The following is a 126,995-nucleotide window of genomic DNA, read 5'->3' on the forward strand; positions in this document are numbered from 1 at the left end:
CCCAGATGCCGTTTAACGCGATACCTGAACGATTAGGCAAAGAATAATTTTCCCCCTAAAATGGAAAAAACGCTAAGCCTATAGCCCATGAAAATATCATTTTTCTGACGAAAAATAAAGTGCCTCGAAACCGCTCGTTCTCCGCATATATCAGTTCCCGGGCACGCCCAGATGCCGTTTAACGCGATACGTGAACGATTAGGCTAGGAATAATTTTTCCCCTAAAATGGAATAAACTCCAAGGGCCAGACAATGAAATCTTCCTCACCTCAGTAAGGAAGCCTTCATTGCAGTGAGGCTACCTTATGTCACTCTGGAAGGTTCCTTACTGAGGCGCCCTCGGTGAAGGCTTCCTTGGTGCTTCCTTGGTACTTCCTCAGCATAAGAAGCCAAACAATGAAATCTTCCTTACCTCACTAAGGAAGCCTTCATTGCGGTGAGGCTACCTTATGTCACTCTGAAAGCTTCCTTACTGAGGGGCCCTCGGTGAAGGCTTCCTTGGTGCTTCCTCAGCATAAGGTAGCTCCAAAGCTACCTTCATGCGTCCTTACGCCGCTCCTGGCCCTGAACGAGCGCTTCACCTCACTGCTTAACCACGTGGCATTCGCTTGCGCATGCGCACTGTCGTCCACCTACGGAGAAGCGCGAGCACGGTACGTCTTGCCAGGCATGTTCGTTTCAGTCACGCGTGCGGCATGCAAGCATTGCTAGGCGTTGCTAGGCGTTGCAAGACGCCGGCGTGCCAGCTTTGCTGGAGCACATCAAGTTTTGCACTGTAATGCGCAACTTTTTTTTAACTTTAGTAAGCGAAACTAGAAGAAAGCGTCCACGCTTCTCTATATTAGTTATTCAATTGAAAGATTGTGCGACGATACAACATTTTTAATAGAATAATGGTGTTCGCGGAAAGATTTGAAGAGATAATCTCGAACCCAGGTACGCGGCAACCGCTCCTTAGGTGAGGACGGGTGAAGGGAGCTTTAAGAGTACGCTTGCTTCCTCCATCGGTCCTTCGCTGTAAGGAGGCCTCACGTAAGGTGAGGAAGCGCTCGAAGGAAAGTAACTAGGGGTGTGCGAATATTCGGAATTTCGAATACGAATCGGATATTTTCCATATTCGAAGCGTACTCGATTCGAGAAATGCATGTTCGGAAATTCACGAATATCCGAGGACGGCCGAATAACGGTGGAAACGGCGAATATTCGGATAGACTGCGAATAATTGAGCAATTAACCAATTGTATACTTGCTCCGCATTCTCCTAAGAACATGTTTATTAACTGAGAACTTCGCATGATCCGCTCATTATCTGTATGCTCTGTTTCAGTCTATCTGCTTCAGGCATTTGAGACATGATCAGTTTCGGTTTCTTTTTCACCAAGCTTTATAATTCCAATTATTTTTGGAATGCCCTTGCCTTGAAGGTTGCAAAGGCAACTCAGGGTTTGCTAACATTGTTTCAAAATGTATCAAGGCTCTTTGTGCGGAGTGGAAATTTGATGAAGTGGCCGGCCTAGGCATGTTTCTTGATCCGCGCTTTATGGCCACAGTTCATCAGGCATCTGGTCAGATGATCTGGCTGAAAAACCTTGTGACAGGGGAGCTCCAGGAAGCCGTCGTGGAACACCGTGGGGACACCACCGTGCCAGCGTCGACTTCGTGTCCACTGGTGGCATCGAGTGTATGGAATGCTTTTGACGATCTAGTGATGAACAAAGAGAAGACACATTTGGCATGTGCCCCTGAGAGGGAAGTTACAGACTACGCGCAAAAGCCTCTTCTGGAAAGGGGCACGAATCCTTGTGAGTGGTGGCAGTCCATTGGCCTCTTCAGGTACCCGCTTTTAAGTGCACTGCCCGGAAGTACTTGGCGATCCCTGCCACTTCAGTTCCTAGTGAAAGAGTCTTTTCTACCGGTAGAAATGTGACAGTGCATAGAGAGCGTTTACTTTCTGGCCATATTGAGCAGTTAATTTTCCTTCACGACAATCTGTAACAAGCGTTTTACCTGACTGAGGGCATTACCTGAGTCCATTATCTATAATTGAGTACCTCTTTAATTTGAAGCAACCTTGTAGAATGCAATGTTATTTTTAAAAGGGTAGTAAAGCTATTGTTACCTCTCTTGCAATTTTTTAATACTACTCATGTATTGGATATTCGATTCGATATTCGAAGAGAGTTCTTCGCCTTATTCCTATTCGATTCGTAATCAAAAATTTCAATATTCGCACACCCCTAAAAGGAACGTTTTATTGTTTGGGCCAAGCTACCTTCATGCGTCCTTACGCCGCTCCTGGCCCTGAACGAGCGCTTCGCCTCACTGCTTAACCACGTGACGTTTGCTTGCACGTGCGTGCTGTCGCCCACCTTCGGAGAAGCGCGAGCACGGTACGTCTTGCCAGGCACGTTCGTTTCAGTCACGCGTGCGGCATGGAAGCGTTGCTAGGCGTTGCTAGGCGTTGCACGACGCCGGCGTGCCAGCGTTGCTGGAGCACATCGTTTCGCACTGTAATGCACTGCTTCTTTAGATTTAGTAAACAAAACTAAAAAATAGCGTCCACGCTTCTCTATATTAGCTCATCAACTTAGAGATTGTGCGACGATACAACCTTTTTTATTGAATAGTGGTGTTCTGGTGTTCGCCTAGAGCTTTTAAGAGATAATCTCGAACCCAGGCATGGCGGCAACCGCTCCTTACGTGAGGACGGGTGAAGGGAGCTTTCAGAGTATGCTTGCTTCCTCCATTGGTCCTTCGCTGTAAGGAGGCCTCACGTAAGGTTAGGAAGCGCTCGAAGGAAAGGAACGTTTCATTGTTTGGGCCTAAGCCTATAGCCCATGAAAATATCATTTTTCCGACGAACAATAAAGTGCCTCGAAAGCGCTCGTTCTCCGTATATATCAGTTCCCGTGCATACCCAGATGCCGTTTAACGCGATACCTGAACGATTGAGCAAAGAATAATTTTCCCCTAAAATAGAAAAAACGCTAAGCCTATAGCCCATGAAAATATCATTTTTCCGACGAAAAATAAAGTGCCTCGAAACCGCTCGTTCTCCGCATATATCAGTTCCCGGGCACGCCGAGATGCCGTTTAACGCGATACCTGAACCATTAGACAAAGAATAATTTTCCCCCTAAAATGGAAAAAACGCTAAGCCTATAGCCCATGAAAATATCATTTTTGTGACGAAAAATAAAGTGCCTCGAAACCGCTCGTTCTCCGCATATATCAGTTCCCGGGCGCGCCCAGATGCCGTTTAACGCGATACCTGAACGATTAGGCAAAAAATAATTTTCCCCCTAAAATGGAAAAAACGCTACGCCTATAGCCCATCAAAATATCATTTTTCTGACGAAAAATAAAGTGCCTCGAAACCGCTCGTTCTCCGCATATATCAGTTCCCGGGCACGCCCAGATGCCGTTTAACGCGATACCTGAACGATTGAGCAAAGAATAATTTTCCCCCTAAAATGGAAAAAAACGCTGAGCCTATAGCCCATGAAAATATCATTTTTCCGACGAAAAATAAAGTGCCTAGAAAGCGCTCGTTCTCCGCATATATCAGTTCCCGGGCGCGCCCAGATGCCGTTAAACGGGATACCTGAACGATTAGGCAAAGAATAATTTTTCCCCTAAAATGGAAAAAACGCTAAGCCTATAGCCCATAAAAATATTATTTTTCTGACGAAAAATAAAGTGCCTCGAAAGCGCTCGTTCTCCGCATATATCAGTTCCCCGGCACGCCCAGATGCCGTTTAACGCGATACGTGAACGATTAGGCAAGGAATAATTTTTCCCCTAAAATGGAAAAAACGCTAAGCCTATAGCCCATGAAAATATCATTTTTCCGACGAACAATAAAGTGCCTCGAAAGCGCTCGTTCTCCGCATATATCAGTTCCCGGGCACGCCCAGATGCCGTCTAACGCGATACCTGAACGATTAGGCAAAGAATAATTTTCCCCCTAAAATGGAAAAAACGCTACGCCTATAGCCCATGAAAATATCATTTCTCCGACGAAAAATAAAGTGCCTCGAAACCGCTCGTTCTCCGCATATATCAGTTCCCGGGCACACCCAGATGCCGTTTAACGCGATACCTGAACGATTATGCAAAGAATAATTTTCCCCCTAAAATGGAAAAAACGCTAAGCCTATAGCCCATGAAAATATCATTTTTGTGACGAAAAATAAAGTGCCTCGAAACCGCTCGTTCTCCGGATATATAAGTTGCCGGGCACGCCCAGATGCCGTTTAACGCGATACGTGAACGATTAGGCAAAGAATAATTTTCCCCCTAAAATGGAAAATACGCTAAGCCTATAGCCCATGAAAATATCATTTTTGTGACGAAAAATAAAGTGCCTCGAAACCGCTCGTTCTCCGCATATATCAGTTCGCGGGCACGCCCAGATGCCGTTTAACGCGATACCTGCACGATTAGGCAAAAAATAATTTTCCCCCTAAAATGGAAAAAACGCTAAACCTATAGCCCATGAAAATATCATTTTTCTGACGAAAAATGAAGTGCCTCGAAACCGCTCGTTCTCCGCATATATCAGTTCCCGGGCACGCCCAGATGCCGTTTAACGCGATACGTGAACGATTAGGCAAGGAATAATTTTTCCCCTAAGATGGAAAAAACGCTAAGCCTATAGCCCATGAAAATATCATTTTTCCGACGAACAATAAAGTGCCTCGAAAGCGCTCGTTCTCCGCATATATCAGTTCCCGGGCACGCCCAGATGCCGTTTAACGCGATACCTGAACGATTGAGCAAAGAATAATTTTCCCCCTAAAATGGAAAAAACGCTGCCTATAGCCCATGAAATTATCATTTTTCTGACGAAAAATGAAGTGCCTCGAAAGCGCTCGTTCTCCGCACATATCAGTTCCCGGGCGCGCCCAGATGCCGTTTAACGCGATACCTGAACGATTAGGCAAAAAATAATTTTTCCCCTAAAATGGAAAAAACGCTAAGCCTATAGCCCATGAAAATATCATTTTTCCGACGAAAAATAAAGCGCCTCAAAAGCGCTCGTTCTCCGCATATATCAATTCCCGGGCACGCCCAGATGCCGTTTAACGCGATACCTGAACGATTAGGCAAAGAATAATTTTCCCCCTAAAATGGAAAAAACGCTAAGCCTATAGCCCATGAAAATATCATTTTTGTGACGAAAAATAAAGTGCCTCGAAACCGCTCGTTCTCCGCATATATCAGTTCCCGGGCACGCCCAGATGCCGTTTAACGCGATACGTGAACGATTAGGCAAGGAATAATTTTTCCCCTAAAATGGAAGAAACTCTAAGCCTATAGCCCATGAAAATATCATTTTTCCGATGAACAATAAAGTGCCTCGAAAGCGCTCGTTCTCCGCATATATCAGTTCCCGGGCATACCCAGATGCCGGTTAACGCGATACCTGAACGATTGAGCAAAGAATAATTTTCCCCTAAAATAGAAAAAACGCTAAGCCTATAGCCCATGAAAATATCATTTTTCCGACGAAAAATAAAGTGCCTCGAAACCGCTCGTTCTCCGCATATATCAGTTCCCGGGCACGCCCACATGCCGTTTAACGCGATACCTGAACCATTAGACAAAGAATAATTTTCCCCCTAAAATGGAAAAAAACGCTAAGCCTATAGCCCATGAAAATATCATTTTTGTGACGAAAAATAAAGTGCCTCGAAACCGCTCGTTCTCCGCATATATCAGTTCCCGGGCACGCTCAGATGCCGTTTAACGCGATACCTGAACGATTAGGCAAAAAATAATTTTCCCTCTAAAATGGAAAAAACGCTACGCCTATAGCCCATGAAAATATCATTTTTCTGACGAAAAATGAAATGCCTCGAAAGCGCTCGTTCTCCGCATACATCAGTTCCCGGGCACGCTCAGATGCCGTTTAACGCGATACCTGAACGATTGAGCAAAGAATAATTTTCCCCCTAAAATGGAAAAAACGCTAAGCCTATAGCCCATGAAAATATCATTTTTCCGACGAAAAATAAAGTGCCTCGAAAGCGCTCGTTCTCCGCATATATCAGTTCCCGGGCACGCCCAGATGCCGTTTAACGCGATACCTGAACGATTAGGCAAAAAATAATTTTCCCCCTAAAATGGAAAAAACGCTAAGCCTATAGCCCATAAAAATATCATTTTTCTGACGAAAAATAAAGTGCCTCGAAAGCGCTCGTTCTCCGCATATGTCAGTTCCCGGGCCCGCCCAGATGCCGTTTAACGCGATACGTGAACGATTAGGCAAGGAATAATTTTTCCCCTAAAATGGAAAAAACGCTAAGCCTATAGCCCATGAAAATATCATTTTTCCGACGAACAATAAAGTGCCTCGAAAGCGCTCGTTCTCCGCATATATCAGTTCCCGGGCACGCCCAGATGCCGTTTAACGCGATACCTGAACGATTAGGAAAAAAATAATTTTTCCCCTAATATGGAAAAAACGCTAAGCCTATAGCCCATGAAAATATCATTTTTCCGACGAAAAATAAAGCGCCTCAAAAGCGCTCGTTCTCCGCATATATCAGTTCCCCGGCACTCCCAGATGCCGTTTAACGCGATACCTGAACGATTAGGCAAAGAATAATTTTCCCCCTAAAATGGAAAAAACGCTAAGCCTATAGCCCATGAAAATATCATTTCTCCGACGAAAAATAAAGTGCCTCGAAACCGCTCGTTCTCCGCATATATCAGTTCCCGGGCACACCCAGATGCCGTTTAACACGATACCTGAACGATTAGGCAAAGAATAATTTTCCCCCTAAAATGGAAAAAACGCTAAGCCTATAGCCTATGAAAATATCATTTTTGTGACGAAAAATAAAGTGCCTCGAAACCGCTCGTTCTCCGCATATATCAGTTCCCGGGCACGCCCAGATGCCGTTTAACGCGATACCTGAACGATTAGGCAAAAAATAATTTTCCCCCTAAAATGGAAAAACGCTATGCCTATAGCCCATCAAAATATCATTTTTCTGACGAAAAATGAAGTGTCTCGAAAGCGCTCGTTCTCCGCATATATCAGTTCCCGGGCACGCCCAGATGCCGTTTAACGCGATACCTGAACGATTGAGCAAAGAATAATTTTCCCCCTAAAATGGAAAAAACGCTGAGCCTATAGCCCATGAAAATATCATTTTTCCGACGAAAAATAAAGTGCCTAGAAAGCGCTCGTTCTCCGCATATATCAGTTCCCGGGCGCGCCCAGATGCCGTTAAACGGGATACCTGAACGATTAGGCAAAGAATAATTCTTCCCCTAAAATGGAAAAAACGCTAAGCCTATAGCCCATAAAAATATTATTTTTCTGACGAAAAATAAAGTGCCTCGAAAGCGCTCGTTCTCCGCATATATCAGTTCCCGGGCACGCCCAGATGCCGTTTAACGCGATACGTGAACGATTAGGCAAGGAATAATTTTTCCCCTAAAATGGAAAAAACGCTAAGCCTATAGCCCATGAAAATATCATTTTTCCGACGAACAATAAAGTGCCTCGAAAGCGCTCGTTCTCCGCATATATCAGTTCCCGGGCACGCCCAGATGCCGTCTAACGCCATACCTGAACGATTAGGCAAAGAATAATTTTCCCCCTAAAATGGAAAAAACGCTACGCCTATAGCCCATGAAAATATCATTTCTCCGACGAAAAATAAAGTGCCTCGAAACCGCTCGTTCTCCGCATATATCAGTTCCCGGGCACACCCAGATGCCGTTTAACGCGATACCTGAACGATTATGCAAAGAATAATTTTCCCCCTAAAATGGAAAAAACGCTAAGCCTATAGCCCATGAAAATATCATTTTTGTGACGAAAAATAAAGTGCCTCGAAACCGCTCGTTCTCCGCATATATAAGTTCCCGGGCACGCCCAGATGCCGTTTAACGCGATACGTGAACGATTAGGCAAAGAATAATTTTTCCCCTAAAATGGAAAAAACGCTAAGCCTATAGCCCATAAAAATATTATTTTTCTGACGAAAAATAAAGTGCCTCGAAACCGCTCGTTCTCCGCATATATCAGTTCGCGGGCACGCCCAGATGCCGTTTAACGCGATACCTGCACGATTAGGCAAAAAATAATTTTCCCCCTAAAATGGAAAAAAACGCTAAACCTATAGCCCATGAAAATATCATTTTTCTGACGAAAAATGAAGTGCCTCGAAACCGCTCGTTCTCCGCATATATCAGTTCCCGGGCACGCCCAGATGCCGTTTAACGCGATACGTGAACGATTAGGCAAGGAATAATTTTTCCCCTAAGATGGAAAAAACGCTAAGCCTATAGCCCATGAAAATATCATTTTTCCGACGAACAATAAAGTGCCTCGAAAGCGCTCGTTCTCCGCATATATCAGTTCCCGGGCACGCCCAGATGCCGTTTAACGCGATACCTGAACGATTGAGCAAAGAATAATTTCCCCCCTAAAATGGAAAAAACGCTAAGCCTATAGCCCATGAAATTATCATTTTTCTGACGAAAAATGAAGTGCCTCGAAAGCGCTCGTTCTCCGCACATATCAGTTCCCGGGCGCGCCCAGATGCCGTTTAACGCGATACCTGAACGATTAGGCAAAAAATAATTTTTCCCCTAAAATGGAAAAAAACGCTAAGCCTATAGCCCATGAAAATATCATTTTTCCGACAAAAAATAAAGCGCCTCAAAAGCGCTCGTTCTCCGCATATATCAGTTCCCGGGCACGCCCAGATGCCGTTTAACGCGATACCTGAACGATTAGGCAAAGAATAATTTTCCCCCTAAAATGGAAAAAACGCTAAGCCTATAGCCCATGAAAATATCATTTTTGTGACGAAAAATAAAGTGCCTCGAAACCGCTCGTTCTCCGCATATATCAGTTCCCGGGCACGCCCAGATGCCGTTTAACGCGATACGTGAACGATTAGGCAAGGAATAATTTTTCCCCTAAAATGGAAAAAACTCTAAGCCTATAGCCCATGAAAATATCATTTTTCCGACGAACAATAAAGTGCCTCGAAAGCGCTCGTTCTCCGCATATATCAGTTCCCGGGCATACCCAGATGCCGTTTAACGCGATAACTGAACGATTGAGCAAAGAATAATTTTCCCCTAAAATAGAAAAAACGCTAAGCCTATAGCCCATGAAAATATCATTTTTCCGACGAAAAATAAAGTGCCTCGAAACCGCTCGTTCTCCGCATATATCAGTTCCCGGGCACGCCCACATGCCGTTTAACGCGATACCTGAACCATTAGACAAAGAATAATTTTCCCCCTAAAATGGAAAAAACGCTACGCCTATAGCCCATGAAAATATCATTTTTCTGACGAAAAATGAAATGCCTCGAAAGCGCTCGTTCTCCGCATACATCAGTTCCCGGGCACGCCCAGATGCCGTTTAACGCGATACCTGAACGATTGAGCAAAGAATAATTTTCCCCCTAAAATGGAAAAAACGCTAAGCCTATAGCCCATGAAAATATCATTTTTCTGACGAAAAATAAAGTGCCTCGAAAGCGCTCGTTCTCCGCATATATCAGTTCCCGGGGACGCCCAGATGCCGTTTAACGCGATACGTGAACGATTAGGCAAGGAATAATTTTTCCCCTAAAATGGAAAAAACGCTAAGCCTATAGCCCATGAAAATATCATTTTTGTGACGAAAAATAAAGTGCCTCGAAACCGCTCGTTCTCCGCATATATCAGTTCCCGGGCACGCCCAGATGCCGTTTAACGCGATACCTGAACGATTAGGCAAGGAATAATTTTTCCCCTAAAATGGAAAAATCGCTAAGCCTATAGCCCATGAAAATATCATTTTTCCGACGAACAATAAAGTGCCTCGAAAGCGCTCGTTCTCCGCATATATCAGTTCCCGGGCACGCCCAGATGCCGTTTAACGCGATACCTGAACGATTAGGCAAAGAATAATTTACCCCCTAAAATGGAAAAAACGCTACGCCTATAGCCCATGAAAATATCATTTCTCCGACGAAAAATAAAGTGCCTCGAAACCGCTCGTTCTCCGCATATATCAGTTCCCGGGCACGCCCAGATGCCGTTTAACGCGATACCTGAACGATTAGGCAAGGAATAATTTTTCCCCTAAAATGGAAAAAACGCTAAGCCTATAGCCCATGAAAATATCATTTTTCCGACGAACAATAAAGTGCCTCGAAAGCGCTCGTTCTCCGCATATATCAGTTCCCGGGCACGCCCAGATGCCGTTTAACGCGATACCTGAACGATTAGGCAAAGCATAATTTTCCCCCTAAAATGGAAAAAACGCTAAGCCTATAGCCCATGAAAATATCATTTTTCCGACGAAAAATAAAGTGCCTCGAAAGCGCTCATTCTCCGCATATATCAGTTCCCGGGCACACCCAGATGCCGTTTAACGCGATACCTGAACGATTATGCAAAGAATAATTTTCCCCCTAAAATGGAAAAAACGCTAAGCCTATAGCCCATGAAAATATCATTTTTGTGACGAAAAATAAAGTGCCTCGAAACCGCTCGTTCTCCGCATATATCAGTTCCCGGGCACGCCCAGATGCCGTTTAAAGCGATACGTGAACGATTAGGCAAAGAATAATTTTCCCCCTAAAATGGAAAATACGCTAAGCCTATAGCCCATGAAAATATCATTTTTGTGACGAAAAATAAAGTGCCTCGAAACCGCTCGTTCTCCGCATATATCAGTTCGCGGGCACGCCCAGATGCCGTTTAACGCGATACCTGAACGATTGAGCAAAGAATAATTTTCCCCCTAAAATGCAAAAAACGCTAAGCCTATAGCCCATGAAAATATCATTTTTGTGACGAAAAATAAAGTGCCTCGAAACCGCTCGTTCTCCGCATATATCAGTTCCCGGGCACACCCAGATGCCGTTTAACGCGATACCTGAACGATTATGCAAAGAATAATTTTCCCCCTAAAATGGAAAAAACGCTAAGCCTATAGCCCATGAAAATATCATTTTTGTGACGAAAAATAAAGTGCCTCGAAACCGCTCGTTCTCCGCATATATCAGTTCGCGGGCACGCCCAGATGCCGTTTAACGCGATACCTGAACGATTGAGCAAAGAATAATTTTCCCCCTAAAATGCAAAAAACGCTAAGCCAATAGCCCATGAAATTATCATTTTTCTGACGAAAAATGAAGTGCCTCGAAAGCGCTCGTTCTCCGCATATATCAGTTCCCGGGCACACCCAGATGCCGTTTAACGCGATACCTGAACGATTATGCAAAGAATAATTTTCCCCCTAAAATGGAAAAAACGCTAAGCCTATAGCCCATGAAAATATCATTTTTGTGACGAAAAATAAAGTGCCTCGAAACCGCTCGTTCTCCGCATATATCAGTTCCCGGGCACGCCCAGATGCCGTTTAAAGCGATACGTGAACGATTAGGCAAAGAATAATTTTCCCCCTAAAATGGAAAATACGCTAAGCCTATAGCCCATGAAAATATCATTTTTGTGACGAATAATAAAGTGCCTCGAAACCGCTCGTTCTCCGCATATATCAGTTCGCGGGCACGCCCAGATGCCGTTTAACGCGATACCTGAACGATTGAGCAAAGAATAATTTTCCCCCTAAAATGCAAAAAACGCTAAGCCTATAGCCCATGAAAATATCATTTTTGTGACGAAAAATAAAGTGCCTCGAAACCGCTCGTTCTCCGCATATATCAGTTCCCGGGCACACCCAGATGCCGTTTAACGCGATACCTGAACGATTATGCAAAGAATAATTTTCCCCCTAAAATGGAAAAAACGCTAAGCCTATAGCCCATGAAAATATCATTTTTGTGACGAAAAATAAAGTGCCTCGAAACCGCTCGTTCTCCGCATATATCAGTTCCCGGGCGCGCCCAGATGCCGTTTAACGCGATACCTGAACGATTAGGCAAAAAATAATTTTTCCCCTAAAATGGAAAAAACGCTAAGCCTTATAGCCCATGAAAATATCATTTTTCCGACTAAAAATAAAGCGCCTCAAAAGCGCTAGTTCTCCGCATATATCAGTTCCCGGGCACGCCCAGATGCCGTTTAACGCGATACCTGAACGATTAGGCAAAGAATAATTTTCCCCCTAAAATGGAAAAAACGCTAAGCCTATACCCCATGAAAATATCATTTTTGTGACGAAAAATAAAGTGCCTCGAAACCGCTCGTTCTCCGCATATATCAGTTCCCGGGCACGCCCAGATGCCGTTTAACGCGATACGTGAACGATTAGGCAAGGAATAATTTTTCCCCTAAAATGGAAAAAACGCTACGCCTATAGCCCATGAAAATATCATTTTTCCGACGAAAAATAAAGTGCCTCGAAAGCGCTCGTTCTCCGCATATATCAGTTCCCGGGCACGCCCAGATGCCGTTTAACGCGATACCTGAACGATTAGGCAAAGAATCATTTTTCCCCTAAAATGGAAAAAACGCTAAGCCCATGAAAATATCATTTTTCTGACAAAAAATAACGTGCCTCGAAGGCGCTTCTTCTCCGCATATATCAGTTCCCGGGCACGCCCAGATGCCGTTTAACGCGATACCTGAACCATTAGGCAATGAATCATTTTTCCCCTAAAATGGAAAAAATGCTAAGCCTATAGCCCATGAAAATATCATTTTTCCGACGAAAAATAAAGTGCCTCGAAAGCGCTCATTCTCCGCATATATCAGTTCCCGGGCACGCCCAGATGCCGTTTAACGCGATACCTGAACGATTAGGCAAAGAATAATTTTTCCCCTAAATTGGAAAAAACGCTAAGCCTATAGCCCATGAAAATATCATTTTTCCGACGAAAAATAAAGTGCCTCGAAAGCGCTCGTTCTCCGCATATATCAGTTCCCGGGCATGCCCAGATGCCGTTTAACGCGATACCTGAACGATTAGGCAAAGAATAATTTTTCCCCTAAAATGGAAAAAACACTAAGCCTATAGCTCATGAAAATATCATTTTTCCGACGAAAAATAAACTGCCTCGAAAGCGCTCGTTCTCCGCATATCTCAGTTCTCGGGCACGCCCAGATGCCGTTTAATGCGATACCTGAACGATTAGGCAAAGAATAATTTTCCCCCTAAAATGGAAAAAACGCTAAGCCTATAGCCCTTGAAAATATCATTTTCCTGACGAAAAATGAAGTGCTTCGAAAGCGCTCGTTCTCCGCATATATCAGTTCCCGGCCGCATATATCAGTTCTGGGTTGCTCGAACCCCTAAAAGAATTTAGTACAGAATTTGAGGGTTTTTTCTGGCGCTTATTGCGATAGGTTGGCTATATACCTTAACAAAAAAGGGGGTGTGAGAATGGAATTGTGTTTCTTCAGTGGCACGGTCCAGATTCGACTAGCTCCCCTGCCAAATTGGTTCCCTTATCCGGCACTTGGCGGCGCTATATTTCTTGCAGCTGCTTCGTTTGCGATTTCGCTATGTATTTGCGTTGTGCATGTGTATACATGAGTGCGTATGATGCTGGTTAAAGCTTACTCGTGGTCAACGTGAGGCGGCGGCGGTGAGACGTTCAGTGGTATCTGCGCTTTGGCTAGATGAGCCTTCCAATTTTGAAATGTCAGGTGGCAGGGCGAACTCAACGCCACCTAGATTGCATGAGGCCTGTGCACTCCGATCCATCACCTCATAGTACCTGCCCCGAGTCCCTAGAACCTATTAGGGATGGTGCAAAGTAAGCAAACGGTGATTTCGACGTCGCCGATTTCCTCACGCCAAGCTTGACAAAGGGAATTTCGGGCATAGTAGCATGGCGTCATAAAGTAGAATGCATGGGCCTTGTGGTGTCTAGGTGGCGTTTGCGAACGGCGTGCGATCCTTGCCTATCACACGTATTCGGGGCATCCGGTGTTCTTGTTTCTGCGTCTGGGTCTTCTGTAGTTACTCGGAAGCACACTGCTTCCTACAGACGTCGATGCAAAGGAGCCTTCGCATCATGGAGGAAGATAAAGGTAGGAGGGAGCATACCGCAACGCGATTGAAGACGAACCTGGTGGCTCAACGCATGATCGCATCTCAAAGTGCGCGGTTCGTTGTAATGTTCCCATTGTGCAGACAGAGCCACGGCAGGGTAGCTGAAGAAGCGCGCACGGAAGAACTACTGGGATAGCTACTTGGAACCAGACGTCTCAACAAATCTCATTTGTTGCCCAGTCATCTTGACCTCTCGACGCAAGAGGCCACGTGTCGGGCCACCCCTGGGGTTTCAAGCGTTCCCTTGCCAAGGCTGGCTGTGTGACGTGATGCTCCCTCCCATAGTTCGCACTGTCTCACAGATGCCTACGGTCTCAAATATACTCGCACGCGCAGCATCATGGTCCAACTTTTCGTCCGGGAGCGCTTGCAATCGGCAGTAAGAGATGCGGAGTGGTCACATCGGCAGAGGCAAATAGACCCGTGAGGCTATTTGCTTGTGTTGCTCATGTTTCGAGACTGTTGCTCTTACCTCCAAATTACGGGGTTTTAGGTGCCAAAACAACGATCTGATTATGAGGCACGCGGTAGTGGGGGACCCCGGAATAATCTGGGCCACTTGAGGCTCTTTAACGTGCACCTAAATCCAAGTGCGCGGATGTTTTCGCATTTCGCCTACTCTTGCATCCAGTCGGGTGTCCAGAGAAAGGCCTATTTTATTATTTCTGAACTGAAAATAAAAGAATGACATGTAGCCGACTGGCTAAAGTGTTCATTCAGCTTGCACCATTAGAGGACGATGGTTCGAATCGACGGGCCTACATCGCTGAAAAAAAATCACAGCGATGCGGGTGTCGAGCCTCCAAATGTCGTTGATGAAGAGCCGAGATGGATGCGACGCAAAGACCTGGGTCAAAAAATCCGGCGTCTGCATCACCAGTCGTTGGATGAAAAGCTGTACAGGTGTTGGTACTGGGACCCAGGTCGCTTCGGGTGATTCTGAAACCCGTACGCTCCCACACCGGAAAGTGGTGTATCTTAACATATCCATTTATTTACCGAGTAAGTAGGCATCAGTACGTGCACAGGCATGGGCAATAATTTATTTGCCCAACCAGTGCGTTCCAAACAAGTTAGTAGAACTGGCTTCGCCGACATGTTAATGGGCGATAGGCTAACCTCTTGTTTTACCAGCAAATTGAATCTTCAAATATGCATTTTAATCACTCAAATAGGCGTCAGTATGTGTACTAGTATGGGCTGGTGACTTATTCGCCCAGCCTGTGCGTTCCAAAGAAGGTTGGGAAACTGGTTGCACCGCAATATTAAGGGGCGATAGGCTTACCTTTTTTCCCCAGGAAATGGAATCTGCAAAGATCCATTTATTCATCACGAATAGGCGTCATCAGTCCATTCCATGGGCAGCCATTTATACGTCCAACCAGTGCGCTCCAAAGAAGTTAGTGGAACTGCCTTCGCGGTCATATTAAGGGGCGATAGAATTACTTTTTCCCCCAGGAAACGTAATCTGCAAAGATCCATTTATTCATCGCGAATAGGCGTCATCAGCCCAATCCATGGGCAGCCATTTGTACGTCCAACCAGTGCGCTCCAAAGAAGTTAGTGGAACTGTCTTCGTGTTCATGTTAAGGGGCGATAGACTTACGTTTTTCCCCAGGAAACGTAATCTGCAAAGATCCATTTATTCATCGCGAATAGGCGTCATCAGTCCAATCCATGGGCAGCCATTTGTACGTCCAACCAGTGCGTTCCAAAGAAGTTAGTGGAACTGCCTTCATGGTCATATTAAGGGGCGATAGACTTACCTTTTTTCCCCAGGAAACGTAATCTGCAAAGATCCATTTATTCATCGCGAATAGGCGTCATCAGTCCAATCCATGGGCAGCCATTTGTACGTCCAACCAGTGCGTTCCAAAGAAGTTAGTGGAACTGCCTTCGTGGTCATATTAAGGGGCGATAGACTTACGTTTTTCCCCAGGAAACGTAATCTGCAAAGATCCATTTATTCATCGCGTAAACAGATGTTAGCAACTGCAGCAGCCGGGCAGTCATTTATTCACCCAACCAGTTTGGCGCTCCTAGCGCCAAACGTGTGTGTCGTCCGAGTTCGTCTTTTATTCGGTTTCTGATGCGCTACCCCTTTTGCCTCCATCATGGAATTAAACGATTCCTTGTAAGTCGTGCGAGGTGCTTTTGGTTCCTGAAGCGCGTCCTTTCTGTAGCTCCGCTCGGGTCTTCGTATATATAGCCACGGGCCATGCTTGATCAAGCAAATCCAGGCACGTCCGATGCCGGCGGTCCACTGCAGACTTCGCCATCCGTCGTGACCATCGACAACCGCCAGCGCAGCTGTTGCTCTGAAGGTGGTCTTTGACCTTCATCTGAGCTAATGTTTATTGGCTTCTCGTTGGACTGCCATCCTAAGTCCAACTTACGTGCTAACACGGTCTCGAACAAACTTTTTAGTTTAAAGTTCCAATACGCCCCCATGTACAGCAACGCACCAGAACTTTCATTTATTACGCATTAACACATTTCCACTTACAATATTGCCTTTCAGTTTGTGGAAACACACATATATCACGCATTTCACATATTTCAATATTATATGTCCAACATTTCCAAAATCAAGCAATGAGGATTATCAACTTCTGTGGATATGTGACCCCCCGCAGTATTAATTTTCAATTGTTTAAGCATGCTATACTCTTAGGCAAAAGTACACCCTTTTGTGGTGTATATCTGCCACACAACAATAATCGTCACCTGCCTTGCTTGCGTTTCCTTTATTGAAAACGCCGCGCCCGCTACTTTCCTGTCGGGAATGTTATATGTCATGCTGATAACGCGCATGCCGTTCGCTACAGGGAAGTACCGGGCTCGCCGCGTTAAACAAAGGAAATGCGGACAACACAAACGACGGTTATCATTGCGTGGCAAAAAGGTGTAACTTTGCTTAAGAGTGTACCACTATACGTTGTCTGCTTTAGCACAAATTGGCATCACTAATATGCCACCTGCTCAACCATGAAGTGTTCTTACATATATTTAGTTCATCTACTCTTACCAAACTATACAATATTTGCATTTGACAACAATTTCTTACTTCTTGGAATAAACTCATTATGGAAGATTTAACGCTCTTCTTCTGGGTATTAAGTACTGGAACAAACTGCCATCTCTCGAAGCTTCGCACAACACTAACATCCAAGCAAGAAGTTAAGAAAATTTTTCTAACCACATTACTACCTTGAGAGGCAAGACCTTTAATATGTATTGTAACGATAGCAGATACATTGTGGCTGGGAGCAGTCACACCAATCGGTACGCCATACCACCTCGAACACGGCGACATTTGTCAGCCCAGTCGTTTGCAGATGTGTTGCCTACAGCCATGCTTGCTCATATTAGGCCACCAAGGACGACGGTCTTCGCTGTGGGACAGTATTCTGCGCCGATGATCCGGGACAATGTGGTTGTTGGACCAGTGCCTTGGAAAAATAGCTGAAAAGTGAGGACTTCACGTTGACAACGACTCTTCCGGTATAGACAAGTTTGAGAACGAGCGGCACGTTCAAAAAACCAGGATAGTTACGTGTTTCCGTTTAGCAAATTATTCATCCGCAATCGGCTAAGTTTAACGAAATTCCGAGGCTCTTTGTGCATTTTGCTAGCCAAAATGCGTAGGATTAGTTACTTGCAGTGGAACGTGGATTCGTATCTTGAAAAAGTGCTTCTGTAACACCGATAACATAACCAAACGCAAGCGGCTTTTATGTCATACAAAGTGGGAGCCAAGCCTTCTGGCTTGGTATGGCAAACAGAAAGGTGTTCGTTAGGGAGCAACACAGTAACCGCCCTCTTGCCATACGCTCTAAGAGACCTTGTAGCGATTTCTCGTCAATTCCACACTGCAGTACTTCGCATTACTGCTCCCTCAGCAGCTAAAGTAATCCCTTCTAAAATATGAGTTCCCTCTTTCATGCTTTAACATTCTGTCGCTCTTACATATATAAGGAAGAAGCTTTGCTGTGTGATTAAAATGGTGTAATGTCATTTAACGAAGTGATACGAGGTCTCTATTTCAATACACTTTGCTAAGTTTGCAGAATACGAACCCTATTACTTAAAGCATGCTGCCACGCGTGAAATATGATCCTAAAATACCACACTCTCAGAATTCTTTGTTCTAATTGATACACGAAGTGCCGGTAATATCGCTAGCGCTGCTAAATAGAATCAGTTTACAAACAATCATGTCAGTTCGATTTCTTTACTTTTGTTGTGGCAGCCGGTATAGTACTATTGTCGGTGGTGACAATAACACGAACCTTATAGAATCTAGTAAAAAAAAAGAAGGCGGGAGGTATGGCGCCAAAGAGCATAGGACGAAAATGGATGGGACTCGCGCAGATGAACGACTGTCGTTTTGTGTGTATTTACGGGCTACTTTCACACTCGGAAAAACACATTTGTGTAGCGCGTACTCACCAATAGAGAGCTGTATCGGGTGTTTTTTACTGTCGCTCTACAATTTTCTCGTTGACACTTTTCACGTAATTATAATATTCGAGGAATTGATTGATTAATTAGGACTAAATATGTAAACATTAGGCGGAAGAAAAGAATCTGAGTATCTCCAAGCAACGTGAAACAACGTTACTTTGATTCTGTCCAGCTACTCGGCATTTGCATTTCCTAAATCTTGATGCGTCATATTTAGGACATCCCGTATACCAGTTGTTTTGTTAAGGTGAACGACTTAAGTGGCCCACACACTTGATGGCACTGAAAATTGACAGTCACGTTAACATAAGCCAAAGACGGTGAAGGCAAGCCTGCGCGCTCAAGAGACATTCATGAAATTACTCGACATTCTTATTCGAATGCGTTGCTACTTCTTACTACTTTTCTCGTACCAAAGCTCTTGTGCGTTCGTGTGCCTTGGCTGACGCTACATTATATAACTGTGCCGTATTAAGAGGAAGCTTTAGCTCGGGCCCAACTCCGACGCAGCCTATTCAAATACATGTAAAACGCAAGAGTGTTTTTCTGAGATAAGCCTCGGACCGATTTTGATGAAATTTGTCGCATTTGAGAAAGAAACCTAAATTATAGTCACTGTTGGAAGCGGAATTTCGACTTAGAGCTTGAAATTTCTTAATTTTTAAGAAATTCGAAGGTGTGAAAGAAATGGAAGCACGAAGTTTAAAAATTAATAGCTCTGCGTGAAAAACAGATATCGCGGTTCTGCAAATGGCTTCCATTACATCATTGAAAGCGGACAAATTTGATGTGCCATTTTATATCTTACGTGAATTTGTTACGTTGTGTACAAGGGTTCTGCAAAACCTGTATTTTCATATTACTCAATTTTTTATATTGATGTGTAACATATCGATTTTGTCCACTTTAGATGTACTATTGGATGCAAGTGACAGAATTGTATCATTTTTCATCGTTGCGTTAGAGTTGTAAACTTGATAGTTTCGTTTTCGTAAAATTTTCGATTTTTGCCATTTTTTATTAAAATATTCACGACCTAAATCGAAAATTCGAAACAAAGAGTTACTAGACGTTAAGTTTTTTTTATGCAACAAACCTCGCTAAATTCGGTGCAGTGGTTGCTGAGAAACACGAATTCTCCTTTTACATGTATTTAGATACGAGCACCCGAGCTACAGCTTCCTCTTAACTTCGCCCAAATTAACACCAAAGGCAGCGGGTTCCACTAACACCAATAGTCGAGGGTGCGGCTCCCACAGAAGGTCGTGGGTTCGAGTGCCTGAACTAACTATCTTAATTATCATGATGAGCGCCATCGGAGCGAGCTGCGGAAGACGACGAACGCGCCAGCAGCGGCACGAGCACGTGTGTGCACGAGGTGAGCCCATATCACTCACTATACCGCACGCCGCGTTCTCAAGGCAACGGTTCGATGAGGCATTTAAGGCTTTCGCCATTAAAACGCGTCGTAAGGCCCAATGGCACAAATAACTGTCGTCGTCAGCAATTGTCCGTACCCATTAAGCAAGCAGAAAATGCATTCGCTCATCCCTCTCGTACTGCATAGGCTAGAAGCGCTCGAGCAAGGTGAAGCGGGCAGTGCATACGTTCATTGAAATCACCCACACAACACACAGAACAGCATACAGTTAAATCCTGTTTGTAAGTCACCCGCCGGGAGCGGCAGTAAAAAACAAACCGAAAAGCCCGGCGCGGGCTATCTGGGCAGTGGGCTGGCGTCTCGACGAGCTCGTTGCGACAAACGACACCGTTGCGCGTCTGACATCCGCAGCGGTTCTCTGGCGGGTGACCTTGGAGAGTGCGTGGTTCGGGTCTGGACACGGACAGTGCACATCACGTGATGCCCACCATATGCGCGACCACCATTACTTTTTATGGGTGTGCAACCACGCGGTTCCTTAGAGCCGCATGAAAGCCAACGGTTTTTGTCTCGGATCCGAGGCGACAAAAGACTGTTTTCTTCGACTTACGGTTCAGACACGGGGCCGGCGTCGGAGGGTGGACAGTTATCCTGTGCACCTCAGTGACAGCATGACACACAAACAAGTGGTTGCGTAAGGCGCCACATGGCCTTCGGGTCCTGGGAATCTGGTCGCGTGGCGCACGTGTTCGAGGACTGGCAGCATGATCCCGACGTTTGCTAGCGTTTGGGTTTGCGCATGCGCTTTGCTTGTCAGCACCTTGTTACACCAGCTGTGCTGACGTGCCGTTTCTCGGAACTTGCGACATGTATGGCTAGCGTGACCCTCGCTCCATCGTTGTTGTATATCGTGTATCTTGGGCGAAGATTGAATGCCATGAACTATACTAAAAAAAATGTCCCGAGATGATTGGTTGCTCGACTGGCCACTCACGCATGGAAGTTCTCACAAACGCAAGGACTGGTGAACGGATTCTCCAGTCGGGAAACCAACCATCAGTAATTCGCCTGTTAACATTTTGGCCCGAGCGCTGGGTCTCGAAAATGCGGCCGCAGCGCTCCGATCGGGGGTTGTGCACCCTGACTTCACTGCTAAGCGCCACCGACTCGACCGAAATAGGGTCGCCCTACGTGGTCCAAGCCAAGGTGCTCTTTGTAACCGATGTACTGACGAAATCATGAAATCTTGTAACTGAACCTCGTAAATTATTTCCAAATACAAGTTTTGTTCGCTCGCACATCAGCGTCTGCGTCCTTCGAACCTAAGCCACCCGTTCAGTCACCTGTCCCCCAACGGCCATTCCGGACACCGAGGGTGGAGATGAATCACAACGAATCACATTTTACTCCTCCCCTGTTGAGAGGATGCAGCGTAAAGTCAAAGAGAAACGTCGTTGACGCGAGTCTGACCCTGTTACACGAGCGCGGGAAGCCGCAGCTAAGCGTCGAAAACGATAAGAAGAATCCGAACTGCGAAAGCAGCAACACGACAATGCGTGAAGGCGCATCATCAAGTATGCAGCCAGCTATCGCCTTCACGTGCTACAAGAGTGCAACATGCTGCCGTACTTTTTCAGCGTGTACAGAATTTTTCCAAATCAGCCGTGGCATTCAGCGCAAATCTACTTTTTTATATCTGGAATACTCGAAGTGGTATACGTTACACGGAAAATCAGTACGCATAACTGACCAACTAACAAAATTTCACCAATTAACCCGCCGACTAATTACTTCTGTGCACATTTTGCAATACACGAAATAAAGCCAGCGATTTCACAAGGCACATCAACGTGGAAAAAAGCGTGAAACTAGAACCACTTTTGAGATAAGCGCACTTAAAATGCACACTTGAACCACTTTTTAAAGAAAACGCGCCTTTGTGCACTGAAGCTTAAATGTTGCTTGAACACCAATGCAATCGTCGCAAACTTTGGGAACGCATATCTGGAAGCTTGTGTCGTCCTTAGAATTCGTTGCAAATCGATACAAGGCAACCGGCTGTAATAAATATATTGCAATGTCTTTTATAAAGTATTCCGTAATATAATAATCTAGCATTCACGTGCTCACTTGATTTTTCTGCAAAATATGTCTCGCAAAGTGGGGAAGGCCAGCAAACAACGGACAACATTTTTTTAATCTATGCCGAACGAGAAAATGGATTAAATTACACAAAGAACATGCATTGTTATATAGTTTTCGACTCCCAACAATGGCCAGCGTTCTCTCGTCTTCATATTCATCTACATTTTTTTGCATTTTCGTTGCAATGTGGCTGTCATCAGCGCACCTTTTCAAGGAAATGCAAATCGTGTTGGGCTTGGAGGTTTCAGTTCTTATTTCGGACCACAGAATGACGTTTGGCTTGGAAGCAGAGATGCAACCGTGTCACAAACAGGGCCTTTCATGAAGTGAACTACAGCACCGCGTGGAAACACGGTTGCTCACAACCACGACAGATTGCTGCGAAATTTTTCTGCAGAAAGCCGTAGCACTATTGTATATGGTGATCAGCAAGTTTGACACTTTGGCCATCGTGGAAATGGCTTGCAGTATATAGTTAGCCTTAAGCTCGTCCCTCTGGCTACAAACGGCTGCGCGACTTGAAAATTGCAAGTACTGTGCGGCGTTATAGAAGCAAGGAATCCCAATGACCATGCTAGTGCCCAGATGCTAATATCCATACGTTAGAAACGTTTGAAACCAGAGGCGCGAAGATTGAGAAGTCCGTGAAATAATCACGATTTCCACTGCAGTTGGACGATACCGAGCCCCGAGTTGTCATAGTAATCTTGCAGTGACCCGCATACCTAGATTAACGAGACGCTGTGTGCCACAAAAATGGTGCAAGACAGCCTTTGAGCAGCAACCTTGGCTTTCAAGATTAGGGGCAACACAGTTGCACACAGTTGGAATCACGCAATCGACCGTGACAACGAGTTGATGAGAGCGGATTGGGTTGACTACTTTGGAACCTAATAAGCTTTTATCAAGATAATACTCCAGTTATTATTACTTGGCTCCTATGTGCGCCTGGTACGCCAGCGTGATATCAAAAGCTCAAAATTGCTGCAGTACAAGGCTGTAGAGTCTGGGAGTAGTTGGGGTTGCATTTGATCACTGCGCTGAGCGAAAAAAAAAACAAATTGTCGCGAAAAGAGAGGCCAGGCGGCATCTCACAAGCTGCTCAAAAAAAATTTTAGCAGGTTTTCACCACCATCTTATGCCTGAAATTGAGGCAATGCATTTTTGAAAACAGTGAGATATGTGGCCGACATTCTCGTAATTTTAGGCAGGCATCTTGAAAACACACGAATTGTGAATAATAGGATTTCACAATATCTTAACAGATGTTCCCACTCGCTGTCGTCTACTACCACTAAACTTACAAAAAAGGGCTATCATCGATTCTTGAACCTAGCTTTGTTTGTTTGCTTCTTTCTTTCTTTCTTTTTTTGTTCCTTTGCTTGCTTCTTTGCTCCTTTGTCTGTTTTTGATCAGGACGACCACTTTAGCCGAAAATTTATATGCATGCCAATCTAAAACGCGCCTTGCCATAGGACTCTTCCCATGCAAACCTGGTGACACGAGGGACGGACTAATGCCCCAACTCAGCATTGCCAAAGTCCTGTATGCACAAGGCTGGCCATAGCTTTGAACATCACCTTATGCATCTTACCAGCTCGGATTTCCCCTCCAATGCTCTCGTAACTGTGAGCTGTTCCTTGCTTCAAGAGCTCAAAGAGGATCCCAACGGGTCAAGCATGCCAAAAAAAGAAAGCAACCGAGGAACTACGTAGTGATGTTGCATGTTCATGTCACATCATACAACTTAAATAAGGATAGGCCAGAAACATGGAGTTGACCTCGTGTTCAGCGCGCCTTGCAAGTTCTCCAAATTGTGGGCTCCCGTCAACGACAAAAAGGGAAAAGTACATACGCGGGAAAAGGCACGTGAAGCAGTCTCTTGTCCGCGCAAGCAGAGTTGTGTGCCAAATCCCGCTAAGGTGTGGGAGAGTGTAGGTCGGTCAAACGGGGCCGATGTCTCTACGATAGACCAAGGTATAAGATTTGTACACGTTACAGAAAAAAAAAGGTAACCGATTACCTTTCCAGTACCATTATTTTTTAATGTAAATGATTACGGCTACCCATTACAGTCCCACAAAAGTCACGTCGGTCATCAGCAAGAGCAAGGGTAGGCTGGAGAGAGAGAAATCTTGAACGCCGATCAGGTTAATAATTAACTTATTGACTCGTGCAAGTGAGCAGGTGGGCAGGCGGACAATTACATTCATGCGAGCATTACACAAGTAAATAAATGAAAACCTTCAAGAATCACCTTTTCATTGTAATTAGATTTTTCGGGAACTTCACTCGGTTTGCTGTATGTATGTATGTCCGTTTGTCCTTTGACTGTCCGTGCTCCTTTAGTAGTTAAATGAATGGACGTAACATACGCGCCATTTGATGTGTATCGGGTCTATGAACAATCGAGGCCTATAATCTAATGCAGGAATATTGCGGCAGAGAGATTTAAAGAAGCACACCGATCGCTAGAGTGCTTTACTCGGCCAGAAAAAAGTAAAAGCGGTGTCAATTATCAGTACGCTAAAGCGTCAGGCTCCAGTGGGGCATTATAGTCCATCGGGTGCCGGCGTGGCCTAAAAGGAGCACCGAGACTTCTCTGCCATCGGTGAGTCGGCCGCGCAGCTGAACACCGACGCAAAGTCTCCCGCGTACATCAGTGCCTCGTTGAGCTCGCGTACAGTTTGAGGAGTTGTATCCAACGGGCATCTGGACAAGAAGGCCAAAATGTAGAAAATCTCTCCGTGTGACATTTTCAGCCGACCCGCAGCTGGCCGCGCCTGGTCCCACTCGGGACGACTGAAGGACTTAAGCGCAGACGACAAGCCCAGAACGAGGGGCACCGATACGCTCTCGTTCATTCCGTTCTCCTCGGGGTTGAAGCATGACCACAGGCGTTTGATCTCGGCCTCGGTCTTCGGTAACCACAAATGACCGCTGAGAACCACTTCCCAAACAGCCTGTGCTACCAACCACCCGAGCGCCGCCATATTAGGTATCTCCGAGCCCGTCGCCGGGCCGGTGCGAATCATGTCAAGCATAACAGGAGGAATCCAAATGTAGCGTGCTTTCGGAAACTTTAGGAATTTAGTGCCCTGCTGGCTGTCTCTTCGGGCGTGGAAGTCATAGGCGCGACCGTTCAACAGGTTCTTGGCAAAGATGGGTGTGGGCATCAGCGCCACGTCGGTGCTTGGGCTCGCTTCCGCGGTGGCGCTGAGGGACAGCTTGGCGAAGAAGTCTCCGAGACGGTCATCGTCTTCGGCGTCGAAGATGCGGCTCGCGCGGCACTCGCGGTACACGGTGTCTCTGACGGCTGCGAATATATCACGCAGCCGGTCTTCCTTCTCGGGAGTCGTCAGGTATTCGGCCGCGAACATGTCGCACACTTCCCCGACGTCCTGCACGCTGGCCTTGCAGATTTCCCGCACGCGGTCCGGCTGGCCGGCGTACGATTTGTAGAACTCGTACGTCCCGCTCGCGACGCTGTGGAAGAGCAAGTAGGCCGCCTTGTCACCGTCGGCTTCGCGATTGTCGCAGTCCGCGTAAGCGTCGTGGACTGCCAACACTCCTGCGACGCCCTTCACGCTGATACGAGTGTTGACGTCCATGGTGTAGCCCACGGAAGCCAAGGCGAATCGCAAGCCATCCACGTGCCAACGCGTTCGTTTCAAGGCGTCGCCAGTGGCGCGCCATTTCGAGTTATTGTTCTCCGAAATGAAGCGACCGCATACGCTGCCGATCAGCGCCTTCACTCCGTCCGGCGTGACCGAAGCTATGCCTAGCTCCGCTACAGCTCTGACGGATGAGGTCAGGATCGCCGGATGCAAAGGTTCGAGTGAGCAGAGCGTGGCGACGGTCAGCTCCGCGAGCGGAACCCTCGGCTCGTAGTTGACCTCGACGGCTGTCGGAAGTTTGTACTTGAGCGAAACCATGGCGGCGTAGCCAAGGGCGTTCCAGGAGTCTGGCTTGGCGAGGAACCGGTGCGTTTCCCTCGCCAGGACTTGGGCTAGGTTCGAGACGAAGCCTTCCTTGTGACGCATGGCCTCGGTGCAAGTCTTGTAGTAGGCAGTGAGGAACGTCGTGCCCTTGGCCTCTCGCAGGCGCCACGGCACTCGGCCCGTGACGACCATTTGCTCGCGCTCGGACTCGCGGGCCAGTTGCTTCCAGAGCCTGAACCTCAGACCGTTGGTGCAGACCCGAGCGTAGAAGTCGTGGCAGGGGTCGCCACTCCTGTTGAGGAATCGCACCACCTCCCGAACGTCTTCCGGGCAACAGAAAGGAGGCGCCGAGCTTGATTTGACCAGGTAGCCCTTGCGGCTCACCCGGTACACTCCGAGTGAGACGACGGCAACGGCAATTGTCACGGCGGCTGTCACTGAAAGCACGCTGAAGAGCAAGCGGCAGGGAAATAGCCTCAGGTGACCGCTGAGAGCGGGGATGATGAAAACCCTCGTCTGAGAAGGCGAACCAGTCGGGTTGGCCATCCTGTGCACAGTCAGCGTCTTCGTCCTCTTTGCTGCCACCGGACCTTTCGTGCTGCACTTGCATACCGGTCGATTGGATTGGATTTGATGGGACTGTAGGTGTTTACTGACAAAATACGAGGGCAAATTACGCGACGCATGCGCCTTGGACTAGGGGGGGGGGGGGGGGGGGCGGGTGGATTGAGACTTCATGGCAGTCACAGGCTATACTTAGAACTGCCCCGTTCATGGCCGATCGTCCAGAGTGGGTTCCGCCATTTCATTAGGGAAAAGGAACAAGAATATGTTAGTTACATCCCTGCATGTATACGCAAAGATTGAGCACTGAAACCTTCATTGCTCCTCATCGCTCTATCTTGAGTGTGCTATATACTGTAAGCCACACAGTACTTCGCGTACCTCTATCTAGGCTTTGAAGAAAGTTTCCAGTAGCAGCTTAAGCACCATGGCATCATTTTTCAAGCAAAAGCTAAAGACAACGGGGTGTACTAAGCATGACGTGACATTCGTGACGTTTACGATGGTATTATGTCGAACAGAAAAAGGTTCGCTTGTTCGGATCTGGTTCAACGCACTTCAAATTCGTTTAAGTTCCGTTCGGGAAACAGGTCCCACGCACTGCGCTTTGTCCTCCGTTTCCTGTGTTACTGGCACAGGCTGGCAAAATAAACAGCACCCTCACAGCCGCTAACAAATAGGTTTTTTGCTTTGATCTCTCCACCCCCCTCCCCATTACTTCGACCCAACCTAATCGAAATTCTACTCCGCTAGCCAACTGACTCACGGGTTGGCATGAGTGAGTCGGCTATCATGAGTTAGCTTGCCGACAAAACAAATCGCCAAAAATAGCCAACGCATTTGTCCTGTGTTGCTAGAAAAGAATGGGAGGACGCTTAAGCTTCGCCTTTAAGAGTGGAACGCGATAGCATTGCAAAGTCCCTGACTGCTCCTCACGGCTCCCGGCAACTTGAGCATATGTAGCCGTGATGTTTACAAGAAGGCAAGTTCACTCCAACTTTTCATCCGAAATCACCTATACCCCCCCTACGTCATCTGCCTTCAGGAGGTCGGGAACCTGCCGATATGCATGCAGGGTTACTACGTAATTAAACACGCGGGATCACCGAAGGTCGTGGTTTTACTTCACAAAACGGTTACGGCCGTGGGACAGCATTATCAACATCATGACATTAATCATGTGCTAGTGGAAGTCCTCCCGCAGAAGAGGGGTAGACGTAGCACTTTCATCCTGAATTTGTACAGTCCACTGAGGGCTCAGAAAGACGACTTCCGCAACATCATTTACGAGAGTGTGAGCCGCTGGCGGCAACCAGCTGGTAATGGTGGGAGACATGAACGCTAGACACACGACTTGGGGCTACCATCAAGACACTCAAAAGGGGAGGTCGCTCCTCGATGCGGTTGACCAAATTGGCCTCGAATTGATAACCAACTTCCTCCAACTAACCCGAGTAGGCAATAGTGCAAGTCGAGACACGTTTCCGGACCTGTCATTTGTCAAAAACGTAAGGGAATACTCATGGGCGCACCTGGACGAAACGTTGGGCAGTGATCACTACATCCTCAGCATCTCGGTATCCACGCCGAAACTCAAGAGAACAATTGGCGAAATCAGGCTTACAGACTGCGAGGCATTCAGGCAGTACCCCGCGCCCGAAAACGGTATAACGGACATAGCGGAATGGATGCAGCACCTCCGGGACGCCCACATCCAAACCACTAAAACCATCGAGCGCACGGTCGAGACGCCGGAAGTCGACCGCCGGCTCTTACACCTGTGGGAAGCCCGTGAGGGCCTCCTCAAACGGTGGAAGCGACAGCGGTTAAACCGGAAGCTACGTCTACGAATCGAGAAAATAACAGACGAAGCCAGAAATTACGCAAACGAGCTGACGCAGCAAAATTGGGTAGTTTTGCACCTCGCATAAGGGTACCCTGAGTACGGCGCAGACGTGGGCCATCCTACGTTGCCTGATCGAGCCCGACAAGGCGAAATCGACAACCAGTCGGACGCTCCTAGAAATCGTTCACAAGTTCCCCGGAAACGACCAGGATCTGATTGTCACCCTAAAAACCAGATACCTTGGTAGCGACCCCATACAACCCTGCCTCCTAAAATATGACGGAGAACCAAGACCAGAACTGGACGCTCCCATCACGGAGGAAGAGGTGTATGCCGCGGCACGAGCCTCAGAGTGCAACACTGCTCCGGGAGTTCACAAAATCGCCAATGCCATGATTAGAAACCTGAGCACGATGCACATCCAGAACTTCATCGAATACCTAAACGAGGAACTCTGGAGCAAGGGCCACGTACCGAACGAGTGGAAACACGCGGAAATCGTGACCATTCCCAAACCCGGCAAGAAGCCCGCGATCGACGGCCTGCGTCCCATCTCGCTGACTTCGTGCCTCGGCAAGCTGTACGAGAGGGTAATCGAAACCCGCCTCCAACATTACATAGAAAACGGTGACCTCTTCCCGCACACCATGCTTGGCTTCAGGCCGGGACTTTCTGCGCAAGATGCGTTCCTAATCCTAAGGGAAGAAGTTCTTAAGGGCACCCCGAAGGGAGGAGAGCATCTCCTGCTCGCACTCGACCTAAAAGGGGCCTTCGATAACATCTTTCACGAGGCCATTCCCAAGGGACTGAACGACATCAGCTGCGGGGAGCACATCTTTACGTTAAATCGCTCTTGACGGGCCGGACGGCAACCATCGGAATAGGACAGACTCGATCGGATACGATCGACGTGCCGAACAAAGGAACACCGCAAGGGGCGATAATGTCCCCGATACTATTCAACGTCGTGATCCTGACCAAAGAGCTGCGGAAGATCCCCGACCTAGGTTACGCCCTGTACGCAGACGACATCACGCTTTGGGCCATCAAGGGCTCCCTAGCGCGAAAAGAGGCGACCCTTCCAGAGGCCGCGACGGCCGTGGATAGATTTGCGGCAGCGAGCGGGATGCGTTGTGCGCCAGAAAAGTCCGAGGTGATCCGGGTGCACGGAGGAGGAATCTACAAGTCCCCCGGCCCTATCGACCTCTATCTTGAGGGCCAGAAGATCACGGAAGGCAATAAGACTAGGATTCTGGGTTTTTGGATCCAGAGCAACCTGAAAGCCTCCCACACCATCCAAACCCTAAGGTCTGCCACCAACCAGATCTCGCGGATTATAAAGCGAATTACTAGAAGCCGCAAGGGCATGCGAGAAGAGGGCACGCTTCGCCACGTCCAGGCTCTGGTGATCATCAGAATGACGTATAGCATGCCGTATCACTATCACTCGCTAAACAAACGCGACCATGAACAAGTCGATGCCATCATCAGAGGCGCGTACAAAACGGCCCTGGGTATCCCTGTAACCACCTCAAACGAGAGGTTAGCGGCCCTCGGGATCCACAACACCTTCGCTGAGCTGTCGGGCGCGGTTATGGCTTCGCAAAAGACCAGACCACAGAAGACAGCGGCGGGCAGAGCCATCCTCCACCGGACCGGAACGGCAACGGAGCTCCGTGCCCTCGATGGCTAACGATCACTCCCGCCTGAGGTCAGAGGCAAGATCAAGGCGAACCCGATACCGAAGCACATGAGCCATGGACTCCATGAAGGACGACGCAAGGCTCGCGTCGACAGACAGCGCCGACAATTCAAGGGTGACCCGTACGTAACATATACGTGGACGTGGCGGCGTACCGTGTAGGGGGCCTCATCGCGGTAGCCGCCGTGAACGGAAGAAACAACTCCTTGACCCTCGCGGCCTCCGCAAGGGCAGAGACCTCAGCTGCGGCTGAGACCATAGCCACGGCGCTGGTAATAAACCAAGAAGATAGGGTAGGCAGGCAAGTCCATGTCGTTACCGACTCGCAACAGGCCTGCCGTAACTTTACCAACGGACGAACACCGCTGCTGGCGGCTAAGATTCTAGGCCCGAGGCTGCAAGAATACCATAAAATCACGTAGACTCCGGGCCACGCGGGTCTGGAGGGGAACGAGAGGGCGAACGCCCTAGCTCGAGCGCTAATCAACCGAGCGGGGCAAGACGAATCGTCTCATCAATCCCCACCATTTACCTTCATGCCCTTGCCGTCCAATTACTGCGAGCGACTCGAGATCCAGCGACTCAACCGCAGGATTTATTTTCCGCCTCACAGAAAGATCAGCACTGAAGATGCCGTAGCTCTCCGACTTATTCAGACAAACGTATTTTCTAACCTACACAAATACAGTAAAATGTTCCCACATACATATCGCGGCATCTGCCCCTGGTGCGGCAACACACGCCCTACACTCTTCCACATATCGTGGGGGTGCGGGGGCAAACTTCAACACTAAAAGACGCATAGCACGTCATTTGAGCGGTGGGAGGTACAGCTAACCGGCGATACCCTGACGGGACAAGAAGTTCTCGTCCAGCAAGTACGTCGAGCAGCCATGGCCAGTGGAGTCCTGGAATGAGGACACCACCCACTCGATCTCAAGAGCAACCACCTCGATGGTTCGAATAAATGTTTTCTCTCTCTCTCTCTCTCTCTCTCTCTCTCTCTACTGGGAAACGCTAGCCACGAACGCTATGCACGAAGGCGGGCTTTGTGGTACAAACGTCGCCTATCGTGTGGGCCGCGATGCGAATGAGGCGAGCGCCTGCAGCTTCAGTTATTGCAAGGAACTGAGCGCGCCACCCCGCGGCCCTCAAGACACTCGCGCAAACGGCGGATGCCGCGGCTGGTCTGTGAATGGTAGAAACGCTGAAACAAGGGTTTGCTGAACTTTTCGCGTAACAGAATTCTGTTTTGTCGTATAGTCAAATTACAATCCGAGAGCTATCACGAGTGTAGGTTGTGCGTACGTCATATAGTTTAAGATTTTTCCACGTATGTAAGCTTGAGAAATTCGATTAGTTCAGTCGTTTCTTGCCTCACATGGAGGGCCCGGGTACGGGCGGTTCGAAAATTATTATTACGGAAGGATAACAGAAGAGGAAGGAAAAAGAAGATCGCGAGACGCTGGCTGCTGCATGTTGTTGCTGGTTAGCGATTTTTAAGTACACTGACTCTGCGTGTGTATACCTTGTGAATACGGTCTTTCTATACTCCCAACATACCCATAACATACTGGTGGGAAGTGCTGGGCACCGCCGCTGCAAATGGAGCTCCGCAGCTTTGGCCGAAACGACGTCCTACACCGGACGCGGACGCTGGACGCCGACGCTGGACGCCGACGCGTGACGCCGGATTTTCGGCGACACGCGCTCCTTCTTAACGCTATCGCGCTAAACCTGCGGTGCGACGAGGGTTTCTTGAGACGTCAGCGTGACTTGAGACCCAGCTGACTGTTTATGACGTTGCCAACAGCAGCGACGCTGTATTGTGATGACGTGGCAGAAAAAAACACTCACACTCGACGGCTGCTCCACCTCGGTCAGATAAGCTTGCAGCGCCCCGTGGAAAATCCACGGATGTGAATTAGTCCTGTAGAAACGGACACAATAGAATAGTAGTTTCAGTACAATACAGAATAAGAGAGCTATAAATTATTGATGTTATTCCTCCCCCGCATTGTCCTAATCCTTCTTTCAACAACTTTTCCTAAACTTGGAAACCAATTCAACGCAACGCTGCTGAGGTGTCACCGTGATGTTGTGAGTCACGCGATTGGTACGATGCCACCACGTTTCTTTTTTTCCTTTGCTTCATCGATTACGCGATGTTTCAAGGAGGTTTAATAAAGTTGTCAAGATTTTCGTATCGAGAAATACCTCGCACACACTAAGAAATTAAGAGAGCCCAGGGCAGCCAATCACAGCGAACATCATTCATGTTGCGCGAAACGCGATATCAGTGCCAAAATCGGAGCTGGACCCAAATAGAAGGCAACAAGATCGTAGGAAAAATCATCACTTGAAGTGAGCGCACAGTCGCCAGAAGAGCTGCAGAGGCGGCTCAGGCTGTAGCCAACGTTCGAAGAGGAGGACTTGGACATCACACGGTTCCTTTTGTGGTTAGGCCGACTCAAAGACGAGGCCTACTTGACTCGGACTCGGCATCCAATACGCTGCACTTTGTGGGCATACTCTGCGTGTTCCCTTCGTTCTTTCGCTGTTGACATTGTTTTGCCCCACGAATTGCCACAGTGCATGTTATGATTAAGCTACTACTGCCCTTGTTCGCAAAGCTGCACAATTGAAATGCATAACTTCGTTCAACAGCTATGCTAATAAGTCCGCCCGACCTAACTACAATAAAGCAGTGACACTAATAATGTTAAACACGAAAAGAAGTCCCTATACCGAAAAAGCGATCTGGCATGCACACACACACACAAATTTGTGTCTGTCTGTCTGTGTGTGTCTGTCTGTGTCTCTCTGTCTGTCTGTGTCTCTCTGTCTGTCTGTCTGTCTGTCTGTGCGTGTGTGTCTTTCTGTGCATGTGTCTGTGCGTGCGCATGTCTTGTGTATACAATATTTTATTTTTGATTAAGATGATACGATGCACGCACTATAGTATTGCGGAAAGGATTAAACTCTCAACTGTGGCTATTCTATTGACGTTGCTTTCGTAGACTCTTTGTTTACTCCTGCCAGAAGGATGCCACAAAAAGGTCTGCAATAGCAGTGTACGATTAACGGAAATTCTCGATTACATAATAATATCTCCTTTTTTCTTATGGAATACAGAAATTCAAGTTTATTCTTCATTGCGTTTCCAGTGAAGTAGTGAGCGACCTTGTGGACGCAACGGAAAGCGCGCGCTTGTGCGTCCTCACCTAAGCTTCAACACAAAGGGTCTAATATGCATCTGACGCTGGCATAATAGGCGCACAAATATATTTTGAAATACTAAATCTGACAATAAGACGCGCGTATGACACGAAACCTGCTTGAAAACAAACCGTTTGCGCAATGCTTCACGCATGCAGCGAAACCGGTTGTCTTCATCGTGAAGGGGGTTCTTGACCAAGGTACCAAAGCAAAGAGGATACAACTCATGCTAAAAACGTCATAAACCAGGGCTGTGGTTTAGAAGCTAGTGGTGCCCTGCATAAATGTCTCTGCGGCTCTAGGCAAGCGTCGAGAACTCCACAACTAAAAGGTTTTAGTTCGCACGCTCTTCGGCGCACAGACAAGTCACAGCAAGCATCCTTTGCTGCACCGCTATTACGTGTCAATACGGATGAAGTTTGCCTCCCACTCGTGCTTGAGCGCTGAACATAGATACAGAGCTGAGGTAAAGAATACGTAAAAGGAAAAAAGAAACACACTACCGCGGTGACACGTACAACAGACGGGAATTCCTTACGTACGTTTAAAATTTCAACCATCAGATCGCGAAATTGAAACGACGGTGTGACACATCTTATACTCCGGGGATTTCAGTCGCAAGTCGCGAATAATTTCCCCTGGGGCAAACAGCCAGAGTCGGTCGATGGACGCGGCTCCGCGAAGCTCTTCGACGAGCTCGACATGCTGTAGCGCTTGAGCTGCGAGATGGCGTCGAACAACGCGTCGGGCACTCGGGCGTCTTTGGTCTCGGGCAGCTGCTCGACCAGCAGCAAGGCCACGATGGCCAGCGACAGGCCGAGCATCTTCCGCACCGCCGGGTCCTGGCTCTCGAAGAGGCTCATCAGCGCAACGCCGCCCAGAACGCCCGACGAGCAGACGGTGGCGAAGCCTGCGGCGCGATCGGCCGTCGCGTACAGCTCGAGGCTGTAGACGCAGGCGAAAGCGAGGTTGGCGAACGCGGAGGCCAACACCAGCTCGCCGACGACGACGTAGACGTACGAGTCGCCTCTCGGGAGGGCCAGCTCGACGAGGGCTAGTAGCGCGAAGGCGGCGCAGCTCAGCGGGAGACCCAGCATCAGCGCCCTCTTGCGCTCGCAGCGTCGCAGAAATCGAGCCGCCAGCAGGATGCTGACGGCGCGCGGGATCACCAGGACCACCGCCCGCCAGGAGGACGGAGCTGGCGAGGACAAATCCCGTTCCGGTTCGCCGCATTCCGACGTCTCGTTCATGATGACGATCTGGCTTAAGAAGAGCACCGACAGCGACGCGGTCCTCGCCACAAATCCGGGCAGGACGATCGTGCTTCCAGCGCTGCCAGGTTGCAGAGACGCCTCCGTGGTGCGATGTCCTTCGGCCGTCGCGGCGGCCCTGGCATCACGTAGCCGCCGTACAGCGCCACGGTCCATTTCGACGTCGGAGCGACGCCCTCCTCCATGAGGGGACGTGGCATTGTGCCTGTCGATGAAGTCGGCGACGCCGCCGGTGACGAGCAGCCACCGCGAGGACTCCCGGACGGCCTGGAAGCTGGTCAGTAGCAGGGAGACCGGAACGAGGAAGGCGAACGCCAGCGCTCGTCGGTTGAACACATGCTCGGCGGCGCTGAGAAGGCAAGGAGCCCAGCCGCAGATAATACTCGCTGCCATCGCCCCGCAGAGGTAGTCAGTCCTGCGTTACACCGCGGCAGCTTTATCGAGTTCTTCACTCGTTCGAGTCTAGACGTGAGGCCACATCGATAGGCGTTTTCGCTGCTTGTCGCGACATGTTCGAGCCATTAAGTGTCGAAATGGCAGTGCGACTTCTGGCAGGAGCGAATCAAGCGTAGCTTGAAGGGGAGCTCTCTTCTCAACAGACAACTGTTCAAGTGGGCTCAACATCTTTCCAGAAGAGCTATTTGTACAGGTCTGGGAGGCGGGTCATGGAGAGGTGAAGTGCTAATCTAAGAAGGCGGGGAGGGAGGCCAAGGCAATACCTCTCCAATTGGATCGGTCTGGGACTCTTAGTGGACGGCGGCTTGAAGATTGCGCTTTTACATAATCATCATCAACATCAGCAGGCTTTCTATGTCCACCGCGGGATGAAGGGCACTCCCAGCAATCTCCAATTACCGCTATCTTGCGCTAGCTAATTCTAAGTTATGCCTGCAGATTTCCTCGTTTCATCACACCAAATAATTCTCGGGTGTCCTCGACTGCGCTTACCTTCCCTTAGCACGCCCTTCTATAACTCTAATAGACAACCGGCAGACCGTCCTCCCTATTAAGTGACCTACCCAGCTCCATTTTCTTTTTCTTTTGATGTCAACTGAAATATCAGGTATACTCATCTGCTCTCTAATCTTCACCAGTTTCGGTATCACCTCTGTCGTGTGGTGACGTCACGACGTGGACAACGCTCAAGTGAGACATTGCGAGATTCTGACACCAGCTCCGGCTCGCTCGGCCGCCTGATATGTTCCTGCATCGGCCTCATGACAAGCAGCAGCGTGGGAGTTCACCAAGTGAGCCTGGGCGAGTGTCGAAGAATCGCAATGTCCTGCTCTCACGTGACCACGTACTCCCTCCTGACGTCACAACGCGGAAACCTCCTGGAAAATAAAACCGAGAATAGCTGTAGAAAAAGTATTATAATTAGATTATTCAGAGCGCTATATGGCATTTCCCAGTATTTTTTCTATGGTTCACATGCCTAGAACACTCATATTAAGAAAAAAAAGAATGAGTAGTTAGAAATATCCTGTAAGTGTACACCTCTCAAAAGCACGTTCAAGTGTGTACGACTCACCAACAGCGTTACGCAGGCTTCCATGTATGCCGATCCTAAGATACGATGACACAAAGCAAAAGCACCACTTGGAAACAGTCAGCAGGAACACTGTCATCATGTGATACGCGCTTTGTTCACGGCACTACGTTCCCACGTCGCGAACATGCCTACTAGTTAAACGAAGGATATGCTGGAAGCGGTGCTGGCTCTTGAGTCAGTAATACTCTGCTCTACTTCCACATACCCTCAGTAGCATAGCGACAATTTCTCGCCCACTTGGTCCATTCGGTCGTCCAAAAGTGCCCTTAATAATGCAATGGAACTGCGCCGGTATTCTACAGCGTCTTTCTGAACTCAGCCTTTTCCTTCGAGACATACCTATGCCAATTCTAGCCCTTTCGGAGGCCGTTCTCTCAAATGCAAACACGATCCCAGGGTACATCAGACATGCTAATGCGAGTATACCATCATTTGCAAATGGAAGTGCGGTGATATACATCAGGCGAGAAATACCTCACGTCACCTTACCAGTGCAAGACCTTTGTTCTACCTTCTTGGAAGTCACCGCTGTGCAAGTGTGCCTAGAAAAACGAAAACTCAGTGCGGTGTCGGTGTATATAAGACCGCGCAGGAAGGTCTCCATGGAGGCGTTTATAAAGGACCTTTGCATTCGTTGCCCTTCTCCTAGAATATTCTGTGGCACCTTTAACGCACATCATTCGCTTTGGGGAGATAAGACTGCAGATTCCCGAGGCAAGGAACGTGTCGCAGCCGCGTATGCTGCTGACTTATGTATCGCGAACGATCGCAAACCGACTTTCTTCAGACTACCAGATTCATGGAGAGCCATAGACCTCGTGATCCATTCTACAGACCTTGTCGTATCGTCAACAACGGCCCCAGATAGGATGGGCAGTGAGCACTTTCCGATCTTCACCAACATCACCGGATTTCACACTGCTGGGCGACAATTCTGTGCTGTGACACGCAGGGACACATACAGAGAAGCGTTGGATGACTCCCCTGGTGAGCTGTTCGCAGATGTGCTGTGGAGCAAAAGAGTGGCTACCTCAATGTTGAAACTGCCAGATCATTTCCCTACCCTTGATTTGAAACTAAACAACCTCTGCGCAGCGCGTAGGAGAGCGGAGCGAAAACTAATGAGAAAAACGGGAAATCCATCTGCGAAAACTGAATACAACAGGATAAACGCTGTCATCCGTCGTCACACAAAAAGGTTAAGACGAGTTCAATGGGCTGATTTCTGTGAGAGTTTGCCGGCGTTTACTCCCATGACAAGGATATGGGGAGTAATGAAGAGCCTATCCGGAAAGATTCGCCTACACAGGCCATTCGAAGCACTTGCTTTAAAGCAAGGAAAAGATTTACAAACCCTTTCTGAAGATTTTGCAGACGTATACACATCTGGCAGATCAGCACGAGTATCGAACCATCTGTTGTCTGAAGCATTTCATACCATGGATGCGCCGTTCACCTTTCGTGAGGTGGATTTGGCGCTTAGCAAATTAAGAAGACGCTGTGCTGTGGGTCTCGATTTGATCAGCAATCAGATGCTGACAAATCTGCCGTATGAACAAAAACGAGCCCGTCTGGACATATTTAATCACGTCTGGAGCACAGGAGAGATCCCAGAAGCGTGGAAGACAGCATGGGTGGTGCCAGTGCTCAAGTCCGGAAAGGATCCTCCTAACCTCACCTCATATCGGCCAATATCGCTAACATCATGCGTATCAAAGTTGATGGAAAGACTAATATGTACGAGGTCAACATGGTATCTTGAGCAAGGAAATAGACTGCCATCATGTATGACCGGATTTCGTCCACGGTTGAGTGCCCAGGACAGTGTCTTGGATCTACTAAGCCATATCGAGCACCATCGCGTAGACGACCTTTCCACACTCGCCATCTTTATGGACGTTGTGAAGGCATACGACTGTGTGCTTCATACAGGCATCATCAACGGACTCCGAGCCATGGGCGTCTCGGGAAATGCTCTTCGATTCGTCCATGAATTTCTCAGTGATCGATGTGTCCAAGTTAAGCTCGGAAGTATAATGAGTCACAAGCGACGGATTTCCCCTCGGCGTCCCACAAGAAAGTGTCCTATCTCCCTTGCTTTTCAACGTTGCCATGGCCAGCCTTCCAGATGCCCTGAAAGTAGGTCGGACGGCAGTTCAAATGTCCATCTACGCAGATGACATCTGCATTTGGATCTCGGGGTACCGACACAAACGTTTGGTCTGGATAGCCCAGGCTGCAATCTCCGCTATCGATCGCCACTTATCGACGCTTGGCCTATCTTTATCAGCAGAAAAACCTGCCTTCATGCTTTTCCCGGGAGTGAGACGCAAGTCAACACGTCTGACGCTGAATATCAGGGGGCATTCAATTCTTCGTGCCACTCATGTTCAATTCCTGGGCGTCACCATCGACAACAAGCTACTATGGCGTGGTGCGGTCGAAAGTGTTGTGGCTGCAGATGTGCAAAGAGTCAACGCCCTTCGTCGATCTGCTCCGTGCGCCTTACCGGCAGCGGAAACTCCGGCCACACCGAGTGAGATGACTTCAGTACGTCTCACGAAGCCGTTTCTAACGCAGAAGACGCCATGTTGTATCAAGCAGACAAGGCGAGTCCGAAAGCAGACACCGCGTCGAGTGCCGCCGAGCATATAACATGGGATGTAACATAAAGCACTCTCCCATCCCAGCTAAAACAGGCAGACCCCTATTAATAAAGGGAGCTTTACGCAATTAGATGGTGCAGCAGCGCCCATTAAAAAAAAGAAGTCTATAGATAAGTGGCGCTCATATTGCACCCCACTGGAAGGCTATCGTGCTTTCGCTGTACTGCCGGCAGTCACAAAAAGGACCGCTGACGTCATGGCCGCCACGTTTGGAACATCGCGCCTGTTCGTCTTGAAAAAAAGAAATGCACAATCACCGACCTGCTGGCTTCATAGGTGACCTCGAACAGAAGAACGATGGAAACGAGAGAGAAGCCGTTCAGCGAGCCCGCCACCACCATGCGCAGCAGGATGAGCTGCAGGAACGAGTGCGGCCGCACGGTCAACGCCGCGGCGGCCACCGCGAGCACGGCGCACGCGAGCAGGACCGGCCTCCGACCCGTTCTGTCCGCCATCTTGCCGAGGAAGGGCGCGCACACGACGCCTCCGAGGTAGGTGTAGAGGCGCGCCGCGAGCACCAGCCACGCGTTGGAGCACACCAGGTCCCACTCGTTCAGGGCCGTGAGCACGTCCGGGGGCAGGTCGTAGTCCCAGTCGCGGCACGGGAGCTCGGCCCGAGGCACATCAACGACCCCGGGCCACAACGCCGAGGAGGACGCGGAGCCCGATGTGGCCGCTGCTGCTGCGTCGTCCAGAGAGAGAGCGAACTTGCGTGAAGTTATATCGCAGTATCGGCCAACGGGCGAAGCAATAGACAGGTTTAGTTTAGGGGACGCAAGCGGCTTGCGTACACAAGAACTAGGGCCGACGGTACCTCGCATGCGCAGACCCTACGTCTGCGTCTGCGCATGCGCAGAACCGTCGCGCCCTGGTTCTTGCGTACGCATTGATGGATATTGTTTCTTGGCGCAAGGGCCAGAAATGGCCAAAGAGCGCCATGACATTTGGTGATGGATGGCAATGAGTATCGGTGAATATGTCGGTAATCGAGTAAAAGCTGTAAATGGTGTAAAATATGTACCTATTAAAATAATGTCAATGAAAAGTGAGTCCTATGATTGTAAAAGTACGTTGAGAACGATAAGATACTAAAACATGTTAATTTATAGCAGCACCAGTGCCTCTGCAGAGCTCTTCAGTGCAAGGGCTGCGAGGCTTGTGCTCTGTGAGTGATTTCATTGCAGCTAAAGCCTCTAGGCAGAGGCTGTGCTACAAATAGCCTGGCCAAATAATGTCTATGGTATTTGTTTCTTCTAAGAACTTGAGAACTAGTTCAAAATTAAATAGAGGTTCATTGCCTAAAAAGAAGACTGGGTGTAAAGGTACATTATGATGGTATAAGAAAGGGAAGAACTTTTTTCTCTCCATTTCTAATAATGGGCACTGAACGAGAACATGAAGGCCTGTAAGCCTACTGCCACACCTAGTGCATGTTGGAGGGTCAGTTCCAGTAAGAATATACGAATGGGTGCTATAGGTATGCCCAATTCTTAATCTACAGAGCAGTACTTCCTGGTGTCTTGTTTTTTTCTCAGAGATCCAGTTGCCTATCTTTGGTTTAATTAGGTGCAGTTTGTTGGATACCTGAGTGTCCCATTGCCTTTGCCAATATTTCCGTAGTTTATATTGTAAGAAAGGCTTAAGATCTGTGTAAGGTACAGGTATATTGAGGTCTTCATCACAAAAAGCTACAGATGTAGCCCTTTCGTCAGCAGCTACGTTGCCCTCTAGGCCTCTATGGCCAGGCACCCAACAAAGAACAATTGTTTGCTTCGACATGTAGGCTGAGCATAGAAGGTTGTAGACTTGATTAAGGATAGGGTTGTTGTGTTTTCGTAGATTTGATATCCCACTAACAACGCCTAATGAATCTGTGAATATGACAGCCTTTATTATACCTGTTTGTTTTATATGTTTCACAGCAGAGAGAATCGCGTATGCCTCCGCTGTGAAAATGCTGGTGTTTGGATTTAGTGCACCGGACGTTGAGAATGACGGTCCGAGAGCTGCATAGGCTACACCATAAGCAGACTTTGAAGCGTCTGTATAAAACTCCGCGCAAGAGTACTTCGCCTGGAGTTCGAGGAAATGTGAACGTATGTGTACCTCAGGCGCATGTTTTGTTAATGCGACGAAAGACATATCACATTGGATATTCTGCCATTCCCAAGGTGGTGCAATGTTAGTGGGAGTCATTAGGACTGTTTCTCGATGGTGAATAGCAGTTTCATGAGCCAGTTGTTCTAAGCGCACAGATAGAGGAGGTCGAACAGATGGGCGGTTATGGTAAATTCTTGCAGAAGATAAGTCATGTACAGTTGAATAACACGGATGTTCGTTATTCGATTTACATTTTAAAAAGTAGGAGAAGGTTAGATACGTTCTGCGCAGATGTAACGACCATTCGTTCGCCTCCACATACAGACTTTCCACAGGACTTGTCCTAAATGCGCCTGTTGCCAGCCGTATGCCTAGATTGTGGACTGGGTCGAGAGTTCTGAGAGCACTATCCGATGCGGATTGGTACACCACGGCTCCATAGTCGAGGCGTGATCGTACAAGGCTCCTATATAGGCTAAGCAAACACCTCCTGTCACTGCCCCAGTTTGTTCGAGAAAGTAGCTTCAGCAGGTTCATTGTCTTCAGACACTTCGCTTTGAGATATTTCAAGTGCGGAATAAAATCAAGTTTTGTGTCCAAGATGATACCTAAAAATTTGTGTTCAAGGCTGACCGACAGTCGTTGTCCATTAAGGTGAATGGGGGTCCTGGTGATATGCCTCTCTTGTTTGAGAAAAGAACACATGTGCTTTTCTGAGGGTTAAATTTAAAACCATTTTCTTCTGACCACTTTGAGAGTTTGTTTAGGCCAAGCTGTAGCTGTCTCTCGCAGATGCTAAGATTGCATGATCTAAAAGCTATCTGTACATCGTCTACATAAACCGAGTAAAAGAGTGTGCGAGGTATGATGGTATGTAAGGAGTTCATTTTCACAATAAAGAGCGTACAACTCAGTACTCCACCCTGCGGCACGCCTGTCTCTTGTACGAATGATCGTGACTGCACATTGCCAACTCTAACACGAAACGTTCTGTCAGACAGGTAGCTTTCAATAATGGTCAGCAGGTTGCCACGTATACCCATTCCAGAAAGATCCCGAAGAATCCCAAAGCGCCACGTAGTGTCATACGCCTTTTCCATATTAAGGAATACAGATACGACAAGCTGTTTGTGGATAAAGGCTTCACGGATGTACATTTCCATGCGGACAAGCTGGTCTGTCGTCGACCTACCTTCCCTGAAACCGCATTGGTGTGGGTCTAATATTTTGTTGGTTTCCAGATAGTGGAGCAAGCGTTTATTCACCATCTTTTCAAAGAGTTTGCACAGGCAGCTTGTCAACGCTATCGGCCTATAACTGTTTGCCAAGGAGGGGTCCTTACCCTGCTTCAGAATGGGAATTATAATGGCCTCTTTCCAGACAGAGGGAATCTGGCCGGAAGACCATATACCATTGTAATGGAAAAGAAGAGTTCTTTGTGTTTCAGATGGCAGGTGTTTTAACATTTCATATATTATACGGTCAGAGCCTGGGGCAGATTTGTTGCAGCCGTTTAGTGCTGCTTGAAGCTCTGCTATGCTAAATGGTCTATTGTATACCTCAGATTTTGCACTTTTTCGTACTAATTGCTGCCGTTCTATTCGTGTTTTTTGTGTTTGAAATGTGTCAGAGTAGTGCGACGAACTGGATATGCGTTCAAAATGTGCGCCTAGAAAGTTCGCCTGGTCTTCCATGCTATTTCCCTGTGTATTTACTAAAGGTAGCGAGTAGGGTTGTCGACCTTTTATTCTGTGCACTCTATTCCAGACCTTTGTCTCATCCGTGTAAGAGTTAATTCCTGATATATATTTCTGCCAACTTTCTCTTCTAGCTTGTCGGCGCGTTCTCCTTCCCTGAGATTTCACATGCTTGAAATTAACAAGGTTTTCTGCCGTCGGAGAATCGCGCAGCAACCCCCATGCTTTGTTCTGCCTTTTACGCGCGTTACGACACTCCTCGTTCCACCACGGAACACGACGCTTGTTAGATGACCCCTTTGTTTCTGGGATACATTTGGTTGCGGCATCTATCAGAAAAATAGTGAAGTATTCAACCGCAACTTCCAGGCTTAGAGCACTGATGTCAGCCCACGATATCAGAGTAATTTTTTGGAACTGTTCCCAGTCAGCTGAATCAGTTTTCCACCGAGGAAACTGTGGGAAACATTCATTCATCTTCGGTGTAGACAAAACTATCGGGAAATGGTCGCTCCCGTATGGATTTCTAATAACATTCCATTTAAGATCAGGTAAAAGGGTGGGAGATGCAATACTGAGGTCTATAGAGGAATAGGTTTTATGTGCAGTATTATAATGTTGTTACGTAGGAAGACGCAGACGACAAGCTATGTACAAATATATTTACAAGGAAAATACGCTGCGCTTGGCCAAGAGGCAACAGCCCGCGCTAGCTTCTAAATCGTCGTCGTCGTCTTCACACTGCTGGCCTTTCGTGATCGCACATATTGTGCCGTAGCACTACCCCCGGCTGCAAAAGCGCCGTCCCGGAGCGACTAAAGTTCGGACTCGGAAGCAGTGTAGTAGGCCTTGAGCCTACTGACGTGTACGACATCACTAGATGCCACAGGAGAGGTCGAGCTTGAGCCCACAGGAGCAATTTCGTAAGTCACAGGCGTCACCTGGCGCAGCACGCGGTAGGGCCCTGTGTATCGCGAAAAAAGCTTCTCTGAAAGTCCGACGTGACGAGAGGGCGACCACAGGAGCACGAGCGCACCAGGTGAAAACTGTACGTCACGATGGCGGGCGTTGTACTGACACTGCTGAGTGGTCTGTGAGGCCGTAAGTCGAGCACGGGCAAGCTGGCGTGCATGGTCGGCGAGGGCGATGGCGTCGCGCGCATACTCGCTTGTTGAGACCGCAGCAGGAGGAAGTGCCGTGTCTAGGGGCAAGGTAGGTTCGCGACCGTACAGTAGATAAAAGGGAGAAAATCCGGCGGTGTCGTGCCGGGAAGAATTGTACGCAAATGTTACGTAAGGAAGGGCAATGTCCCAATCGTGGTGGTCCTTGGAAACGTACTTGGCCAGCATATCGGTAAGAGTACGGTTTAACCGCTCTGTCAGGCCATTGGTTTGAGGATGGTATGAAGTAGTCAGTTTGTGTTGAATGGAGCAGGAACGCACAATGTCAGCGATAACTTTCGAGAGGAAGTTTCGACCACGGTCAGTAAGCAGCTGTCGCGGGGCGCCATGAAGCAAGATAATGTCACGCAAGAGAAAGTCCGCGACGTCAGTGGCGCAGCTGGTAGGGAGAGCCCGAGTGATAGCGTATCGGGTGGCGTGATCAGTCGCGACGGCTACCCATTTGTTCCCAGAGGATGACGTGGGAAAGGGACCGAGCAGGTCTAATCGAACACGAAAGAACGGTTCCACAGGGACGGTGATCGGCTGGAGATGACCGGCAGGTAGCACCCGAGGTGTCTTCCGACGCTGGCAGGGATCACAGGCAGCAACATAGCGTCGAACGGAGCGAGCGAGACCAGGCCAATAGAAGCGGCGGCGGACGCGGTCGTACGTGCGGGTTACCCCAAGATGTCCTGCAGTGGGTGCGTCATGCATCTCAAAGAGCACAGTCTGTCGTAGATGTTTGGGCACGACAAGAAGAAGATCAGGGCCATCAGGGAGGAAGCTCCCTTCGGTACAGAATGCCACCCTGGAGGACATATCGGCGAACGTATGCGTCGGTAGGTGTAGAGCGCAGACGCTCGATGAGTACTCGCAGCGATAGGTCTCGGTACTGCTCATCGGCGATGTTAGCGAAGGCAGACACAGAGAAAATGCCGTCGGGGGTACTACTGTCGGCGTCGTCAGGCTCGTCAACCGGGTAGCGAGACAGGCAGTCAGCGTCCTTGTGTAGTCGGCCAGATTTGTAGGTGACAGAGAACGAATATTCTTGGAGGCGTAAGGCCCAGCGACCAAGTCTTCCTGAAGGGTCTTTCAATGAGCATAACCAACAAAGCGCGTGATGGTCTGTGACAACGGAAAAGGATCGGCCATATAAGTATGGGCGGAATTTCGCAACCGCCCAAACTAGGGCCAGACACTCACGCTCAGTGATGGAATAGTTGCGCTCCGCGGGTGAGAGGAGCCTGCTGGCGTAAGCGATAACACGGTCGTGGCCACGCTGGCGTTGTGGCAGTACTGCTCCAATTCCGTGACCGCTGGCATCAGTACGGACTTCGGTAGGCGCAGAAGGATCGAAATGGGCCAGAACGGGAGGCGTTGTGAGAATGTCGATTAGATGAGAGAATGCAGAGGCCTGGTTATCGCCCCACTGGAAAGGAGCGTCTTTTTTCAAAAGGTCGGTTAGTGGTCGTGCTATGGCGGCGAAATTCCTCACGAAACGGCGGAAGTACGAACAAAGGCCGATGAAGCTGCGCACATCCTTGACACACTTCGGAACAGGGAAGTGCGTAACAGCATGGATCTTGCCTGGGTCCGGTTTCACTCCGTTCGCGTCAACGAGATGTCCAAGGACGGTAATCTGGCGACGGCCGAATTGGCACTTCGATGCGTTGAGTTGCAGACCGGCTCGCCGAAAAACGTCCAGGACTGCTGAGAGGCGCTCGAGGTGCGTAGCGAACGTTGGGGAGAATACGATAACGTCGTCCAAGTAGCACAAGCACGTGGATTATTTGAAACCGTGAAGAAGGGAGTCCATCATGCGTTCAAAAGTGGCAGGAGCGTTACATAGGCCGAACGGCATCACCTTGAATTGATAAAGACCGTCGGGTGTTACAAAGGCAGTCTTCTCGCGGTCGAGATCGTCCACGGCAATCTGCCAATAGCCGGAGCGAAGGTCAATAGAGGAGAAATAGCGAGCACCGTGGAGGCAGTCAAGGGCGTCATCAATCCGAGGTAGGGGATACACGTCCTTTTTGGTAACCCTGTTAAGGTGCCGATAATCCACGCAAAAGCGCCATGAGCCATCCTTCTTTTTTACCAGTACAACCGGTGACGCCCAAGGACTACATGACGGTTCAATAATGTTCTTGGCAAGCATTTTGCGAACTTCTGCGTGAATAACTTGACGCTCAGCTGGTGACACTCGATACGGGCGGCGATGAATAGGAGGGGCATCGCCGGTATTAATGCGATGTTTGACAACTGTAGTTTGGGCTAAAGGACGATCGTTAAAGTCAAAAATATCTTGGTAGGAAAACAGAACGCGGTAGAGTTCACGAGCGTGCTCGGAGGGCAAGTCGGGGGCAATCATTTTCCGGAAGTCAGCGATGGTACAATTTGTCGACTGCGATGGGAGAGGAGTATCGGATGAAGTGTCGTCTACTGCAATGGATGCTACTGAGTGATCCTCGAATGAACAAAGCTGGGCCAAAGACATTCCACGTGGCAGCACTTGTGTCGTCAAGCCAAAGTTGACCACTGGCAGGCAGACGCAATTCGCCGTAACAGATAAAACTGTATGGGGTACTGTGATCCCGTGTGTAAGGAGGACGTCTGGCATAGGAGCCGCGGTGTAGTGACCGTCGGGGACTGGTGGGGATGACACTAGGTCAACGTAGGTCAGTGCCGAAGGTGGCAAGCGAACGAAGTCGGCGGAACTGAGGCGACTGGGGTGTGGTTCAGCAGGATCCAGAACAGGCAGGTCAAGGCGGAGAGTACTGGCGGAACAATCGATGAGAGCAGAATGTGCGGAGAGGAAGTCTAAGCCGAGGATGATGTCGTGGGACAGTGGGCGATGACTGAATAGCACGATTGTTGAGCGATCGGCGAAGGAGACGCGGGCGGTACACAAACCAATGACGGGGGTTGTTCCGCCATCGGCGACACGGACAACAGGCGTCGTGGCGGCCGTGATCATTTTTCTGAGCCGGTTACGAAGGTCAGCGCTCATTACGGACAAATGCGCCCCAGTGTCTATGAGAGCAGACACAGAAACACCGTCGACTTGCACGTCAAGAAGGTTCAGGTGAGTGGGCAAAGTCAGTAGAGGATTTGGCGGCGTAGGGGGCAATGCAGCGTCACCTCGAGGCGCTGCATCGTCTAGTTTTCCGGCTGGGAGCGGCGTCCGAAGGGAGTCGGCGAATAGGAGCGACGGGGCTGGGGAGAGCGAGATTGTCGTCGTTGGGGCGAAGGCGAACGAGAATAGGGGCGGTTCGGTGCAGGAGAATCAGTGGCGGCATTATCGGAGCGTGCGGCATAGGGACGAGAAGGGCCACCTGAGGGGCGAGAGTAGGCAGTAGAAGTAGACCGCATCGGGGAACTCCAGCGACTACGACAGTGCCGACAGTGCCGACAGTGCGTCTTCTTACCCAGCACCTCCACCAAATATGTTACGTAGGAAGACGCAGACGACAAGCTATGTACAAATATATTTACAAGGAAAATACGCTGCGCTTGGCCAAGAGGCAACAGCCCGCGCTAGCTTCTAAATCGTCGTCGTCGTCTTCACACTGCTGGCCTTTCGTGATCGCACATATTGTGCCGTAGCACTATGTAGGTGCCTTACTATTCAAAAGACATGCACCAGAAGAAAAGAGAAACTGTTCAATCAGTCGACCTCGCACATCGCAATGAGAGTCACCCCATAAATTGCTGTGTGCATTTAAATCTCCTAGAACCAAATAGGGTTGAGGTAATTGATCTATTAATGTATGGAATTCATGTTTATGGAGCTGATAATGCGGGGGTATGTACAGAGAGCAGATGGTAATAAGTTTGTTTAGAAGTATGGCTCGAACGGCCACTGCCTCTAGGGGCGTTTGTAGTTGTAGATGTTGGCACGCTATACCTTTGTCGAGTATAATGGCTACACCACCAGATGATGCGATGTCATCATCACGATCTTTACGAAAAATAGCATAATGACGAAGAAAGTTAGTGTGTTTAGATTTAAGATGGGTTTCCTGTACACACATCACTTTTGGAGTGAGTTCGTAGAGAAGTTCTTGAACATCATCAAGGTTTCTGAGGAGACCTCTGAGGTTCCACTGGATAATTAGCGTGTCCATAATGAAGTTAATTTGGTGCTGTGTGTACGGAAATAGAAGTTATGCCTTAGACTATAGAGCCCTTTCGAGGCCCTGTAATCGGGGTCTTGCCCTTTCTGGAGCGTTCGAGTGAACCTCGCCGCTCCTTAGGCGCTTGGCGCCCCTGGAGGATAAGTGTAGTGTCCATTGCCTCTTGTGAGGCGCCGGACACGTGCTCTTGCGAGCGGGAAGTTACCAGTGAGGGTCCCGCCTTGGAGGGCAAGACCCCTGCGCCCACCAGCCCGGAGGCCGATGGGGCTCCCTGGGGGATTTGGCTGCGCCGGCCGTTGCCAGCGCTGGAAGGGACCTGGGAAGTGGAGGCAGCCTCGGCTGCGCCCACCTTCGGGGTCGATGGTCCCTTCCCCTCGGTTGACGGAGCAGCGCTAGCTGCTACCGCCGCGGGGGCAGAAGGCGTAACTGCCGACTCACTGCTTGTGAGTCGGACAGCCGCCGGAAGCCGTTGTGACGCTGCCCCCTGACGCGCCACATCGGCAAAGGTTTTCTTGGGCAGGTATGATATCCGCCTCCGTGCCTCCTTGAAAGTTATGTTTTCCTTTACCATGATTGTAACGATTTCCTTTTCTTTTTTCCAAGAAGGGCACGACCGCGAGTACGCGGCGTGCTCACCATCACAATTAACACAATGTGGAGTGTTCTGGCACGTTTCAGAGGAATGTTCTTTGTCACTGCACTTGGCACAAGTCAGCCGGCCTCGACAGTTCTGTGAACTGTGGCTGAAACGTTGGCACTTAAAGCATCTGAGAGGATTGGGAACGTATGGTCGAACACGAAGTTTGATATAACCGGCATCGATGGACTCGGGAAGGACACTTGAGCCGAACGTGAGTATCAGGTGTTTCGTCTTGATCTCTTTTCCATCTCGCCTCATCTTAATTCGTCTAACATTGATAACATTCTGGTCACGGAAGCCCTCCAAGAGTTCTGCCTCAGTGAGCTCATTCAAGTCATCGTCAGAGACAACACCACGGGTGGTGTTCATTGTGCGGTGCGGGGTTATAATTATTTGGGTTTCCCCAAATGACACGAGTTTTGACACTTTTTCGTATTGTTTTTGATCGCGGAGCTCCAAAAGGAGATCACCGCTTGCCATCCGCGACGCCTTATAACCAGGACCAAAGACTTCAGTCAATGACTTGGAAACAAGGAAGGGTAAGATTGTTCGTACTGGTTGATCTGGTTGTGCAGAATGAATGACATGGAAGCGCGGGAAGGATTCTTTTTGGCGGTCAAAAAACTGGAATACTTCATCGGTGCGCCCTCTTTTCTGAGGGCGATCAGGTAGTGGAGGGAAGAAAGCAGCCATGTGTGGATGTGTAGTTTTCGGCAGCAACGCTAGCCACCCACCATGGAGTCCAACAAGGGGACGCTACAGGGCCTGAAAAACAGGGCCTGAAAAACAGGGCCTGCAAACGCCAGCTGTACGTTGCCGCTATAACCCAATATGATATAACCAAGGTTGGCTACTCACACAAGGTTAACCCTTGCTGCCAGGAAGGTCGGAAGTAATAATGAAGTGAGAAGGAGACAGGAAAGGTGGAAAGTAAGGAAAAGACAAAGGTTGTAGGGTGAGAGAGACAGGAAAAGGCAACTACCGATTTCCCCCGGGTGGGTCAGCCCGGGGGTGCCGTCTACGTGAAGCCGAGGCCAAAGGGGTGTGTTGCCGCCGCCGAGGGGCCGTAAAGGTCCATACACCCGGCATTGGCTCAACCCCCAGGATCCCCTTTTCCCCGGACACGGCTAAGCCACGCACGGCTACACGCGGGAGGGTCCAACCCTCGTGTGCTCGGGTACGTGGTGTCGCAATACACCAAACGCCTGCTTACGCAGACGCCCCTGCGGGGTTCTTGCGTACGCAAGCCGCTTGCGTCCCGTAAACGAAAGCTATCTAACGACTGCGATTGTGATGCAGGATTTTATGTGATCAACCTCGCCTCCCCACCCGCCCAACGTCGGAATCGCGCACCACATGAGCCATACGTAAGCAGCGCGAGCAACCGAAATTTAGATAGATCGCTGGCGCATGTAGTACACACGTTTCGTTTGAGGGGTCCCTGATCACTGCATTCCTGATCTGTCACCGAATGCTGTCAATGCAGTACTAAAAAAAGACAGACAGAGCTTGCGAAACTCCTGGAACGTAAACTGTCAACCACTTTGCGATAACGAACTGTAAGCAAACTCTTCAACTCTGAACATGCCTGTGTGTATACTACACACCCGTGCCGTGCGAGTAGGGAAACCTGTAGACGGTGCATCTGCTGTAGCGTCCGTCGGGTGCCACGGGAACGGAGGCATGCTTCCACGCCTGCGCGCTCTGGTTGGCGAACTCGGGCGGCTGCCTGCACCAGTGGTCCACCGCGTGGACGGGCGCCAGCAGCCGCATCGACTGGTAGTGGAAGGCGAGCGCCCCGAGCGACAGCTGGGCGCAGGCCAAGATGCGCAGCTGGTGCGATCCCTGGCGCAGAATCTCGCTCGTCGACGGCTCGGCCGACGTGAGGCGGTACGACTGCGCGTCGCCGAACGTGACCGTACTCAGTCCGCGCGACTTGCGCTTGGGCGACGGCGACAGCGTGGGGTCCTGGCCATCCTGAGAGAGCTGCGCATGCACATGCCAGTTCAGAAAAGAAAATCAAAGGGACCACAGGAGGCGCGGGTTGAAATTGCGCCCCTTCCATGCTTGTCGTGATATCTAGAGAAATTGCGGAACACGTGGTGTAACAGAGTGATCAAATGGTTGCGGCATCGGCCAATCGTTCCACGAACACACGCGCTCGTCCCCATGCGCTCCGTGTCTACAACCCTGTGCGGTGCCGCGAAGGCAAGGGCTCGTTATCAGCCGTTCATTAAACGAGCCTATTGTGCGCTTTCGGAGAAGGGAAGAGGGCTCTCCCACTTCGCGCTCTTAATACCTTCTTTTAAATCGTCATCGCGCTGAGAGAGGTTACAGGCTGACGATGGAGGAGCCTTTCTTCGGATTCTATATTCTGGTTTGCAGTCACGGCCCGTAATTTTCGCTTCACTGCCAGGAGTCGGCGAGGCAGAGTACGGTTGCACAGTTGATGATAGCGACCGAGGATAGCACGCAATGACCATGCAGTATGCACCAACGACCGGAAGGGCCCACGGTCTACTGCTATAGATCTGCTCAGAAGCAAGGCGAGGGCCTCTTTAACGGTAGCCAAGCCCCCTTGTCGGAAACGTCCGCTTCATGCTTAAGTTTCCCCTTTTGGCCAAGCGTTGACTAACTGTAGTCCCATGCGTTGTGGGCAAGTCGTGCAGTCGGCCTATATTTACTTGGAGCTCAGCCGGTGTTGCGAACGCCAGGATATCAACGAAAAAGCATTTCATGGGGCGTTTATTTGTGGTCACCCTACAGCCAGTCTTCGTCAATGTGAAATGGCAGCGCTGCTAAATATACAGCATATAACCATATAACATGTTTATCGTGATGCAAATATATTATCGAACTATACAGCAATCTTTTCGTGGCTTACCGCCGGTGACGGCAGCTCCAATGACGGCGGCATCACCAGCCCGTCATCCTTCTCGATCGGGGCGTAGCCGGACACTGGTTGGCTTTGGGCCAATACATTCTCGGGCTCGTCCACATCTCGCATATCAATTGCCTGTGTACGTGCACAAAAAGTAGAAAAAGAAATAACTCGATGTAGTATCCAAGCATAGACAGACACATCTTCGGTGTACAACCGAAGCTTTAAGATTACTAACGAAGGAGCCGCCCCCGCTCCTGACTATGTAGGTCATCAAGCATCTTGTCACTGATGCATTGGTGACCGAAGTGCTGGTTTATAAGAACAGGAAGAGTGACAACAATATATCTACATCATGGGGAAACAATGCCAGAAGAAAACGTCAACAGGCGGGCTAGCACAATATGGCGCAATACAACCGCCAATCCCTAGTTTTGAGCTCCGCGCAACTGACGCCCCGAGCATCGATCACGAATAGACAAAAAGGGTAGAACGACTCCAAAACTTCCTCCAAAGTCGGGGAAGAGGTGCTCGACATCGTGCAGTCTCTCCCCGTAAGTATGTTAAAAAACAACGTCAGAATAGGACGCGGCCAAAACAAAGCTCGACGCCCACTTCCGACAGCTAGAGCCAACACTACTTTCTCTATTATTTTCTACAAGCAAGAAAAAAAAATCACCCCCCAAGCACCCCGTACAAATGTTTACCCTGCGTAGCTGAAAGCTGCGGCCCCAGTGTTTATCACTGGGTTAATCCTGAATGTTCATTATACGACGGCTTGGTAGTGGTGCTCAAAATGTGTGCTCAAAATGTGTGCTCAAAAAACTGGCGAATCTTTGCGCTAAGGAAACGCGTCAGTACCGCGTCAAGTGCCAGGGTTAGTTCGTGTTTACTTGCGTGCACAGTTTGCTTGTGTTTAATGGTTTGTGCAGTGAACCTTGTTGTGCTTTCTCGGTTCAATTTTTTCCTTGTAGTGTAGCGCCCGACTTCAGCAACATACGATTCAGGTGGCACACAAGGTTGGCACACAACAAGACAGCTTCCTAACCGGCGAGTCTTTTCCGCGTCTTAATCTATTGCAATCTAAGTCATCAAGTTTCATGCCAACGTTACTTAGGATAGATATGTTGTTTCATTGACCTATCGATATATATGTCACCGGTCAACAGTGGCCTCGCATACCTTAAGTTGAACAGGGCAGAGTCGATTAATCGACCGCCTTGACAGTCTTCTGCCAAACAGAAGCCCGTGTGCCTAATTACGACACGACTGCATGACTGCGTGACTGATTGCGTGACTGACTGAATGCGTGACCGACTGACTGCGTGACCGACGGACCCACCGAGCGACCGACGACTGACTGACTGAGTGACTGCTGAATGGCCCCGTGTCCTTAAACTGGGCCACGACGACACGTCCAGACATCGAGAAAACGTGCTCACTGCCGCCATGTCCGGATCCGTGGCAGCGTGCGTGGTGCCGGTGCTCTCCGAGGCCTCGGCAGCCAGCGCGATGGACCCGAGTTTCTCGTTCCCAATGACGCTGCTGCTTTTGCCGCACGGCCCGGCCGCACCGGGGGTTGTGGTCGTCGTAGCGTTCTCGGGAACCACGTTGGCCACCGGCGTCGAAGTGGCGCTGCGGGTGGCGGCCAGGTCGGCTCCCGGGTCGATCGAGATGGTCGTTGACGACACGGCCTCCTTCAGGGGCATGGATGCGTTGGATGGCAAGAGCATGCTCGCCTCGGAGACACGCGACGGTGACGGTGTTGGCGTCTCACCGGCATGCCTCTTCTTCGATTTTCTGCAACAGGGCGATCGGACGACGCCGTATCAGCATGCGTACTACCCTGAGCAAAAGTTTACGAACCGGGGATCTCGCGCTAAAGCCGATTTTCATTTGCGCATTTTATTGTAGCTTGAATTCGGGGGTCGCAGTCGAAATTTGGCGTTGAGATCCTGCCAGAAAAGCCCGTCAATTTCATCTTGTGGACCTGAATTACGAATTGGTTGTTTCTCCACAAGCCTGCGGTATGCGACTCAATAGAGAAGTGGCACACTGAGAACGACCCCTCCCCCGGAACTTTCTGTGTTAGTACGTAACCTTAGCATTCTTATCATTTTTCCCCCTCGTCTTCCCCGTTTAAGAGCGTAACCCTGTACCGTGTAGCCAGAAAACAATTTCTGGCTATGTCTGTGCTCACGGGTGCATGGCTTGGCATGGCGCGTGTTAAAAGTGAGGCTGCCGCCGTAAAGCTTTATGCAAAAATTATTATAGAGAACTCTGACATAGCGATTGTTTAACCACAACGAGAATAGTGGGCATCTTCTAATGCTCGTGTTTGTGTCAGTTGCATGTTCTTGTGACGTTTCTCGTCCCGCTTTACCTTCCAAAGTTCCAAGAAATGATATTTCGCTATACCGGTAGGGAACAATTTCTACGTACATGCATAATCTATGTGAGTTCTTCCGTACATGGCAAAATTTTTTTGTGATATAGTAAACTTTGCAAAGCCGTTTAAAGCAAGAAGATCGAAGCCAGGCGAATCCTTGTACTGCCCATCATTCCCATACTGACTTAACCACCATGCTTACTCGTGGTTCAGTCAGCCCGGGAACATGTCTCCGTAGACACTAGCGCCAGAGTTTTCCCCAGTAACTTTCTCAAGAAACTGTGAACTACGCATGGCCTCCGAAAAAGCGTGCTGGAAGTAGCTCCCGCAATCTCGAAGGCCACGAGCTATATCGGACCCAATAAACTTCCGCAGTCGTGTAATCGCAGTGGAGTTGGCTGAGAAAGAACCGGCTTGTTTTATTCTGCATCTGATGCGCGGAATATGTCTTTCTTACATCTTCAAATAAAATAATCGCGATTCATGCCCTAAAGACCTGCGCAAATAATTTCTCGTGCGTTCTACGGCAAACTTATAAATTTGTGATTAACTCCAAACAAAAAACTGGTGGAAATGTACGGGCCCTGTTTATTATAGTCTAAAGGGTCAGAAGGAGCGATGACGGTTGCGCGAAGTAATTTTGGCTTCTGTGATAGAGGCGGGCGTACACTTTAAAAATTAAACTTCACATAGAAACCCGTGCTGCGCTTGTACGATTGTGGCGATTTGCATCGCGATTGGTTCCTTTGTTGCATCTGCGAAAGAACAGTACCTTTTAAGGGCTAAGTGCCAAGCCCTATCTTCGGGAACGTTGAGGCGAGCCTGTTTTTCGACAGTGGTCGCGTGTATCATGGATAGGTTAGGCAACGGACCGCTTGGTGATTGCGCTGCATGTTATCATACGTTCTTTTCTATAGTTGGTCTGTGGAGATATTATTCGTCAAAAATGGCATTTTGTTGAAGGGTTGAAATCTGGGCCAGTTGGTACATACTTGAACGAAAAAACCAGTCAAAAACACAAAGGACAAGAGAAGAAGTTCACGACACAACGACTGGTCGTTGTGTCGTGAACTTCTTCTCTTGTCCTTTGTGTTTTTGACTGGTTTTTTCGTTCAGGCATTTTGTTGTATGTTCGAGACAAGATTACGCCGCTTTTCTTCTACGTTTGTCACTGGTCATCCCTGTGAATCTGCAACCGGGTTCCAGGGAGGGGCCGGAGGAAGGAGCAGGGGACTGTCGCTCGCTCGTTGGTTCGTCCATTCGTTCGGGCTACTTGCATACTTTGGCAATGGTCTACGATGGTTACTACACATATATTTTTTTCAATAAACGCAAGAATTAAGTATGACGACGAACGACGCAACCCATCTAGCTGAGGATGAGGAGGGGAGAAAAATTATTAGCGGAGGGTGAGGGTCAGTGTGGAGAGGGCAAACATTTACCAGGTGAGGATGAGGCTGACGTGAGAAGGAATCATATGTTGGGTTCGGCAGAAAAAAAAAGATCATTTGCCCAGCTCTGTTGGCGAGTGGTTTGGTATGAAAGAAGCGAGAGATTAATTTTCTTTAAATTTCAGTAAGCCCACGCTTAGATAAAATGGGCTTGATCCAGCGTCGTGCGTAAACTTCGAAGAACGCGACGTTGTTTTTACTGCAGCTGGCAAACAAAATTCTTCGCGAATTCGAGATATAGCAGACGACTACTTCTGATTGCCACAGCAGGGCGCCAGGCGGCGTCCAAATTTGTGGCACCTAAGTGATTATACACTATCGAAAAGGGCCCAGTAACGCAGCAGCTCACCTCCTCTTGGACGTTGCCGAGGTCGACGTGCCGGCTCGGGAGCTACTCCGATGGCGTTTCAGCGCCTTGGAGTCTTTTCCTTCTGCCTTAGAGAACGTGCCTCCTTCGCTCATGGTGCCAGCTAGACGCAAGGACACGTTCTTCTCGGTCGAGGAATTGGATCTCGGCGAAACGCGAAACGGCGTTCGATTCAGCTTCTTCTTCGTAACTTTTTAAGCACGTGCCCTCTGCTAAGGCACGCGGTAGCTTTGGCCCACATAGAGTTCCAAAAATGCACGACATTTTTAGTACGAAGCCCCTTGCTGCGGCACTAGCTTTTCTTTCCCTTATATGCAATATCACTGTCTCAGAATACTCGAGAATATACTTTCTGTGTCCCTCTGTTGTGCTTCGCACTGCACCAATTAACATATTGTCACTGCAGTATACCCTACCTAACCCTTCTGCATCCTGCACTAGGCTCGGATCTGCAGAAAGTATGAAATATATTTCGTTTCTTGAGCCCCCTTTAAGGCTTTTCCAGGTCCACTGCCTGTTACTTCGCTTCCTGAAGAAAGTATTCATTATTCGGAGCGTTTACGCGAATTCTACCAACATCTCTGCTCTAGTGTTCCTAGAATCGAATCCGTAGCTGCCAATTGCTCGTTTCCCAGCCTGACTTTTGTCCACTTTTGCACTGAAGTCGCCCATGACTACAGTTTACTACGTTTGCACCTTTCTCGTCCCTAATTCAGCATCTTCATAAAACTGTTCTATTCCTTCATCATCGTGAGCGTAGTCTTCTACTGCCTTTATTCTGTACCTCCCATATTCAGATTTATTACTATACGGCTGCTACCCTGACTTCAACGCTGTAAAATTCAATGTCGCCCACTATGTCTTTATGGATCAGAAGACGTGGCCGTTAGTCAGCACTGTGGGTTCTTCTAACCTCACTGACACCACTAATATCCCAGACAATGCCTGGTAATTACTCACTTAAGAGGGTTCGCGCATTCAAACGTTGCCAGTTTCAATTTCCAGTGGTGACCTGTTCAGATCCAGAGATTCTTAGCATCCTCTGCCACGTCGCAGGTCTGACCGCCGCCTTGGTCAGGTGCTGCGCAGCCGCTGAGGATTGAGGGCCGTACCTTAATTGCAGGAGTCGTGAGGCAGGTAGTGACCGCCTACTGCACCAGGGAGGCCAATTCTTGTTCTGATTAGGGAGAGCCTTTTGATGAAGCTCAGCGGACCTTCGCGCACCTGCACGAAGGCCCACTAAGCGAGTACAGTTTAACCCCACTAGCTCTCGGCATTTTTTTCCCGCCCGGTATCAGTAACACGATAAAGCATGATAATTAAATGACTGCAGGGTGCCGTTTGCGTGTGATTCACTCGTTGATACCTGGTTGTTTGTGTGGACGTGTGCTTTTTTTCGTACAAGAGTAACTAAAGCATGGCGACGCTGCGCCACACACGTTTCTTCAATGGCAAACTTCAAATATGTGAACGCGAAACACGTTGCTACTTCAACTACGAAGCGTTTGGTACTTTGTTACGTATCTCACTCTCTTTTTTGGTTAAAGCTGAAGACACTTTGCTTCTCGACCATCGTGATCGCTCGACGATGCTTAGAGGCTTCCACTTAATCAGCAGTAAGTACTCGCTTGGAGCTCACCAGAAGCGTTACACGAAGGGGGGGCGCACGTGAGCGCGCGTCTCTGTCTAGTCCGGCCTTGCGCCGCCCGCACCGAACCTTGGAGGTAGTGCAAAGGTTTGGCGAGCCGAGATGGCTGGCCGCTGACCGCACGCTGCCTCCACGAGCGCAGAGTGCTGAAGGCCGGGTAATAAGCGCGTCGAAGGGGAAGTCAGCAGAAGCGTTCGCTTTGGCCACTTGCACACTCCATCCCACCAGCGTCGCGAAATCACGTGTTCTCGGTCATCGAGCAAGATCTGTTCCGTGTTCGCCCGAGCACGCGTGAAACCGTGCTTGCCAATTAGTGAGAGAATGTTTACTGCAAATGTACGACCGATAAACCTACGAGCTTCAATTCGTGCAGTTGTGCAATACTTTGTGCGCAACTTTCATTTCTCTCCGAGGGGCGGCACAGTTGGAGTGAAGTTAAAGGTGAAGACAGTGGCAGCACAGAACGTTTATACTGGGAATTAAAGAAAATGCGCACAGTTCCTTCACCGCCCGATATATATGCCGCTGTAAAGAAAGAAGCTTGCCACACGACTCTTTTCCCATACAAACCTGGTGACAGGAGGGACCGACTAGTCATGCCAAAACTCAGCATTGCCAAGGAGGAGGAGGAGTAGATTCCAATGAAGAGAAAGGAGGAGAGGTCGGCCTGGAGATCGTGTCTTTAGCGTGCTACTTCTTACTGGGGAAAGGGAAGTCGGAATATAGGGAAAGGTAGGTGGCAGGTGATTGTGTTATGGTACAATGAGCCACTATATACACATTGCTCAATACGTGGATGCGTACTGTAGACACAATACACGCAAGAGTAGTCTTGTCCACACAAAAAGTTATCGTGCAAAAACATTTCGCACTGTCTGCACGTCTCACATGTTCTAGAGGCGATCGTCTAAACCAGTCTCGCGTAGAAAGTGCTGCAAGGGTGACCTTATGGCACGTTGGGCACAGTCAACTCTTCTCCATGCCCCTAATATCTTTTCTTCCGAAAAGGGGCGTGAGCCAAGAAGTCAACACTAGGCTTAAGTGATCGTCGTTTTGCCGCATATTGAGGGCACGCGCACAGTACGTGAGCTATTGTCTCAGAAGTGAGACAGACGCTACAGTCAGAATCCCATGCACGTCCCATCTTGTGATGGTATCGGTTAGTGTATGCCATACCCAGCCGTAATCAAGGGATGAGTGTTTCCTGGCCTCTCCGCAACCGAAGTGGATGCCGGAATCGTAAACCAGTGTCGAGTCTATGGAGGCGCTCTTGCTGATTTTCAGGGTTGTTCTATTGTCGTGCCACAGAAGTTGTGATGGAGTTGTGGAGCAAGGCGTTGATGTCATACCAGGAAAAATTATTTTTTCTAATGTTTCCGTCAGGGTGCCCCTTTTTTTTCTTCCGCGTCAGCCCGTTCATTTCCAGCTATTCCACAATGGCTAGGAATCCACTGCAGCACGATGGTATGCCCGGATTGAGACACTTCAGCAAGCAAAGACATGATATCATAAACCAGACGACTATATGCGATTCTGTGATTCATATAATTGCTGATGAGTTGCAGTGCTGGCTTTGAGTTACAGAACACTGTCCACTTGTCCAAGTTTTGTTGTACTATGTAGCGAATTGCTTCTCGAACTCCGATCAACTCAGCTGCTGTAGAAGACGCTCTGTGTCCTATCTTGAACCGTTGTGCGATCCCCATTCCAGGTGCAGTGTAAGGCGCCGCGGAAGAGGCCTGTGTCACAGAACTATATCCAAAACATGTTCGGTATATTCATACATGTAAGGAACGTAGGATAACGCGAAATGCATGAGCCCAGCAACAGGCGTCTTTGACTTCTTCGTTATTCCGGGGATCGAGAGTCTCACCGTTGGCTTTGCCATCGTCCAGAGTGGAACTCCTGGTATGTCGTGCGGTTCGAAATCCGGCGGCAATAAATCTTGCTGCGACAACACGACTTCTGAGTAGGCGGCGACAGTCCGTATGCTTGTAATGTTCGTCAGTGGATGATTACTGTGTCTAGGCATTAGCCTTAGATGCACTCGTAATTGCTCATGTTGCAGATAAGCTCGAGCTGGGCCCGCACGCGCCTCTGCAATGGTGCCCCAAGTAGACGCACATCGTGGTCATCCTAGGCAAGTTCTCAGTGCGCGAGCCTGAGCACTTTCAAGTGTGCGTCAGTTGTACCAATCCGAGAAAGTACAGGCGCACCGTAGCGGAGGTAGCCAACAACAAGTGCCTGGTAGAGCGGCAGAAGAGATGATTTGGATGACCCCCACGATTTTCTGGACATATGCCGAATGATTTGAATAAAGCTGTGCGGCTTTTTGTCTTACTGCAGAAATGTGCTTCCACCAAGATAAGTCGCGGTCGACGATGACTCCGAGAAATTTGTAGTGGGTTACGGAAGGTATAATCTTCCGATCAATCATAACGGGGTAGCAGGCCATTCACCTCCGTGTAAATGCCAAGGCTAGACTTTTTATCGGTGAGAGCTACAGTCCTCGACTGTTTAGGTATGTCGACGTTATTGACACTGCGCGCTGCAGCTTCGTTTGCACTTGCAAGCGCGTTAAGCTCGTGGTCCATATACACATGTCATCTGCGTACACAAAGACCGAGACTGTGCCTGCGAGTTCTTTTACAAGTCCAGCGAGAACAACATTAAATAAAGTTGGGCTCAGTACACCTCATTGATGCACCCCACGAGAGACGAGGTGCTTCCTTGTTTCACCGTCTAGAGTTGTCATGAATACGGTTTTCTCATGATAGCTGGCTATCCACTGATGCATACGGCCACCGATGCCATGTTCTTTTAGGGCATTTCAAATTGCATCATGTAGAACATTCTCAAAAGCACGATTGATATCGACAAAGACAGCAGCCGTCCATCGACGGCGACGTTTTTGATGTTCAATAGTTGTTACTGGGTCAATAATGCTGTCGATTGACGACCTACCCTTTCGGAAACCTGTCATCGCGTCTGGATATATATTACGCTTCTCCAAAGCCAACTCCACGAGCATCACGAGCATGCGTTGCATGGTTTTAGCTACGCAACTGGAAAGCGCCACAGGTCTGCAGGAAAGCATAGCACGAAGTGTCTTCCCTGGTTTCAATAACGACACGATCTTGCTTGCCTTCTAGTGTGCAGGCACAGTTCCCCAGGACCAAGTGAGATTGTATAAAACCAAAAGCTCTTCAGTCGCTCGCGAGCCTAGATGAGGCTAAGTTGAATAGGCAATGCCATTACCAGTCCTGTATGCACAAGGGTGGCCATGGCTTTGAACATAATGTTATGCGCCTGACCAGCTCGGATTTCACCTCCAATTTTCTCGTAGCTGTGAGCTTTTCCTTGCTCCATGAGCTCAAACCGGGTCCCAACGGTTCAAGCATGCCAGAAAAAACAACAACCAAGGAGCTACGTAATGATGCTGTATGTTCATGCCACCTCATACAACTTAAGAAAAAATAGGGCCGAAACATGGAGCTGACCTCATGTTCACAGCGCCTTGCAAGTTCTCCAAATTGTGGGTCCTCGTCAGCGATAAAAAGAAAAGTTAAAAGATCGTACGCGGGAAAAGGCGCTTGAAGCAGTATATTGTCTGTGCAACCAGAGCTATGCACCAAAGCCGGTCAACGTGCGGGGGAGTGTAGGTCGGTCAAACGAGGCCGATGTCCCAACGATATACCCCGGTACAGACTATTACAGGTTACAGAAAAAAAGAAATGTAAGCGATTACCTGTCCAACCACGTTTTTTTTTCAAAAATGTAATTGATTGATTAGTTAGTTAATTCGGGTTTATTGGCGCAAAGGCGACTAAGGCCATGCTGCGCCAGTCACAGGACAGTATAAGATCTAATGTTAAGGTAGTTATAGCTGTGTTACCTTAAAGTCGATGTAGATAATTGGTTTCACCTAAAAACTGGAACAGGTTGGTGAATGGCACTAGTGGGTCATCGCCTAATATTAAAGCAGGGTGCAGAGGTATATGTAAGTGATACAAATTTTTGAAATGTTTCCGTCTCTGTGTTTCAGTGTGTGGGCATGATATAATGATGTGGGTTACTGTGAGTGTTTCGTGACATTTCTCGCATGTTGGTGGACTTTCGTTTCGAAGTAAAAAATTGTGTGTTAGATGCGTGTGTCCAATTCGAAGTCGACATAACATTACCTCATAGAACCGTTCTTGGTGTGTGCATGATTTCCACTCGCGAAGCAGGGGTTTAGTTATATGTAACTTGTTATTTACGCATGAGTTCCAGTCTTGCTGCCATTTTGATGCAAGGGCCTTACGAACCGCTCTGATGCTGTCTTTGTATGGAAGTGTTATGTGTGTGATGCTTTTGTGCGCTGCCATGGATGCGCTTCTATCTGCAGCTTCATTCCCTGCTATCCCAACATGGCTTGGGACCCAGCAGAATCGTATGGTTCCTTCGTATTTCTTGTTAAACACTATGTTTAGGATATCGCCAAGCAGGGGTTCAGACGCGGAGTTTAAGTTAAGGGCTCTTAGGGCACTTAACGAGTCGGTATAAATGATAGCATTCTTCTGCTTGTCGGAAGTAATTTTCTTAACTGCCATCCATATAGCATAAACTTCGGCGGTAAAGACTGAAGAAAAATTATTTATGCGAATGCTATTTTCCCAATTTTTTGTTACGATCCCGACACCTACGTATTCTTGTGTTTTAGAGCCGTCAGTGTAAAATTCTGTGTAATTTTTGTATTTTTCTTGGATAGCTCGGAACTCTTGTATTATATGCTCTTGTGGAATGTCTTTTTTCTTTATATGTGTTAACGTCCAGTCACACAGCTGTGTAAAATTGCACCACGGGGGCAATCTTGCTGGCCTTTCGGCAACCTGCAGGGCTTCTGGAGGAACATCATAGGTCTGACAATATTGTTCGTGTCTTAAGATGAGTGGCCGAATCATGTTTGGTTTATTTGTGTAGTGTGTTCGTGATTGGCACTGTGTTACGATGTTGTAGCATATATGTTCTGGTGATGACCGAATTCTTAGTACATAGCAAAGTTTAAGTTGTGCTCTGCGGTGCTGTAATGAAGGCTCATTAGCGTCAACGTATAAACTTTGTACAGGCGATGTCCTGTAGGCACCGCTCGCCAGTCGTAGGCCAAGATTGTGAACCGGATCAAGTCGCTTAATGTAGGACTGCCTAGCTGCTCCATAAACTACACTACCGTAGTCGAGGATGCTACGTACAAGGGACCGGTATGTACGTAATAGACATGTTCGGTCAGATCCCCAGTGCTTATGTGATAAGACCTTAAGGATATTTAGCGCTTTATTTGCTTTAATTTTAGTTGCGTTAATGTGGGACAGGAAGTTCAGTTTAGTGTCAAACGTTACGCCTAGAAATTTATAGTGCTCTTTGACGGGCAGCGTTGTACCATGTAAAGTGAGACCTGGAGTGCAGTGTAACCCTCGCTTCTGCGAAAAGAGAACTGTAACAGTTTTGTGTGTTGAGAACCGGAAACCATTTTTATCAGCCCATTGTGTAAGATTATTTATTGTTATTTGTAGTTGTCGTTCGCAGCTGGGTAGGTTTGAGGCGCGGCAAGCTATTTGCAAATCGTCGACATATATTGAGTGCATAACTGATGGTGGGATGACTATTTACAGAGTTCATTTTGACTATGAAGAGCGTCGTGCTAAGAATGCAACCTTGTGGAACGCCATTTTCTTGTGTGAATGTACGCGAGAGTATTGTGCCAAGACGTACTTGAAATGTTCGATTTGACATGAAATCGCATAGAGAATTTAGCATCCTTCCGCGAATTCCCATGTCAGCTAGATCTCTCAGAATTCCATATCGCCATGTGGTATCATACGCCTTTTCAAAATCAAAGAAAACAGCAAGGCAGTATTGCTTGTGAAGAAACGCATCACGTATTTCATGCTCTAGTCGCACGAGATGGTCAGTGGTGGAGCAGCCCTTTTTGTATCCGCACTGGTGTTTGTCTATTAGGTTTCTTGTTTCTAGGATGAATGTGAGTCTTATGTTTATAATGCTCTCATAAGATTTGGCTAGACAACTTGTTAGTGCAATGGGTCTATAGCTGCTAGGGGATGTAGCGGGTTTACCAGGTTTTAGAAGAGGAACTACTACCGCTTTTTTCCAATCTGTGGGCATTACCCCAGACTCCCATATTTTATTGAAAAATTTAAGAAGTGCCCCTACCGATGCTTGGGATAGGTGTGCCAGCATCGTGTAGTGCACACGGTCAAGACCTGTTGCCGTTTTTTTACCAGCAGAGAGAACTTTGTTCAATTCATGTATTGTGAGGGGTTTATTGTACATTTCAGCTGAAGCCCCAGTGGTAGGCAGCCTCTCTTTCTCAGCCGATTATTTATATTTTAAAAATGTACTTGAATAGTTTGCTGAGCTGGATATGTTATGAAAGTGTTCACCTAATAAGTTGGCCTGGTCCTGTACTGTTGTTTGTGTGCTTGGACATGTAAGTAGTGGTATAGTGTATGATGAGTACTCTCCTCTAAATTTCCTCACCTGGTCCCACATTCGTTTTGATGTGACTGTACTATTGATTGACGATATGTATTTTTGCCATGATAATTTTTCTGCATTTCTTCGAATATATCGCGCTTTGGCTTTGGCCTGTTTGAAATTTAGAAGATTGTTATAAGTGGGGTACTTTCGTAGGATTCCCCAGGCCTTATTTTGTTCTTTTTTGGCTTTTGTACATTCGCTTGTCCACCAAGGATTTAGCTTTTTGCGCACAATACCGGAAGACTGCGGTATCGCCTTTTCGGCCTCTGTGATTATGACTTCAGTGATTTTTTTATTAAGTTCATCAATACTGAGCTCTGGCGAAAAGACATCTTCCAGTTTCACGTTCTGCATAAAAACCTGCCAGTCAGCGAGCTGTAATTTCCATCGGCGTGGTCTAGTTAGTAGGGTTTGTGGTGATGATAGGTGTTTGATGAGTGCGGGTAAATGGTCGCTACCATATGATGTGTCGAGAGCTTCCCATTTAAAATCAGTGAAAAGAGGGGGTGAACAAAAAGCTAAATCTAAATAACTAAAAGTGCGTGAAGTCGGTGAGAAATAAGTCGGCGCACCTGAGTTTAAAAGACAGATATCGTTTGACAGAATAAAATCTTGAACGAGTTGCCCTCTTTGGTCAGTTTTGACACTGCCCCAAAGAGTACAATGAGCGTTAAAATCTCCTACCAAGACAAATGGCTCCGGTAACTGATCTGTTAGATTTTCTAAGTCTTTGATAGTAAAATGTGTGTGGGGTGGAATATATAATGAGCAAATGGTGATTGTTTTGTAGGATAGAATGGTGACAGCTACGGCCTCTAAAGATGTATTTAATGAGACATTACGGGTAGGAGTGCCGCCCTGCACGACTATAGCCACTCCACCTGACAACCGGTGGGAACAATCGCGGTCTTTTCGGACAACGGTGAAGCCTTTGAGGAATCGAGTGTGTTTAGGGCCTAAGTTTGTTTCCTGTAGGCAAAATGCGACTGGCGAAAAGTTATTTGTTATGTCTTTTATGTCACCTAAATTGCGAATCAGTCCTCTACAATTCCAATGCACGATAAAAGCCATAGTGGCAGAATTGAGAATGGTAATTTAGATATATGTGCTAAGTAACTGTAGGTGACATTTGTTAGTGGGAATGTACTATTGGAAGAACGGTAACCATTCAGGTTACCGGTCCCTTTGTTCGCGTAGTTATTGTGAGCTTGTCTTTCTTAGTGCGCTCCAGAGAGCGCTGATGTTTTGGCGTCGATGACGCCGGAGTTTTGGTGTCGACATCGATGACCTTCTCCGAGGCGCTGGATGATCGAGAACCGGGCGCTGAGACGCGCGTCTCAGGCCTGGGAGTTCGATTTAGCCTGGGGCCCTGTGGGACCGGGGTCTGCAGGCCCGTCTGTGATGATGATGATGATGGAGCAGCACTGGCTGCTGCCACCAAGGGGACGGATGGAGTTACTACTGGGCCACTGACTGCGGTCCCTGTAGACTCCGTAGACCACTGCGGTGCTGTCCCCTGCCGCACCGCACTGGCGTAGGTTGTTAGAGGTAGGTGTGCTAGTTTTTTTCTTGCTTCATAAAAGGAAATCTTCTCTTTCACTGTGATTGCAATTATTTCTTTCTCTTTCTTCCAGCAAGGACAAGATCGTGAATATGCTGGATGCTCTCCTTTACAGTTTGTACAGTGTGGAGCAGCGTTGCAGTTCTCCGATTGATGGTCATTGGCACTACACTTTGCACATGTCGATTTACCTCTGCATGATTGCGATGCATGTCCGAATCTCTGGCACTTGAAACACCGCCTCGGGTTCGGGATATAGGGTTTACGTTGATCTTAAGATAGCCTGCATCAAGTGTAGTAGGTACAATGCTGGTGCCAAAGGTAAGTATAACGTGTTTGGTCGGGATTTGTTCGTCATTTCTTCGGAGAGTTATTCTTTGAACCTTGATTACATTTTGTTCTTGGAAACCTTCCAGGAGTTCTTCATCGCTCAGGTTTAGGAAATCTTCTTCTGATATTACGCCTCTGCTTGTGTTAAGCGAACGGTGTGCTGACATTGTGATTTTGATGTCTCCGACACAGGTGAGATCAGCGAGCTTTTCAACTTGATCTTTGGTTTTGAGTTCAAGGAGGAGGTCCCCACTTGACATCTTTGAAGCTTTGTATTGTTTTCCGATTTTTTCGATTAGGCATTTTGCTATTAGGAATGGGGATACTTTTCTCATTGGCAGGGATCCTTCACTGTGGATCACATGGTAGCGTGGGAACGTTTCTGCGTTGGTTTTCAAAGTGAAATCAAAGATTGCTTCGGTGCGCCCTCTTTTGTGAGGACGATCTGCAAGTGAGGGGAATGCATTTGCCATGTATTCTTAGAATATTCAGCGGCGATGGTAGCCACCCACCACCGAGCCCAACAAGGGGACGCTACGAGGTTAGGAACATACCTGTAGACGTCAGCTATACAACACCGCTATAACCTAATATATGTACCCAAGGCTGGGTAGATACACACGGTTAACCCTTGCTGCCTGGAAAATGAGAAGAAAATTGAAGTGAGTAGAAGACAGGAAAGATTCAAAGTGAGAGAGAAAGACGAAGAGTGGAGAGGGGGACAGGAAAAGGCAACTACCGATTTCCCCCGGGTGGGTCAGTCCGGGGGTGCCGTCTACGTGAAGCCGAGGCCAAAGGGGTGTGTTGCCTCCGCCGGGGGGCCTTAAAGGTCCGAACACCCAGCATCGGCTCAACCCCCAGGATCCCCTTTTCCCCGGACACGGCTAAGCCACGCACGGTTAAACGCGGGAGGGTCCAACCCTCGTGTGCTCGGGTACGTGGTGTCGCAACACACCAAACGCCTGCTGATGCAGACGCCCCTGCGGGGTAATTGATTGATTATGGCTACCCATTACAGTCCCACGAATGTCACTTATGTTATCAGCAAGAGCAACGGCTGGCTGCAGAGAGAAGCTTTGGACGCCGATCAGGTTAATAATGGACTTATTGACTCGTGCAAGTGAGCGGGTGGGCGGGCGGACAATTACATTTATAAACATCCCACTACACAAGTAGCTAAATAAAAACTTTCAGGGATCACCTTTTCATTGTAATTAGATTTCTCGAAACTTCACTCGCTTTGCTGTATGTATGTCTGTCCGTTTGTCCTTTGACTGTCCCTGCTCCTTTACCAGTTATATGAATGGAGGTAACATACGCGTCATTTGATGTGTATCGGGCCTATGAACAATCGAGGCCTATAATCTAATACAGGAATATTGCGGCAGAGAGATTTCAAGAAGCACCCCGATCTTTAGAGTGCTTTACTCGGCCAGAAAAAAAAGCAAAAGCGGTATCAATTATCAGTGTGCATAAGCGTCAGGCTCCAGTGAGGAATTATAGTCTATCGGGTGCCGGCGTGGTCTAAAATAAGCACCGAGACTTCTCTGCCATCGGTGAATCGGACGCGCAGCTGAACACCGACGCAAAGTCTCCCGCGTACATCAGTGCCTCGTTGAGCTCGCGCACACTTTGAGGAGTCGTGTCCAACGGGCATCTGGACAAGGAGGCCAAAACGTAGAAAATCTCTCCATGTGACATTTTCAGCCGACCCACAGCCGGCCGCGCCAGGTCCCAGTTGGGACGACTGAAGGACTTAAGCGCAGAGGACAAGCCCAGAACGAGGGACACCGATACGCTCTCGTTCATTGCGATCTCCTCGGGGTTGAAGCATGACCACAGGCGTTTGATCTCGGCCTCGGTCTTCGGCAACCACAAATGACCGCTGAGAACCACTTCCCAAACAGCCTGTGCTACCAACCACCCGAGTGCCGCCATAGTAGGTATCTCCGAGCCCGTCGCCGGGCCGGTGCGAATCATGTCAAGCATAACAGCAGGAATCCAAATGTAGCGTGCTCTCGGAAACTTTAGGAATTTAGAGCCCTGCTGGCTGTCTCTTCGGGCGTGGAAGTCATAGGCGCGACCGTTCAGCAGGTTTTCGGCAAAGACGGGTGCGGGCTTCAGCGCCACATCGGTGGTTGGGCTCGCTTCCGCGGTGGTGCTCAGGGACAGCTTGGCGAAGAAGTCTCCGAGACGGTCATCATCTTCGGCGTCGAAGATACGGCTCACGCGGCACTCGCGGTACACGGTGTCTCTGACGGCTGCGAATATGTCACGCAGCCGGTCTTCCTTCTCGGGAGTCCTCAAGTATTCGGCCGCGAACACATCCCACACTTCCCAAACGTCCTGCACGCTGACCTTGCAGATTTCCCCCACGCGGTCCGTCTGGCCGGCGTACGACTTGTAGAACTCGTACGTCCCGCTCGCGACGCTGTGGAAAAGCAAGTAGGCCGCCCTATCACCGTCGGCTTCGCGATGGTCAAAGTCCGCGTAAGCGTCGTGGACCGCCAACACTCCAGCGATGCCCTTCACGCTGATACGAGCGTTGACGTCCATGGTGTAGCCCGCGGAAGCCAGGGCGAATCGCAAGCCATCCACGTGCCAACGCGTTCGTTTCAAGGCGTCGCCAGTGGCGCGCCATTTCGAATTATTGTTCTCCGAAATGAAGCGAGCGCATACGCTGCCGATCAGCGCTTTCACTCCGTCCGGCGTGACCGAAGCTATGCCTAACTCCACTACAGCTTTGACGGATGAGGTCAGGATCGCCGGATGCAAAAGTTCGAGCGAACAGAGCGTGGCGACGGTCAGCTCCGCGAGCGGAACCCTCGGCTCGTAGTTGACCTCGACGGCTGTCGGAAGTTTGTACTTGAGCGAAACCGTGGCGGCGTAGGCAAGGGCATTCCAGGAGTCCGGCTTGGTGAGGAACCGGTGCGTTTCCCTCGCCAGGGCTTGGGCTAGGTTCGAGACGAAGCCTTCCTTGTGACGCATGGCCTCGCTGCAAGTCTTGTAGTAGGCGGCGAGGAAGGTCGTGCCCTTGGCCTCCCGCAGGCGCCACGGCACTCGGCCCGCGACAACCATTTGCTCGAGCTCGGACTCGCGGGCCAGTTGCTTCCAGAGCCTGAACCTCAGACCGTTGGTGCAGACCCGCACGTAGAAGTCGTGGCAGCGGTCGCAACTCCTGTTGAGGAATCGCACCGCCTCCCGAACGTCTTCCGGGCAACAGAAAGGAGGCGCCGAGCTTGATTTGACCAGGTAGCCCTTGCGGCTCACCCCGTACACTCCGAGTGAGATGACGGCAATGGCAATTGTCACGGCGGCTGCAACTGAGAGCACGCTGAAGAGCAAGCGGCAGGGAAATAGCTTCAGGTGACCACTGAGAGCGGGGATGATGAAAGCCCTTGTCTGAGAAGGCGAACCAGTCGGGTCGTTGTTGTTGTTGTTGTAGCCTGTGGCACGTGTGGCTCCTACCCACGATGGGGGATTGGCCAAGAAATGGATGGATTATTCCAAAATAATTTATAGCATAAATTTCCTATTATCTATGGGAATAGCATTGAATAGGGTTGAATAACCGGCTCGGTCATCCTGTGCGCGGTCAGCGTCTTCGTCCTCTTTGCTGCCACCGGACCATTCGTGCTGCACGTGCAAACCGCTACATTTTATTGGATGTGATGGGATTGTAGGTGTTTACTGACAAAATACGAGGGCCAAATACGCGACGCATGCGCCTTCGACTAAGGGGGGGAGGGGGAAATGAGACTTCATGGCATTCACAGCCTATACTTAGAACCGCCCCGTTCATGGCCGATCGTCCAGAGTGGGTTGCGCCATTTCATTAGGGAACAAGAACAAGAATGTGTTAGTTACATCCATGCATGTATACGCAAAGATTGAGCACTGAAACCTTCATTACTCCTCATCGATCCATCTTGACGATGCCGCACGTCTTGGCAGTGTGCACAGAACTCAAGACCCCCCTCCTCCCCTTCCCACCAACACCCCCAATTCCCAACCCCTTGAGCGATGGGAGACCTTGTTATCCAGCCCCGCCCTACCGATTCAGCTCGCACTGACGGACAGCGGCCAGGAGCTGCTGGAAACATATGGGTCCCGTAACTAGGGAACCACCCCGTCTGGTGCCTGCGTGCACCACCGATTTATTTCGGGCCCAGTGAATGTTGCTTCATCATCATCCTGTAAGCCGCACAGTACATCGTATACCTGTAGGAGCTTAAGCACCTTGGCATCAACTTTTAAGCAACAGCTAAAGGCAACGGGGTGTACTAAGCATGACGTGATGTTCGTGACGTTTACGATGGTATTATGTCGAACAGAAAAAGGTTCGGTTGTTCGGATCTGGTTCAACGCACTTCAACTTCGTTCAAGTTCCGTTCGGGAAACAGGTCCCACGCACTACGCTTTGTCCTCCGTCTCCCGTGTTACTGTCACAGGCTGGCAAAATAAACAAAACGCTGACACTCGCTAACAAATAGGTTTTTTGCTTAAATCTCCCCAGCCACCCACCCACCTACCCCCCTGCTTTTCTTCGACTCAAGCTGATCGAAATTCTACTCCGCTAGCCAACTCAGACTCACGGGTTAGCCTGAGTAAGTCGGCTATCATGAGTTAGCTTGCCTACAAAACGAATAGCCAAAAATAGCCAACACATTCGTCCGGCGTGGCTAGAAAAAAAATGGAGGACGCTTAACATTCGCTTTTAAGAGTGGAACGCGATAGCATTGCAGTCCCTGTCTGCACTTCACGCCTCCCGGCAACTGGAGCGTATGTAGCCGTAATGTTTACCGGGAAACGCTACCCGCGAACGCTATGCACGAAGGCGGGCTTTGTGGTACAAACGTCGCCTCTTGCGTGGGCCGCGATGCGATGGAGGCGAGCGCCAGCTGGAGTTATTGCAAGGAACTGAGCGCGCCGCCCCGTGGCCCTCAAGACACTCGTGCAAAAGGCGGATGCCGCGGCTGGTCTGTGAATGGTAGAAACGCTGAAACAAGGGTTTGTTCAAATTTTTGCCCAACAGACTTATGTGTTCTGGTATAGTCAAATTACAATCCGAGAGCTATCATGAGTGTAGGCTGTTTGTAAGTCATGCAGTTTAAGAATTTTCCACGTATGTTAGCTTGAGAAATTCGATTAGGTCAGTCGTTTCTTGCCTCAAATGGAGAGCCTGGGTACGGGTGGTTCGAAAATTATTGTTACGGAAGGATAAAATAAGAGGAAGGAAGAAGAAGAAGATCGCGAGACGCTGGCTGCTGCGTGTTGTTGTTGGTCAGCGATTTTTAAACACACTGACTCTGCGTGTGTATATATTTTGAATACGGTTTTTTCTATACTCGTAACATATACCCGTAACATATTGGCGGGAGGTGCTGGGCACCACGGCTGGAAATGGAGCTCCGCAGTTTTGGATGAAACGACGTCCTGCACCGGGCGCCGACGCTGGACGCCGACGCCTGACGCCGGATTTTCAGCAACACGCGCTCCTTATTAACGCTGTCGCGCTAAAACTGCGGTGGAACAAGCATTCTTGAGACGTCAGCGTGCAGTGACGCAGGTGACTGTTTATACCGTCACCAACAGCAGCGACCATGTGTTGCCATGACGTGGCGGAAAATAAAGCGTTCTCACACTCGACGGCTGTTTGCGACGACATGGCTCGGAGGGCACGAGAGAGCTTGATGCGGAAGTATAGAGCGATATCAAAAGAAGCATCCGGCTTTCCCGCCAGCCAAAGATAACGTTGCTCGCGAGAGCGGTCTAGAACCAGTAGCCGAAGATATCATTAGACTTCGATTTCTAGGATGAATTTGTTCTAATGCGAGAGGAGTATTTATACAGGACTCTGTAGCGCAAGATATAGAACGGCACTCCTGCTAGCTGTTGAAAGAAATGTGAATAGTTCCTAGGCGCTGCTCCACCTCGATCAGATAAGCTTGCAACGCTCCGTGGAGAATCCATGGATGTGAATTAGTCCTGTTGGTACAGACACTGTAAAAAAATTGGAGGACGCTTAAGCTTCGCCTTCAAGAGTGGGACGCGACAGCGTTCCCGTCGACCCGCCAAGGCGTATAAGACAATGCGCTACGGCACAGCGATCACTTACGATGCGCCCCGCATCGGACTTAGCGCCCACCTATCACGCGGTGAGCGTCGAGCAACGCAGCGTTCGGCGCGGCTACGAAACGTGCGCCTGAGCGAACGGAACGAACCAAAGAACTCGGTGTCTCGGAGGGGAAACGATCTACGCCAGCCAAACGTCGTGATCGGCACGGGCAGAGAGATAGTAATCTAACCCGGGAGCACGGCGAAGCGTCGTCAGGGGAGAGGGAGTCCCGCGACGCGCCTGGCAGTGGTCCCAATGCGGGCGCGGCGCGCCTCCTGTCGGGGCAGCGCCGTACATTGAGAGGAGGGAGTCTTCTGTGTTTGCCGCAAGATGGCTCTGCGTGTGCGGAAAGCGCAGAAGAAATGCTGCGGAAATTCACTTCGCAACTCGTGTAATTGCGACTTCTGTACGTTACATGTTCATAATTACCGATATACACCGCATTATAACTTTCCACGGCTCGTTTCGAAGGCAACACCGCATTCACTAGAGGCGCGTTTGCACCGCTTGGAAGCATTGTACTCGTGGCTGAGTGGTAGCGTCTCCGCCTCACACTCCGGAGACCCTGGTTCGATTCCCACCGGGCCAATCTTGGAATTTGCTTTTTATTTATGAAGCGCCTGCCGTGATTTATCGCTCACGGTCAACGCCGCCGACGCCGACACCCGACGCCGACGACACCGGCTTTTCTGCGACACGAGCTCCTTAACGCTATCGCGTTAATAGTAGTTTCAATACAATACAGAATGAGAGCTATAAATTATATAGCCTTGGTTGACCTAAGCAGAAAGCTGCACGAGATTGAAGGCATCAAACACACTATGTATGCTGACGATATAACTATATGGTGCACAGGAGGCAACGACGGTCAGGTTGAGGGAGACCTACAGGAGGCAATAGACACTATTGAAACTTATCTCGAACTCACCGGTCTCAGATGCTCCCCCTTGAAGTCGGAACTTTTGCTGTATAGTCCCAAGAAACGCGGTCCAAGGCCCAAGGGATGGACATCGTTAGAAGACAGAGACATTACCTTATATACAAGCAACGGTTGCCGTATACACAGAGACGATTCAATCAAAGTCTTGGGCATGATCGTTGAGTCAGGGGGTACGAATGGCATGACTATACGCAAGCTAATTGCGAAAACTGAAAGAACTGTTCGTTTAGTTCGGAGGGTATCAAATCGGCAACATGGACTCAGGGAGGATAACCTCATTCGCCTAAAGCATGCCTTCGTTCTGTGCCAGTTTAGATACGTGGCAGCCATGCATCGATGGAAGCGGGCAGAGCGGGATAAATTGAATGCACAGCTTAGGAAGATTACCAAGCGGGTTCTCGGGTTACCCGTATACACTTATACAGAGTGCTTAATGCAGCTTGGCATTCATAACACTCTTGAAGAGATTGCAGAGGCCCAGGAGCGCGCACAGCTAACTCGCCTCACAACAACGAAGGCAGGGAGATCCATCTTGCAGGAACCCTGATATCGCCCCGATAGAGTAGCGCAGGAGTTCTCTGACGTTCCTCCGTCCATTCGTGCGAACATTACGATCACGCCAATACCTAGGAACATGCACCCCGATCATAATCGCGGTAGAAGGAGGGCAAGGGCGGCCAACCTCCTTAGGCAAATACACATTGATCAGCGACAGGTCAGCTTTGATGCCGCTTCTTGTAAGGGATGTCGGGCGTTCACCATCGTCACTGTTGATGGTCGGCAAGAAATCACCAATGCTGCCTCGGTTCGGCCTACGGACTCCGAAATAGCTGACCAAATGGCTATTGCACTAGCCCTGCTGGATAGCTCACGGGATGTCATCTATAGGGATTCAAGATCTGCAGTCAGAGCATTTGAAAAAGGCACCGTTTCCAAACAGGCCCTCAGACTTATTGGGGGCACGGCAATCACACACCACTTCATTTATTGGTTTCCGGCACAACAGGGTCAGATAAAGGGTGCTCCTCCCAACCTCAACGAGTCGGCTCACGGGGCTGCGCGTGAACTCTCCCACCGCACTACCCTCGACCAATCGGAAGCCGACTCCCAGAAAACAGGGACACGCCCTCCACCTACAACGAGATTACTAAACACTACCATCTCAGCCATAGAACCTACTTTGTTCCTCATCCGCGCCTCAATAGAGCTCAAGCATTAACGCTCCGTCTACTGCAAACGAATACCCATCCGAATCCGTCGCACTTACATAAAATCTATCCGGGTACTTACACCAACGCTACCTGCCATGATTGTGGAGTTATAGACACGTAAGACCATATGCTCTGGCGGTGTGCCCGGTCACGCTCTATCATCGCTAACAGCTCGGCCAGATGGGAGGCGGTTCTCCGCAGCCCCCTTCTGGCTGACCAACTCTGGGCTGTCCAGCAGGCCCACGATGTGGCCGCGAGGCTTGGCCTTCCGGTTCCCACGTGGGAGCGGCCCGCTTCGTGAAGACTCACGATCTGCAGGACTTCATTAAAGTTTTACCATACCATACCACACCATAATTGATTGATGTTATTCTTCCCACGCATTGTCCTAACCGTTCGTTCAACAACTTTGTCTAAACTTGGAAAACCAATTCAACGACACGCTGCTCAGGTGTCACCATGATGTCGTGAGTCACATGGTTGGTATGATGGCAACGCGTTATTTTATTCCTTTGCTTCATCGATTACGCGATGTTTCAAGAAGGTTTAATAAACTTCTCAAGACTTTTCGTATCGAGAAATAACTCGAACACACTCAGAAATTAAGAGAGCCCAGGGCAGCCAATCACAGCGAACACCATTTCTTGTGCGGGAAATGCATTATCAGTGCAAAAATTGGAGCTTGACTGAAATAGAAGGCAACAAGTTCGTAAGAAAATTCAGCACTTGAAGTCACCGCACAGACGCCAGAACTGCAGAGGCGGCTCAGGCTGTAGCCAACGTTCGAATAGGAGGACTTGGACGTCACACGGTTCCCTTTGTGGTTGGGCCGACTCTATGACCAGGCCTACTTTGCTCGGACTCGGCGCCCCATACGCTGCACTTTGTGGGCATACTCTGCGTGTTCCCTTCGTTCTTTCACTGTTAAAATTGTTTTAACGCGATAGCGTTAAGGAGCTCGTGTCGCAGAAAAGCCGGTGTCGTCGGCGTCGGCGGCGTTGACCGTGAGCGATAAATCACGGCTGGCACTTCATAAATAAAAAGCAACTTCCAAGATGGGCTGGGTGGGAATCGTACCTGGGTCTGCAGAGTGTGAGACGGAGACGCTACCACTCAGCCACGAGTTCGATGCTTGAAAGCGGTACAAACGCGCTTCTAGTGAACGCGGTGTTGCCTTAAAAACGTGCCGTAGAAAGTTATACTGCGGTGTATATCGGTAATTATGAGCATGTACCTTACACAAGTCGCATTTACACGAGTAGCGAAGTACGTTTCCGCTAAATTTCTTCTGCGCCTACCGCACACGCAGAGCCATCTTGCGGCAAACACAGACGACCCCCTCCTCTCAATGTATGGCGCTGCCCCAACAGGTGGCGCACCATGCGCGCTTTGGGGCTGTGCGCGGACCGGCTCCCACTCCCTCTCCCCTGACGACGCTTCGCCGTGCTCCCACGCGGGTTGCAGAATCAAGCGCCGTTCCCTTCTTTAGATTACTATCTATCTATCTCTCTGCCCGTGCCGATCACGACGTTTGGCAGGCGTAGATCGCTTCCCCCTCCGAGACACCGAGTTCTTTGGTTCGTTCCGTTTGCTCAGGCGCACGTTTCGTTGCCGCGCCGAACGCTGCGTTGCTCGACGCTCTCCGTGTGATAGGTGGCCGCAAAGTCCGATGCGGGGCGCCTCGTAAGTGATCCCTGCGCCGTAGCGCATTGTCTTACACCTCTTGGCGGGTCGATGGGAACGCTGTCGCGTTCCACTCTTGAAGGCGAAGCTTAAGCGTCCTCCAATTTTTGTCCCACGAATTGCCACAGCGTATATTATGGTGTAGTATACTACTGCCCTTGTTCGCAAAGCTGTACAATTGAAATGCATTAACTCGTTCAAAAGCTATGCAAATAACTCTGCCCGATTCCTAACTACAGTAAAGAAGTGACACGAATAGCGTTGAACACAAAAAGAAGTCCCTATTCCGGAAAAGCGATCTGGCATGCACGCACACACACAATGTGCGCGTGTGTATGTGTGCGTGTGTGCGCGTGCGTGCGTGTCTTGTTTATAAAATAATTTTTTGTTAAGACGAGACAAAGCACGCGCTAGAGTACCGGGGAAAGGATTAAACACACAACTGTGGCTATTTTGTTGACGTTACTTCTGTAGAATCAAGGGTATGCGTTCTTTCTTTACTCCTGATAGAAGGTACCAAAGCAGAAAGGATACAACTAATTCTAAAAGCGTCATAAACCAGGGCTGCGCTTTAGAAGTTAGTGGTGCCCTGCATGAATGTCTCTGCGGTTCTAGGCAAGCGTCGAGAACTCCAAAACTAAAAGGTTTTAGTTCGCACGCTCTTCGGCGCACGGACAAGTCTCAGCAAGCAGCCTTTGCTGCAGCGCTATTACGTGTCAATATAAATGAAGTCTGCCTACCACTCGTGCTTGAACGCTGGACAGAGATACAGAGCTGAAGTAAACAATACGTAAAAGGAAAAAAGAAACATACTGTATACCGCGGCGACACGTACAACAGACGGGAATTCTTTACGTGCTTTTAAACTTTCAACAATCAGATCGTGAAATTGAAACGACGGTGCGACACATTTTACACTCCGGGGATTTCAGTAGAAGCCGCGAATAATTTCCCCTCGGGGGTGTAGCCAGAGTCGGTCGATGGACGCGGCTCCGCAAAGCTCTTCGACGAGCTCGACAACCTGTAGCGCTTGAGCTGCGAGATGGCGTCGAACAACGCGTCGGGCACTCGGGCGTCCTTGGTCTCGGGCAGCTGCTCGACCAGCAGCATAGCCACCACGGCCAGCGACAGGCCGAGCATCTTCCGCACCACCGGGTCCTGGCCCTCGAAGAGGCTCGTCAGCGCGACGCCGCCCAGAACGCCCGACGAGCAGACGGTGGAGAAGCCCGCGGCGCGATCGGCCGTCGCGTACAGCTCGAGGCTGTAGACGCAGGCGAAGGCGAGGTTGACGAACGCGGAGGCCAACAACAGCTCGCCGACGACGAGGAGGACGTACGAGTTGCGGCTCGGCAGGGCCAGCTCGACGAGGGCTAGTAGCGCGATGGCGGCGCAGCTCAGCGGGAGACCCAGCGTCAGCGCCCTCTTGCGCTCGCAGCGTCGCAGAAATCGAGCCGCCAGCAGGACGCTCACGGCACGCGGGATCACCAGGACCGCCGCCCGCCAGGAGGACGGAGCCGGCGGGGACAGGTCCCGTTCCGGTTCGCCGCATTCCCACGTCTCGTTCATGATGACGATGAGGCTTAAGAAGAGTGCCGACAGCGACGCGGTCCTCGCCACAAATCCGGGCAGGACGATCGTGCTGGCAGCGCTACCAGGTTGCGGAGACGGCTCCGTGGTGCGACGTCCTTCGGCCGTCGCGGTGGCCTTGGCATCACGCAGCCGCCGTACAGCGGCACGGTCCAGTTCGGCGTCGGAGCGACGCCCTCCTCCATGAGGGGACGTGGCGTAGTGCCTGTCGATGAAGTCGGCGACGCCGCCGGTGACGAGCAGCCACCGCGAGGACTCCCGGACGGCCTGGAAGCTGGTCATTAGCAGGGAAACCGGCACGAGGAAGGCGAATGCCAGCGTTCGCCGGTCGAACACATGCTCGGCCGCGCTGAGAAGGCAAGGAGCCCAGCCGCAGATAATGCTCGCCGCCATCGCACCGCAGAGGTAGTCAGTCCTGCGTTATACCGCGGCAGCTTTAGCGGTTTCTTCACTCGTTCGAGTGTACCCGTGAGGCCCCATCGATAGGCGTTCTCGCAGTTTGTCGCGACATGCTCGAGCCTTTAAGTTTCGAAACGGCAATGCGACTTCTGGCCGGAGCGAATCAAGCGTAGCTTGAAGGGGAGCTCTCTTCTGAACAGACAACTGTTCAAGTGGGCTCAACATCTTTCCAGAAGACCTATTTGTACAGGTCTGGGAGGCGGGTCATGGACAGGTGAAGTGCTAATCTAAGAAGGCGGGGAGGGAGGCCAAGGCGACACCTCTCCAATTGGATCGGTCTGGGACTCTTAGTGGACAGCGGCTTGTAGAATGCGCTTTCACGTAATGATCATCAACATCAGCAGGCTGTCTATGTCCACCGCAGGATGAGGGGCACTCCCAGCAATCTCCAATTACCGCTACCTTGCGCTAATTTCAAGTTATGCCTGCAGATTTCTTCTTTTCAGCACACCAGCTAATTATCGGGCGTCCTCGACTGCGCTTACCTTCCCTTAGCACCCCCTTCTATAACTCTAATCGACAACCGGCAGACCGTCCTACTTATTAGGCGTCCTACCCAGGTCCATTTTCTTTTTCTTTTAATGTCAACTGAAATATCAGTTATACTCATCTGCTCTCTAATCTTCACCAGTTTCGGTATCGCCTCTGTCGCGTGGTGACGTCAAGACGCGGAGAACGCTCAAGCGAGACATTGCGAGATTCTGACACTAGCTCCGGCTCGCTCGACCGCCTGTATGTTCCTGCATCGGCCTCATAGCAAGCAGCAACATGGGAGGCCACCAAGTGAGCCTGGGCGAGTGCCTAAGAATCGCAATGCCCTGCTCTCACGTGACCACGTCCCCCCTCCTGACTTCACAACGCAGAAACCTCCTGGAAAATAAAACCGAGATTAGCTGTGAATTATGTATTATATTACATTATTCAGGGCGCTGTATGGGATTTCCCAGTATTTTTTTCTATGGTTCAGATGCCTAGGAAATTCATATTAAGAAAAAAAGAATGAGTAATTGGAAATATCCTATCAGTGTACAGGATATTATCCAGCCATTGTACAGGATGTACAGGATAAGGACACATCCTTCACGGCTGCATTCTAGTGAAGATCGTAGTCTCGCGCAGGATACTACCGACAACTATCTCATCGTCACTATCACCATTATTGTTGTAACTGACTTTATAAACGTGGGCTCTATTACGTTAGCACACGACCGACTGTGCCTAGTAGGGGAGTTGACAATTGACAAACTGATGCAACGCAAGCTCGTTAATAAGTTCCTCAACTGTCAAGTATACGCGGGTCAGACAGCTAACGTAAGACGGTGGCGTAAGTTTTCTATAGTCAATATCCGATAGGTTCAAGTCGCCTCTCAACAGAACGTGCTCAGCACCTGAAGTATAGCCAATGCTTCAGACAAAGCTTAAAGCGGCAGCGCGTTGTCACTGTTCGGAGAACGATAAAAAAAACCACCCAAAGCAACGTGGTGCGCACCAGACAGCTCAGTTTTACGCCACACACCTTTGCACTCAAGGAATCGTCCACGATATCGACACGCTTTTTTAATCTATTGTCAACCAGAATAGAGACGCCTCCGCCTCCGCCACTTCGCGGTAGAAGTTTGCATGAGATGGAAAAGTAATCTGCGTTGTGAATGGTATCGTCTCAGCACGACTCGGTGCCTCAGATGATATCGCCGTTCGTATAGTAGACACGAAATCCAAAAACGCATCCTTTTTTTTATGCTCCAACAGTTCTCGATCGACGAAGGCAAGTGCTTGCTGATTGCGATTTTGCCGTCGCACGAGTGGTATTGATTGCTATTGTACCGTTTGTACGTCATCGTTAATGTTACTATATTATTCCTTCAATGACTCCACAGAACATCAACGGGCTATATGTACACTGGAATACGGCAGCTCGTAGGCACAACAATAGGATTATTAGTGCTTCCAACACATTGGGCACTGGGCCTTCGAATAAAAGAACGATAACACTGCACGCCTGCGCGTCTGCAGTCACAGTGTATTCGCCTTGGTGCGTAAGATTAAATACACAGGAGTTCATCAGTCTGCGTCACGTAGGAGCAGAAATAAGCTACCTTTCGTTCGATTATATTTATTCGAAACCGGTATGAACCCTCATGAACTGGTTCGAACAGGTTTAAACCGTTGCTTCGGAGACGAGCCTAAACGGAACCGGGTAATATCCAGAAGCAAAAGGGTGGCTGCTGGAGAGGTTGATGAAACATTCTTCAGGCAAGGCGAAATCCTTTTAATGGGCAAATCGTAGAAAGAAACGAAGAAGGCGACAGTTCTGTTCTTTTTACGATACGCGCACTACTAAGGATTTCTTCTTTGTCTAATGAATGTTTAACCGTTTGTACGCCCTGGCTAGAGGCGCGACACCCTATCGACGACACCGCGCTGATCTGCTCCGTCCGCCTTAACGGCAGCCGAAACTCCAGCCACACCACGTTAGAGGACTTCAGTACGTCTCACGAAGCCGTTTCTAACGTAGAAGACGCCACGTTGTATCAAGCAGACAAAGCGAGTCCGAAAACAGACACCGCGTCGAGTACCGCCAAGCATATAACATGGGATGCAACATAAAGCACTCTCCCATCGCGGCTAAAACAGGCAGACCCCTATTATAAAGGGAGCTTTACGCAATTAGATGGTGCAGCAGCGCCCATTAAAAAAAAGAAGTTTATAGATAAGTGGCGTTCATAATGCACCCCACTGGAAGGCTATCGTACTTTCGTCAGCAGTCACAGAAGGGACCGCTGACGTCATGGCCGCCACGTTTGGAACATCGTGACTATTCACGGTGAAAAAAAAAAATTCGCAATCACCGACCTGCTGGCTTCGTAGGTGACCTCGAACAGAAGAACTATGGAAACGAGCGAGAAGCCGTTCAGCGAGCCCGCCACCACCATGCGCAGCAGGACGAGTTGCAGGAACGAGTGCGCGTGCACGGTCAACGCCGCGGCGGCCACCGCGAGCACGGCGCACGCGAGCAGGACCGGCCTGCGACCCGTTCGGTCCGCCATCTTGCCGAGGAAGGGCGCGCAGACGACGCCCCCTAGGTAGGTGTAGAGGCGCGCCGCGAGCACCAGCCACGCGTTGGAGCACACCAGGTCCCACTCGTTCAGGGCCGTGAGGACGTCCGGAGGCAGGTCGTAGTCCCAGTCGCTGCACGGGAGCTCTCCCCGAGGCCCGGCGACGACCCCGGGCCACAACGCCGAGGAGGACGCGGAGCCCGATGTGGCTGCTGCTGCTACGTCGTCCAGAGAGGGAGAAAGAACTCGCGTAAAATTATGTCGCTGTATCGGCCAACGGGCAAATCAATAACACCGTTCGTAATGCGGCATCTTGCATGATCAACCCTTACCTCCGCACTCGCGCGACCTTGGAATGGCGCACCGCGTCAACCATACGTAAGCAGCGCGACCAACATGAATTTAGATAGATCGCTGGCGCATGTAGTACACACGTTTTGTTTGAGGAGTCACTGATCACTGCATTCCTTATCTGTCACCGAATGGTGTCATTTCAGTACTAAAAAAAAAGAAAGAACGCGTGTAATTTCGCTGAGCTTGCGAAACTCCTGGAACGTAAACTTTCAGCCATTTTGCGATAACGAACTGTCAGCAAACTCGGCAACTGTAAACGCGCCTGTGCGTATACTACACACCGGTGCCATGCGAGTAGGGAAACCTGTAGACTGAGCATCTGCTGTAGCGGCCGTCGGGACCCACGGGAATGGAAGCGTTCTTCCACGCCTGCGCGCTCTGGTTGGCGAACTCGGGCGGCTGCCTGCACCAGTGGTCCACCGCGTCGACGGGCGCCAGCAGCCGCATCGACTGGTAGTGGAAGGCGAGCGCCCCGAGCGACAGCTGGGCGCAGGCCAAGATGCGCAGCTGGTGCGATCCCTGGCCCAGAATCTCGCTCGTCGACGGCTCGGCCGACGTGAGGCGGTAGGACTGCGCGTCGCCGAACGTGACCGTACTCAGTGCGCGCGACTTGCGCTTGGGCGACGGCGACAGCGTGGGGTCCTGGCCATCGTGACAGACCTGCACATGCACATGCCAGTTCAGAAAAGAAAATCAAAGGGACCTCAGGAGACGCGGGTTGAAATTGCGCCGCTGCCATGCTTGTCGCGATATCTAGAGAAATTGCGGACCACGTGATGTAATAGAGTGATCAAATGGTTGCGGCATCGACCAATCGTTCCACGAACACACGCGCTCGTCCCTATGCGCTCAGTCTCTACAACCCCGTGCGGTGCCGCGAAGGCTAGGGCTCGTTATGAGGCATTCAGTAAACGAGCCTATTGTGCGCGTTCGGAGGAGGGAAGAGGGCTCTCCCACTGCGCGCTGCTAATACTTCCTTTAGGCTTCCTTTAAATCGTCATCGCGCTGAAAGAGGTTACCGGGTGACAATGGATGAGCCTTTCTCCGGATTCTCTATCCTGGTTTGCTGTCGCGACCCGTACTTTTCGCTTCAGTGCCCGGAGTCGGCGAGGCAGAGTACGGCTACCCAGTTGATGATAGTGACCGAGGATAGTACGCGATGACTATGCAGTATGCACCAACAAACGGAAGGGCCCAGGGTCTACTTCTAGATCTGCTCAGAGGGCAGGCGAGGGCCTCCTTGACGGTAGCCAAGCCACCTTGTCGAAAACCTCCGCTTCATGCTTCAGCTTCCCTTTTTGGTCAAGCGGTGACTACTAGTAGTCCCATGCGTTGTGGGCAAGTCGTGCAGTCAACCTACTTTTGCTTGGATGTAGTGTCCCGAGCTGAGCCGGTGTTGCGGACGCCAGGATATCAACGAAAAAGCATTTCATGGGCCGTTTTATTTGTGATCACGTTACAGCCAGTCTTTGTCGGCGTGAAATGGCAGCGCTACTAAATATACAGTATACAACTATATACCATCTCTATCGTGACACAAATGTATTATCGAACTATACAGCAATCGTTTCGTGGCTTACCGCCGGCGACGGAAGCTCCAAAGACGGTGGCATCACCAGCCTATCATCCTTCTCGATCGGGGCGTAGCCGGACACTGGTCGGCTTTGGGCCAATACATTCTCGGACTCGTCCACATCTCGCATATCGATGGCCTGTGTACGTGTACAAAAAGTAGAAAAAGAAATAGCTCGATGTAGCATCCAAGTATAGCCAGACACATTTTCGGTTGACAACCGAAGCTTGAAAATTCCTCGCGCGCGAGCCGCCCCCGCTTCTGACTATGTAGGTCATCAAGCACCATGTCACTGTTACATTGGTGACATAAGTGCTGGTTTATAACAGGAAGAGTGCCAATAATACGTCTACATCATGGAAGACAATGCCAGCAGGGAATTTCAACAGTCAGGCTAGCACAACATGGCGCAGTACAACCGCCAATCCCTAGTTCTGAGTTCCGAGCAACCGGCGCCACGAACATCGATCACAAATAGGCAAAACGGGTGGAACGGCTTCAAAACTTCCTCGTCACGTCCGACATTAGCGTGGACACTCGCAGAAAGCTAATTAAGTCGGGGAAGAGGTGCTCGACATCGTGCAGTCTCTCCCCGTTAGTACGTTAAAAAACAAGATCAGAGTAGGACGCGGCCAAAACAAATCTCGACGCCCACTTCCGACAGCTAGAGCCAACACTGCTTTGTCTATTATTTTCTACAAACAAGAAAAAAAAATCACCGCCCAAGCACACCGTGCAAATGTCAAACCAGCGAAGCTGAAACGTGCGGCCCCGGTGTTTAGCACTGGGTTAATCCTGAATGTTCATTAAATGACGGCTTGGTAGGCTGCCGGATCCTCGGTACCCAGTTGCTGCTTGCGCTCGGCTGCACAAACCTGTTCTTGTTCCCGGGCTGCAGCATCGGCACTGCGTAGACGAGCCCATCCCCGGTTCTCCTCGCGGCGTTGCTGATCGAAAGATGCCTGCTCCTCAGGAGTAAGTATGTCGGATGCCCTTGCCATTTAGGAGCGGGAAGGAAACTGCTGCGCGCGCGCTCGGCTGCGATTGAGACCAACGACGTCACTATACTGGCGAAGCCAATCACAGACCTTTTTTTTTCCACATGCGCATGGGTTTGCGCCGGAGAAGTTTTCCGCGTACAGGCGAACGGACGGACGAATCGGCTAGCCATATTGACCCCTGTTTGCGGTGATCCCGTGGGAGCTGCCATGGGAGCTGCCTTCAACTGCCTCCGTTGCCTCCCTGTTTACAATGGGTTTGTATGACGCCGGTGCGGCTTAGCAAACTTCTGTTTCGGGAGATATCGTAGACGGTGGCTGGGTGGACGAAACCAAGCTTTGGCCGCAGCTTCAGACAACAAGAAAAAGCGCTTTCGACGCTGATTAAGCTATGTCCAAACGGCGCTAGCAACGTACATGGCGCTTGTTCTAAAAGCGGGTCCAAATATGTATTCGAAGCTATCCAAACTTTCGTCCCATGAATTGGATCAGGACAAGTGTGTTTCGCTCTGAGTTCTTTATTTGGCAAATATATTGAAACAGCGGCTTGTCACATTTTTGACTTCCTCGGTGCGGTCGCTATCTGATTATTTTCTGCCTAATCGCTCGCGGGTCCTATTTCTTCTTGCTGCGCGCAAGCCTTCAAATGTAGCTGTTTTGTAACTTGTAACACCCTGTAGCGAAAATGTATTATCGCTAGTAACTCGCTTATTCTTGTGGACCGCCACGAAACGTTCAGCTTCGACCACTAGAGCGCTATCGGTGTAGTCGGTCATTTATTTTGTGTATATGGTGCACATACATTCAAGTGTGCGCCCATTCACTCACTGACACGTTGGCGATAGAGTAGGCGTAACAACGTGGCCAATGAGCAAATTTCTGTATCCTGGAGGAAAGCGGTCAATCTCGAAGTGCCGGTAATACGTACGGAATGTTGGAGCAGTGGTCAGCGAACTTGGCCACACAGATTCATTCCATTCCTTAATATGCCAGTCACTATTTATGCAGCCAACTACTGCACACGTCTTCAATCCACATGATTCAATCCAGCATGATTGGAGCACAGTGGGTTAGCGGAAAGTCGGTTGCATTTCCGACAGCTGATCGTACAGAAGCAAGGTGGAAGCGGTAGTGGTTTCGTATTCGGGCGCTGTCGCTGAGGCTAAGTGTGGCACACCGCCTAAAGCGCCATCTAGTTTCTTTATAACAAACTGCTCCGCGAAAAGAGTCAATACAGCTTAGCAGTAAAAAAAAACGCCGTTGAAAAGTTTGGATGCGTGTTACGCACGGGCCCCGACAGCTGTTCCGGCACGGTAACTTTGCCAACGACGATCCTCAAATCAAGGTTCACATCACCCTCGAAACAACGTCGAGCCGCCTGCGGAAATGTCACACGCTAAAGCCACTGGAGTTGTCAGAAGTCCTAGAGTAAGGACGACTGTTAGAAGACCTTGCACGCGACGTAGAACGAGACGTCTCCGAGATCGAGAAAAAAGCATCAGCCTGCATTTTAGATAAAACAACACGACACGTACAGCAAATCGTCTGGCAACGTCGGGGCATCGTCGCCGCCACAAGCGACATCGAGCAGTAAATCCACCTTCTCTACAATCCTATGAAACGAACGATGCGACAAGCCAAACTTTTTTCACAACTGCGCTTGTGTAATAGCCACATAAAGGTGGTAGGTTGTGCTGTCTGGGGACAAAACTTGCAAGGCATGCAACAAAATTGGGCATTTTGAGAAGCTGTCTCGTTCGTCGCTGCAGTTACAGCAGCAAGTCATGAAAAGCTCAAGCAGTAACGAGTATGTCATTGTAGCTATGACAATCCTAACAGACCCCCGGAGCAATGGTCCAAAGTCAACAACAAGCCCACTGTCTTTCTTATCGACACAGATGCAAACGACGATGCAGCGGTGTCAGTCATCAATTAAAATGGTCTCCCTCACTGTAACATCAACAACTACTTTGAAGAAACTTGGGAGTTTTCGATACAGAGCAACGTCTCTCTTACAGCTATGTGAGAAGCTCTGTTTGGCATACAAAAAAAAAGTGCGCCGAAGAAGACATCTTTCTTTACCCAGGAGTTCTGCAGAAACAACTTCTCTTGACATTGTATTTGTCACATATCAAATTGAAAAATTTTTAGAGGAAAAGCCAACCATCCAAATGATTCCCAGATAAATACAAGAAATTGAAAAGCTCAAAGATTGTAAAATCTGCTTGTAGACGAAAAAGTCCCTCCAATTTCCCAACCTCACCGATGCATCCATATGGCATTGCACACCCGTACGGAGCAGCAGTTGATCTCGCACCATCGGTGTCCGGGGTAGTTATTACCAAACTCCATCATACTGACGAGATTGGGATATGCATTGTTATGTGTATTCTCAACGCAGTGATTCCAAGTGAAAAACAGCTGCACCCAACTGTAGACGACATCATTGTGCCATTGAATTGAGCAACAGTTTGATCCAGCTTTGATTTGAAGAATGGCTACCGTCGATTGGGATCCTCTAGACAGCTGATGACGTTTTCCACAATTGTTGGCCTATTTCGCTACAAGTGTCTCATCTTCGACACTTGCAGTGCCGCAGAACTCTTATGACACCATCCGATAAACAATATCGCTAATGTGTTGAACGTGAGCGACGATATCTTGGTCTTTCGTACAACTGAACAAGAGCTCAACGCTGCATTGTACGGGGCTTCTCGCAAGTCAAAACGCCAGAGACGCCACAAAAAGTCAATTCTCTTCTCCGCACGGTGTATTATCCCGGTTGTTTTTTGCGGAACCTCGCAGATCTCACGTAATCTTTACGGCAGTTGACACTCAGAAAGCAACTAGTGAATGACCTGCCTGTCATCAGCAGGCTTTCAACAATTAGAAGCAAGCCATGTCAAACGTTTCTAGACTTGCACACTGTGACCCGTCCAAACACAGAAAACTTGTCGTTGATGCCATCGCTTACACCACATGCGTTTTGTGCAATTCTGACACAAACATCGTCATATGCAAGCAGAGCGCTAACAGCTGAAAGCCGCTGTTCTCAGATCAAACGGGAGATGCTTGCAGCTGTGTTTTGCACAGATGACGTTCTACTTTACTTGTGCAGAGCCAACTTCGGTCGTCTCACAGATCACAAGCCTTTGGTTACTATTCTGGAAAACCCCAGATCAGCTCGCGATCTGCCCGTATACCGCGTTTTGCTTTACAGATACAGCAGTATGCATACGGCGTGCAGCATACTGCCAACAGCAGAAACACACCCTGCTTTCTAAAACATCCAGTGCCCCTCGAGACGCAGGAAACTCGAATCGACAACAAAGTACTAGATTGATATGTTTACTTTATCCAGCGCCACTGCATCCCAAGAGCCTCAATACAGGAATCAGTCAAACAAACAGATCCACAACTGCCGCGGCTTGTGAAAGTCATCCCGCATATTTTGCTGTGGATGTCAAAACTAAAGCCATTTGTAGCAATAAGAGCACGATTGACAAGAACACCAGAAGGTATTAATCCCAGTGGAACACGTCCGGTTCCCCTGATGAAACTCCGGGAACGTGCTGTAGAACATGCACCCCGTCTACACCAAAAGATTATGCGGACTTGTTGCTGTCGCCAAACACGGAAGGAGCACATCAGAACATCTGCGACAGCCCGAGCCTCCCCATCAATGGTATCCTATCCGTGACAGGAGACAACCCGGCCACCTTGATGAGTGCATATGCTTTGTTAGCCTTGTAAGGCTTAGAAAATATCGAGTATTAAGTGACTATAAACTTTGCGTGCGAAACACATAAAATGAGAGTACAAAATGTGTGCTCAAAATACTGGGGAAACGTTGCGCTAAGTAAACGCGTCAATACCGCGTCAAGTGTCAGCATTAGTTCGTGTTTATTGGCGTGCACAGTTTGCTTGTGTTTAATGGTTTGCTCAGTTAAACTCCTTGTGCTTTCTCAGTTCAACTTTTTCCTTGTAGTGTAGCGCCTGACTTCAGCCACATACGATTCAGATGGCACACAAGGTTGACACACAACACGAGAGCTTCCTAACCAGCGAGTCTTTTCCGCGTCTGAATCTATTGCAATCTAAGTCATCAAGTTTCATGCCAACGTTACTTAGGATAGATATGTTGTTTCATTGACTTATCGATATATATGACACAGGTCAACAGTGGCCACGCGTACTTTAAGTTGAACAGGGCAGAGTCGATTAATCGATCGCCTTGACAGACTTCTGCCAAACAGAAGTCTGTGTGCCCAACTACGACACGACTGCATTGATTGATTGATTGATTGATTGATTGATTGATTGATTGATTGATTGATTGATTGATTGATTGATTGATTGATTGATTGATTGATTGATTGATTGATTGATTGATTGATTGATTGATTGATTGATTGATTGATTGATCCGACCAACTGCTGCACTGGGCCCGTGTCCTTAAACTGGGCCACGACGACACATCTAGACATCGAGAAAACGTGCTCACTGCCGCCATATCCGGATCCGTGGCACCGTGCGTGATGCCGGTGCTCTCTGAGGCCTCGGCAGCCAGCGCGATGGACCCGAGTTTCTCGTCCCTAATGACGCTGCTGCTTTTGCCGCACGGCCCGGCCGCACCGCGGGTTGTGGTCATCGTAGCGTTCTCGGGAACGAACTCGGGCACGGGCGTCGAAGTGGCGCTGCGGTTGGCAGCCAGGTCGGCCCCTGGGTCGATCGAGATGGTCGTCGACGACACGGCCTCCATAAGGGGCGTGGATGTGTTGGATGGCAAGAGCATGCTCGCCTCGGAGACACGCGATGTTGACGGTGTAGGCGTCTCACCAGCATGCCTCTTCTTCGATTTTCTGCAACGGGGCGATCGGACGACGCCGTATCAGCACGTGCACTCCTCTGAGCAAAGGTTTACGAACCGGGGATCTCGCGCTCAAACCGATTTCCATTTGCGCATTTCAATGTAGCTTGAATTCGGGGATCGCAGTCGAAATGTGGCGTTGAGATCTTTCCAGAAAAGCCCGTCAATTTCATTTTGTGGACCTGAAATAAAAATTGATTCAGTTTCTCCACAAGCCTGTGGTATGCGACTCAATAGAGAAGTGCCACACTGGGAACGACCCTATACCCCCGGAAATTTCTGCGTTTGTACGTGGCTTGTCCGTTCTTTCCTTTTCCCCCTCATCCTCCCCATTTGAGAGCGTGACTCTCTCCTCCAAAACAATTCCTGGTTACGTTTGTGCTCACGGGTGTACGACTTGGCACGGTGCGTGGCAAAAGTGAGGCTGCGGCCATAAAATTTTCTGCAACAATTATTGTGAGAACTCTGACATAGCGATTGTTTAATCCCAACGAGAATACCGGGCATATTATAGCGTTCGGGTTTGTGTGAGTTGCATGTTCTTGTGACGTTTCTCATCCCGCTTTAACTTTCCTAAGTTCCAAAAAATCATATTTCGCTATACCCGCAGGGAACATTGTTCTACGTACGTGCGTAATCTGTGAATACTTCCGTATATGGCAAAATTTATTTTCTTTTTCACTATAACAAACTTTGCAAAGCCGTTTAAAGCCAGAAGAACGAAGCCTACGCAAATCTTTGTACTGTCCATCAATCCCATACTGACTGAACCGCCATCCTTACTGGTGGTTCAGTCAGCACGGGAACATGTCGCCGTAGACACTAGCGCCAGAGTTTTTCCCAGTAACCTTCTCAAGAAACTGCGAACTACGCATCGCCTCCGAGATAGCATGCTGGAAGTAGCTCGCGCAATCTCTGAGGCCACGAGCTATAGCGGACTCAATAAACATCCGCACTCGTGTAATCGCAGTGGAGTTGGCTGAGAAAGAAGTGGCTTGTTTTATCCTGCATCTGATACGCGGAATGTCTTTCTTACACTTTCAAAAATAATAATCGCGATTCATGAACTAAAGACCTCTGCATATAATTTCTCGTGCGTTCTACGGCAAACTTATCAATTTGTGAATAACTCTAAACAACAAAGCGTTGTAAATTTATGGGCCGTGTTTATAGTAGTCTAAAGGGTCGGAAGAAACGATGACGGTTGCATGTAATAATTTTGGCTTCTGTGTATAAAGGCGGACGTACACTTTTAAAAAAATTCATTTAGAAAACAATGCTGCGCTTCTACGATTGTGGCGATTTGCATCGCGATTGGTACCCCTGTTGCATCTGCGAAAGAACCGTACCTTTTAAGTGCTAAGTGCCAAGCCCTATCTACGAGAACATTGAGGCGAGCCGGTTTTTCCACAGTAGTCACGTGTATCATGGATAGGTTAAGCAACGGTCCGCTTGATGATTGCGCTGCATGTTATCATACGTTCATTTCCATAGTTGATCTGCGCAGATATTATGCATCAAAAATGGCGTTTTGTTGTATGTTCGAGACAAGATTACGCCGCTTTTCTTCTACGTTTGTCACTGGTCATCCCTGTGAATCTGCAACCGGGTTCCGGGGAGGGGCCGGAGAAAGGAGCAGGGGACTGTCGCTCGCCCGTTGGTTCGTCCATTCATTCAGGCTACGCGCATACTTTGGCAATGGTCTTCGATTATTTCTACACATATTTTTTTCAATAATCGCAAGAATTAAGTATGACGGCGAACGACGCAACCCATCTAGCTGAGGGGGAGGAGCGGAGAAAATTATTAGTCGAGGGTGAGGGTCAGTGTGGAGAGGGGTAAACGTTTAGCAGGTGAGGATGAGGCTGACGTGAGAAGGAATCGTGTGTTGGGTTCGGCAGAAAAAAAAAGATCATTTGCTCAGCTCTGTTGGCGAGTGGTTTGGTCTGAAGGAAGCGAGAGATTAATTTTCCTTAAATTTCAGTTAGCCCGCACTTAGATAAAAATGGGCTTGACCCAGTCCCGTGCGCGAACTGCGAAGAACGCGACGCGGCGGATATCTCGAATTTGCGAACAAAATTCTTCGCAAATTCGAGATATAGCAGACGACTACTCCTGATTGCCACAGCAGGGCGCCAGGCGGCGTCCAAGTTTGTGGCACCATGGCGACTACACTATCGAAAAGGGCCCAGTAACGCAGCAGCTCACCTCCTCTTGGACGTTGCCGAGGTCCCCGTGCCGACCCGGGAGCGACTCCGATGACGTTTCGGCCCCTTTGAGTCTTTTCCTTCTGCTTTGGAGAACGTGCCTCCTTCACTCATGGTGCCAGCTAGACGCAAGGAAACGTTCTTCTCGGTCGAGGAACTCGATCGCGGCGAAACGTTTGGTTTGGTTTGGTTTGGAGCCCGTAGATGTAGCACAACCCACTACGGGGGATTGGCCATGAAACGTGATACGGCGTTCGATTCAACTTCTTCTTCGTAACCTTTTAGGCACGTGTGCCCTCTGCTAAGGCACGCGGAAGCTTTGGCCCACATGGAGTTCCAAAAATGCATGACATTTTTAGTACGAAGCCCCTTGCTGCGGCACCAGCTTTTGTTTTCCTTATATGCAATAATATTGTCTCAGAATACTCGAGAATATACTTTCTGTGTCCCTCTGTTCTGCTTCGCACTGCACCATATAACCTATGGTCACGACACTTTACCCTACCTAACCCTTCTGCATCCTGCACTATGCTCGGATCTGCAGGAAGTAGGAAATATATTTCGTTTCTTGTGCCTCCTTTGAGGCTTTTCCAAGTCCACTGCCTGTTACTTCGCTTCCTGAAGAAAGTATTCATTATTCGGGGCCTATTCCTTTACGCGAATTCTACCAACATCTCTGCTCTAGTGTTCCTAGAATCGATGCCGTAGTTGCCAATTGCTTGTTCCCCAGCCTGCTTTTTGTCCACTTTTGCAGTGAAGTCGCCCATGATTGCTCAGTATGCTGCGTTTGCACCTTTCTCCCGACTAATTTAGCATCTTCATAAAACTGTTCTATTCCTACATCATCGTGAGCGGAGATTGGAGCGTAGCCTTCTACTACCTTTATTCTATACCTCCCATATTCACATTTATTATATTACTATACGACTGCTACCCTGACATTAACGCTGTAGAATTCAATGTCGCTCGCTATGTCCTTGTGGGTCAGAAATCCTATCAGGAAGACGTTTGTAGCAGAGGACGTGGCCGTTAGTCACCACTGTATAAGAGTCATCGGTTGTTCTAACCTCACTAACACCAATAATATCCCAGGCAATGCCTGGTAATTCATCACTTGACAGGGTTCGCGCACTCAAATGTTGCCAGGTTCAATAATCACGCATGGATACTTGGATACGCATGGATACGAACTTGGATACTGTATGGATACGAAGTATCCACGTAGGCATGAATACTTCGCGAGCAGGAGGCAACCTTGCGCATCGCTGCGACAGAAATCACGCTGCCGCAAACCAGGGGCGTAGCCAAGGGGGGGGGGGCTTCAGCCCCCCCCCCCCCGAAATTTTTTCGTGCTCTCATGCGCCGCCGACGAAAACACCTCCCGGCGCCGGAAATCATGCTCGATTTTGTCTAGAATGTCCTTAATTCACGCTCGAAAAAACATTTTAGCGCAAACATTGAGAAATCGGGCTAGATTTCGCGGAAACGCCCATGCATCGGGACTCGCATATCGTAACGCAAGGAGCCCCACCGAGCACAAAATTTCAAGGGCGTTATGATGGCGAGCGGGCTCGTCTCGGCATCTCGCGGAGGCCGCAGTATCTACGGAGCGCTTGGATTTCAATTCTGAAACTTTGCGGGTATAAAGTTCTCATAACATTTTGATGCGAAAGGTGCATTGACATTTCCAAAGTCGTGCTTTAGATTTTCAATTCCGGAACTTTGTGGGTTTAATGCTGTTGTAAACATTTGACGCCAAAGACTCCAGGCGCATTCCTGCCGTTGCCCTCATGTTCCGTATAAATAAAGGCCAAGGGCGATAACATCGTGACCGCATGCTCTATGTGCGAGTGAAAGCGTGGGGGGAAAGGGGAGGGGTTGAGCAGACGATGGTGGCTCAGTCTTGTGTGCGCAAGGGAGAAAAGCGGGGAGGAAGCGCGCCGCCTTCCGTCGCACGCGATACATTTTGGGAGTGGAGGGAGGGGGGGGGGGGGTGCTGTGATCTGTGTACCTGTGGTTGCGCAACCTGTTTATTTGCCTTGTTTGATGCATTATATATAGTGGCTTTTTCTTAGGTACGTAGATTTATTGGAAACTTATACGTATATTTAAACATCTTGTTGCGAGGTTTTGTGTATATGCGGAGTGAACTTTGTTCACTTCGCATATATGTATCTGTATCTGCAAGCTGTATCTTCACATTTGTATATTCCATTGTATCTTCGCATTTCTAATGTACGAAGGCGAGTCAAATGAAAGTGAGACAACCCGTGCCGCGCAATGATGGTTCGGTTCATTATTTTTGAGGCATGCGCATAGGACATACGCATCTCATTTACAAGTGACATGCAGAGGTGAGGTTAAATGTTCTTTATAGCTCTCATACACTGGGTTGAACATGATTGCGTGACATAATGGACCCTCCAAAAGTTGAACAGCTCTGTGTCGTGAGGTTTTTGACAAATGAAGATGTTTCCCAAAAAGAAATTATTCGCCGTATTGCTGCCGTATGCGTGGAAGATTGCGTTTCATTGGCCACTTTGAAGCGTTGTAGCAAACTGTTCAAAGAAGGACATGAAAGTCACAAAGACGATCCATGCCCGGGCCAAAGCCACCGTGCAATCACCCTCAACACAATTGAAAAGGCCGTGGTCGCTCAGTGGCTATGGTGTTGGGCTGCTGAGCACGGGGTCGCGGGATCGAATCCCGCTCACAGCGGCTGCATTTTGAGGGAGGCGAAAACACCCGTGTACTTAGATTTAAGTGCACGTCAAAGAACCCCAGATGAGCTCGACGACTCTTTGTCTGCAATTGTGACCGGGAATGACTCATGGTGCCGCTACTACTAGCCTGAAACACTACGGCAAAGCTTACAGTGGAAACATTTAAATTCACCACTCCCAAGGAAAACAGTGGCCGTCATTTCTGCCGGAAAAGTGTTGACTTCTTTTTAGATCGTTAAGGGCCATTATTGATCAAATTTTCTAAACCTGGAGAAACTCTAAATAATTTCAGATATTGTGAAAGGTCGGATCGGCTGCGTGTCGCAATCAAGAACAAACGACGTGGAAAATTGAGCATTGGGAACATCTTCCTTCACGACGTTGCCCGTTCCCACGTCGCTGATGCGGTTAATACAAAACTGGCAAAGTTAAAGTGGGAAATGCTTCAACATCCCTCATGCAGCCCAGACCTGTTGCCTTGCGTCTTCCACATTTGGTAAAATTTGAAAAAAAAAACTGCTTAAGGGAACCAGATTCATGTCGGAAGATGAAGTGTAATTAGTTACAGATTTTTGAGGCAGCAACCCAAGAAGTCTTATGAGACGGGAATTACGCGACTCGTTAGTAGGACAAGTGTCTAAATACTCATGGTGACTACTTTTAAATAAAGTACCCCGTTTGTCATATATTCGCATTGGCTCACTTTCATTTGACTCCCCCTCGTATATTTTGCAGAACTCCTGCTTTTTATATGTGTTATATATAATGTCGGAGCAATTACTCGCAATACACAACCGGTGACAGCTGCTCCTGCGCAATGCATTCCAACAAAGGAAAGCGTCATTTAGATTTTCCTCTGGTCGTTCATATGTACGAAAATGTAAACATGGTTGTTGAATGACCGAGATATATATATATATATATATATATATATTATTGTTCCCTCCACTAATTCTATCAGGAGGAGGCCGAGCTGCAAAGTGAGCCCCCCACGAACGAAATTTCTGGCTACGCCACTGCCGCAAACGCATATGTGCAAGCTGCAAGCGAAAATCGTTCTGCGACGTGCGCGGCAAAAGGTTTGCTTTAGCCCCAATCGAACCATGTGAAAAAGACTGCGACTTTCGCTTCACTCCGAGAGACGGCGAAGTTGGAAAGCCAGGGAAACGATTAAGCATGTTTTATTAGAATGTGAAGACGTCTGCCCAGCGGTCGATTTAGGCACCACTGGCCTCCTTGAAACCCTTGGGTACGGCGAGAGCAGTTGAAAAGAGGCAGACATCTTGACTACACACTAATTGTAGCTAATAGGATTTCAGATTGTCTTAAAAGATGTTCCCACTCACTGTTTTCTATTGCCACTTCCAAAAAAAAAAGGCTGTCATTGATTTTTGAGCCTAACTTTATTTTTGCTTGTTTGTTTTTACCATGTCCGCAATAAGGATTAGTAAGAGGCGACTCACAACACGCGCAGCCGCTGAGAAAAAAGCACAACGTCGACACAGTTGGAAACACAGTCGCATACGAGGATGAGCTGCACAAGTCCACTACAGCAGACTCATCATCATCATCATCATCATCATCATCAGCCTGGTTACGCCCACTGCAGGGCAAAGGCCTCTCCCATACTTCTCCAACAACCCCGGTCATGTACTAATTGTGGCCATGCCGTGCCTGCAAACTTCTTAATCTCATACGCCCACCTAACTTTCTGCCGCCCCCTGCTACGCTTCCCTTCCCTTGGGATCCAGTCCGTAACCCTTAATGACCATCGGTTATATTCCCTCCTCATTACATGTCCTGCCCATGCCCATTTCTTTTTCTTGATTTCAACTAAGATGTCATTAACTCGCGTTTGTTCCCTCACCCAATCTGCTCTTTTCATATCCCTTAACGTTACACCTATCATTCTTCTTTCCATAGCTCGTTGGGTCGTCCTAAATTTGAGTAGAAACCTTTTCGTAAGCCTCCAGGTTTCTGCCCCATAGGTGAGTGCTGATAAGACACAGCTATTATATACTTTTCTCTTGAGTGATAATGGCAACCTGCTGTTCATGATCTGAGAATGCCTGCCAAAGGCTCCCCAGCCCATTCTTATTCTTCTGATTATTTCCTTCTCATGATCCGGATCCGCCGTCACTACCTGCCTTATGTAGATGTATTCCCTTACGACTTCCAGTGCCTCGCTGCCTATTGTAAATTGCTGTTCTCTACTGAGACTGTTAAGCATTACTTTATTTTCTGCATATTAATTTTTAGACCCACTCTTCTGCTTTGCCTCTCCAGGTCAGTGAGCATGCATTGAAATTGGTCCCCTCAGTTACTAAGCAAGGCAATATCATCATCGAATCGCAAGTTTCTAAGGTATTCTCCATTAACTTTTATCCCCAATTCTTCCCAATCCAGGTCTCTGAATCCCTCCTGTAAGCACGCTGTGAATAGCATTGGAGATATCGTATCTCCCTGCCTGACGCCTTTCTTTATTGGGATTTTGTTGCTTGCTTTATGGAGGACTACGGTGGCTGTGGAGCCGCTATAGATATCTTTCAGTATTTTTACATACGGCTCGTCTACACCCTGATTCCGTAATGCCTCCATAACTGCTGAGGTTTCGACAGAATCGAACGCTTTCTCGTAATCAATGAAAGCTATATATAGGGTCGGTTATATTCGGCACATTTCTCTATCACCTGATTGATAGTGTGAATATGATCTATTGTTGAGTAGCCTTTACGGAATCCTGCCTGGTCCTTTGCTTGACAGAGGTCTAAGGTGCTCCTGATTCTATTTGCGATTACCTTAGTAAATAGTTTGTAGGCAACGGACAGTAAGCTGATCGGTCTATAATTTTTCAAGTCTTTGGCGTCCCCTTTCTTATGGATTAGGATTATGTTAGCGTTCTTCCAAGATTCCGGTACGCTCGAGGACATGAGGCATTGCGTATACAGGGTGGCCAGTTTCTCTAGAACAATCTGTCCCCCATCCTTCAACTAATCTGCTGTTACCTGATCCTCCCCAGCTGCCTTCCCCCTTTGCATATCTCCCAAGGCTTTCTTTACTTCTTCCGGGGTTACCTTTGGGATATCGAAATCGTCTAGACTATTTTCTCTTCCATTATCGTCGTGGGTGCCACTGGTACTGTATAAATCTCTATAGAACTCCTCAGCCACTTGAACTATCTCATCCATATTAGTAATGATATTGCCGGCTTTGTCTCTTAACGCATACATCTGATTCTTGCCAATTCGTAGTTTCTTCTTCACTGTTTTTAGGCTTCCTCCGTTCCTGAGAGCATGTTCAATTCTATCCATATTATACTTCCTTATGTCAGTTGTCTTACGCTTGTTGATTAACTTCGAAAGTTCTGCCAGTTCTATTCTAGCTGTAGGGTTAGATGCTTTCATACATTGGCGTTTCTTGATCAGATCTTTCGTCTCCTGCGATAGTTTGCTGGTATCCTGCCTAACGGAGTTACCACCGACTTCCATTGCACACTCCTTAATGATGCCCACAACATTGTCGTTCATTGTTTCAACACTAAGGTCCTCTTCCTGAGTTAAAGCCGAATACCTGTTCTGTAGCTTGATCTGGAATTCTTCTATTTTCCCTATTACCGCTAACTCAATAATCGGCTTCTTATGTACCAGTTTCTTCCGTTCCCTCCTCAAGTCTAGACTAATTCGAGTTCTTACCCAACGTTACTAGACTAGCTTCAGTTATAAAACTCGGCGCCTTTGCGCGGAACCGCCACCCGCCCGCGCGTTCTTGGCGCTGCAGTCGCGCCCGGCTTCACTTCCTCACTAGCCGGCTACGCGGGCGGGCCAAACTAAGCACGCGGTGCAGCGTTGGTGTATTCTGTGGTTCGTTGTTGGCGCGAATTTCAGCAAGCATGTCATCCGTGAAACTGTAGCCTTCGCCGAGTTTCTTAAGAATATCAGCAGACGATGTCGACAGTTCGGCGCACCACTTTTTCTGTGCTCCCAGCAATGCGACACTTCGCTCGGCGTGAAACAGAGCGATTCCTCGTGCCGACCGGGAACTCGCTGCGAAATCAACGGCACGCGCTCGTGCCACTGCTCCCGCGTTCGTCGGCGTCTTCCACAGTTGGCTGTGTGGCCGTCCATCTTTCCAGCGTATAATTTCACTTCACTTCTGTCGTCGTAATGGGGAGGCCGCGTTTACTGGGGTATGAGCCATTGCTTAAGGGAGTATGAGCCACTCGTGGTCATACCTAACGGAAAGATTTAATTTTGAGGAATCACAAGCAGCAAATCGCAGGCGAAGGCTGCTAACCACGCCGCCGAGCAAACTCGAGACATCGAACGCAAGCGACAACTGCGGACATACCATCAGTGACGTCGTTCTCTCTCGCAGCCGATTGTGTAACCTGATAACTGAGAAATACTTTAATGAACCCTCAGGATTAACCCAGTGATAAACACAGGGGCCGCATGTTTCACCTTCGCTGATTAAGCATCTTCACGGAATAAAAAATCCGACTTCTTTTGTGTGTGTGTGTGGCTTGTGTGTACAAAGACCAACCTCATCTTTCTTTTTGTAGTGCTTCTTTGACGTGGTGAGAAGCTTCGGTGGGGATGAAGATCATCCTACAATCACGCACTTTGGCCAGATATTCAGGCTCGTGAGCCTAAACTGCGCGAAACGTTAAGACGACAGGAAGAAACAACATTTAGAAACGCAGCTTCTGCGCTTGGCTGTATGCGTTTCTTCCTTTCGTGCAGTTTACCCTCCTTTCAGTATTAACGAACTGGCGCGATAAATCTTATTGCTGTAGGTGGATACCGCTTTCTCGTGGTATCACTAATTCGGACAAGGGCGAACGCCAGCGAGCGTGAAACACGCGCAAACTACCCGTCCGCACGAGCTCAAGGCTGCGACGAGGCGTCTGCAGTGGAGCCCGATGGAACAGCGTTGCCCTCTGGCGGCTGTCACATAAGTGGCGACAGCGGCTGTAAGCGCGCGGGCGGGGAGTTTTACAACTGAAGCTAGTCTAGTAACGTTGTTCTTACCATCCTGTGGTCACTGCAGCGCACCTTGCCGAGCACGTCCACATCTTGTATGATGCCAGGGTTATAGCGCAGAGTATGAAGTCTATTTCATTTCTAGACTCGCCGTTCGGGCTCCTCCACGTCCACTTTCGGCTATCCCGCTTGCGGAAGAAGGTATTCATTATCCTCATATTATTCTGTTCCGCAAACTCACTAATAACTCTCGCCTGCTATTCCTAGTGCCTATGCCATATTCCCCCACTGCCTTGTCTCCAGCCTGCTTCTTGCCTACCTTGGCATTAAAGTCGCCCATTAGTATGGTGTATTTAGTTTTCACTCTGCCCATCGCCGATTCCACGTCTTCATAGAAGCTTTCGACTTCCTGGTCATCATGATTGGATGTAGGGGCGTAGACCTGTACAATCTTCATTTTGTACCTCTTAATAAGTTTCACAGCAAGACCTGCCACCCTCTCGTTAATGCTATAGAATTCCTGTATGTTACCAGCTATATTCTTATTAATGAGGAATCCGACTCCTAGTTCTCTCCGCTAAGCCACGGTAGCACAGGACGTGCCCGCTTTTTAGCACTGTATATGCTTCTTTTGGCCTCCTAACTTCACTGAGCCCTATTATATCCCATTTACTGCCCTCTAATTCCTCCAATAGCACTGCTAGACTCGCCTCACTAGATAACGTTCTAGCGTTAAACGTTGCCAGGTTCATATTCCAATGGCGGCCTGTCCGGAGCCAGTGATTCTTTGCACCCTCTGCTGCGCCACAGGTCTGACCGCCGCCGTGGTCAGTTGCTTCGCAGCTGCTGGGGACTGAGGGCCGGGGTTTGATTGTTGTGTTCATATAGGAGGTTGTGGCCAAGTACTGCACCAGGGTACTACAGGAGACTCGCACGATGATAAAAATACACGTCAAAGACCCGAAGAGGGGTCTCCACAACAGACCAGGCTCCTTCGAAAAGTAGAACAAAATTCACAGGCCGAAACACCACCGAATGCAAGGAGAGCGATGGCAGCTCATCTTCCAAACCTTCAAAGCCACTCGTTCTGGCTCTTCTTGCGACAGTAGGAACGATCGTTCTTGCAGCGCTATGGTTCCGTAAAGGAATCAAGGATAAAAGTGAAGCTCAAGTGGCACTAAAAAAGGGTCTTGCGCAATCGACCGCGACAACGAATTGGTGATAGCGGTAGAGTTGAATACTTTGCAACCTAATAAGCTTTCGTCAAGACAATCTGTCCAGTTAATATTACTCGGCTTGTAGTAGTTGTCAGTGTGTCTGGTACGTCAGCATGAGATTTGATTATCAAAATTACTGCAGTACAAAGCTGTAGACTTTGGGAGTAGTTGGTGTCACATGTTCATCACTGCGTTCAGCGGAAAAAAAAAAGTTGTTGCGAAAAGAGAGGCCAGGCGGCATCCCACAAGCTGCTCCAAAACTTTTCAGCTGCTTTTGACCGCCATCTTGCGCCCGAAATTGAGGCAATGCATTTTTGAAGACGCTGAGATACGTGGCCGACTTTCTCGTAATTTTAGGCAGACTTCTTGACAACACACTAATTGTAACAAATAGGATTTCAGAATGTCTTGACAGATGTTCCCACTCGCTGTCTGCTACTACCACTGAACTTACAATATAAAAAACGCCTGTCATCGATTCTTGAACCTAGCTTCGATTTTGTTTGTTCGTTTTTATCAGGACGATCGCATTAGCTGGCAATATTATATATATATGGTGCAGTAAAGCAAAGCAGCTGACCACACGACTTTTCCCATACAAAACTGGTGACACGAGGAACCGACTAGTCATGCCAAAACTCCCCATTGCCAATGTCCTGTATGCAGAAGGCTGGCCATAGCTTCGAACATCATCTTATGCACCTGACCAGCTCGGATTTCCCCTCCAATGTTCTCGTAGCTGTGAGCTGTTCCTTGCTTCAAGAGCTATAACACGGTCTCAACGGGTCAAGCATGCAAAAAAAAAGCAACCAAGGAACAACGTAGTGATGCTGTATGTTCATGCCACATGTCATACAACTTAAAAAAGGGTTACGGCAGAAACATGGAGGTGACCTAATGTTCACGGCGCCTTGCAAGTTCTCCAAATCGTGGGCCCTCGTCAGCGACAAAACGAAAAGGGAAAAGATCGTACGCGGAGAAAGGCACGTGAAGTAGTCTGTTGTCCGTGGAAACAGAGTTGCGTACCAAATCCCGCTAACGTGCGCGGGCATGTAGGTCGGTCCAACGGGGCCGATGTCTCAACGATAGACCCAGGTACAGACTTCTACACGTTACAGAAAAAAAAGTAACCGATTACCTTTCAAGTCACGTTATTTCTTTAATGTATATGATTACGGCTACCCGTTGCAGTCCCACGAAAGTCACATCGGTCATCAGCAAGAGCAAGGCTAGGCTGCAGAAAAACTTTGGTCACCGATCAGGTTAATAAGTAACATTGACTCGTGCAAGTAAGCGGGTGGGCGGGCGGACAATTACATTTATAAAGATCGCACTATACAAGTAGCTAAATGAAAACCTTCAGGAATCACCTTTCAATTGTAATTAGAATTTTTCGAAACTTCACTGGTTTGCAGTATATATGTCTGTCCGTTTGTCCTTTGACTGTCCGTGCTCCTTGAGCAGTTCAATGAATCGACGTAACATACGCGCCATTTGATGGGTATCGGGCCTATGTATAATTGAGGCCTAATCTAAGAATACGGGAATCTTGCGGAAGAGATTTACAGAAGCATACCGATCGTTAGAGCGTTTTACTCAGCCAGAAAAAAAGGAAAGCGGTGTCAATTATCTGTGCGCTTAAGCGACAGGTTCCAGTGGGGCATTACTGTCTATGGGGTGCCGGCGTGGTCTAAAAGGAGCACCGAGACTTCTCTGCCATCGGTGAATCGGCCGCGCAGCTGAGCACCGACGCAAAGTCTCCCGCATACATCAGTGCCTCGTTGAGCTCGCGCACAGTTTGTGGAGTCGTATCCAACCGGCATCTGGACAAGAAGACCAAAATGTAGAAAATCTCTCCATGTGACATTTTCAGCCGACCCACAGCCGGCCGCGCCAGGTCCCAGTCGGGACGACTGAAGGACTTAAGCGCAGACGACAAGCCCAGAACGAGGGGCACCGATACGCTCTCGTTAATTCCGTTCTCCTCGGGGTTGAGGCAAGACCACAGGCATTTGATCTTGGCCTCGGTCTTCGGCAACCACAAATTACCACTGAGAACCACTTCCCAAACAGCCTGTGCTACCAACCACCCGAGTGGCGCCATATTAGGTATCTCCGAGCCCGTCGCCGGGCCGGTGCGAATCATGTCAAGCATAACGGCAGGAATCCAAATGTAGCGTGCTTTCGGAAACTAGGAATTTAGTGCCCTGCTGGCTGTCTCTTCGGGCGTGGAAGTCATAGGCGCGACCGTTCAACAGGTTTTCGGCAAAGATGGGTGCGGGCTTCAGCGCCAAGTCGGTGGTTGGGCTCGCTTCCGCGGTGGCGCTGAGGGACAGCTTGCCGAAGAAGTCTCCGAGACTGTCATCGTCTTCGGCGTCGAAGATACGGCTCCCGCGGCACTCGCTGTACACGGTGTCTCTGACGGCTGCGAATATGTCACGAAGCCGGTCTTCCTTCTCGGGAGTCCTCAAGTATTCCGCCGCGAACATGTCCCACACTTCCCCGATGTCCTGTACGCCGGCCTTGCAGATTTCCCGCACGCGGTCCGGCTGGCCGGCGTACGACTTGTAGAACTCGTACGTCCCGCTCGCGACGCTGTGCAAAAGCAAGCAGGCCGCTTTATCACCGTCGGCTTCGCGATGGTCGCCGTCCGCGTAAGCGTCGTGGACCGCCAACACTCCTGCGACGCCCTTCACGCTGATACGTGTGTTGACGTCCATGGTGTAGCCCACGGAAGCCAGGGCGAATCGCAAGCCATCCACGTGCCAACGCGTCCGTTTCAAGGCGTCGCCGGTGGCGCGCCACTTCGAATTATTGTTCTCCGAAATGAAGCGACCGCATACGCTGCCGATCAGCGCCTTCACTCCGTCCGGCGTGACCGAAGCTACGCCTAGCTCCGCTACAGCTTCGACGGAAGAGGTCAGGATCGCCGGATGCAAAAGTTCGAGCGAACAGAGCGTGGCGACGGTCAGCTCCCCGAGCGGAACCCTCGGCTCGTAGTTGACCTCGACGGCGGTCGGAAGTTTGTACTTGAGGGACACCGTGGCGGCGTAGGCGAGGGCGTTCCAGGAGTCCGGCTTGGCGAGGAACCGGTGCGTTTTCCTCGCCAGGACTTGGGCTAGGTTCGAGACGAAGCCTTCCTTGTGACGCATGGCCTCGCTGCAAGTCTTGTAGTAGGCGGTGAGGAACGTCGTACCCTTGGCTTCCCGCAGGCGCAACGGCACTCGGCCCGTGATGACCATTTGCTCGAGCTCGGACTCGCGGGCCAGTTGCTTCCAGAGCCTGAACCTCAGACCGTTGGTGCAGACCCGCGCGTAGAAGTCGTGGCAGGGGTACGTCGCAACTCCTGTTGAGGAATCGCACCACCTCCCGAACGTATTCCGGGCAACAGAAAGAAGGCACCGAGCTTGATTTGACAAGGTAGCCCTCAGGTAGTTCCTGACGGCTGCTTGAGAATCGGAGAAGATGACAGCTGCGTCCATGCACGTGGTAGTTGCTAGGGTGATCGCCGTCCCTTCTGCAGTCTCGGGGTTTTGTGCACGGACTGTGGCAGACGCTAGCTCTTTGCCCTGAGAGTCTACGACGCTCAGGGCGTAACCGTTTCTTTGCGGGTATTTGGCTGCGCCGGTGTATCTCGCGTCCCGATCTTGCCTGTGTCTTCGCCGTAGAGCATCCACTCGCGCTTGTCTTCTTTCCTTGTGGTACGTGGGGTGCATGTTGCGTAGAATTGGGGATATATGCACACGTATTTGCGGAAATTTGAAGGAATTCTTTCTTTTCGGTCCGTGGTGGCTATAAAGGTTTCACCGAAGCTTACCCGTTGATTAGAACGACTGACGCTCACGCTCACACTCACTAACAAATAGGTTTTTTGCTTAGATCTCCCCCCCCTCCTTACTTCCCAGTTGAAAAACACAACAGGAAATTTTAACAATCTGTCGTATTTTGGGACGTTGTTTCTGTAGTTCTGTTGTCTGTAGTGTGACGTCCTGTAGTAGAAAGTTCTGTAGTTCTTGATAAATATTTAATTAAAAAATGACAGAGACGTCCGTAAGGTTATGTAAATTTGTTAGTACAAAAAGAAAAACATAAAAGTAAAAAAAATAAAAAAAACGTCTTCGCCTAGGATTCGAACATGCGACACGATTCCGAACCCGGCATCTCCGACGCATTCGTCCGGCGTTGCTAGAAAAAAAATGGCTGTGGCTTAGCTAAGGTTAAGCCCAGGATGCAAAGCATACTAGCCTTTATTTTAACGCTACAGCGTTAAGGAGCTCGTGTCGCAGAGAAGCCGGTGTCGTCGGCGTCGGCTCAGGCGTGCGGCGCTTGCTCAGGCGCACATTTCGTTGTCGCGCCGAACGCTGCGTTGCTCGACGCTCACCGCGTCCGATGCGGGGCGCGTATTCGCTGCGCCGTAACAAGGCCACCTAGAAAATCAGTCTCTGTAGCACGCCGCAACCTTCGCTGCTCATTCCAACGAGCAGCTCTGTCTCCAGGAGGCATCTCACCTCGTGAGTGTCTAGCAGAGGCAAGCGCAGCTGCTTATATACCGCCGCGACGCTGCGAGCGACGGCGCGAGTTGGAGCCCCGTTTCTCCGCTGTCGTGACGTCACGGTGTCACGTGGTCAGCCTTGAAGGCGACGCCGCGAGCGACGGCGCGAGTTGTAGCCCCGTTTCTCCTCTGTCGTGACGTCACGGTGTCACGTGGTATTGAAGGCGGCACCGCCGCGCCTGAGGAGCTGGGTTGCCCTCTAGTAATATGCTTCGCATAAAATTTGAGAACGCTTAAGCTTCGCTTTTAAGAGTGGAACGCGATAGCATTGCAAGGTCCCCGACTGCTTCTCACGCCTCCCGGCAACTAGAGCGTATGTAGCCGTAATGTTTACCGGGAAACGCTAGCCGCGAACGCTATGCACGAACGCGGGCTTTGTGGTACCAACGTCGCGTCTTGCGTGGGCCGCGATGTGATGGAGGCGAGCGACAGCTGGAGTTAATGCACGGAACCGAGCGCGCCGCCCCGTGGCCCTCAAGACACTCGCGCAAACGGCGGACGCCGCGGCTGGCCTGTGAATGGTAGAAACGCTGAAACAAGAGTTTGTTCTAGTTTTCGCCTAACAGAATTACGTTTTCTCGTATACTCAAATTACACTCCGAGTGCTATCACGAGTGTAGGTTTGTAAGTCATGTAGTTTAAGATTTTTCCACGTATGTTAGCTTGAGAAATTCGATTAGTTCAGTCGTTTCTTGCCTCACATCGTAGGCCTGGGTGCGGGTGGATCGAAAATTATTGTTACGGAAGGATAAAAGAAGAGTAAAAAAGAAGAAGATCGCGAGTCGCTGGCTGGTGCGTGTTGTTGCTGCTCAGCGATATTTAACTGCACTGACTCTGCGTGTGTATATATTGTGAATACGGTCTTTCTATACTCGCAACATACCCGTAACATATTGTTGGGAGGTGCTGGGCACCACGGCTGGAAATGGAGCTCCGCAGTTTTGGCCAAAACGAACTCCTACAACGGATACCGACGCTGGACACCGACGCGGGACGCCGGATTTTCGGCGACACGCGCTACTTACTAAAACTGCGGTGGGACGCGCTAAAACTGGGGTGGGACGAGCGTTCTTGAGACGTCAGCGTGACTTGAGACCCAGATGACAGTTTATACTGTCGCCAACAGCAGCGACGCTGTGTTGTGATGACGTGGTGAAAGAAAACGCTCTCACACTCGACGGCTGTTTGCGACGACACGGCTCGGAGGGCACGAGAGAGCTTGATGCGGGAGTACAGAGCGATATAAAAAATTGGAGGCGTATCAAGGTTAAGCCCAGTGGATGCTTCGCATCCACTGGGCTTAACCTTAGCGTATTCCTAGTGTTTGGAGGCATCTTGACCGCATACACGCCCGGCGCAAAGGCGCTGGCGCGGTTGCGGGCACAGAGACTGACGCGATGGCGGGCGCGCGCCGCTTCATCCCTGGCGTGACGTCACATATTACGTGATGCAGTGATGGTGGCGCCGCCGCCGCGTCGCGCGCGACGGCGCGAACCGAAGCGTGGTGACCACCGCCGGGAGGCGACCGACGGCGCGATATGAGGCCCCATCTGCAGCCGGTGTGACGTCATCACGTGACGTCATGTCACGTGACCTACTTGAAGGTCACTTGAAGGTCAATGGTGGCCACCGCCGGGAGGCGACCGACGGCGTGATATGACGCCCCATCTGCAGCCTGTGTGACGTCATCACGTGACGTCATCTCACGTGAACCCACTTCATGGTCAATGGTGGCCACCGCCGGGCGTCGCGCGAAGGCCCGAAACTTACGTTAATATGCTTCGCATAAAAAAAAGCATCCGCCTTTTCCGCCGGCCAAATACAACGCTGCTCGCGAGAGCGGTCTAGAACCGGCTGCCGAAGATATTATTAGGCTTCAATTTGTAGGATGAATTCGAGAGCAGTATATATAGAGGACTCTGTAGCGCAAGATACATAATGGCACTCCTGGTAGCTGTTGAGAGAAATGTGAATACTTCCTAGGCGCTGCTGCACCTCGATCAGATAACCTTGCAACGCCCCATGGAGAATCCACGGATGTGAATTATTCCTGTTGAAACGGACACTATAGAAGAGTAGTTTCAGTACAATACAGAATAAGAAAGCTATAAATTACTGATGTTATTCTTCCCACACATTGTCTTACCCACTCGTTCAACAACTTCTTGTGGACAGGGAAACCAAATTCAACGCAACGCTGCTGAGGTGTCAACAGATGTCGGGAGTAACGTGGTTAATATGATGGCACAGCCTTTTTTTTCCTTTACTTCATGGATTACGCGATGTTTCAACGAGGTCTAATCAACTTCTCTCGACTTTTCTTATCGAGAAATAACTCGCACACACTCAGAAATTAAGAGAGCCCAGGGAAGCCAATCACAGCGAACATCAGTTCTTGTGCGGGAAATGGGTTATTAGTGCCAAAATTGGAGCTGGACCCAAATAGAAGGCAACAAGTTCGTAGGAAAAATCAGCACTTGAAGTGACCGCACAGTCGCCAGAGCTGCAGAGGAGGCTCAGGCTGTAGGCAACGTTCAAATAGGAGGACTTGGGCATCACACGGTTCCCCTTGTGGTTAGGCTGACTCTAAGACGAGGCCGACTCTAAGACGAGGCCTACTTTAAGACGAGGCCTACTTTAAGACGAGGCCTACTTTAAGACGAGGCCTACTTTAAGACGAGGCCTACTTTAAGACGAGGCCTACTTTAAGACGAGGCCTACTTGGCTCGGACTCGGCACCCCATACGCTGCACTGTGTGGGCATACACTGCGCATTCCCTTCGTTCTTTCACTGTTGACATTCCTTTGCCCCAAGAATTGCCACAGCGCATGTTATGGTTAAGCTACTATTGACCTTGTTCGCAAAGCTGCACCAATTGAAATGCATAAATTTCCGCCGGATAAAAGTCCGCCGGACCAAACAACAGTAAAGCAGTGACCCGAATAACGTTAAACACAAAAAGAAATCCGTATTCCGAAAAAAGCAATCTCGCATGCACACACACACACACAAATTCTGTGTGTGCGTGCATGTGCGTGCGCATGTCTTGTTTATATAATATCTTATTTTTGATTAAGATGAGACAAAGCACGCACTAGACTATAGGGGAAAGGATTAAACTCTCAACTGTGGCTATTATATTGACGTTACTTTCGTAGGCTCAAGGGTATGCGTTCTTTCCTTACTCCTGCCAGAAGGATAGCACAAGTAGGTCTGCAATAGCAGTGTATGATTAACGGAAATTCTAGATAACATATTATTATCTTCCTTCTTCTTATGGAATACGGGAATTCAAGTTTATTATTCATTGCGTTTAAGATAATCAGTGAGTGACCTTGTGGACAACGCGAAAAACGCGCGCTTGTACGCCCTCACCTAAGCTTCAACACAAAGGGTTTAATATGCATCTGACGCTGGCATAATAGGCGCACACATATATTTAGAAATACTAACTCCGACAATAAGAAGCGCGCGTAACACGGAACCTGCCTGCAAACCAACCGTTTGCGCAAGGCTTGATGCATGCAGCGAAACCGATTGTGTTCATCATGAAGGGGGTTCTTGACCAAGGTACCAAACCGGAGAGGATACAACTAATGCTAAAAACGTCATAAACCAGCGCTGCGCTTTAGAAGTTCGTGGAGCCCTGCATAACTGCCTCTACGGTTCTAGGCAAGCGTCGAGAACTCCACAACAAAAATGTTTTAGTTCGCACGGTCTTCGGCGCACAGAGAAGTCAGAGAGAGCAGCCTTTGCTTTAGCGCTATTACGTGTCAATATGGATGAAGTCTGCCTCCAACTCGTGCTTAAATGCTCGACAGAGATACAAAGCTCAGGTAAACAATACGTAAAAGGAAAAAAAGACATATACTGAATACCGCGGTGACACGTACAAGGGACGGGAATTCCTTACGTATGCTTAAACTTTCAACAATCAGAACGTGAAATTGAAACGACGGTGTGAGACATTTTACACTCCGGGGATTTCAGTAGCAAGCCGCGAATAATTTCCTCTCGGGCAAGTAGCCAGAGTCCGTCGATGGACGCGGCTCCGCGAAGCTCTTCGACGAGCTCGACATGCTGTAGCGCTTGAGCTGCGAGATGGCGTCGAACAACGCGTCGGGCACTCGGGCGTCTTTGGTCTCGGGCAGCTGCTCGACCAGCAGCAAGGCCACGATGGCCAGCGACAGGCCGAGCATCTTGCGCACCGCCGGGTCCTGGCCCTCGATGAGGCTCATCAGCGCGACGCCGCCCAGAACGCCCGACGAGCAGACGGTGGCGAAGCCCGCGGCGCGATCGGCCGTCGCGTACAGTTCGAGGCAGTAGACGCAGGCGAAGGCGAGGTTGACGAACGCGGAGGCCAACACCAGCTCGCCGACGACGACGTAGACGTACGAGTCGCCTCTCGGGAGGGCCAGCTCGACGAGGGCTAGTAGCGCGATGGCGGCGCAGCTCAGCGGGAGACCCAGCATCAGCGCCCTCTTGCGCTCGCAGCATTGCAGAAATCGAGCCGCCAGCAGGACGCTGACGGCCCGCGGGATCACCAGGACAGCAGCCCAACAGGAGGACGGAGCCGGCGGGGACAGATCCCGTTCCGGTTCGCCGCATTCCGACGTCTCGTTCATGATGACGATCTGGCTTAAGAAGAGCACCGACAGCGACGCGGTCCTCGCCACAAATCCGGGCAGAACGATCGTGCTGGCAGCGCTGCCAGGTTGCGGAGACGCCTCCGTAGTGCGACGTTCTTCGGCTATCGCTGAAGCCCTGGCATCACGCAGCTGCCGTACAGCGGCACGGTCCAGTTCAACGTCGGAGCGAAGCCCTCCTCCATGAGGGGACGTGGCGTAGTGCCGGTCGATGAAGTCGGCGAGGCCGCCGGTGACGAGCAGCCACCGCGAGGACTCCCGGACGGCCTGGAAGCTGGTCATTAGCAGGGAGACCGGCACGAGGAAGGCGAACGCCAGCGTTCGTCGGTCGAACACATGCTTGCCGGCGTTGAGAAGGCAAGGAGCCCAGCCACAGATAATGCTCGCCGCCATAGCCCCGCAGAGGTAGTCAGTACTGCGTTACACCGCGGCAGCTTTATCGGTTTCTTCACTCGTTCCACTGTACCCGTGAGGCCCCATCGTTAGGCGTTCTTGCAGCTTGTCGCGACATGCTCGAGCAATTTAGTTTCGAAACGGCAATGCGACTTCTGGAAGGAGCGAATCAAGCGTAGCTTGAAGGGGAGCTCTCTTTTGAACACCCAACTGTTCAAGGGCACACCACATCGTTCCAGAAGAGCTATTTGTACAGGTCAGGGAGGAGGGTCATGGAGAGGTGAAGTGCTAATCTAAGAAGGCGGGGAGGGAGGCCAAGGCCATGCCTCTCCAATTGGGTCGGTCTGGGACTCTTAGTGGACAGTGGCTTGAAGACTGCGCTTTCACATAATCATCATCAACATCAGCAGGCTGTCTATGTCCACCGCGGTATGAGGGACACTCCCAGCAATCTCCAATTACCCCTATCTTGCGCTATCTAATTCCAAGTTATGCCTGCAGATTTCCTCTTTTCATCACACCAACTAATTCTTGGGTGTCCTCGACTGCGCTTACCTTCCCTTAGCACCCCCTTCTATAACTCTAATAGACAAGCGGCAGACCGTCCTACCTATTAAGTGACCTACCCACCTCCATTTTCTTATTCTTTTAATGTCAACTGAAATATCAGTTATACCCATCTGCTCTCTATTCTTCACCAGTTTCGGTATCACCTCTGTCGTGTGGTGACGTCACGACGCGGAGAATGCTCAAGCGAGACATTGCGAGATTCTGACACTAGCTCCAGCTCGCTCGGGGACCTGATATGCTCCTGCATCGGCCTCATAACAAGCAGCAGCATGGGAGGCCACCAAGTGAGCCTGGGCGAGTGTCGAAGAATCGCAATGTCCAGCTCTCACGTGACCACGTCCTCCCTCCTGACGTCACAACGCGGAAACCTCCTGGAAAATAAAACCGAGAATTGCTGTAGAAAATGTATTATATCACATTATTCAGGGCGCTATATGGGATTTCCCAGTATATTTATATGGTTCAGATGCCTAGGACATTCATATTAAGAAAAAAAAAGAATGGGTAGTTGGAAATATCCTGTCACTGTACAGGATATTATCCTGTCAGTGTACAGGATGTGCAAGATAAGGACACATCCTTCACGGCTGCATTCTTGTGAAGATCATAGTCTCGCAAAGGATACTACCGACAATTATCTCATCGTCACTAATCACCATTACTGTTGTAACTGACTTCATAAAATGCGGTGGTTACAAAAGAAAAAGTCTATTAGGTTAGCACATACCCCACTGTGCCTAGTGGGGGAGTTGACAATTGACAAACTGATGCAACGCAAGCTCGTTAATAAGTTCCTCAACTGTCAAGTATACATGGGTCAGACAGCTAACGTAAGACGGTGGCGTAAGTTTTCTATAGTCAATATCCGATAGGTTCAAGTCACCTCTCAACAGAACGTGCTCAGCACCTGAAGTATAGCCAATGCTTCAGACAAAGCTTAAAGCGGGAGCGCATTGTCACTATTCGGAGAACGATAAAAAAACCACCCAAAGCAACGTGGTGTGCACCAGACAGTTCAATTTTACGCCACACACTTTTGCACTCAAGGAATTGTCCACGATATCGACACGCTTTTTAATCTATTGTCAACCAGAATAGAAACGCCTCCGCCGCCGCCACTTCGCGGTAGAAGTTTGCATGAGACGGAACAAACATCTGCGTTGTGAATGATATCGTCTCAGCATGACTCGGTGCCTGAGATGATATCGCCGTTCGTATAGTAGACACGAAATCCAAAACGCATCCTTTTTTTATGCTCCAACAGTTCTCGATCGATGAAGGCAAGTGCTTGCTGATTGCGCTTCTGCCGTCGCACGAGCGGTATTGATTGCTATTGTACCGTTTCTACGTTATCGTTAATCTTACTATAATATTCCTTCCATGACTCCTCAGAACCTCAACGGGCGATATGCACAACGGAATAGGGCAGCTCCCAGGCACAACAATAGGATTAATAGTGCTTTGAACACATTGGGCACTGTGGCCTTCGAAAAAAAAGAAAGATAACACAGCACGCTTGCGCGTCTGCAGTCACAGTGTATTTGCTTTGGTGCGTAATATTAAATACACCGGAGTTCATCAGTATGCGTCATGTAGGAGAAAATGAGCTACCTTTTGTTCAATTATATTTATTCGAAACCGGTATGAACCCTCATGAACTGGTTTGAAAAGGTTGAAACCGTCGCTTCGGAGACGAGCCTAAACGGACCGGGTAATACCCAGAAGCAGAAGGGTGGCTACTGGGGAGGTTGATGAAACATTCTTCAGGCAAGGCGAAATCTTTTCTAGTGGGCAAATCGTACAAAGAAACGAAGAAGGCGACAGTTCTGTTCTTTTTACGATATGCGCACTACTAAGGATTCCTTCTTTGTCCAATGAATGTTTCACCGTTTGTACATCCTGGTTAGAGGTGCGACACCCTATCGACCACACCACGCTGATCTGCTCCGTCTGCCTTACCGGCAGCGGAAACTCCGGCCAAACTGAGTGAGATTACTTGAATGCGTCTCACGTAGCCGTTTCTAACGTAGAAGACGCCACGTTGTATCAAGCAAACCAGGTGAGTCCGAAAACAGCCACCGCGTCGAGTGCCACCGAGGGTACAACATGGGATGCAACATAAAGCACTCTGCCATCGCGGTTAAAACAGGCAGACGCCTATTAATAAAGGGAGCTTTACGCAATTAGACGGCGCTACAGCGCCCATTAAAGAAGAAGGCCTATAGATAAGTGGTGTTAACATCGCAACCCACTGGGAGGCCATCGTGCTTTCGCTGTACAGCCGGCAGTCACAGAAGGGACCGCTGATGGCATGGCCGCCACGTTTGGAACATCGCGCCTGTTCGTCGTGAAAAAAAGAAATGCACAATCACCGACCTGCTGGCTTCGTAGGTGACCTCGAACAGAAGAACGATGGAAACGACCGAGAAGCCGTTCAGCGAGCCCGCCACCACCATGCGCAGCAGGACGACCTGCAGGAACGAGTGCGCGTGCACGGTCAACGCCGCGGCGGCCACCGCGAGCACGGCGCACGCGAGCAGGACCGGCCTGCGACCCGTTCTGTCCGCCATCTTGCCGAGGAAGGGCGCGCAGACGACGCCCCCGAGGTAGGTGTAGAGGCGCGCCGCGAGCACCAGCCACGCGTTGGAGCACACCAGGTCCCACTCGTTCAGGGCCGTGAGCACGTCCGGAGGCAGGTCGTAGTCCCAGTCGCTGCACGGGAGCTCGCCCCGAGGCCCGGCGACGACCCCGGGCCACAACACCGAGAAGGATGCGGAGCCCGATGTGGCTGCTGCTGCTACGTCGTCCAGAGAGAGAGCGAACTTGCGTGAAGGTATATCGCAGTATCGGCCCACGGGCGAAGCAATAGAGAGCTTTAGTTTAGGGGACGCAAGCGGCTTGTGTACACAAGGACTAGGGCCGACGGTACTCCGAATGAGCAGACACTACGTCGGCGTCTGCGCATGCGCAGAACCGTCGCCCCTGGTTCTTGCGTACGCAAACCGCTTGCGTCCTCTAAACGAAAGCTATCTAACGACTGCGATTGTGATGCGGGATTTTATCTGATCAACCTCGCCTCCCCACCCGCCCAACGTCGGAATGGCGCACCACATAAGCCATAGGTAAGCAGCGCGAGCAACTGAAATTTATATAGATCGCTGGCGCATGTAGTACACACGTTTCGTTTGAGGGATCCCTGATCACTGCATTCCTGAACTGTCACCGAATGCTCTCAATGCAGTACTAAAAAAAGACAGACAGAGCTTGCGAAACTCCTGGAACGTAAACTGTCAATCACTTTGCGATAACGAACTGTAAGCAAACTCGTCAACTCTGAACACGCCTGTGTGTATACTACGCACCCGTGCCGTGCGAGTAGGGAAACCTGTAGACGGTGCATGTGCTGTAGCGGCCATCGGGACCCACGGGAACGGAGGCGTTCTTCCACGCCTGCGCGCTCAGGTTGGCGAACTCGGGCGGCTGCCTGCACCAGTGGTCCACCGCGTCGAGGGGCGCCAGCAGACGCATCGACTGGTAGTGGAAGGCGAGCGCCCCGAGCGACAGCTGGGCGCAGGCCAAGATGCGCAGCTGGTGCGATCCCTGGCCCAGAATCTCGCTCGTCGACAGCTCGGCCGACCTGAGGCGGTACGACTGCGCATCGCCGAACGTGACCGTACTCTGTCCGCGCGATTTCCGCTTGGGCTACGGCGACAGCGTCGGGTCCTGGCCATCGTAAGAGACCTGCGCATGCACATGCCAGTTCAGGAACGAAAACCAAAGGGACCTCAGGAGGCGCGGGTTGAAATCGTGCCACTGCCATGCTTCATCAAATGAGTCCTCAAGTGGTTGCACCATCGGCCAATCGTTCCACGAACACACACGCTCGTCCCTATGCGCTCCGTCTCTACAACCCTGTGCGGTGCCGCGAAGGCAAGGGCTCGTTATTAGCCGTTCACTAACCACCCTATAGTGCGCCTTCTAAGAAGGGAAGATGGCTCTCCCACTGCGTGCAGCTAATACTTCCGGCAAGCTTCCTTTAAATCGTCGTCGCGCTGAGAGGTTACCGGGTGACTATGAATGAGCCTTTCTCCGGATTCTCTATCCTGGTTTGCTGTCGCGACCCGTACTTTTCACTTCAGTGCCCGGAGTCGGCGAGGGAGAGTACGGCTACCCAGTTGACGATAGTGACCGAGGATAGCACGCAATGACCATGCAGTATGCACCCACAACCGGAAGGGCCCAGGGTCTACTTCTAGATCTGCTCAGAGGTCAGGCGAGGGCCTCCTTGACGGTAGCCAAGCCACCTTGTCGAAAACGTCCGCTTAATGTTTCAGCTTCCCTTTTTGGCCAAGCGTTGACTATTTGTAGTCCCATGCGTTGTGGGCAAGTCGTGCAGTCAACCTACTTTTACTTGGATGTAGTGTCCCGAGCTGAGCCGGTGTTGCGGACGCCAGGATATCAACGAAAAAGCATTTCATGGGCCGTTTTATTTGTGGTCACGTTACAGCCAGTCTTTGTCGGCGTGAAATGGCAGCGCTGCTAAATATACAGTATACAACTATATACCATCTCTATCGTGACACAAATTTATTATCGAACTATACAGCAATCTTTTCGTGGCTTACCGCCGGTGACGGGAGCTCCAAGGACGGCGGCATCACCAGCCGGCCATCCTTCTCGATTGGGGCGTAGCCGGACGCTGGTCGGCTTTGGGCCAATACATCCTCGGACTCGTCCACATCTCGCATATCAATGGCCTGTGTACGTGCACAAAAAGTAGAAAAAAAGAACTGGATGTAATATCCAAGTATAGTCAGACACATCTTAGGATGGCAACCGAAGCTCTAAAATTCCTAACGAGCAAGCCGCACCCGCTTCTAAGTCATCAAGCATCATGTCGCCCTTACATTGGTGTCAGAAGTGCTAAATTAAAGCAACAGGAAAATTGACAAAGATATATCGACATCATGGATGACAATGCCAGCAGGAAATTTCAACAGGCAGGCCAGCACAACATGGCGCAATAAAACCGCCAATCCCTAGTTTCGAGCCCCGAGCAACCGACGTCACGAACATCGATCACAAATAGGCAAAACGGGTGGAACGGCTTCAAAACTTCCTCGTCACGTCCGACATTAGCGTGGACACTCGCAGAAAGCTAATTAAGTCGGGGAAGAGGTGCTCAACATCGTGCAGTCTCTCCCCGTTAGTACGTTAAAAAATAACATCAGAGTAGGACGCGGCCAAAACAAAGCTCGACGCCAACTTCCGACAGCTAGAGCCAACACTACTTTCTGTATTATTTTCTACAAACAAGAAAAAAATCACCGCCCAAGCACACCGTACAAATGTCAAACCAGCGAAGCTGAAAGGTGCGGCCCCGGTGTTTAGCACTGGGTTAATCCTGAATGTTCGTTATACGACGGCTTGGTAGTGGTGCTCAAAATGTGTGCTCAAAATACTGGGGCTAAGGAAACGCGTCAGTACCGCGTCAAGTGTCAGCGTTAGTTCGTGTTTATTTGCGTGCACAGTTTGCTTGTGTTTAATGGTTTGTTCAGTTAACCTTGTTGCGCTTTCTCGGTTCAACTTTTTCCTTGCAGTGTAGTGCCTAATTTCAGCCACATACGATTCAGGTGGCACACAAGGTTGGCACACAACAAGACATCTTCCTAACCAGCGAGTCTTTTCCGCGTCTGAATCTATTGCAATCTAAGTCATCAAGTTTCATGCCAACGTTACTTAGGATAGATATGTTGTTTCATTGACTCATCGATATATATGACACTGGTCAACAGTGGCCTCACGTACGTTAAGTTGAACAGGGCAGAGTCGATTAATCGATCGCCTTGACAGACTTCTGCCAAACAGAAGTCTAAGTGCCTAACAAGGACACGACTGCGTTGATTGATTGATTGATTGATTGATTGATTGATTGATTGATTGATTGATTGATTGATTGATTGATTGATTGATTGATTGATTGATTGATTGATTGATTGATTGATTGATTGATTGATTGATTGATTGATTGATTGATTGATTGATTGATTGATTGATTGATTGATCAAACCGACTGCTGCACTGGTCCCGTGTCCTTAAAGGGAAGCTGAAACAGTTATCGAAAAAAAATGAGTTCTCTGCGGCATTCTACAGTTTTGAGTCCCCTGAACACGAATATCTCGTTTAAAAAGGCCGGAAACAAGCGCAAGCGGCTGTTTTTTCATGAAAACGCGCACCAGCGCCTCAGGGTATCGCGCGAACGCCGCTGTTGCCCGTGATTGGTCGGAGCCGCTGTGACGTCAATGGCGGCAGTCGCCGGTAGGCGCCGCCGTTTCAGAGCGTAGCACGCAGTTCTGTTCTGGCGTCATAGCTGAGTTGTAAGCATTATGGAACGTTCTCCCTGTCTCGGACAGCTTGTATTTTCGCCGTACATGTTCGAACCTACAGCCGATACGGAAAACGATGGCGGCAACGGCGGCAACGACGATGTTGAGTGTGCCAAAAGCGAGAGCGATGTGTGCACCTTCTCGCGCGTTGGAAATCTTAGCTGTTACGTATGCTTTTTTTTTTCATGTAGCTGCACGTTCCAATGACGGGAGAAAAAATGCGCTAAAGTGTCACTGGGAACTTGCTGCTGGAAGAATGCCGAAGCACTAACTTCTCATTAGATTGTAAACACGGGTACAATTCCGCGATGTCAAGCACCTTGCCGCTGCTTGACATCGCGTGGCTTTCTGAGCGTTGATACACGATCGCGAACATAAGTGCCGCGTTTTAAAGCGCGCACATGCAGTGCTGCGAGGTACAGTCATGGAAGTTGCTTATCATACGCATCCAGATGGAGATGGTCAGGGGGATTATATGTGCAATATTCAGAATATGGTTCGACGATTTTGCGATTGTGGCTCGATCAAGAATCGGTATGCGCGCTCCATGCTAGTGTTGACATAAAGATATTAGGCAGTTTTAGCACCGCCGTGTGGTAAATATGATAACTACAACCGTACGTCGAATGTCACTAGGCAAGCCTATACTCCATTTCATACCTCAGGTGCAACGCTGTGGAAGCTACGCACGAAATCCGGTTACCAAAATTTATTACTGCGCGCGTTTCCGTCTATGGTTCGCAGCGTGCCAGCGGCATTTGCTCGCGCGAGCATGCACGTGAAGCTGCCGCGACGGACTGCAATTAAACAATGCCGAAAAGAAAATTCATTTAAAAGAACGTGTTAGCAGCCGTATAAGTACACGGATTGTTTCTATGGGTAAATTCTTTTTTTTTTCATTTAGACCTGAGCGTATATATGAAACGTTTTCTCAAAAATCAGGTCAAGAAACACCGAACTTTTTCTAAGTGCGAACGCAGCCACTGCAAGAAGTATCTCAAGCCTCCACAGCATTGCACCTGATGTATGAAACGGAGTATAGCAACGCTAGCAACAACGCGCGATAGCCGGATAGCCTGAATGCCAAGGTTCGCCAACTATTCGCATACGACAGACAGCACAAGGAAATGGTTGATCGAAATCGTTAGATTAGGTCGGGAAGGCAGCCGGTACCGCTGCTTCGATCACACGGCGGACAATGAGAACGAGGCTCTCGAACGTTGGCGGCTAATGCAGAGAGTGGAGGTTCTCGCACGACGACGTCGAAGCTGTACTTAGGAGGCGCGTGAACTGCTATGAGATGCGGTGACTTTTTGCTTCCTTGATGCGTCGGCATTCATCACTCACGTCGGTCATGGTGGAAAGTTTCTTGTGCACTAAAAGGTTCAAAGCGTTGTCCGCTATGCCCTTCAGTACGTGGTTCCCTTTATATTCTTCCGACATACTCTCGTCAACCTTGTGGAAAAAGGCGAGAAAGTCCTTGATACATGTCACATATGTTACAGTCGACTATGGAGGTGCGACGCCTACAGCGCCACTGGTGGCGGTCCTCATTAGGGCAGCATCCTGAGACGCCTGGCAGCCGCCAGGGCAACATGTCACACCAGCTTGCGGTTGGAACACCAACCAAGCAGTTCAAGCGCGAAACTAAATATTGCTTTAGCTCTCGCTTCGCCCTTCGAGCGATACCGTCATTTTCCTCGTTCATGCGTTAACATTAAGAGCTTCGAAGTGAAAAAAAAAGTGTATGTATGGGAAGTGTGGGCAGTCGGTCTCGCGAATTGAAATGGATTCTTTGGTTTTACATGCCGCATCCATGATTCGATGATGAGGCACGCCATAGTGGGGAATTCCAGATTAATTTTACTCATCTTTAACGGGCCCCCAGTGCACGAAACATGGGCGTTTTTGCATTATTTCATCCCCAGGAAATGTGGCCACCGCGGCCGCAAGTTCAGCCTGTGACTTGGTAGTTAGAAGCGCAGCACCACAGCTGCTAAACCAGAGCGGCGGGTCCAGTCGCGTGGTAGAAGTAGAAAGGCGCTCCGACAGCTTAGAAGTTCGTGTATCTGTTTATATATATATATATATATATATATATATATATATATATATATATATATATATATATATATATATATATATATATATACCAGAAAAGAACAGTTATGGCTCCGGGTAAATATTCACACTGAAGTAGACACGCGTATGAAGCGGTTTATGGACGTTTCGGCCGGGGTCCGGCCTTCATCAGAATACATTGCATGGTGTCAGTACAGTTAATATACATGTGCCTGTCAACCAAATGAAGATACGTTTACATGAAAAATGAATAAAACGGACGAACAAAATGCATCCGAATCGTTCAAAGGATAGCTGACACGTGTATAGACCGATGACGATTGCAAACATATCATCTAAAATACAAAGCATAAAAACGCACCGAAATGAATTGTAAAAACCAATTGCCACGTGACAACAAAACGTCAATATCTGCTCAATACGTGCTATGTTATCAAGCAAACACAGACACAGAAAAAGGGGAATAGCCACGTACTAGTAGAAGAAGGGACAAGTATCGGGCAACAAAGACAGGCAACTCAATTTTCCTACACATTCATTCATACCACATGCGATGGTATCAAACTTATAGATAAGGAAGGATTCGCGGGCTTCTCTATCATAATTTGAACGAAATCCAGATTCAAGCAACGTGACTCTCAGTTTATCAAATGAGTAGTCTGGAAGATGCACGTGTCTTGAGATGGGCAGGTTGGGCAACGTGTTAGCGTGGGGTTTATGATTGTTAAAGCGGAATCTGAAAGGCCCTTCTGTTTGTCGGATGTACCGTTTTTTGCAGAGCGTAAATTCGAGCATGTATATTACGTTTCTTGTGTCGCTGTCGAAATCGCCTTTGATTTTTAAACAAAAGTTTGAAGACGTACTAGTAACCTGTTGCGATGTGACCATGTAGGGGCCTACTTTACATCGCGGTTTTCGACAAGGATGGCATCCGATAGCATCAGGGCAGTCAGTTCTAGATGATGATGAAAAGACGTAACCTGATCCCAGTGAGAACAGAAATGAGAGCAGACATTGGGGGCGATGACAACCGTGGTGTCATCCTACGGGAGTCCGCCTGTGACGTGGCATGAGAAATAACACGGGTAGCGCTCGTCATAGTTTGGCTGCCTACGCTCACACAAAGCACCCCACGTGCCGTTCTGTAACTGCCTTAAAAACAAGAAAAGTTGGTAACTGAAATATGACGGGTCCTGGACAAACCGCAAACTCAGCACATCAGCAGAATTTCGCAACAACAAAAAACGTAAAATTGGCGGCCATTGGGTGCGTTCGTCACAATAGAGTAGGCCTAGCCGGTATTTTGCGGGCAATAAGCAATCCAATATAATTCGTGTTGAACCGTCTAAAGCGGCAGCCATTGTTGTCTCAATGAAGAGATCGCACTGATCCTTGACCAGTCGTCGTACGGGAGCCTGTATGTTATCATGCAATATTTTCATTTTGCTTCGAGTGGTACCATTGTGCGCCTCAATTTTTCTTCTTTTTTTTTCTTTTTTGGGTTGGAACGTATTTTTCCACAAAAAGTGATAATCTTTCCATTGGAGATACAGTTGTTATGGTTCCGAACTCTTAGAGGGACGCTTTTGTGAAATTGTTAAAAGCAACGCTAATACATTTCGTACCAAATTTCGGAGACCCAGGTGTCTCTACTGGTTCTAGTGCTAAAATTTACACTGATCAGACATGACTTCACAACTGCCCAATTTCAACATCCAACATAGTGCCAAAGGGAAAAAGTATTTCGTTATTATCTTATTTCTAGCTACCCGGACACTGGTTTACCGTGGAATATATTGGCCCCCTCTTGAGATAACCCACCTGAAGAGGCGATTTCTATAAAGAATATTCACTATGCATAAAAACATCAACAGAGAATAAATCACGGTGTATTGCAAACGCGTCTGCATGTGTCAAGTGCCATTTCACGCTGGCCATTGACAGATGCCGGTTCTTTTCGTGCAGTGAAAACACGATGCATCCAAAACAGATCACAACACGCGTGCACACACCCGCGGCTGATGAAGCAGGTTGCATGTGTGCGCAGTCAAGAGAGGTTTCCGCACACTGTAGCGACCGCTGCACCGAAGGGCTACTCAATGGTTCTTCGACGGCTTTCTATGAACTGAAATCTCATAAATTTCACGCAGAAACGTGCATCTCGAAATAGTTTCGCAACACGCAACACATTCAAGCAGCTCCACGCCGACTTGCGCTAGCCAGACTCCTCGCCCAATGAAAACTTCTATGCAGGGGGCAAACGTTGGGCGATTCTCGCGTCGTCAGCGTGACGTACTCGATATCGACGGCGGCTTCATGACACGCTGAATGCGTCCGGCTACAATTTCCGCTGAGGGATTCCTAACGACAACATGCCTCTGTGTCGAAAGACAGGGCTCGACGCTCAAGAGAGGAAACGTAATCGCGCCGAGGCCCCGCGCATTCGACGGGCCAGTGAGAGTGTCGATGCGCGTTGAGCACAAGCGTGAGCCATGCCAAGAATAAGGCCGAAGCTCGCGAGGCCGGTCTCACCTAAATGCTTGATTGGCACTGCGCCCGCCAGAAGCTGCAGGACTTCGGGCAGCATTTGGGGGGCCGAACAGCGACGCCCAACACCAATGCGCGACTACCAAAATGTCTCAACAATACGAGTGTCTACTACGTTGCAGAACGAACAAGCATGCCTGATGGGCACATAATTGCACATCCAACACAATACGATTAAGGTACAAATCAGGCGAATAATGAACTTGAAAACGAGACAGACAGAGACGTATAATCAACATTCAATCGCACAATCAGTTGCACAACCGTATACGTTGACTTCGTCTCTGACATTCGAAAGCGTCGACACTTCGTCGATACTGACCTTTTTTTTTGTGAATTCTTTTGTATCTTTTTATTTATCATAAGTTACCAAGTAACCAGATGCAGTGCTGCTGAAGCTTTTATGACGTCGGTACAGCTTTCGTTCTCGGCCCAATCCCCTAGTTCCGAAGCAGCCGACGCGGCAGCTGCGTCCATGTCATCTTTCATGCCCCGCCATGCCGAATGCAGCGTCAGTCTTTCAAGTGGTGGAGCTTTCCCCAAATATGGCATGGCTTCGATTCGTCAAATTCCGAAGTATTTTTTTTACTAATCGAAGAGGCGACACGTACCTAGCGGCACATAAGCAGTGGCCCAACATACCACCAAAGATTTTCACTGAAGTACGACACATACCCAGTGTGCCATGCCGAGTAACCCAAGTTGGTCCGACAGTTTGTTTTAAACCCGGTTGTCTCATCACAGAAGCCCAATGGGCTACTAATTAGACCACAGGCTACCCAGTGAGCCAAGTTGACGTAAAAGCTGTTGACTAAAGTGTGGCGCACGCCCAGGGTCACAATCTCTTTGACCAAGTTAGTCCCACGTTGGGTTTCGAACCCTGTTCCCTCAACCCAACATCCCGATGCGCTGCCCATTGGACCAACGACTACCGAGTGAGCCAAGCTGGCACGAAAGAGATTAACCAAGGACGAACCTATATAGACACACCGCAAAGTGGGTACAGCTCTCAAAGATTGTTAATCCCGTTTTAAACCAATTATGAGGTTTTACATGCCGAACCCACAATTTGATCATGAGGCACACCGCAGTTGTAGACTTCCAAATAATTTTGTCGCCTGGGTTTGCTTACCGTGCACATAAATGCACGTAAACGAGCATTATTGCATTTCGCCTTCATGAAAATGCGGCTGCCGCCAACGGGAATCGAACCTCCGACTTCGTGCTCAGCATCGCAAAGCCATATCCATTTAGACACCGCAGTGTGTTTAAAGTCGTGCACTAGTAAACAAAAAAATAATTTCGGTGGGTTTTGCCACCAAATACTTTTCTCGTTTCTTTACTTAACTATGTATACACGACGACACTTAAAGCTTTGTTTGAAATTTAGCATCTCACAAAGAAGTTTAGAAATGATGAGCACTTCGTTTTCTTGCGCGGCTACTTTTGCGATACCTGTTTTCCGCATGGTGTTATTTATACCTGTGAATATTTTAGTGAAATACTTCATATTTTTGAAGACGCACTCTTTCTTGAAGACAAAATGGACATACTCGGGAGCGCAACGTCGCTCGAGGTGAGCAGTTTTTGATTAGCTTTAGCTCGAAAAAATTCCTTTCGTACGAGTCAACTGAAGCACTGACAAGGAACAAAATACCGCAGTCGTTGTTGGAATCGTCTCCATGTTCCCTTTGGTAATTCAACAAACAGCTTTGCCACCCATGCCTTCATTTAATCGGGATACTTCTCGGTAGTTCTACGAGCCTTCGCGGTCGAAGGGCCTTCACAATAATGTCGTGGCCTTAAAACGCATAAACATCGGTGACGCTTTGTGTCAACGTCAGAACTCTTCCTTGAATCTCAAAGTCAACATACGCATGCTCATTTACGCAGAAAACGGACGTCATTTCGGCTAGCTCATCAAAACATCTCGTGCTCCTTGTGGAAAAAAATGCATGCTCCGCGTGCAGAGACTGATCTTTTCGTTTACTCTGCTAATGCCAGGCGCTGACATTTCTTGAGGCATCGTCCTATGATATGCGCATATCTTGTTCTTTCTGGTTCCTCTATACCGATCACCTCACCTGTCGCTGTAAATATGGTGATTGCCCTTTTCACTACCTCAGCTTGCTTGCCTGACCTGCCGTGGTCTGGTGGTGGCTTTGGCGTTGCGTTGCTAAGCCCGAGTTTGTGGGATAAAATTTCGGATAAAATTCAAAAACGCCTTTGTACCATTCATTGGGAGCATTTTGAAGAACCCCAGGTGGTTAAAATTAATCAGGAGTCACCCACTACGGCCTGCCTCATAACTATATCGTCGTTTTGGCCGCGTAGAACGCTAGGACGTAATTTCAATTCAACTTGCTTTCCTGGCCACGAACATCTTTTAAGGTTTCATCTTCTGAGTGCAGTACTCAAGACACTCCTACCGTCATGAAGTATTTTTGCGGTCGGAGACTCCCTGCAAGAGTTCTTACAAAAAAATGCATAAAATAAATCAGATGCAGGAGCAACCAAGCTCAGCGCAGAAACCGTTGTTTCCACGTGGTGCATTGAATTTTGTGACAGTTCCACCATCAAGATTGTTGCTCATAGCTGTTTCTACGGCTGCACGAAGTGCTTCACAGTGAGCGCTCCAATTTGTCTGGTTAGGACATTTAACTGTTACTATATAATGGTTAACTATTTCTCATCGCAGATGTCGTTCCGTCATGTCACTAGGCATTATCTTGTTGCCTCTACCACATTTACTGTTACTACAACGTTTGACTGTTATCTCCTTGCAAGGTTTTCTGCTACGTTTGCTCATTTTTTCGTGTGCTTAAAGTAAGACTTGTTCTTTTATCAGCCCTATAAAGCTGCGCTATAAAAGTAAGCTTTAGCATCTTAATTTAGCATTTCAGTTAGGTTTCGTGATTTAAAGAAAACGTTTAAATGGGCACTTCCTACAAGAAGCAGGAACTCAATTATTAAGTTTATGATTACGTAACTCCACATAGACAACGATATCATAATTCTGTCAATTTAACGTAAAAATGCAACTAAAGCATATAAAAGTAATGTATTTTACACTGTGATGAAATATGTCACTAATTTGTGGATAAAACATTTTCATGATAAGTCATGACTGAGAGTTCAGTGTCATGCTGTCTTTTCAAATTTATCAATAAAAATTAAACGTGCGTGTGATGCGATCATTTACAGTGATTGTGCTTATTGAATTTCCCAGCTGCAACTCGTGTTTCTTGCCGCCCAGAGCCGCATTCATTCTCCGGTATACCTGTCATCATCACCACCATTTCCAAAGACAGCGGGAAGCGCTGCAACATAGCAACAAAATCTGCAAAAATATTTGAACAGTGGACTTTTACCCTGCTTATTGCCTCTACAAACTGGTAATGTGCCGGCGGCGCCAGCACGTTTATTTTCTGTATGACTGTACGTTGAGAATGCGCAAGTCATCGCATGAACATGCAGTGAAATTCAGAATTTCGTTCTTCCATTCACGCGTCCCACCAATGCGGAGACGGTGAGCTCTCCCGGTCCTTAAGTTATAGTGCTCACAGGTGGCGGATCTTGGCCGTCGCCAAAGATAACGACGCATCTCTTTGCAAAGAATATATATTTGCAAGTCTACAGACAGCAAAGCATGCCGAAGACACTCAGCATATGCACTCGATGTGCATGGCTCCCATTTAGCAGACTATAGCGGTGGACGTCACCACCATACTGCCCTCGGACTCAGCCCGCAAGGGGCCCTTCAAGTTCGTTTGATGACACATGTCTTCGATAGACTGTGCACCTTTCACTGTCCACCATGCGTCACTGGAGCACACTCACCTCTCTCTCTCTCCTTTCGTAAAGCCGGCCCTCCACTCCACAAAGGCATTCGCAGACTGCCTCAAAATGCCAAAGTGCTTTGTATTCGCCCAGGCCGGGCGCTCATTCACCCTTAAAGGTCACGCTGAGATTTACAGAGTCCCGGCTTTTGAAGAGTGCTCGACCCGAGCGAGCATGTACCAGGCCTTACACATACCTTCAAGGTTGAATTTTTAAATTGTGTCAAGTGCATTTAGGTTAGTGTCCCTATAGTAAAAATTGAAAAGACCTGAGCTCTGCACGCAACTTTAACGGCGATAGCAGAAGAAACCGTCATTCATTTGCGCTACCTATTGTGAGCCGTCAAGCATGCTAGGGCCTCTGGGGGACTCCACGCCAACTCGTAGAACTTCTCTGAAAAGGCGCGCTGCGCTGAGGGACGGAACAAGAGGATGACGGCAACGCGGCAGTGAGGTGGACGACCTTTTAAGTGGCGTGTCCAAGCTGCTCTAGCAAAGCAACGTTGTCGAAGCACTAACGAAGGTCTGCATCGGAATCCAGCACTCACGAGCTTGACTACGACGCCCGTCGCCTAAGCACTTTCTGGTAGTTCAAGTTATTACATATCGCTCCTAAATTGCATTAGCCTTCAATTCGAGTTTCAATTTATGGCACGTGATAGGCGCCCGCACGGTTGGTAGCATATAAATAAAAGATCCCGAATCCTGATAATTAACTACGACAGGCAAAACCGGGTCATTTCAAAGCCACAGGTGCCTTTTAGCTTGGCAGAACGCCCGCCGAACGAACAATCAGAGAATCAAGAAAACAAACTAACCTTTCTGTAAGTGGCAAATCATTCTAGGAATGCACCTGTTGAAAAAAACATGTGAATACAGAATATTCATTATTAATGAGCTTCTACCGAGTTCACTATAGTATCAAATATCCATGCACTGATAAACGCGACAGACTCAGCCGCAGACGGATACACATTTGCAACGCATTTTTTTAGGTGTACACACAGCACATAACTCGTGGTGGTGGTTATTAAAATTGAATTATGGGGTTTTACGTGCCAAACCCACTTTCTGGTTATCAGGCACGCCGTAGTGGAGAACTCCGGAAATTTCGACCACCTGGGGACCTTTAGCGTGCACCTAAATCTAAGTACACCGGTGTTTTCGCATTCCGCCCCCATCTAAATGCAGCTGCCATGGTCGTGATTCGATCCCGCGACCTCGTGCTCAGCAGCCCACCACCATAGCCACTGAGCACCCACCGCGGGTTTGTGGTGGCGGTCAACACAGGGTCGTAGTGTAAGACATAAGCCGGGAGGACTAATGACAGGTGAACCAGAGTTATAAAGTGAAACACGAGCAAAAGAATGGCGGGCAACCACTGGTTCGCCACAGCTGCAGACGAGTGGATGTATGTATACCCACCCTGTAGTAGATAATAAATGGGTATGATTGTAGAGATACTACTACCATTGCACCAGGTAAAAGATGCCCAACATAATATATGCGTAGATGGCTCGTTTGGTTTTACTGCAGTGGATAGAGCCTGGAACAGTACTAGTTTTACTGCTCGCATTGTTTTACTAGTAATTGCTCTATATTTTTCCATTCCGCTGAAACTGCTTAAAAGGAACCTCTGGCTCAGGAGGTTCTATCTAAATCAATCGGAACGGAGTAATCATTCTGTTCTGCAACCTATATATTTTGTTTCTTGTTTTTTTGCATTTGAAAGAAAAGTCATAATTGGGACGCTACATAAGCAAGCGAGAGCCGAATTAACAGATATTATCATTCGTAAGTGATCTTTGCCATTGGACGATCGCCTGAGCTGATATGTCCAGCATGAGGATTGGGTTGTATTTGCTCTTACGAATAAATTATAGCGTACGAGCTTTCTGATGAAAACCTGTCTGAAAAACATTTATTTACATAAGTTTTGCCCAAACACTAGATGGGCTCCCCCTTACGGGAGCCCATTGGCGTCGGCCGCCGCCTGAGCCCACTCGACCAAGGCCCGTTGGACCGTCAGGTCAGAGCAGCCGAACAAGGCTGCCTCCCAGTCCTCCCGGAAAGAGTTGGGTAGGGGGTTTAGATTTGGGTTTTTTTCAACATGTACTCACCATGTGGAAAATGTCTGAGGACTTTTCCCCACACTGCGGGCACTTCCCCGTGCAAACGGGATCAAAGTATATTGAGACCGCCGGGCACAGTAGAGTTTTGGTGTGAAGGCAAAAGAGAATGCGCTCCTCCGCCTTTGTGAGGCCCTTACAGGGCTTAGGATAGATGGAATGGCCAGATTGGTAGAGCTGAACGATCTCTTTGAAAGTATTGGTGGAATGGGGTTCGCGGTCCGG

The 126,995-nt window shown here is 49.1% G+C and overlaps 1 protein-coding gene across 4 annotated transcripts; it reads right to left on the reverse strand.

Annotated features, from left to right (window-relative positions):
- Window positions 1-16,449: 16,449 nt before the first annotated feature.
- Window positions 16,450-112,787, reverse strand: LOC135912332 (uncharacterized). 4 transcript variants are annotated; one of them, XM_070540680.1, is made up of 11 exons: window positions 112,164-112,787; window positions 88,131-88,488; window positions 82,636-82,767; window positions 81,337-81,715; window positions 80,499-80,919; window positions 52,807-53,164; window positions 51,368-51,499; window positions 50,091-50,469; window positions 39,009-39,429; window positions 31,897-31,969; window positions 16,450-17,458 (listed from the first exon to the last, which is right to left on the reverse strand). In XM_070540680.1, the coding sequence occupies exons 1-11, from the start codon at window positions 112,355-112,357 to the stop codon at window positions 17,357-17,359; spliced, it is 2,949 nt and encodes a 982-aa protein (XP_070396781.1). In that variant the 5' UTR covers window positions 112,358-112,787; the 3' UTR covers window positions 16,450-17,356. The 4 variants fall into 4 exon arrangements, with proteins under 4 accessions (XP_070396781.1, XP_065300812.2, XP_070396780.1 ...); XM_065444740.2 differs by lacking the exon at window positions 31,897-31,969; XM_070540679.1 differs by lacking the exons at window positions 16,450-17,458; window positions 31,897-31,969; window positions 112,164-112,787 and adding exons at window positions 33,189-34,944; window positions 90,705-90,864.
- Window positions 112,788-126,995: the final 14,208 nt, after the last annotated feature.

The sequence above is a fragment of the Dermacentor albipictus genome, chromosome 6, assembly GCF_038994185.2.
Source record: "Dermacentor albipictus isolate Rhodes 1998 colony chromosome 6, USDA_Dalb.pri_finalv2, whole genome shotgun sequence".
NCBI classification, from domain to species: domain Eukaryota; kingdom Metazoa; phylum Arthropoda; class Arachnida; order Ixodida; family Ixodidae; genus Dermacentor; species Dermacentor albipictus.

Bases quoted from the DNA above. Each gene is read 5' to 3' on its own strand.
- LOC135912332 (XM_065444745.2), bottom strand. From the start codon at position 112,357: ATGGCGGACAGAACGGGTCGCAGGCCGGTCCTGCTCGCGTGCGCCGTG. The intron at 88,489-112,163 runs GTCGGTGATTGT...GCCCCGTTGCAG, and splicing joins GTCACCTACGAAGCCAGCAG to AAAATCGAAGAAGAGGCATG. The intron at 81,716-82,635 runs GTAAGCCACGAA...GTGCATGTGCAG, and splicing joins TGGAGCTTCCGTCGCCGGCG to GTCTGTCACGATGGCCAGGA.